Source organism: Oncorhynchus tshawytscha, linkage group LG06 (assembly GCF_018296145.1).
Source record: "Oncorhynchus tshawytscha isolate Ot180627B linkage group LG06, Otsh_v2.0, whole genome shotgun sequence".
NCBI lineage: Eukaryota > Metazoa > Chordata > Actinopteri > Salmoniformes > Salmonidae > Oncorhynchus > Oncorhynchus tshawytscha.
This window is the reverse complement of record NC_056434.1, coordinates 34,123,709-34,267,887: the sequence shown is the minus strand read 5'-3', so window position 1 is coordinate 34,267,887 and position 144,179 is coordinate 34,123,709. Positions and strand designations below refer to the sequence as shown.

General features: G+C 41.8%; 4 protein-coding genes, 1 long non-coding RNA gene and 1 pseudogene across 10 annotated transcripts; 3 read left to right on the top strand and 3 right to left on the bottom strand.

Moving 5' to 3' along the window:
- Positions 1-73,304: 73,304 nt before the first annotated feature.
- Positions 73,305-77,626, top strand: LOC112245356 (annotated as a pseudogene).
- A 16,374-nt stretch (positions 77,627-94,000) lies between these two features.
- Positions 94,001-98,372, top strand: LOC112252471 (kelch-like protein 42). Its single transcript, XM_024423715.2, has 8 exons — positions 94,001-94,961; positions 95,144-95,332; positions 95,487-95,671; positions 95,827-96,178; positions 96,276-96,421; positions 96,721-96,875; positions 97,037-97,194; positions 97,288-98,372. Exons 1-8 carry the CDS (start codon positions 94,710-94,712, stop codon positions 97,468-97,470), a joined length of 1,620 nt encoding a protein of 539 aa, XP_024279483.1. The 5' UTR covers positions 94,001-94,709; the 3' UTR covers positions 97,471-98,372.
- Positions 98,373-99,171: 799 nt separating this feature from the next.
- Positions 99,172-112,915, top strand: LOC112245388 (carnitine O-palmitoyltransferase 1, liver isoform). 2 transcript variants are annotated; one of them, XM_024413439.2, is made up of 19 exons: positions 99,172-99,445; positions 105,833-105,929; positions 106,241-106,380; positions 106,699-106,870; positions 107,022-107,123; positions 107,279-107,416; positions 107,592-107,669; positions 107,781-107,888; positions 108,122-108,206; positions 108,419-108,614; positions 108,735-108,920; positions 109,102-109,207; positions 110,129-110,245; positions 110,442-110,606; positions 110,787-110,921; positions 111,465-111,617; positions 111,732-111,845; positions 112,041-112,133; positions 112,258-112,915. In XM_024413439.2, exons 2-19 carry the CDS (start codon positions 105,852-105,854, stop codon positions 112,348-112,350), a joined length of 2,259 nt encoding a protein of 752 aa, XP_024269207.1. In that variant the 5' UTR covers positions 99,172-99,445; positions 105,833-105,851; the 3' UTR covers positions 112,351-112,915. The 2 variants fall into 2 exon arrangements, with proteins under 2 accessions (XP_024269207.1, XP_024269206.1); XM_024413438.2 differs by having other exon boundaries at positions 105,833-105,992.
- Positions 112,916-113,301: 386 nt separating this feature from the next.
- LOC112245391 (selenide, water dikinase 1) lies at positions 113,302-125,786 on the bottom strand. Of its 3 annotated transcripts, none has more exons than XM_024413443.2 (10): positions 125,681-125,786; positions 122,721-122,849; positions 122,311-122,407; positions 122,122-122,225; positions 119,233-119,340; positions 118,984-119,138; positions 118,700-118,790; positions 115,342-115,441; positions 114,863-115,075; positions 113,302-114,770 (listed from the first exon to the last, which is right to left on the bottom strand). In XM_024413443.2, exons 2-10 carry the CDS (start codon positions 122,814-122,816, stop codon positions 114,556-114,558), a joined length of 1,179 nt encoding a protein of 392 aa, XP_024269211.1. In that variant the 5' UTR covers positions 122,817-122,849; positions 125,681-125,786; the 3' UTR covers positions 113,302-114,555. The 3 variants fall into 3 exon arrangements, with proteins under 3 accessions (XP_024269211.1, XP_024269212.1, XP_024269209.1); XM_024413444.2 differs by having other exon boundaries at positions 125,667-125,725; XM_024413441.2 differs by having other exon boundaries at positions 125,602-125,717.
- A 1,868-nt stretch (positions 125,787-127,654) lies between these two features.
- On the bottom strand, positions 127,655-138,016 carry bend7 (BEN domain containing 7). Of its 3 annotated transcripts, XM_024413289.2 has the most exons (10): positions 137,658-138,016; positions 136,362-136,439; positions 135,928-136,272; positions 135,166-135,647; positions 134,929-135,036; positions 134,738-134,855; positions 134,508-134,621; positions 134,362-134,406; positions 131,350-131,400; positions 127,655-131,093 (listed from the first exon to the last, which is right to left on the bottom strand). In XM_024413289.2, exons 1-10 carry the CDS (start codon positions 137,725-137,727, stop codon positions 131,035-131,037), a joined length of 1,470 nt encoding a protein of 489 aa, XP_024269057.2. In that variant the 5' UTR covers positions 137,728-138,016; the 3' UTR covers positions 127,655-131,034. The 3 variants fall into 3 exon arrangements, with proteins under 3 accessions (XP_024269057.2, XP_024269055.2, XP_024269056.2); XM_024413287.2 differs by having other exon boundaries at positions 134,929-135,647; XM_024413288.2 differs by having other exon boundaries at positions 134,362-134,403; positions 134,929-135,647.
- A 1,229-nt stretch (positions 138,017-139,245) lies between these two features.
- LOC112245256 lies at positions 139,246-141,133 on the bottom strand. Its single transcript, XR_002952701.2, has 2 exons — positions 140,205-141,133; positions 139,246-140,089 (listed from the first exon to the last, which is right to left on the bottom strand). It is a non-coding gene; the product is annotated as an uncharacterized LOC112245256 (long non-coding RNA).
- Positions 141,134-144,179: the final 3,046 nt, after the last annotated feature.

The window sequence follows — 144,179 nt, the reverse complement described above, 5'->3', positions numbered from 1 at the left end:
TCAGCCAGGAGGGGTTGTGCTAGCTCTAAGCTCCAGACCTCCAGTGTGCTTTCACAGCCCAGTGCGTCATGTGCTGGTGCCCCGCACTTGCTGGATTGAAGTGGGTATCCAGCCAGGACGGGTTGTGCTTGCTCCACGAACCAGGCCTCCAGTGTGTCTCTTCAGCCCGGTGAGTCCTGTGCCTACTCCATGAACCAGGCCTCCAGTGTGTCTCTCCAGCCCGGTGAGTCCTGTACCTGCTCCACGTACCAGGCCTGCAGTGTGTCTCATCAGCCTGGTGAGTCCGGAGCCGCTGGCGACGGTCCCCAGTCCGGAGCCGCTGGCGACGGTCCCCGGTCCGGAGCCGCTGGCGACGGTCCCCGGTCCGCTGGCGACGGATCCGGAGCCGCTGGCGACGGTCCCCGGTCCGCTGGCGACGGATCCGGAGCCGCTGGCGACGGTCCCCGGTCCGCTGGCGACGGTCCCGGAGCCGCTGGCGACGGTCCCTGATCCGGAGCCTCCGGCGACGATCGGCGGTCCGGTTCCTCTGGTGATGATCTGCGGCCCGGTTCCTCCAGTGAAGGTCCATGCACCAGGACCGCCACCAAAGCGGAGGGATCTGCGGGCGGAGGGGGTCTACGTCCCGCACCGGAGCAGCCGCCGTGAAGGGATGTCCACCCGGACCCTCCCCTTTAGAGTCAGGTTTTGCGGCCAGAGTCTGCCCCTTTGGGGGGGGTACTGTCACGCCCTGGCCATAGAGAGGCTTTTATTCTCTATTTTGGTTAGGCCAGGGTGTGACTGGGATGGGCATTCTAGGTTCTTTATTTCTTTGTTTTCTATTCCTTTGTTTTTGGCCAAGTGTGGTTCCCAATCAGAGGCAGCTGTCTATCTTTGTCTCTGATTGGGAATCATACTTAGGCAGCCTTTTTACCACCTGTGTTTTGTGGGTAGTTAGTTTCTGTTTAGTGTCAGCACCTGACAGAACTTTCGTTTTTTTTCACTTTTATTTTGTTTGAATGTTTTTGAGTAATAAACAGTCATGAACACTTACCACGCTGTGCTTTGGTCTGATCCTCAATCTGACGAGAGCCGTGATAAACATATCAAGGCAGCAACACATGACAACACAGCATGTTAGCAACACAACATAACAACAACATGGTGAGGTGATGGAAGATTCCATCAAGCAGCTGAGGGACAATTTATCATTCAGATTTGAAGACTGCAGCATGCCCAAGGATATCATTGCGTTTGTACCTGATACTCTCACAGTCCGCCCAGGTGGAGAATACTCCTCCCTTGGTAAGAAAACTCTACCCTTGCTGGATGTGGCCACAATTCAAACTGCTGATTGAATTCCAGACATCGAGCCAAATCAGGGATGCGCTCAGGAGTGTCGAGTCCCTGTGTTCATTGCGGGTGGCATGCTCAGAGGAATACAGCACAGCAAAGAAACTTGCATTTTATGTGCTTACAATGCGAGTCCTCATTTTCCTATAGGAATGCAATGTAGACTCACGACAGGAAGTGGCTTTCACATCAGTCAATTGAGGACTGCCTGCAAATCAAAATCACATCTATCCATCAAAACCGACATCCCCAAGATTGTGTCCGAGGGGAAATCCACATTTTCTCATTGAATAAGTAACTTAGTGGCCTTTATGACTGTATTTAGTCAATTCTAATATTATTGTGAGAGGTTATCCAGGGATATTGATATGTTCTGTTTGTTCTGTCATTACAAGAGCAGGGTATCCTGACACAGACACTTTTTTTTTCTTGAAATAATTGTTTTATGTAGGATGCTACATTTTTGACCAGTTGCAATTGTAAGTAGGCCTAAGAAGTAAATATCCTACTTCTAAGAGGTTGTTAAGCCTCATAGCCTCAGCCATTTAAGTTATTTAATATATGTATAGGCTCTGAAGAAATAGACTCCAATTAAGCCCTCTTGTTGTTTTGTCAAATTAAAATGAAGATTATCGCTGAAATGAATTGCTCGACTGGTGTAGGTTTTCTCCATCTGTTGGTTTTTGGACAAGGACATCCCGGCTGGCCAAACCGTCCCCTAACCCAGATGACGCTGGGCTAACTGTGCATTGCCTCATGGGTCTCCCGGTCACGGCTGGCACAGGTTTCAAACCAGCATCTGTAGCAATGCAGAGAATGCATTTGACTGTTAGGGCTTTCAGGAGGAATGGAGAATTGCGTGTCAATTCATGAACCATGTGCCATGGAATCTCTTCCCAACTATTTTGCTATATGGCTCTCCATCAATAATAAAATTTAGAGGATTGGGGCGAGGTGACGAGTCCTGGATAGGTGTGACTTTCAGGTTAAAATAGGCTATAACTATACAGCAGATCGCCGATTGTCCTCAATTTGATTATGCTGTAACAACATACTGTATCACCATGACCTTGATTTCTATTCATTTAAGTGAGCAGACTAGGGCTTTCAGGAGGAATGGAAAATCTACTGGAGAATTTTTTTTTTTTAAATACTCGTAGACTTGGGGATTTTGGTCATGGACAGTGCTATTCGCAAACACCATCAGATGCCTGTGTTACGCCGAACGCGAAAGCTCAGGAAAATGAACAGTTACAGTAGGTGACAATACTGTAAAGTAGGCCTAATAATGCTAAAAATAATGCTTAAATAAATCGACTGCTGGTCTTTACTGTATGCTGCTCATTTTTACATTGTATTCCATTTCCAGCAGGACAATTCAAGCCATCGACTCACTGATGAATGAAGATGATGAGCGATCGGCAAAGACCATCTGTAATCTGCGGGTATCATGGCACATCAACATTGCTCTAATCACAGTCAAGACAGTTGAAGAAATTTGCATGGACTAATGGGAAGTCTCAGTAAAAGATATTATATTTATAAATTCTGAGAACAATAACCATGCATGTGTGTTTTCTTGTTTTGTACTGTTCTGTAGTTTCTACTCAATGATTCGTCTGACAAACAAAGAAATGTGTGTCCTGCAGGCCCAGGCATGGATCAAAGCTGGTGAAACGTCTTGACGTCAACTTCACAGACTAATCAACCGTGGCCCCTGAGCAATTTGCTCAAAATTGCTTCAGAAAAAAAGGTTCAAGCAAGTTGAGTCTCAAGCATCTGCTCAAACTCCATGTATGGGGGGCTATTTCTCGCCAGGGACCAGGCCGAAGTTTAATTGTTCACAGTAAGTTTGGCTATACAAAGCAAAAGGTACATAAAATAATGTAGCCTACACCTCAGGGACTGCTATTTGTTCCACAATAATTTACTGTTGCCTCCTTTTTCAGGGATCATGGCTCGAGATTTCTTTGAGGAAGAAATCATCATCTTTACTGAAGACTCATCTCTTCAGTAGGTAATATGATTGCGTGTAGTCTGGCCCAGGAGTGTGAAGGTGAACGGAAAGGCTCTGGAGCAACGAACCGCCCTTGCTGTCTCTGCCTAGCCGGTTCCCCTCTCTCCACTGGGATTCTCTGCCTCTAACCCTATTTCAGGGGCTGAGTCACTGGCTTACTGGTGCTCTTCCATGCCATCCCTAGGAGGGGTGCGTCACTTGAGTGGGTTGAGTCACTGACGTGATCTTCCTGTCCGGGTTGGCACTGTGGCGGAGATCTTTGTGGGCTATACTCGACCTTGTCTCAGGATGGTAAGTTGGTGGTTGAAGATATCCCTCTAGTGGTGTGGGGGCTGTGCTTTGGCAAAGTGGGTGGGGTTATATCCTGCCTGTTTGGCCCTGTCTGGGGGTATCATTGGATGGGGCCACAGTGTCTCCTTACCCCTCCTGTCTCAGCCTCCAGTATTTATGCTGCAGTAGTTTATGTGTCGGGGGGCTAGGGTCAGTCTGTTATATTTGGAGTACTTCTCCTGTCTTATCCTGTGTGAATTGAAGTATGCTCTCTCTAATTCTTTCTTTCTTTCTCTCTCTTGGAGGACCTGAGCCCTAGGACCATGCCTCAGGACTACCTGGCATGAGGACTCCTTGCTGTCCCCATTCCACCTGGCCGTGTTGCTTCTCCAGTTTCAACTGTTCTGCCTGCGGCTATGGAACCCTGACCTGTTCACCGGAAGTGCTACCTGTCCCAGACCTGTTTTCAACTCTCTAGAGACAGCAGGAGCGGTAGAGATACTCTTAATGATCGGCTATGAAAAGCCAACTGGCATTTACTCCTGAGGTGCTGACTTGCTGCACCCTCAACAACTACTGTGTTTATTATTTGACCATGCTGGTCATTTATGAACATTTGAACATCTTGGCCATGTTCTGTTATAATCTCCACCCGGCACAGCCAGAAGAGGACTGGCCAACCCTCATAGCCTGGTTCCTCTCTAGGTTTCTTCCTAGGTTTTGGCCTTTCTAGGGAGTTTTTCCTAGCCACCGTGCTTCTACACCTGCATTGCTTGCTGTTTGGGGTTTTAGGCTGGGTTTCTGTACAGCACTTTGAGATATCAGCTATATAAATACATTAGATTTGATCACGATATATGCTGGACCCCGTGTCAGAGGTGTTTCTGGGACCACATAGTTTCCTTCAAAGTAGGATTATAGCAACATTTTGTTATGTTTAGGTCTATTTACATGTATATTTCTGGTATTGTACTGTTTAGGCTAAAAAAAATTTTTTGCAGACTGACCCAAAACACACCCCCATCCCGGTTTGCATTGCAAATGAGGGAATAAACTGGATCAAATACATTGATCATCTCATAAAGGTTTTGGAGCTGGGTGGAAGTGCAACTAAAATGTAGTTTAAATAGACGTCTGCATTTTTTGTATTTTTTCTCTATTTTATGAACGAAAGTATAAAGTTGTTGATGAAGAAATAATGTACTGCTGTTTTGAGTTAGAAATGTAACACTTTAGAATACTTAAGCATTGAATACATTGCAAGTTGGAGGATGTTCACACCTACACTATCTGGGCTATAAAGAGTCTATTGTCCTGCTAATGGGGCTACACCTGCTACAGTACACTTGTGAAAAACAAGTATTTGAAAACCTGTTTTCAAAATGCATCCAGCTGTTCATCACTACGGTAAATAAAAACACAGCATCTTGTTTAAGTTCTTTATTGTAACCACAATGTCACAAATCATTTGGATCTACCTTTCCAATTACTTTTAGAGTTTGGGATTTAGGGAGAGAAACCAAAAGCCTACCATCATCTCATGGGTCTCCCGGTTGGCACGGTTATTGAACCAGTATCTGTAGCAACGGAGTTTGCACTGCAATGCAGTGTCTTAGACTGCTGCACCACTCAGGCACTGTACAATGTGACCGGTTGGGAGTAGGTTACAGTACTACCGTAAGAGCAAAATAATCCTAACATTTCCACAACTTAATTGTAGTCTAAGTTTCTCATAGAATAAAAACCTGGTGTCAAAATTGGTGAAGTGTTATGAAAAAAATAACATGTTTCAAAAAAATAAAACACCCCCTTTGCTATGAAGCTCCTAAATAAGATCTGGTGTAGCCAATTAGCTTCAGAAGTCACATAATAAGCTAAATAAAGTGCACCTGTGTGCATTCTAAGTGTCACATGATATGTCACATGATATGTCACATGATCTCAGTATATATATTTGCCAGCAGCATACCACTGCTGGCTTGCTTCTGAAGCTAAGCAGGGTTGGTCCTGGTCAGTCCCTGGATGGGAGACCAGATGCTGCTGGAAGTGGTGTTGGAAGGCCAATAGGAGGCACTCTTTCCTCTGGTCTAAAAAAAAATATGATTGGGGACACTGCCCTGTGTAGGTTGCTGTCTTTCGGATGGGACGTTAACCTCTCTGTGCACCGAACCCGTTAGCGGGATGAAATTTGACAACATACGGTGATTGCTACATAAATAGTCATATTAAACATTCATGAAAATACAGGAGTCTCACATGTTTCGAAAGCCTAGAATCTTGCTAATCCAACTGCGTTGTCAGATTTAAAAAATAATTTACTGCGAAAAGATGGTCTTCCAGAGATTTGAGACTGGGACAGAGGTTAACCTTCCAGCAGGACAATGACCCTAAGCATACTGCTAAAGCAAAACTCAAGTGGTTTAATGGGGAAACATTTAAATGGAATGGCCTAGTCAAAGCCCAGACCTCAATCCAATTGAACATTTGTGGTATGACTTGAAGATGGCTTGACTTGAAATTAATTTATTCATTTAAACCAGGGTATTTAGTGGCCTGTAGTTTGTAAATCCAAAAACTTTCCCTTTGGTTTCCCATGGCAACCCTGCCTCCCTACAAGCTATGGGTATTGTTACGGATACAGGTATCCTGTGTGTGTGTGTGTATCCTGTGTCCTTTTCTCTCCTTCTCCCCTCACAGGTGAAAATCATCACTCCCCAATCAGTTACCAATCAATCATCAATCAGAAGACACACCTCCTGTTTCCTACCCAATCACAGTTCCTTTCCCTTGGTTTAAAAACCCTGTCAGTTGTTTGCTCTAGAGCTCAATCTCTCTGTAAATGCCATATGTCTGTAGATCGCTCTGGTTCACCCTCTCCTACTATGTCTCTCTATCGCTCTTTATGTATTGAGCACCTCCATATCACTTTGTCCTCACCTGTGAGTATTGTTTTTGGTTATGGTGTTTGTTTGCTGGTGGGAAAAGGGGGAACCAAGACAAGTCGCAAATGGGCATACACTACCTGGAGGTAAACTTTGTTAAAAACACTAGTTAGAACTGGGCGGACCACCCACTGTATTTTTGGTTAGTTAGCTGTTGTGGGTCCAGCTCAGCCCCCCCATTACCATGTGTTTGACGGTAATTTAGTTGTCTGTGGTTATTTCATTCTCACTTTTTCACTATTATAATTTGCATGAGTTATGTTACAGGTCTCGTTACCATCTCCCCTAGACTGTCGGGCCAAAAGGGATTCGTAACAGGTATTGATCATATTCTGGCCTCTATTAGAAAAGGGGACCGTCTTAAACAATTAAACCAAAGGGAAAGTTTTTGGATTTACAAACTACAAGCCACTAAATACCCTGGTTTTAATGAAGATATGGATTTCTCACCCTTCCTGTAGGGTTGTGATGGGTCCATTTGCTATCATCTAGTGGACATTTTGCTCAATTGCACTCAGCTATGGTTAGACTGTTCATGTTTTGCTGTGTACTATGGAATATATAGCTTTCTTATTCTTGACACTTCTCCCAGTCATATTTAAGGTTAGAACTACCTTGCGTTCTGATACTTCTAGTTTGGAGTTGTATTTTTATGATAACATTGCTACAGTATTCATCATTTAATGTGTATAGTATTGCTTACTAGGTGTGTCCAATCAATTGTATAACCACCCCTTGTTCCAATTAGGGCTAATTGAAAAGCTGTTAAAAAGAGGACCTTGTATTCCTTTTTTTTGTACTCCCTAACGAAGGCCATGCAGTCGATCGCGTCGGTTTAAAAAAAAAGTTTTTTTCTATTGCACATGCCATACTAATAAAGGCATTTTAATCAATTATATGAAGAGTGCCTTGGTCCTCCTTTTTGATTACCAATTTACCCCTTTTACCAATTTACCCCTTTAACCTTAGTAGCGCTTCCCTCCCTTCTTTCTACTAGTAAATATAGTCTACTTACTATTCAATCGGATCAAGGACATCTTGGTTATTCTAAGGAAATTATCTGGGGCAGACACTCGAACGCGTCTGTGTCACCGCCGAGCTCTCAAATACAATGCCCATCTCTCATTCTGAAAGGTAACTGCTATCCAGATTCCTTGATGTCCCTCCTATGAACCTTTAACTAACACACAACTTAATAATTTTATATTTATACTTGATTGAGGTAGGGACATCCCAGGGATATAGCAGACCCTCTGGGTAAGCATATAAACTCCTCTATTTGACTGAAAGCCATGGGCACATCTCTTATTGGTTTTTATGATGTAGGCTACAGGGAACTGTTAACAACAGTCTGTGATTGGCCAACAAATCAAATCAATTTATATAGCCCTTCTAACATTAGCTCAAAGTGCTGTACAGAAACCCAGCCTAAAACCCCAAACAGCAAGCAATGCAGGTGTAGAAGCACGGTGGCTAGGAAAAACTCCCTAGAAAGGCCAAAACCTAATGAGGAACCAGGCTGAGGCCAGTCCTCTTCTGGGTGTGCCGGGTGGAGATTATAACAGAACATGGCCAAAATGTTCATAAATGACCAGCATGGTCAAATAATAATTATCACAGTTGTCGAGGGTGCAGCAAGTCAGCACCTCAGGAGTAAATGTCAGTTGGCTTTTCATAGCCGATCATTAAGAGTATCTTTACCGCTCCTGCTGTCTCGAGTTGAAAACAGCAGGTCTGGGACAGGTAGCAAAAGTCCGGTGAAAAGGTCAGGAGTCTATAGCCGCAGGAAGAACAGTAGAAACTGGAGCAGCAGCACAGCCAGGTTAACTGGGGACAGCAAGGAGTCCTCATGCCAGGTAGTCCTGAGGCATGGTCCTAGGGCTCAGGTCCTCCGAAAGAAAGAGAATTAGAGAGCATATTTAACTTCACAGGACACCGGATAAGACAGAAGTACTCCAGATATAACAAACTGACCCTAGCCCCCCGACACAAACTACTGCAGCATAAATACTGGAGGCTGAGACAGGAAGGGTAAGGGGACACTGTGGCCCCATCCGATGATACCCCCGGACAGGGCCAAACAAGCAGGATATAACCCCACCCACTTTGCCAAAGCACAGCCCCCACACCACTAGCGGGATATCTTCAACCACCAACTTACCATCCTGAGACAAGGCAGAGTATACCCCACAAAGAGATCCGCCACGGCACAACGCAAGAGGGGGCGCCAACCCAGACAGGAAGATCACGTCAGTGACTCAACCCACTCAAGTGAAGCACCCCTCCTAGGGACGGCATGAAAGAGCGCCAGTGACTCAGCCCCTGTAATAGGGTTAGAGGCAGAGAATCCCAGTGAAAAGAGGGGAACCGGCTAGGCAGAGACAGCAGTTCGTTGCTCCAGGGCCTTTCCGTTCACCTTCACACTCCTGGGCCAGACTACACAATCATATGACCCACTGAAGAGATGAGTCAGTAAAGACTTAAAGGTTGAGACCGAGTCTGCGTCTCTCACATGGGTAGGCAGACCATTCCATAACATTTTAGCTCTATAGGAGAAAGCCCTGCCTCCAGCTGTTTGCTTAGAATATCTAGGGACAATTAGGAGGCCTGCGTCTTGTGACCGTAGCATACAGGTATGGACGGCAGGACCAAATCAGAGATAGGTAGGAGCAAGCCCATGTAATGCTTTGTAGGTTAGCAGTAAAACCTTAATCAGCCCTTGCCTTGACAGGAAGCAAGTGGAGGGAGGCTAGCACTGGAGTAATATGATATAATTTTTGGTTCTAGTCAGGATTCTAGCAGCCGTATTTAGCACTGAAGTTTATTTAGTGCTTTATCCGTGTAGCCGTTAAGTAGAGCATTGCAGTAGTCTAACATAGAAGTTACAAAAGCATGGATTAATTTTTCTGCATCATTTTTGGGCAGACAGTGTCTGATTTTTGCAATGTTACGTAGATGGAAAAAAACTGTCCTTGAAACAGTCTTGATATGTTCGTCAAAAGAGCTCTGGGTCCAGAGTAACGCCGAGGTCCTTCAGTTATTTGAGACGACTATACAACCATTAAGATTAATTAGATCTGCATACAGTGTTTAGATCAGCATATAGTGAGATAAGATAACATACCATGTTGAGGGAAAGACGGATTACCTATAGATTAGACATATTCTTTTCCAGGCAATTAGTGATAACAGGAAATACACAAGCCAAAATACAAATGTCGGCTTGCACAGGTAAATTTTAAAACATACCATTTTATGGTTGAAATGTACTTAATATAAATATATATTTGCACCTCATGACTTTCATTAGCCCACAGGTGTCATGCAGATGCTGGTAAGGCATTAGTATGATGACATGTTAGTTACACACAGATGTCACGTACACGTTAGTAAGGCATTTGTATCATGTCATGTCAGTCAGACGTTCAATGGTAGGCGAGAGCCACAAGGTGGTACGATTGCCTTGGCTTAATTCTGGCACATATCACCCCCCATAGGAAGGCTTGACGGGATAGAGACAGCAGACATAGTGTTTGTGAATGGCCCGTAATTCAGTGGCCCGTAATTCAGGTCTGTCCTGCAGGTGGGCTTTTCTGCAGTGCAGGAACCCCTCTTTAATGTAAAGTGAACTTCACAACACGTTCTAAACTGTTCTGGTGACAGGGCAACAAAGTGTATTTGTCTCAAAATCATCCACATGGCTGGCTGCTTTGCTACAACCCGAAAAGACCAGAAAGATTCTCCATTATTTCATTTTTCTAAGAATCCCAAAAACGGAGGCAGTGAGGGAACATATTCAAGTAACTTAATATATTTGAGAAAATGTAAAAAATAAAATCAAAACTCTGTATTGTTAGCTACCAGGTTTGGTGAGTAACAGATTACATGTAACTGGTTTAAAAAACTGTAGGCCAATCTGTTAAATTACTAGAAAAAATATTGCAATCAGATTCTAGATACTTTTGAAAAACACGATGTTTACTTCAAGGATTACGTTTAAATTCAGAAGGCATGTTTGTGGAAAAAATTGTTTTCTCAAGGACAACTTGTTTGGGACTTGTGGCGGGATCAAATCAGCGGAAATTTTAGAGCGCCACCTATAGTTTTCGATAAAACTCAAACTTTTATTAAAACACACATGCAAGGTACTGAATTAAAGCTACACTCGTTGTGAATCTAGCCACCAAGTCAGATTTGTAAAATGCTTTTCGGCGAAAGCATGAGAAGCTATTATCTGATAGCATGCACCCCCCAGAATACCAGACCGTCAACAAAACAACAGATTTTGCGGTAGCCGGCGCTACCCAAAACGCAGAAATAAAATATAAAACATTCATTACCTTTGACGAGCTTCTTTCTTGGCACTCCTATATGTCACATAAACATCACAATTGGGTCTTTTTCCCGATTTAAATCCGTCATTGTATACCCAAAATGTGATTTGCTGAAGACCGGTCTGATCCAGAAAAATGCCCCTTTACAAGACGCAACGTCTCTTTTTAAAATTACAAAAGTTGCCTATAAACTTTTACAAATCACTTCAAACTACTTTTCTAAACCAACTTTAGGTGTTAATAATCTATCAAATTGATCACGGGGCGATCTGTATTCGATAGCAGCAAGTCTTGAAATCATACTCCATGTTTTCACTTTCATAACATCCTGCGGTGAGCCCCAAGAAAGGAAGTGCCTATACATCATCAAACCAAGGATAAAGCAGCCAAAAAATGCCAGTACTGGCGACATCGTGTGGAAGCTGTAGGCGTTTACAGGGGATCCTCATGTATTTTCTTTAGCCTTAGACAATACATTGACTGGCGGATGAATATTATTTTTGTTTTTGGTGAACAGTTTTTCGAAGGATTTTTACTCCTAAACACGTTATGTTATAGCCACAGACACGATTTAACCAGTTTTAGAGACTTCAGAGTGTTTTCTATACACACACTTATCATATGCGTATACTATATTCCTGGCATGAGTAGCAGGACGCTGAAATGTTGCGCGATTTTTAACAAAAAGCTGCGAAAATTCGCAGCCTCCTTAACAGGTTAAAATCAGCATTGAAAAAAGGTGAAAGTTGTTCCACTCTGATGATACACTATGTGTTTGATGGATCGCGGGAAAAGAGCAGGAATCGGCTTTTGTAGGCCACAGTCCAAGCGATGTCTTCCAATGGTAAGACTGGTGTTGGCATCCAAAGATTTTACATCCAATTTGAATAAATGCTTGGAAGTAAGGTTACAGCAGTGGTGTAGCTTATGGACAATGGGTAGCCTAGCGGTTAAGAGTGTTGGACCAGTAATCAAAAGGTCACTGTTTTGAATCCCCGAGCCCACTAGGCAAGAAACCTGTTGAGGTGCCATTGTGCAAGACGCATAAACCAAATTCCTCTGGATAAGAGTGTCTACTTAAAATTATATGGAGATCACTTATTATTGATATCTACATCAATAGCGGTGCGTGGGTAAAATTACTGAGGAAGCCAAGCCAGTAAAAGAAGCCATATTACAACCTATGTTGTGATAATTGCGTTTGCTTTATAACCCATTTATAACTCCACTGTGATATACAAGACCATGACAACAAAATTAGTCACACAGTGGTGGAAAAAATTTAACTACACATACGTTTGTTTCATCACAAAAATGGAAAGCAACATCTGTCCAGTGAAGTCCACAAAGCAAATTTAGCATACAAATAGTTATATAACAGTCAAGCAAGTTAGTGTTTTTGGCAGTTTACTAAACTAGTAATTTAGAACCACAGAGTTACCGCAAGTCAGCACAAAGACAACAGGAGCACTGCCTCTGCTATTCCATCACCACCTTAAACATCATAAAATCAACCAGACTATATATTCTTAGTTTAATGCACTGAAAACAAACTTAAAGATACCAAAAACAATTTAGTCCAATCAATGTTGGACATCCACGTGATATTTAGCATGGTAATGATTTGTGTGTGTACGCTCGCAAGTAAAATTAAAAATGTTGACTCAACCTATTTGTAGACATGGTACTTGTAGACTTGTTGAATGTCAATGACATCCTCTCTTTCATGTTGGCAAAATGGTCTATGGCTCTGTCATACAGTACACTTTCAGTTTGTTGTCATAGGCTACCAACTAAAATACTTGATAGCAGAACTTCCTTGCATGGGTAGCAATGAACCAGCTAAGTTAGCTAGCTAACAAGTTAATATGAGCCTACTAAGCTACATCTAGGCTAGACATTGAAGTTCAATTGTCTTATGCCAGTGGCACAACATATTAATTTATAGTACAGAGAAATCATTCAAATCCACAAGTCTAAATCCCCATCTCCATCCATGGCTTAGGAAAGAGCCAAATTTACAAGCTAGCTACTGCGCGACATTAACACAAGCAGACCCGAAACAGACACTTTTCTGAAAGTGGAAGTGATTTCATTGGTCTGAAGCCAAATCCAAACTGGCCTCCCTCTGGGGTTGTTTTGCTGCTACAGGATCACCCACAGTTGAGCTCAGCTTATTTTATAATGTTTGTATCAAGGGAGGCCAAATGCTTGCAGGCATCACTCAATCAAACGCTATGGTGGCAACATGTTAATAACAGCTTCTGGTCTGCTTGTGCATCAGATACATGGGCTACACAGCCTACTGAGACCAAGGGACTCTGTTTTGCTCACTCGTATGATTTCTCCGTTGAGATTCAGCCACTTGCGAATTGACGGGAATTATTATATCATTTAAATTGATTTATTGGTCAAATATTTGGGGAAGCCTGGCTTCCCTTGGCATCCATGAATACACGCCACTGATCTACAAAGCACATTGATGTGAATTACTGCTCTCTCATTTAGCTATTTGCACTGTATGGATTGTGGTTGTTGTGGATGGCTCTTCAAAAATGTACATGTGTATTTTAATTAATAACAGATGTCAGATATCAAAATGGGCTCTTGGGCCAAAAGAAATTGGGAACCCATGTTTTAGTCACTCAAGGCTATTTTACATGGGAATCAGAATGACTGTTCAGGACCTTTTAACATTGTATTATATACATATTTCATTAAGCTTTATTTTGAGGGCCTACACTCACATAGTTTAAAATAACACTAATGTTGGTGTTAATAATCAGAGCTAAACCAAAACTACACCCATCATTATTATATCTCCCACATGTTCTATTGCAGATTGATTTTAAGAATTGCTCAATTACTATGTTTTTGCATGTACATTGATTTATTCATTAATGTTATGCTTCTCAAATATAAATGAGTCTACATTTTCTAAAATAATCCAAGATGTTACTTGGATTTATTGCACACATTACTGAAATGGTTGTTCCAGTATAGATGCATTAGGTAGTCTCATATTTCAGTCTTCCCAAGCCTGGCTGTCATTCTTAATGCTAGTTGCAGGTGATTTTTTTATTTTTTTTTAAACTCAGAAGTTTGAATACCCCTACTCTGGCTGGATTCCAATAGAAATGTAACATAACTAAGCAAGCCAGCATAATGTGACCGGTTTTGTTTATAACCTAAAATGTTGGGTTGTTCGGGTTACCCAAACATGGGTTAATTTAACAATCAGTTGGCTTTTTATTCACTTTCATTCCAGGTTGACCAAGCAGCTGTTTTTTTTATTGTAATAAGTTATTTTCAGAAGGCATGGTTTATTAGGGGTATAGCTTTTAGTTTTTTTGGCCACCCGTAAGACTAAATGTCATACCTTTTCGTTATGTTTGTACACTGCAATGTTAAATATTTCATATTATTGTACATTATATATTGTAATACTAGGAGTTACAGGTGTAATGTACAAATAATAATATAATCCCAAAATGATATCTCACAAAAAAGCAATAATGTATATGAATACTAAGTATTGATCCTTATGATCATATTATAGAGTTATATATTTTTTATAATACATTTAGTATGTAAAGGAAAACAAACAAAAGTAAGCACCTATGATCTTCAATGCATTTGGGAGCAATTGAGATATATTGTCTGTCTATAATGAGATTAAATGGTCAGTACATTTGAGATAATTTGGTGTTATTTCCTTCGATTTATTAAATTCCTGGGCCAGAGATCAATGGATAATAAATATTGCAACGGAGAAAACGGATCGCCTTGTCTACTGCTTCTAGTGCTTTTTTTCTGCATTGAGATATTAAAACAGCCCCAGGAGCTGTTTCTGATTATGTCACAACCTGATCTGTTTCACCTGTCCTTGTGCTTGTCTCAAACTCCTTCAGGTGTCGCTTATTATCCCCGGTGTATTTATTCCTGTGTTTCCTGTCTCTCTGCCAGTTCGTCTTTGTCAAGTCAACCAGCGTTTTTGTGTTTCAGCTCCTGCTTTTCCCAGTCTCTTTTTCCTTGCCCTCCTGGTTCTGACCCTTGCCTGTCCTGACTCTGAGCCCGCCTGTCTGACCACTCTGCCTGCCCAAACCTCGAGCCTGCCTATCGCTTGGTACTGTTTGGACTCTGACTTGGTTTATGAACTGTCGCCTGTACCCGACCTGCCTTTTGCCTACCCCTTTTACTATAATAAATATCGGAGCTCAACCATCTGCCTCCTGTGTCTGCATTTGGGTCTTGCCTTGTGTCCTTATAGATGCATTTTGATAGGTTATCCGAGGATAAACATGTTTTTAACAATCCTGCTTTGTTCCATGTGGACCAATTTGGTTAAGTAAGTCTCGAGACAGGAGATTACATTTTGGAAAACAGTTTCATATCTATGTTTATCAAAAATAGGGGAAGACACACAAAATTAGTGCTGTAGTCACATCTCTCCCAAATGAACCTTTGCGAACAGCTGTGTTAATAATTTTGAGCAATAGTGGACGTAATTGATTAAAACATTTTGAATAGACCTCAGGGGCAATACCATCCCATCCAGGTGATTTGCCTTTGTTCATGCTATTCAAAGCTCTTGAGTTCATTGAGAGGAATTTTGGTTCTTAATTATTTTAGAACTTAGTCTGGCTTGGTGTGGATTTACAATCAGAGGTGTACAGTTCTTTATAAAAGCGAGAGAATGTTTGATTTATTTGGGTTCTGATAGTAATTCCCCAGTTTCAGATACAATAGTTGCTAAATCAGCTAATTGATTATTACTGCGTAGCTTGTTGGCCAGTAAACGACTGGGACATTACAAAGGCAAATTCTGCTCTGTCTTATCAATGAATGAAGTTCTTGTGATTGATTCAAACCAGATGGAAATGCAGTTGCATAATTTTTAATAAAACCTTTTGTGGCATCCCATAAAATTGTACAGGCTGGATTTCTTCTATAACCTTGCTGTTACAATAGCCAAACGGTTGGATAAACACCAGTTGTGAAACCGTAATGGAACTGATGACATGGGGTGAATTTATAATTCACAAACAATCAGCTTCAAGTTGATTGCTAAGATACAAGCATCATGAAACCTCAACACAAATTGGTGAATCCATTTTTTTTTAACAACTTGCTTACCACTTTTTCCATGTGGTTTCTTCCTCCCTCATGTATTTGGTGAAAATATACCTTTTTTGTTTATGGTTTCCTAGTAATAAGGGTGGCTCAATTCACACCTTTGGCTCAACTTTTCCCACTCTTCACTAAGCCTAATGACACATGCTCAAACTCACACACTTTTAATAGACTTACAGTGCCTTCAGAAAGCATTCACACCCCTTGAATTATTCCACATTTTGTTGCGTTGAAGTCTGAATTCTGGAGATTGTGTTACAGCCTGAACAATTGTTAAAAAGTGTCACTGGCCTAAACGCAATACCCCATAATGTTAAAGTGGAATTATGTTTTACAAATTCATATTCTTGAGTCAATAGGTATTCAACCCCTTTGTTATGGCAAGCTTAAATACGTTCAGGAGTAAAAGTGTGCTTAACCATTCACATAATAGGTTGCATGGACCAACAACATTTTAGTTACTCCACAATACTAACCTAATGGACAGAGTAAAAAGGATGCCTGTACAAAATAAAAAATATTCCCAAAACATGCATCCTGTTTGCAACAAGGCACTAGAGTAATACTGCAAAAAACGTGGCAAAGCAATTAACTTCTTGTCCTTAATACAAAGTGTCATGTTTGGGGCAAATCCAATACAACACATTACTGAGTACCACTCTACATATTTTGAAGCATAATCATGGCTGCATCATGTCATGGGTATGCTTGTAATCGTTAAGGACTGGGGAGTTTTTCAGGATTTAAAATAAACGCAATGGAGCCAAGCACAGGCAAAATCCTAAAGGAAAACCTGGGTCAGTCTGTTTTCCACCAGAGACTGCGAGATTAATTCACCTTTCACCAGGACAATAACTTAAAACACAAGGCCAAATCTACACTGGAGTTGCTTACAAAGAGAGTGAATGTTCCTGTGTGGCCGAGTTACAGTTTTGACTTAAATCTACTAGAAAATCTATCGCAAGATCTGAAAACAGTTGTCTAGCAATGATAAACAAATTTGACAGAGCTTGAAGACATTTTTAAATAATAATGGGAAAATGTTGCACAATCCAGTTGTGGAAATCAGCACCCCCTTGTCTGCAGGTTCATTAGTGAAATAAATACCTGTTCTCTGTCCTGAGGTTCTTCTGAATATGTTTTGTTTTTCTCGTATACACAGACATTCCTTCTTGTTCGACTAACCTACAACAGGTATTAATCGGAGTTGTTAGCCATAGGACAGAATTTCCTTTTGGCCTTAAAATGGGTAACAGTTCTTTGGGTTTCTAGGCCAAAAAAGTGTTTTGGGAAAACGTGTAAATTTAATCTTGAGAAATAATTTAAACAGATGTACTTTCGTATCAAATGGTTTATCTGTACATGTAGGTACAAAAGAGAGGCCCTTAGATAAGACTGAGACTTGTGTCAGTGAGCTCATTTTTGGAGAGGTTAATTACTGCGTCCTGCTGTAGCTCCGTGTCTACAGACTGTTCCTGGTCCCCTCTTTGACCACTTGCCTCTCCTACATTGACTGCTTTTTTCCACCAAAGAAAATAAACAATGTGTGATGATAGCTGGAGTCTCTGTCTGTGGGGAACATCTGAGTCGACTCCAACCCTTTTTGATGCATTGAATGAATTTGGGTGAAGCAAAGTCTACATAAGGATGCAAATGATAAACACTCTGTGTTCTGACGAAGGCCTAAATTCTGATGAAGGCCTTAAAGCCGATGTATGAAGCTTAATAAAGTTCAGTGATACTAGTAAAAGCAGTGTGCAGGTTTCCTCTTTTTTCACACCTTATTCAACTGTTACCATGCACCTGCAACAAAGATAGATCGTATGTGCCTTTTGATTTTTTTTTTGCCACCATAGAGCAACTGTTTCCTCAGGCAGCTCAGGAACAGGGAAAAGCCCCCCTCTTCCTCGTCGTTGTCAGTGGAGTAGGTGAGGCTGAAGCATCAGTTGGTCTGGGTCGTGCGGATGTCCAGGGTCATGCTGTGTTTGACTGTGGTGATGCGTAGAGCGTCTTCCTCTTCTTCATCCTGCCTCTTGGTGTTTTTGACTGATTTAGGGCTGGCGATTTCTTTCTCAATCCTGAGTGTGATTGTTGTCTGTGGTTACCCTGTTGCTATAGTGCTCCACAATCACCGGTCTGATGGTGTCAGCTGTGGGATTGTTCTTGTACAGACAGGGGCTGACTCTATCGTTAGCTTTGCCTGTAATCAATTTGGGTGGCTCTGCACTCTTCTCCCTTGCCTTCCCCTCATTTCTCAGACCCTTCCATTCATTATCCTCCGATCCCTTTGTCCCAGATTTCTGCACTTTTTCGCCCGCAGCATCGGTGAATGAGTCTCGCCTGATGTCCGAGGAGGGTGAGATGGTGTCCGAGATGGACACTGACCTCTTGAAACAGTCCTCTGGACAGGTGATTGGATAAGATACCTCCAAGTTCATCTTGGTTACCGGGTTGCTAAGCAACCAGGGTGAGTCTGAATCCTCGTTTGAAGGTCTCCAGGCTGTGGTCGGGTTCTATCTGAAGTACCATCTGTCTGGAGATGCTGTCCTCACAGTGTGCGGGATGGGGCAGAGCCTCATATGGGCCAGCCTGGTGCTCATAGGGCAATTCATCATAATCATCTACACTCTGTAGGCCCATCAGTTCCTGGCTGTCATCATAGGGCTCTTTTATTTATTTTTATTTTACCTTTATTTAACTAGGCAAGTCAGTTAAGAACAAATTCTTATTTTCAATGACGGCCTAGGAACAGTGGGTTAACTGCCTGTTCAGGGGCAGAACGACAGATTTGTACCTTGTCAGCTCGGGGTTTTGAACTTGCAACCTTCCGGTTACTAGTCCAATGCTCTAACCACTAGGCTATGCTGACTCCCCCATCCTGGGGACAGGATTGGGGAGTCAGCATCGAGGGGGAGCTGGAGGGGATCGTGTTGGAGACCAGGGGTCCTTTGCAGGCGAACGCTGCCTCCAGCTCCCACTCACTATCTGATTCTGACCTGAGAGTGCTCAGGTCATGCACTTGGTCTGAGGTGCGATAGTACATCTTTGCGTTCATGTCAGCAATGCCCAGGTCTGAGGATGGAGAGGTGGAGTCTCTGGCTACCTCATTGGCTGCATCTGGACGCTGATCAGTGCTTCGGAATTGGTCGAGAACATCGGAGCGGCTTGATGACATGTAGTTGGTGAGAAAAGCCAGCTCACAGGGATTGATGGAGGGGAACTCAACGTTTACTGAGCTCTGGTTCTCCTTACACACCATGTCATAGGTGTCTTTACACATGAACTCTTCGTAAACATCTTTCACCTGACAGAGGGGTGTCAGCTCCGTCCTTCCCCACAATGAGAGCAGTGGAGGACAAGCATCGGCTGGTCCTGTCTAGGTCGTTTTCCAGTTCCGGATCCAGGCATGACTCAGTGGTGACCATGTAGGTGTCGGTCAGAGCACTGGGAGTGGTCATCTAGTGATGAAACTCTGGAGGACCGGGTTGAAGGCTCAGCTGAGGAGTTAACCTTTCTAGTGCAGGCCCTCAACAACATTCCGCTGAAAAGGCAGCGCGCAAAATTAAACATTTTTTTTTTGGAAATATGTAACTTTCACACATTAACAAGTCTAATACTGCAAAAGAACGATAAACATCTTGTTAATCTACCCGTCATGTCTGATTTCAAAAATGCTTTACAGGGAAAGCACAACATATGATTATGTTAGGTCATAGCCAAGTCGAAAAAACAAACAGCCATTTTTCCAGCCAAAGATAGGAGTCACAAAAAGCAGAAATATAGATCAAATTAATCACCAACCTTTGATCTTCATCAGATGACACTCATAGGACATCATGTTACACAATACATGTATGTTTTGTTCGATAATGTGCATATTTATATTAAAAAATCTCAGTTAACATTTGCGCCTCCTTTTGATTCCAAAACATCTGGTGATTTTGCAGAAATACTCATAATAATTGATAAAAGATACAAGTGTTATTCACATAGACTTCTCCTTAATGCAACCGCTGTGTCAGATTAAAAAAAAAAAAAAAGATTATGGAAAAAGCATAATCTGAGAACGGCGCTCAGAACCCTAAACAGTCAGAGGAATATCCGCCATTTTGGAGTCAACAAAGTTAGAAACAACACCATAAATATTCACTTACCTTTGATGATCTTCATCAGAAGGCACTCCCAGGAATCCCAGTTCGACAATAAATGACTGGACATAAATGACAGATTTTATGGAACAAATCAAATAGCCACTTGTTAGCGTGTTCAGCCCAGTAATCCATCTTCATGAGGCGCAGGCACTTCATCCAGACAAAAACTCGAAAGGTTCCGTTACAGTCCTTTAGAAACATGTCAAACGATGTATGGAATCAATCTTTAGGATGTTTTTAACATAAAACATCAATAATGTTCCAACCGGAGAATTCCAAGGTCTCATGAGCCCCTCCTTTATAGTAGAATTCTCATTCAAGTTTCTAAAGACGGTTGACATCTAGTGGAAGCTGTAGGAAGTGCAAAACTTTATCCATATCTCAATGTGTATTCGGTAGGTCAAGCTTTGAAAAACTACAAACCTCAGATGTCCCACTTCCTGGTTGGATTTTTCTCAGGTTTTTGCCTGCCATATGAGTTCTGCTATACTCACAGACATCATTCAAACAGTTTTAGAAACGTCAGAGTGTTTTCTATCCAATACTAATAATAGTATGCATATACTATAATCTGGGACAGAGTAGGAGGCAGTTCGCTCTGGGCACGCTATTCATTCAAAAGTGAAAATGCTGCCCCCTATCCCAAAAAAGGTTAATGACCCCAGAGCCCAGGTGAGACTTGTGTTGTAGAGAGGAAGAGGGGATAGAGAGGGAAGAGAAAAAGTGTACCTATATTTGCAAATGTAGCAAACAAAAATACTGTTTAAAATTCACACATCATGTATAACCCTATTACTTATTAGGCCAATCCTGCTGGGTGTGCAGGCTTCTGTTCCACCCCAGTCCTAACACACCAGGGATGTAATCATTAGTACAAACAGTAGGCCCCGTCCCTTTTTCCTTTAGTTTGCTTCTGTTTGGTTCCTAGCGAATTGTGTAAATGAACATGTTATGAATGGCTTTGATTAAAATGTGATCAATGAAGTGATAAGTATACAAATGAAAATGGGCAATGACCTGTCTGTCCTCACTGGTGAAGATTTGTATTTATGTACAGTATTGTAATTATGGGGGATTGTGGAGGCCAGGTCATCTGATGCAGCACTCCAGCACTCTCCTTCTTGGTTAAATAGCCCTTACATAGCCTAGAGGTGTATTTTGGGTCATTGTCCTGTTGAAAAACAAATGATCGTCCCACTAAGCACAAACCGGATGGGATGGAGTATCGCTGCAGAATACTGTGGTAGCCATGCTGGTTAAGTATGCCTTGAATTCTAAATAAATCACAGACAGTGTCACCAGCAAAGCAGCCCACACAATCACACCTCCTCCTCCATGCTTCGCGGTGGGAACCACACAAAACTAAGGAGATGATTGTGGACTTCAGGAAACAGCAGAGGGAACACCCCCCCATCCACATCGATGGAACAGTAGTGGAGAGGGTAGCAAGTTTTAAGTTCCTCGGCATACACATCACAGACAAACTGAATTGGTCCACTCACACAGACAGCATCGTGAGGAAGGCGCAGCAGCGCCTCTTCAACCTCAGGAGGCTGAAGAAATTCGGCTTGTCACCAAAAGCACTCACAAACTTCTACAGATGCACAATCGAGAGCATCCTGGCGGGCTGTATCACCGCCTGGTATGGCAACTGCACCGCCCTCAACCGTAAGGCTCTCCAGAGGGTAGTGAGGTCTGCACAACGCATCACCGGGGCAAACTACCTGCCCTCCAGGACACCTACACCACCCGATGCTACAGGAAGGCCATAAAGATCATCAAGGACATCAACCACCCGAGCCACTGCCTGTTCACCCCGCTGTCATCCAGAAGGCGAGGTCAGTACAGGTGCATCAAAGCTGGGACCGAGAGACTGAAAAACAGCTTCTATCTCAAGGCCATCAGACTGTTAAACAGCCACCACTAACATTGAGTGGCTACTGCCAACACACTGTCAATGACACTGACTCTACTCCAGCCACTTTAATCATGGGAATTGATGGGAAATGATGTAAATATATCACTAGCCACTTTAAACAATGCTACCTTATATAATGTTACTTACCCTACATTGTTCATCTCATATGCATACGTTGATACTGTACTCTATATCATCGACTGCATCCTTATGTAATACATGTATCACTAGCCACTTTAACTATGCCACTTGGTTTACATACTTATCTCATATGTATATACTGTACTCGATATCATCTACTGTATCTTGCCTATGCTGCTCTGTACCATCACTCATTCATATATCCTTATGTACATATTCTTTATCCCCTTACACTGTGTATGACAGTAGTTTTTTTTGGAATTGTTAGTTAGATTACTTGCTCGTTATTACTGCATTGTCGGAACTAGAAGCACAAGCATTTCGCTACACTCGCATTAACATCTGCTAACCATGTGTATGTGACAAATAAAATTTGATTTGATTTGATTTGACATGCGGAGATGATCCGTTCACCTACAGTACTCTGCGTTTCACAAAGATACAGCAGTTGGAATAAAAAATCTCAAATTTGAACTCATCTGACCAAAGGACAGATTTCCACTGGTCTAATGTCCATTGCTCATGTTTCTTGGCCCAATCAAGTCTTCTTATTATTGGTGTCCTTTAGTAGTGGTTCAATTGCAGCAATTTGACCATGAAGGCCTGAGTCTCCTCTGAACAATTGATGTTGAGATCTGTCTGTTACTTGAACTCTTTGAAGCATTTGTTTGGGCTGCAATTGCTGAGGCTGATAACTCTAATGAACATCCTCTGCAGCAGAGGTAACTCTGGGTCTTCCTTTGCTGTGGCGATCCTCAAGAGAGCCAGTTTCATCATCGCGATTGATGGTTTTTGCGACTGCACTTGAAGAAACTTTCAAAGTTCTTGAAATGTTCCGGATTGACTGACCTTCATGTTTTAAAGTAATGATGGACTGTCGTTTCTCTTTGCTTATTTGAGCTGTTCTTACCATAATATGGACTTTGTCTTTTACCAAATAGGGCTATATTCTGTATACCACCCCTACCTTTTCACAATACAACTGATTGGCTCAAACGCATTAGGAAGGAAAGAAATTTGACAAATTAACCTTTAACAAGGCATACCTGTAAATTGAAATGCATTCCAGGTGACTATCTCATGAAGCTGGTTGAGAGGATATCAAAAGTGTGCAAAGCTGTGGCGAATTTGCCAATCTTGGTGTTCTCTGGCAAATGCCAAACGTCCTGCACGGTGTTGGGCTGTAAGCACAACCCCCACCTGTGGATGTCGGGCCCTCATACCACCCTCATGGAGTCTGTTTCTGACCGTTTGAGCAGACACATGCACATTTGTGGCCTGCTGGAGGTCATTTTGCAGGGCTCTGGCAGTGCTCCTCCTGCTCCTCCTTGCACAAAGGCAGAGGTAGCGGTCCTGCTGCTGGGTTGTTGCCCTCCTACGGCCTCCTCCACGTCTCCTGATGTACTGGCCTGTCTCCTGGTAGCGCCTCCATGCTCTGGACACTACGCTGACAGACACAGCAAACCTTCTTGCCACAGTTCGCCTTGATGTGCCATCCTGGATGAGCTGCACTACCTGAGCCACTTGTGTGGGTTGTAGACTCCGTCTCATGCTACCACTAGAGTGAAAGCACCGCCAGCATTCAAAAGTGACCAAAACATGAGCCAGGAAGCATAGGAACTTAGAAGTGGCCTGGTCACCACCTGCAGAACCACTCCTTTATTGGGGGTGTCTTGCTATTTGCCTATAATTTCCACCTGTTGTCTATTCCATTTGCACAACAGCATGTGAAATTTATTGTCAATCAGTGTTGCTTCCTAAGTGGACAGTTTGATTTCACAGAAGTGTGATTGACTTGAAGTTACATTGTGTTGTTTAAGTGTTCCCTTTATTATTTTGAGCAGTGTATATATGCTGTATATCTATATATGTACACACATACATAAACACACACACATTGGACCAGGTCTCTCTTGGAAAAGAGATGTTATCTCAATGAGAAAAACCTGTATAACTAAAGGTAAAATAAAAGTTTAAAATATATATATATATACAGTTGAAGTCGGAAGTTTACATACACCTTAGCCAAATACATTTAAACTCAGTTTTGCACAATTCCTGATATTTAATCCAATCGCCTGTCTTAGGTCAGCTAGGATCACCACTTAATTTTAAGAATGTGAAATGTCAGAATAACAGTAGAGAGTGATTTATTTCAGCTTTTATTTCTTTCATCACTTTCCCAGTGGGTCAGAAGTTTACATATACTAAATTAGTATTAGCTAGCATTGCCTTTAAATTGTTTAACTTGGGTCAAAGGTTTTGGGTAGCCTTCCACAAGCTTCCCACAATAAGTTTGGTGAATTTTGGCCCATTCCTCCTGACAGAGCTGGTGTAACTCAGTCAGGTTTGTAGTCCTCCATGATCGCACACACTTTTTCAGTTCTGCCCACACATTTTCTATAGGATTGAGGTCAGTGCTTTGTGATGGTCACTCCAATACCTTGACTTTGCTGTCCTTAAGCCATTTTGCCACAACTTTGGAAGTTTGCTTGGGGTCATTGTCCATTTGGAAGACCCATTTGCGACCAAGCTTTAACTCCCTGACTGATGTCTTTAGATGTTGCTTCAATATATCCACGTAATTTTCCCTCCTCAGGATGCCATCTATTTTGTGAAGTGCACCTGTCCCTCCTGCAGCATAACACCCCCACAACATGATGCTGTTACCCCCATGCTTCACGGTTGGAATGGTGTTCTTTGGCTTGCAAGCCTCCCCCTTTTTCCTCCAAACATATCATTATGACCAGACAGTTCTATTTTTGTTTCATCAGACCAGAGGACATTTCTCCAAAAAGTATGATCTTTGTCCCCATGCACTGTTGCAAACGGTGGTCTGGCTTTTTTATGGCGGTTTTGGAACAGTGGCTTCTTCCTTGCTGAGCGGCCTTTCAGGGCATGTCGATATCGTTTTACTGTGGATATAGATAGTTTTCTACCTGTTTCCTCCAGGATCTTCACAAGGTCCTTTGCTGCTGTTCTGGGATTGATTTGCACTTTTCACACCAAAGTACGTTCATCTCTTGGAGACAGAACACTTCTCCTTTCTGAACGGTATGATGGCTGCGTGATCCCATGGTGTTTACACATGCGTACTATTGTTTGTAAAGATGAACGTGGTGCCTTCAGGCGTTTGGAAATTGCTCCCAAGGATGAACCAGACATGTGGAGGTCTTGGCTGATTTCTTTTGATTTTCCCATGATGTCAAGCAAAGAGGCACTGAGTTTGAAGGTAGGCCTTGAAATACAGGGAGGCCTTTGAGTCAATACATCCAATTGACTCAAATTATGTAAATTAGACTATCAGAAGCTTCTAAAGCCATGACATAATTTTCTGGAATTTTCCGAGCTGCTGAAAGGCACAGTCAACAATGTAAACTTCTGATCCAACTAGAATTGTAATACAGTGAATTATAAGTGAAATAATCTGTCTGTAAGCAATTGTTGGAAAAATTACTTCATGCACAAAGTAGATATCCTAACCAACTTGCCAAAACTATAGTTTGTTAACAAGAAATTTGTGGAGTGGTTGTAAAACAAGTTTTAATGACTCCTACCTAAGTGTATGTAAACTTCCGACTTCAACTGTATAATTCCCTGTATGTATGTATGTATGTATGTATGTATGTATGTATGTATGTATGTATGTATGTATGTATGTATGTATGTATGTATGTATGTATGTATGTATGTATGTATGTATGTATGTATGTATGTATGTATGTATGTATGTATGTATGTATGTATGTATGTATGTATGTATGTATGTATGTATGTATGTATGTGTTTTTGGTTGTTTGGTTGGTTGGTTGTTTGGTTGTTTGGTTGTTTGTTTGTTTGTTTGTTTGTTTGTTTGTTTGTTTGTTTGTTTTACTTCACAATACTTTCACACAATGTTGCAGGCTGCTTCCCCCTTTTATCCCCAAACACTCCCTTGCTTAACGAGTTAGTCTTGCTTCATCGGGGCAGGAAGTCCATATAAGCCCTGGGGGTGGAGCCAACGGACTGCCAGATATCTCCCCTCAATCACCACTCCCCTCATCTCCCTGCCAGCTGCCACAACTTGTATGTATCTATCCAATGTTGTCATGATTTGTAATAAGAGACATTATACTTTAGTAATCCACAATGACCTGGTGACGTAAAAGTCTAATAATGACATTATTTTCCATATTCCTACAGATACCTTGCATCTGGAGATTCCTACAAATCCTGTGTAGGGCACTGCATGGTTGGGTGCATTGTCGCGAGTGTGACCAGGGCCATCTGGGACATCCTCCTGAGGGAATTCAGGGGTGTGTGAAGGCTCCCTGTGTCCTGCATAACTTCATTAGATAGACACGAGGACCAGAAGGGGACCTGCAGCTTGCCGGCGTGTGCCAGAGGAGAGGTCTGCTGCTCTACAAATTATTTCTCTAAGATTTGTTGTGCAGGTCAAATACACTGCATTTCAAACAGTCAGCAACAATCTAATCAATTCGGGACTTGTGAAATTATACCTAGGCTAAATATAAGCCTTCCACAATCATAAGACCCACTAATTATTTTATCAAAATAGTTCAACCTGTTTTTTTGCAACAATCACCGACCTGGCTTTCAAGTTTGTCTATGAATATGCACTTTTTTGTTACAAATGTAACCAGAACCATGCATAATGCACATTCACTTCTTGTAGCAGGCATTATAGAAAATGAACACAGGTCTCTTAAACAATCTCTCAAGCACAAGCCCACCTGCTAGTGAGCAGCCAGCTAATCTTTATAGGAATCTTTATATGTCAAGTTTAGCCAACTTGGATCTGTTTGCTAGCTAACAAGGCAGAACAGTTGCATTGTTGTGAACACCACCTTCTGTCCATATTCACCTGTTTGAACAGCCTGTCCACTTTGTTCAGATATTGCAATCAAGTGGCCCACCTTATTTCTCAGAATGAGAAAGAGTTGCCAATACCATTTACATTTATGTTTTATGCTTTTTGCACATTTATAAAAGAGACTAGAGGGCTAGTATAATCAACACAGGGGCCCCTCAAGGGTGTGTGCTCAACAAAACTAAGGAGATGATTGTGGACTTCAGGAAACAGCAGAGGGAACACCCCCCTATCCACATCGATGGGACAGTAGTGGAGAGGGTAGTAAGTTTTAAGTTCCTCTGCGTACACATCACAGACAAACTGAATTGGTCCACCCACACAGACAGCATCGTGAAGAAGGCGCAGCAGCGCCTCTTCAACCTCAGAAATTCGGCTTGTCACCAAAAGCACTCACAAACTTCTACAGATGCACAATCGAGAGCATCCTGTCGGGCTGTATCACCGCCTGGTACGGCAACTGCTCCGCCCACAACCGTAAGGCTCTCCAGAGGGTAGTGAGGTCTGCACAACGCATCACCGGGGGCAAACTACCTGCCCTCCAGGACACCTACACCACCCGATGTCACAGGAAGGCCATAAAGATCATCAAGGACAACAACCACCCGAGCCACTGCCTGTTCACCCCGCTATCATCCAGAAGGCGAGGTCAATACAGGTGCATCAAAGCTGGGACCGAGAGACTGAAAAACAGCTTCTATCTCAAGGCCATCAGACTGTTAAACAGCCACCACTAACATTGAGTGGCTGCTGCCAACACACTGACTCAACTCCAGCCACTTTAATATTGATATAATATTTATAATATTTAATATTTAATATATAATATTGGGAATTGATGTAAAATATATCACTAGCCACTGTAAACAATGCTACTTAATATAATGTTTACATACCCTACATTATTCATCTCATATGTATACGTATATACTGTACTCTATATCATCTACTGCATCTTTATGTAATACATGTATCACTAGCCACCTTAAACTATGCCACTTTGTTTACATACCCTACATTACTCATCTCATATGTATATACTGTACTCGATACCATCTACTGCATCTTGCCTATGCCGCTCTGTACCATCACTCATTCATATACAGTGCCTTGCAAAAGTATTCGGCCCCCTTGAACTTTGCGACCTTTTGCCACATTTCAGGCTTCAAACATAAAGATATACAACTGTATTTTTTTGTGAAGAATTAACAACAAGTGGGACACAATCATGAAGTGGAACGACATTTATTGGATATTTCAAACTTTTTTAACAAATCAAAAACTGAAAAATTGGCCGTGCAAAATTATTCAGCCCCTTTACTTTCAGTGCAGCAAACTCTCTCCAGAAGTTCAGTGAGGATCTCTGAATGATCCAATGTTGACCTAAATGACTAATGATGATAAATACAATCCACCTGTGTGTAATCAAGTCTCCGTATAAATGCACCTGCACTGTGATAGTCTCAGAGGTCCGTTAAAAGCGCAGAGAGCATCATGAAGAACAAGGAACACACCAGGCAGGTCCGAGATACTGTTGTGAAGAAGTTTAAAGCCGGATTTGGATACAAAAATATTTCCCAAGCTTTAAACATCCCAAGGAGCACTGTGCAAGCGATAATATTGAAATGGAAGGAAGTATCAGACCACTGCAAATCTACCAAGACCTGGCCGTCTCTCTAAACTTTCAGCTCATACAAGGAGAAGGCTGATCAGAGATGCAGCCAAGAGGCCCATGATCACTCTGGATGAACTGCAGAGATCTACAGCTGAGGTGGCAGACTCTGTCCATAGGACAACAATCAGTCGTATATTGCACAAATCTGGCCTTTATGGAAGAGTGGCAAGAAGAAAGCCATTTCTTAAAGATATCCATAAAAAGTGTTGTTTAAAGTTTGCCACAAGCCACCTGGGAGACACACCAAACATGTGGAAGAAGGTGCTCTGGTCAGATGAAACCAAAATTGAACTTTTTGGCAACAATGCAAAATGTTATGTTTGGCGTAAAAGCAACACAGCACATCACCCTGAGCACATCACCCTGAACACACCATCCCCACTGTCAAACATGGTGGTGGCAGCATCATGGTTTGGGCCTGCTTTTCTTCAGCAGGGACAGGGAAGATGGTTAAAATTGATGGGAAGATGGATGGAGCCAAATACAGGACCATTCTGGAAGAAAACCTGATGGAGTCTGCAAAAGACCTGAGACTGGGACGGAGATTTGTCTTCCAACAAGACAATGATCCAAAACATAAAGCAAAATCTATAATGGAATGGTTCAAAAATAAACATATCCAGGTGTTAGAATGGCCAAGTCAAAGTCCAGACCTGAATCCAATCGAGAATCTGTGGAAAGAACTGAAAACTGCTGTTCACAAATGCTCTCCATCCAACCTCACTGAGCTCGAGCTGTTTTGCAAGGAGGAATGGGAAAAATTTCAGTCTCTCAATGTGCAAAACTGATAGAGACATACCCCAAGCGACTTACAGCTGTAATCGCAGCAAAAGGTGGCGCTACATAGTATTAACTTAAGGGGGCTGAATAATTTTGCACGCCCAATTTTTCAGTTTTTGACTTGTTAAAAAGGTTTGAAATATCCAATAAATGTCGTTCCACTTCATGATTGTGTCCCACTTGTTGTTGATTCTTCACAAAAAAATACAGTTTTATATCTTTATGTTTGAAGCCTGAAATGTGGCAAAAGGTCGCAAAGTTCAAGGGGGCCGAATACTTTCGCAAGGCACTGTATCGTTATGTACATATTCTTTATTCTTTAACCCTTTACACTTGTGTGTATAAGGTAGTAGTTTTGGAATTGTTGGTTAGATTACTCGTTGGTTATTACTGCATTGTCGGAACTAGAAGCACAAGCATTTCGCTACACTCGCATTAACATCTGCTAACCATGTGTATGTGACAAATACATTTGATTTGATTTTTTTGCTCAGTGTCCTCCTGTACTCCCTGTTCACTGATGACTGCATGGCCAGGCACGATTTCAACACCATCAAGTTTGCCGATGACACAAATGTGGTAGGCCTGATCACCAACAACGATGAGACAGCCTACAGGGCTGTCTCAGACCTGGCCTAGTAGTGCCAGGACAACAATCTCTCCCTCAACTTGATCAAGACAAAGGAGATGATTGTGGACTACAGGAAAAGGAGAATGGAGCACGTCCCCATTCTTATCAACGGGGCTGCAGTGGAGCAGGTTGAGAGCTTCAAGTTCCTTGCTGTCCATATCACCAACAAACTATCATGGTCCAAACACACTAAGACAGTCGTGAAGAGGGCATGACAAAGCCTATTCCCCCTCAGGAGACTGAAAAGATTTGGCATGGGTCCACAGATCCTCAAAAGTTTCTACAGCTGCACCATCGAGAATATCCTGATGGGTTGTATCACTGCCTGGTATGGCAATTGCTCGGCCTCTGACCGCAATGCACTACAGAGGGTAGTGCATATGGCCCAGTACATCACTGGGGCCAAGCTTCCTGCCATCCAGGCGGTGTCAGAGGAAGGCCCAAAAAATTGTCAGACTCCAGCCACCCTAGTCATGGACTGTTCTCTCTGCTACCACACAGCAAGTGGTACCGGAGCGCCAAGTCTAGGTCCAAAGGGCTTCCTAACAGCTTTTACCACCAAGCCATAAGACTCCTGAACAGGTAATCAAAGGGCTACCCAGACCCCTCTTTTACGTGGCTGCTACTCTCTGTTTATTATCTATATATAGTCACTTTAACTCTGCCTAAATGTACATATTAACTCAACTACCTCGACTAACCGGTGCCCCCACACTTTGACTCTGTACCGGTACGACTTGTATATAGCCTTGCTATTGTTATTTTACTGCTGCTGTTTAACTATTTGTTACTTTTATTTTCTATTTTTTTCTTAACTTCAAAGCATTGTTGGTTAAGGGCTTGTAAGTAAGCATTTCACTGTTGTATTTGGCACATGTGACAAATACAATTTGATTTGATATAGCAGTCTTTGGCTAAAATGCTGCTAGCGGGACGTGGTACCCCAAAGCTCCCTGCGACAAACTGAGCATTCATTTTCCTGGAGAATTTATATTTTGATATATTTCATATAATGTGAATCTATATTATATTTTTTTACCTCCTGTTTCAGGAAGTGATGTCACTGAGCATTGCCCCTGTATATAGGACCTTCCACTCCCACCTGGGATATGGATAGCTGATGAAGACCTATTGGATGAGATGTTGTATCAATAAAATCACCTGGGAGCATGAATAGCAGTGTACAGCGTTTTTATTTTTCAATTTTTTTATGAGTTCCCCTAGAATTCCAGCACCCGCAAAAAGTACCTGGCTGTGCGTATGTATTTCAGCTTTTGTTCATGTGGAAAATGAACATGTGATAGATACATGTGAAACTTTACACATACAGTGCAATACCAGTCAAACGTTTGGACACATACTCATTCAAGGGTTTTTATTTTTCTCTACATTGTAGAATAATATCTAAAATTATTTTGAATTGTTTAACACTTTTTGGCAACTACATGATTCCATTTGTGTTATTTCATGGTTTTGGTGTCTTCACTATTATTCTACAATGTAGAAAATTGTTTTAAAAAATTACAAAATAAAGCAAAACCCTGGAATGAGTAAGTGTGTCAACCTTTGACTGGTACTGTATGTCGGAAACCACGTTTCTGACTTTTGAAAATGTGATGTTTCTCCCACATTTTACACCTGAATGTTTTTTTCATGTGAAAAATGTACATGTAAAAACATTTACATGTGAAAAGTACGTTTCCTAAAACCACTTATTTTTCCTATGTGAAAATGTTTCACTAAAAAATTTTTGTAAGGGAAGGTATTCAAGATGTAGGCAAAACAAATATTAAAAATCTAAAGGGGCACCTTGCGCTACTGCTTTTGAATTGCATCTGCTTATCATTTTTAGGTGGATGAAGTGCCACACACTAAGATACTGACAGAACTGGAATTCTGGCTAAACCTCCAATGACATGACATGTGTCGGTCACAAAGACCTTTCTCAAGGCCATGACCAAAATAATGGATGTTAGCAAATGTTATTTCTGCAAGTACACGCTGTGTACAGATACATTTACTCTGTCTGCCTAATTTTCACTTTATCTACCCACCTGAGAACAAACATGTCTTCAGGTCTAAAGAAGACAATTACCTCATTCTAACACTTCGTTTTTTCAATAGCTTTGGCAAATTTTTCAGATGTCAGTGGTATATTTTCAAAAACTCTCAACTGATAACATTTGTAAAACTCTCAATCTTATGTTCAGGACTGTTGATTGTGCACTCACTGGAGTTGAACACATCTTTCATCCATAAGTCATTCATACATAGTCACCAATACATCAGATGATAGGCTCACTGTTTAGTAATTTTAACTAACATTTCATCCAATAGCAGAAAATAAAACAATTCAAAATGGTTATTTTTTAAGTGTTGAATAGAAGATGTGAAATATAATTTCCCATACAGTATTTGACTGGAAAATAATATGACAATTATTTTTGCAAACCAATTTTTGTAATAATTTGTATCCAATGGCAGGTTGTTAGCATGTAGGGAATGTAGCCTATAGTGCTTTTGGAAACTATTCAGACCCCCCCCGTCTTTTATTACCAGAGCATTTTTGTATGTTTTCTGTAGTGATGTACTTGAAAAAGTTTCAATTGACCAGTTTGGCACATTTGGGCAGACTTGATACAACATTTTGTTTAGTATTGCAATGCTTCACTGGATCAGTCTGAAACTTTGCACATACACTGCTGCCATCTAGTGGCCAAAATCTAAATTGTGCCTAAACTGCAATATTATATTATAGCCTTTCTCTTGCATTTCAAAGATGATGTAACCAAAAACAAATGAGAAAATGCATGTTTTTTTATTATCTTTTACCAGATCTAATGTGTTATATTCTCCTACATTAATTTCATATTTCCACAAACTTTAAAGTGTTTAATTTCAAATGGTATCAATATTATGTATATCCTTGCTTCAGGTCCTGAGCTATTAGACAGTTAGAGTTTGGGATTGAAAATTTTTAAAAAAGGGTCCGGGTTTCTGTTAGTTTCCAACCATTGTTGGAAACATGACTTTTGTTATGCACAAAGTAGATAAAATAACCAATGTGCCAAAACTATAGTTTGTTAACAAGAAATGTGTGGAATAGTTGAAAAACTAGTTTTAATGACTCCAACCTAAGTGGATGTAAACTTCCAACTTCAAATGTCCTATTGTTTCTCTTTAGTGCATTTAACACTGTCACAAATAAAATCCTTAGCATGTGCATGTAGGTGATTGGTGTCACTTTGTTAGTATGTGGTACACCTGTACTGGTTGCCATCTCGTTAGTGGGAAGGCATTTCGCCTGTGCTGGCCAAGGTGCTATTTAAGAGTTGCTGTGGGTTTTTACTTATGTTTGCCTCTTCTTAGGCAAATTTAGTTGGCGCTCATGGTGGGTGTCTTTTAGGTTCCAATTGTTGTTGCTAGTCAACTTTCAATGGACACTCCCATGAGTGTCTTTCGAATGCCTCCTAAAACCCTGCCTGTTTCGTTTTGGTTGTTGTGTGTGACTCTTTGTTAGTTCCCAATTCTGGTTGAGCGACAGTTTTTGGTTTTCTTGCTAGGGAACGTAACAGCATGCACATCATCAATATGTACCTATTGTTCCTTTTTAGTGCATTTAACACTGTTGCAAATAAAATCCTTGGGTGGCGAGTTGATACATTTAAAATCACCCTCAGACTTAGAGAAATGTCAGTTTTATGTTTTCCCTTACCAAAAAAACAGGCAAACAGTTGTGGCAAACCTTTAACCAATTTGACACAAATTGGCGACAAGCTCATAAACTCAGAAAAAAAAGAAACGGCCGTTTTTCGGGACCTTGTCTTTCAAAGATAATTCGTAAAAATCCAAATAACTTCACAGATCTTCATTGTAAAGGGTTTAAACACAGTTTCCCATGCTTGTCCAATGAACCATAAACAATTAATGAACACGCACCTGTGGAACGGTCGTTAAGACACTAACAGCTTACAGACGGTAGGCAATTAAGGTCACAGTAATGAAAACTTAGGACACTAAAGAGGCCTTTCTACTGACTCTGAAAAACACCAAAAGAAAGATGCCCAGGGTCTCTGCTCATCTGCGTGAATGTGCCTTAGGCATGCTGCAAGGAGGCATGAGGACTGCAGATGTGGCCAGGACAATAAATTGCAATGTCCATACTGTGAGACACCTAAGTTGGCGCTACAGGGAGACAGGATGGACAGCAGATCATCCTCGCAGTGGCAGACCATGTGTAAAAACACCTGCACAGGATCCGAACATCACACCTGCGGGGACAGGTACAGGATGGCAACAACAACTGCCCGAGTAACACCAGGAACGCACAAGCCCTCCATCAGTGCTCAGACTGTCTGCAATAGGCTGAGAGAGACTGGACTGAGTGCTTGTAGACCTGTTGCAAGGCAGGTCCTCACCAGACATCACCGGCAACAACGTCGCCTATGGACACAAACTCACCGTCGCTGGACCAGACAGGACTGGCAAAAAGTGCTCTTCACTGACGAGTCCTGGTTTTGTCTCATCAGTGATGATGGTCGGATTTGTGTTTATTGTGTAAGGAATGAGCGTTACACCGAAGCCTGTACTCTGGAGCTGGATTGATTTAGAGGTGGAGGGTCTTGCATGGTCTGGGGTGGTGTGTCACAGCATCATCGGACTGAGCTTATTTTCATTAGAGGCAATCTCAACGCTGTGCGTTACAGGGAAGACATCCTCCTCCCTCATGTGGTACCCTTCCTGCATGCTCATCCTGACATGACCCTCCAGCATGACAATGCCACCAGCCATACTGCTCGTTCTGTGCCTTGATTTCCTGCAAGACAGGAATGTCAGGAATGTCAGTGTTCTACCATGGCCAGCGAAGAGCCCAGATCGCAATCCCAGATCTCAATCCCATTGAGAACGTCTGGGACCTGTTGGATCGGAGGGTGAGGGCTAGGGCCATTCCCTCCAGAAATGTCTGTGAACTTTCAGGTGCCTTGGTGGAAGAGTGGGGTAACATCTCACAGCATGAACTGGCAAATCTGGTGCAGTCCATGAGGAGGAGGAGGAACATTCTAACAGTGTAATTAATACATAGCATATATGAAATCTCAAAGATAATAATTTGGTTGTGTTCATGAAGGTGTTAGGTAACATTAGAATACTATTTTTATTTTATTTTAAATAGCAAAATAGCATTTATTAGTTGATGTTACTGTAGGCCGTATGTTGTTTCCATGCACTGCAGTACTTAATGCAGCTGGTGGACACACCAGATACTGACTGTTACTTTGATTTTGACCCCCCTTGTTCAGTGACACATTATTCCATTTCTGTTAGTCACATGTATGTGGAACTTGTTCAGATTATGTCTCAGTTGTTGAATCTTGTTATGTTCTTACAAATATTTACATGTTAAGTTAGCTGAAAATAAACTCAGTTGACAGTGAGAGGATGTTTATTTTAATTTCACATGCAAATTAGTTTGCTGTAAATTTGCAGCAACTTGTGAACTTCTGGCAAACAAGTCTGGGAAACATGTGGCGAACATTCTGGTTGCTGCAAACTCAGTATGAATATGCAAATTAGATCAGGTTTTTTGTTACTGTGTTAAACAACAATGAAGTTTATCATAAACCAAATCACATAATTTAAAGTTAACTTACTTCAGGGGAGAAAAAAAATAAACATAACTAAATGCAGTAAATATTTTAAACAACATGTATTCAATTTCTTTAATAGATAAAAAATAAATCCAATACAACTTGAAATATGTTAATGAAGAAAGTAGAAAGTACTGGATATTTCCCAAATCAATTGTTTAATATTTAATGTAGGTGCCACATTTACATGAGCGAAATGTGAACACTATGGGGATGTTTACCTTAACATGTTTAAAGGTACAACTACAGAATGATTTACTACATGTGCCAAGTGATAACTGAGCAATAGATTAACCAATGGAAGTTTAACACTAGAACAGCTGGGCCTCGAGGGTCCCCCTTCAAGCTAAGGAGCAGTCATTCTGACTGCAACATTCTAACAGAATAATTAATACATTTCATATATGCTATCTCAAAAAAAACATTTGTTTGTGTTCATGAAGGTGTTAGGTAACATTGGAATAATCATTTTTAAATGTTAAATTGCAAAATTGCATTTATTAGTTGATGTTACTGTAGGCTATATGTAAAAACAAAAAACCGCGAACACCAAAATTCAACTGTTCAATTGTATTCATGGCATGCCTTTGTTAGAACTATGAAACAGAAACCATATGTGTTGGAACAAGGTAACAGCTTATTTTAATATACAGACGCACGGTCAGCAGTACGCGTGGTCAAATGATGAAAACTGTAGAATAAACTATTTTAGGCGCCAAGTGTGCTTGATAAATAGTGAAAATTGGCACAAAAGAAATAATGCCATTATAATGAATAAGTGTCAATATGACAGCCGTCAAAAATAGTCAGTTGTCAGCTCACGCTTACATGGTGTGCGTTTTCACGCAATGGCATCAGTTGGATTTAATTTTGCGGTTATCCCTTGTCCTAACAGTCCACACAAACCTTTGCCACTTTCACTTGCATGACACACTTCACACAAAAACGTCGCTTGCAGGCGACACAGGTGTCTTGGGGTCTGTTCTTTGTTCATCTGTCCACCTGACACTGTCTCCTCCCCGGGAGCTGTGCGCAATTTGGCTCGCGCAAAGGCTTGCGTGGAATCTTTGCTGCTGCCTTGGCCCTCGTTTGTCTCTCAGGTAGCCCGTATGCCAGACTCATGATGAAGTCTCTCCTGGGCATGGTGTTGTTCATGCACTGATGAACAACACGTGTGCGTTGATAGCAGCCAAGTCAAGCATTTTGCAGAACATAGCAACAGGCCAGCGACGGGTGCCTCCTTTCAAAGAGTACAGCCCGTGCCATCGGATTCAAAACATCCACCCCAACCTATGACGCAAAATAGAGTAGAAAACATTAGGATTATTTTCCCATAGTAAAAAAATTACGTTATACAGAAGAGCATAATACATTGTATTGCTTTATCTATATATGGTGATGCGTATTATGTAATATTGACCATCAGGCACACTTCAGAATCATTTTGGAAGCTCATGTTGACCAGTACTGTGTGCCAAAGAAACCAAAGTTAGAGTATAAAGAGACAAACTTTTATTTTAGAAACATTTTGTAATGTTTAAGACAATAATGATAATACAGAAATTTTATCACACAATAACACAAAAACATCACAGAAAGTTACGTTTTTTAACAAACGTTAAATAAGAAATACTCATTTAGATCTTTGCATAATAAGATATAAAATGACAATAAATCAAATATAAAAAGACAAAAACAAACAAATATTGGAAAGCTGCAACGGCTCGACTGAACATTTAGTCCACTTTTTATGGAAAGAGTTCCAGGTGATACGTCTCCATCGTGGGCAGCGGTCACAACCAATTGGACATTTCTGATGAAAAATGTTAACATATTTAAAACATTAAATACATTTTCTTGAATTACAATTATTTCATCAGACAAAGTGGATTATACTACTTCTAGGAATATTACTGCTTATACAAATTCGTATTCCTAAAAATGTGCCTTTAGAAGTGAACAAGCAATTACCCAGTTAGTGTCTTCCTCATTATTGTCCACCTCCCCACAGAAGTGGCACAGTTGGCTCAGGCCATCTAGCAAAACATAATGTCAAGTAGTCTATACATCTTTACATGTATTTTTCTGAGCAAACAGGGATCAATGGAATAGTATAGATTTCTTCTAACATAATTATTTAAATACATGTATTTCAGTGGCCATGTAGTCAGAAGTTGTATCAAAGATAACTTGGAAAGATCCATATAAATGTTTGTTTTTTTAATCTACAATTATATTAAATTAGACATTGAACATACCAGTGTTTTAGAGGAGAGTGACTGCTATTTCTTCTCTCATGATGTTAAACATCTTTGTCAGTATTTGAAAAGACAATCGACTCCTCCTTCAGAACATATTCAGCAAACTGGGGAAACATTTGAGGGGCATTTCAGTCTTCCCCAACAAAATTGTGTTACACTTAAGATTCTAATTCGCAAGTTTACATCGACACAGCTATAATATAATTTGACAGTTCTGTTTTGCCTTTTATTGAGTATACTTTCAGTAGGTTAATTGTACATTACTTATACTCTTATACTTACTTTCAAGGCAAAGACACCACAAGAAGTAACATCTTGTTGGCATGGGTGAGGAAGGGTATCACACGCCCATCTGGAGATATTACACCCCTTCTCTCAGGAATGATCTGAACATATATGTTAATAAAAGTACAGCATTTTGAAACACTTTATTGATTACAATATAGAGATTAATAACCGAGGGGAATCTGAGAATGCAGGGATTCCAGCAGGGTGTGAGTTGAAGTCAAATCTGGAGCTGACAAGGACTGGAATGTAAATGGCATGTGATCTTCTTGGATTATCTAACATCTGAGATTGGGCAGGCATTCCCTCGGATGAAGAGCATCTCTGTGCTGTCATCCAGGTGGAAATGTCACCTGCATATCTAATGTAGGAAAAGAGATAAGAGAAGTTGAGTGTCCTTTGAATATGTTTATGTATGTGTACTGTACATGTGTGTGTATGTGTATATATATCTTGGGGTATATATATATTTTTATTTTTATTTATATTATAATTATAGTGTTCTGTGGTTGAAAGGTGGGAGGAGTTGATGGGGATGGTGGAGGTGCTGGGGGTGTCCTATTGAGGGAGAAGGGACCTGTTGGGGAGGGATTCTTCATGGAGGCACATTCAGTCATAGTTTTGTTTATTATATTATTATACATTTATTTTTTCTATTATTTACTGTTTACTGTGATTATGAATATGCACTCATGTTGACTTATATATTTGAACTTTCCTTTTGCCCCCAGAGTACATATTTTAGATTTTTGTTATTATTATTTTATTATTACTGCTGTGCCTACATTCTTAAAAACTAAAACAGAAAACGTGTAAAGAATTTAGGAAAAGCCATAAGAGGGAAAAGCATGATGGGATGGGGGATTGAAGGATGGGTAGAGAGAACAGTAGAGGGCTCTGAAAACTATTATTGCTGAGATAACCACTTCCTTTTGTGACTAGAGTCTAATACTTCCTTGGCACACATCGGAGGGCATGATAGGTCACCAAATATTATTCTGAAGTGTGCCAGGCCTTGCAGTCCCAAGATAGAAGGGGGGTGAATTTCGCCAGGCAAGGAAATGGCCTTGCCGAAATCCTCCCCCCTTCTAACTTACTTATTTTTGTGGCTAGATTCAAATACTTTCTGTGGCACACACTACTGGTCAACATGAGTTACCAAAATTATTCTGAAGTGTGCCAGGCCTTGCAGTCCCAAGATTGAAGGATTGGAGGTATTTTGGCAGGCAAGAAAATAGCCTTGCCCGAAATCCCCCCTTCTAATTTCCTTAATTTTGTGTCTAGATCAAATACTTTCTGTGACACACATCAAAGTCAAATACTTTCTATAGAACAAACTTCACTTCAGGATAGTCAACCGAAATTAATAATTAATGTATGTGTGTTATATTAAACAGAAGAGGGAGTAAAATGTAGGCAAGCAATAACATTTTGGCAAAGAAATGTACCTATAGACTAATACACTTGAAACAAATACCCAAACCGAAAACTGCAGACATAAAATAAAATGAAACGCAGCCTAAGGTGATCAGAAATCTCAACTAGCAAGCACAACACCATCTCCTCCTCTCTCTTGTCTCACTTTCATTTGGTGGTGAATGGTGTCAGCACCTGCTCAGCACGTACCGCTCTGGCTTATTTGCGCTTAGGCCTCGTAGGTGTAGGTTCAGACTGAGGCTCAGAATCAGAAGAATAATCATTGGCAATGTCATGATTGATTTCTTCCCCATCATCTGAGTCCTTTTCATTTAGATCTTGTAGCAGCGCTAACTCCATTCGTATTGGTCTTCTTGCCATTGTAAATTACGCACGCTCTCACTGTGTACTCCAAGTAGGCCAGAGTAGACTGATAAGACTTGGTGTACTGATAAGGGTACATTCCATTTTGAGATTATAATTAGAATATTCCAATGCAATAGAACGGAATGCCCTGTTCTTCTATCACTATTGGTGATTACATAATTATACATTGTTTGCTTCCCCTTGCTCATCATGTCACGTTCTTTCAAAATCGAACCCAGAAGCAGACCAGGACAAGGAGAGTAGGAAGAAGGTGAGTATTTATTTACAAGTGAATGTGAATGGGTAGATATATCCAGGTGGCGTAGCGGGCAGCGGTGGTGAGTTGATGGGAGTAAATAGGTGGATCCAATGGGGTAGCGGAATCCTCCGACGACCAGGCGGGAATGGGGTAAATGATCCGGGTGAGTAACTGAAGACAGAACAAACGGAGGTAAGTTTAAGGCAAGCAATACGTAAAAAACAACAAAACAAATTCTATCCAACTTGAGGCTGATACTACGGCACAACATACTGTTCATGGCTAACGATCCGGCAGGGAATGGATGTCAGGTCAGAGCTTTTGAAGGGGAGAGGTGATGATCAGGACAGGTGTGCAGATTACTGATGGGATACAGGTGCGGGTGAACATCGATCTCCCAACAAGCTAATTCGCCCGGCAACCAGACAGGGTGCGTTCCAGGACACCGGAAACACACTCCAGGACAGAAACACAGGCAAACACAGACTCAGGAAGCGGGATTCGTGACACATCAACTCACCCATTCTCCCCTATCATACTTTACTTAATTTATTGAGGCTGTTATATGTGTGAAATTAGTTTTGGGAATAGTTTCAGATCTGTTTTGAGGCAATTATCAGGTGATTATGAGCTTCACATTCCAATGTCAGGAGAATTAGTGTAGCAGGCCCTACTGTTGGGAGAAAGGGAAAACCATTAAAAAAATTACACACCCTCCTAAAACTGCTTATAACTTTAGTTCTGTTTGTGATATTTTGGATTCTGACAACATCAATGTGTTATATAGATGTATTTAGTACAAGTAAAGAACAGAGGGAGCATGACTTTAAAAATGGCACAGTAATAAAACATACTGAATAAAAATATAAATGCAACACGCAACAATTTCAAAGATTTTACTGAGTTACAGTTCATATAAGTAAACAAGTCAATTGAAATAAATTCATTTGGTCCTAATCTATGGATTTCACATGACTTGGCAGGGGGGCAGCCATGGCTGGGCCTGACTCCCCAGTGGGTGGGCCTATGCCCTCTCAGGCCCAGCCATGGCTGCGCCCCTGCCAAGTAATTTCAAGACAAAATTTACAGACAGAAATACTCTTCAGTTTCATCAGCTCTCCGGGTGGCTGGTGTCAGACGATCCTGCAGGTGAAGAAGCCGGATGTGGAATTTCTGGGCTGGCGTGGTTACACGTAGTTGTGAGGCCAGTTGGACGTATTGCCAAATTATCTAAAATGATGAAGGAGGAGGGTTATGAACAAAAGGACTTGAGTTCTTGTATGTTGTTATGATTACACCATGAGTTGTTAATCATGAAGCATACACCCCCAACCTTCTTCTTCCCAGAGAAGTGTTTATTTCTGTCGGCGCGACGCCAACCAACACCCCGGCTGTGTTACAAGCGCTCATAAACGATGTGCTTAGGGATATGCTTAACATCTTCGTGTTCGTTTACTTGGATGACATCCTCATCTTTTCGAGCTCCCTTCAAGAACACACAAAGCATGTCAGACAAGTACTCAAACGCCTCCTAGACAGCCATTTGTACGTTAAGCCGGAAAAATGTGAATTCCATTCCTCCCGAGTACAATTCCTGGAATTTGTAGTGGAACCCGGTTGAGTCCAAATGGACTCCAGGAAGGTAGGGGCGGTAGCGGATTGGCCCACCCCCATGTCCGTTAAGGAAGTTCAGCGTTTCCTGGGCTTCACAAACTTTTACCGCAATTTCATCAAGAACTTCAGCTTGGTGGCAGCCCCTCTCTCATCTTTAACCAAAGGTGGCAACGCAAGGTTTTTGTGGGGAAAAGAAGCTGAGACGGCCTTCCAAGGACTCAAGCAGCGCATCCTCTCTGCTCCCATCCTGACACTACCGACTGCGGATGAACCTTTTGTGGTGGAGGTATACGCATCAGAGGTTGGTGTTGGAGCTGTCCTGTCTCAGAGGGGTGAAGACAAGAAGCTCCACCCTTGCGCTTTCTTCTCACACCGGCTTACCCCGGCCGAGAGGAACTACGATGTGGGGGATCGTGAACGCCTAGCGGTTAAGATGGCATTGAAGGAATGGAGACACTGTTCTGTTATAATCTCCACCCGGCACAGCCAGAAGAGGACTGGCCACCCCACATATGCTCTCTCTAATTCTCTCTTTCTTTCTCTCTCTCGGAGGACCTGAGCCCTAGGACCATGCCCCAGGACTACCTGACATGATGACTCCTTGCTGTCCCCAGTCCACCTGGCCGTGCTGCTGCTCCAGTTTCAACTGTTCTGCCTTATTATTATTCGACCATGCTGGTCATTTATGAACATTTGAACATCTTGGCCATGTTCTGTTATAATCTCCACCCGGCACAGCCAGAAGAGGACTGGCCACCCCACATAGCCTGGTTCCTCTCTGGGTTTCTTCCTAGGTTTTGGCCTTTCTAGGGAGTTTTTCCTAGCCACCGTGCTTCTACACCTGCATTGCTTGCTGTTTGGGGTTTTAGGCTGGGTTTCTATACAGCACTTTGAGATATCAGCTGATGTACGAAGGGCTATATAAATACATTTGATTTGATTTGATTTGATTGGCTCGAGGGGGTTTCTCACCCGTTTCAAGAGCTTACGGACCACAAAAATCTGGAGTATATCCAGCAGGCGAAGCAGTTGAACTCCAGACAAGCTCGATGGTCTCTTTTCTTCAATCGATTCCAGTTTATCCTCACCTATCGGCCTGGGTCGAAGAATCTCAAACCGGACGCCTTGTCCCGAATCTACGCTCCTGCCATTCGAGATGACACTGACATGCCTGTCCTTCCTGCTGCTAAGATCGTGGCCCCGATCTCGTGGCAAGTTGAGGATACCGTGAGACGAGCTCATGCTATCGAACCGGGTCCGAAAGGAGGTCCTGCCAATCGGTTGTTTGTCCCCAAGGCAGCGAGGACCCAGGTCCTTCTGTGGGGGCACTCCTCTTGCCTCACCTGTCACCCGGGCGTAGGTCGCGCCTTGGAGTTCATCCAGCGAAAGTTCTGGTGGCCTACCATAAAAGAAGACGTTGCCACTTTCGTCAAAGCCTGCCCCGTGTGCTGCCAGGGCAAATCTTCTCACCTCCACCCTCAAGTACTCCTTCGCCCTTTACCTGTACCCAACCGACCCTGGTCCCATATCTCATTGGACTTTATTACTGGGCTTCCTCCGTCCCATGGTAATACTACTATCCTAGTCATCATCGACAGGTTTTCTAAGGCGGCCAGGTTCGTCCCCCTGACTAAGTTACCTTCTGCCAAGGAAACGGCTGAGTTGGTAATTAACCATGTGTTCCGAGTCTTCGGCATTCCTCAAGATATGGTTTCCGACAGAGGTCCCCAGTTCGCCTCAAGGTTTTGGAAGGCCTTCTGCCAACTCATAGGGGCCACTGCCAGTCTATCTTTAGGGTACCACCCGGAGTCCAACGGCCAAACAGAGAGGATGAATCAAGAGCTGGAAACCGCCCTCAGATGTATGGTCGTCCTTCATTGTTTGGGTCGAATATGTGCACAACACCTTGCGCTCCTCCTCCACTGGTATGTCCCCGCACGAGAGTCAGTTGGCTATGCCCCTCCATTGTTCCCGGACCAGGAGGCAGAAGTTGGAGTGCCTTCAGCCTTGAAGTTCGTCCGACGCTGTCGGCTTACGTGGAGGAAGACCCGTCTTAATCTTCTGCGTTCCCCACAGCTGTACCAACAACAAGCCAACAGACGTCGCAGTCCCGGGTCTACCCTGCGCCCCGGCCAGAGAGTCTGGCTCTCCACAAAAAAACTTACCGCTACGGGTGGAGTCTCGCAAGCTGTCCCAGAAATACATCGGTCCCTTTAAGGTTTCCAGGAGAGTGAACCCCGTTACATATCGCCTACACTTACCCAGATCCCTTAAGATTAATCCCACGTTTCACATTTCCTTATTAAAACCTGTTGTTTTTTCTCCCCTTTTCCCGGCAGACATACCTCCCCCTCCGCCCCGTGTCATCGGAGGCCAGCCGGCTTATACCGTCCATTGGATACTGGATTCCCGCTGGGTGCAGCGGTCCTGGCAGTATCTGGTGGACTGGGAAGGCTACGGTCCCGAGGAGCGCTTCTGGGTTCCTGCCAAAGACATACTGGACCCTGACCTCATTCGACAGTTCAGGGCCATCCACCCCGAGAAAGCAGGTAGGAACATCAGGAGCCGGTCCTAGGGGGGTTCTTAGCTCTGTGTTTGTATGTTAGCACCCAGCCCCAGCCATGTTATGAACTCTTGTTTCTCTAGTTGGATTTTCTTTAGGTACTCTGGTTTTGTTCTTGTTTATTTTTGATAATTCTTTTGGGGTTTGTTTTTTCCCTGCTGTTCTACCACTTTGTGGATTTTCCTTGTGTCTTGGAGGATATACATTTTTTCTTTATTAAATCACCGTCTCTAGTACTGCTGTGTCTGCCTCATCTTCTGGGTTCTGTCGACTATTAGTGGCTCAGTTTACTAAGTGACTGTTTCTCACACCGGAGACCCGAGTTCGTAACCGGGTCTTGACACTATAGGCTATTTTTGCAAAACTCGACACACTAACCACAAAACCTTACACCAAACCAGCAAAACATTATACACCTCTTACAAAAGCAAACAACTCTTGCAACTCTTTTTTTTAAACAGTGTTTTTGCGTCAATACAGTACACATAAACCATTTGAATAAGCACACGAAGCACCAACTACACACTGACAGTATAAATGAAAAACACTTGTGGCTTTTTCTTTTTCTGTGTGCAAAAAAAAAACTTCTCATGGCTTGAATCCCGCTAACGGGATCGATATGACAACAGCCAGTGAAAGTGCAGGGCGCCAAATTCTAAACAACAGAAATCTCATAATTAAAATTCCTTAAACAGAAGTATTTTACACCATTTTAAAGATAAACTTGTTGTTAATCCCACCACAGTGTCTGATTTCAAAAAGGCTTTAAGATGAAAGCACACCAAATGATTATGTTAGGTCTGTACCTAGTCACAGAAAAACACAGCCATTTTTCCAGCCAAAAAGAGGAGTCAAGAAATGGAGATAAAAGCAGAAATAGAGATAAAATTAATCATTAACCTTTGATCTTCATCGGATGACACTCATGGAACTTCATGTTACACAATACATGTATGTTTTGTTCGATAAAGTTCATATTTATATACAAATATCTCAGTTTACATTGGCGCGTTACGTTGAGTAGTTCCAAAACATTTTTGCAGAGAGCCACATCAATTTACAGAAATAGTCATAATAAACATTGCTAAAAGATACAACTATTATGCATGGAATTATAGATACACTTCTCGTTAACCTCTAGCGTCGAGCAATCCCGTATCCGGGAGCGTAATCATAGCCTCAAGCTCATTACCATAACGCAACGTTTCCTATTCATGAAAATCGCAAATGAAATGAAATAAATATATTCAAACACAAGCTTAGCTTAGCCTTTTAAGTCGACCCTCTACTTTTTCGAACATTCTGTTAAAAATCGCGCAACATTTTGGCGTCCTGCTACTCATGCCAGGAATATAGTATATGCATATGATTAGTATGTGTGGATAGAAAACACTCTCACGTTTCTAAAACTGGTTAAATCACCGCTGTGACTATAACAGAGCGTCTGTTTCATCGAAAAGCGCAAGAAAAACTGATCACTGAAAACGAAAAAAAAAAAAAATATCCATGCGCCACTTGCATGTATTGTTCAAGGGGCACGAAATTAAATAGGGCCGAGATTGCAAGTCCTACAGCTTCCACACAATGTCACCACTCTTGTCAATTGCCTTCTCGTTGTTTCTTGGTCAAACGAGGAAGAGAGACCACTTTCCATCCGGTCTCCGACAGGAAGTTTTGGAAGAGAGATTTTGGAAGATGATTTGAAAGCGTGGAGCTATTGAATACACATTGCCTCGTGATCAATTTGATATATTATTAACGTTTACTAATACCTAAAGTTGGATTACAAAAGTATTTCGAAGTGTTTTGTGAAAGTTTATCGTCGACTTTTTTAATTTAAAAAAAATGATGTAACGTTTTGAAACTGTCTTTTTTTCTGAATCACACAGTTTCCATAGATGGATATTTTGGGTATATATGGACCGATTTAATCGAAAAAAAGACCTAATAGTGATGTTTATGGGACATATAGGAGTGCCAACAAAGAAGCTCGTCCAAGGTAATGAAAGTTTTATATTTTATTTCTGCTATTTGTGTAGCGCCGGCTACGCTAATTCTTTTGTTTACGTCGCCTTCAGGTATTTCGGGGTGTTGCATGCTATCAGATAATAGCTTCTCATGCTTCTCATGCTTTCGCCGAAAAGCATTTTAATAATCTGACATATTGGCTAGATTCACAACGAGTGTAGCTTTAATTCAGTGCCCTACATGTGTGTTTTGATGAACGTTTGAGTTTTAACGAGTGCTATTAGCATTTGGCGTAGCGCATTTGCATTTCCAGATGCCTAGATGGGACGTCTGCGTCTCAGGTCGACGCAAGAGGTTGACAACACTGTCATCTCAGATTTTCAAAATATGCTTTTCAACCAAAGCTACACAAGCATTTGTGTAAGAGTATTGATAGCCTAGCATAGCATTAAGCCTAGCATTCAGCAGGCAACATTTTCACAAAAACAAGAAAAGCATTCAAATAAAATAATTTACCTTTGAAGAACTTCGGATGTTTTCAATGACGAGACTCTTAGTTAGATAGCAAATGTTCATTATTTTCCAAAAAGATTATTTGTGTAGATGAAATAACTCCGTTTTGTTCATCACGTTTGGCTAAGAAAAAGACCGGAAAATGCAGTCACTTACAACGCCAAACTTTTTTCCAAATTAGCTCCATAATATCGTCAGAAACATGGCAAACGTTGTACAGAATCAAACCTCAAGGTGTTTTTCACATATCTATTCGATAATCTATCAGTGGTGGCAGTTGGCTTCTCATCAGAAGCAAACGGAAAAATACTGCAGCTGGAGATTACGCCATAATTGCGACGGAGGACACCAAGCGACCACCTGGTAGATGTAGTCTCTTATGGTCAATCTTCCAATGATATGCCTACAAATACATCACAATGCTGCAGACACCTTGGGGAAAACGTGGAAAACGTAAGCTGACTCCTAGCTCCTTCACAGCCATATAAGGAGTCATTGGCATGAGGTGGTTTCAAAAAATGCGGCACTTCCTGATTGGATTTTTATCTGGGTTTTTTCTGTAACATCAGTTCTGTGGCACTCACAGACAATATCTTTGCAGTTTTGGAAACGTCAGAGTGTTTTCTTTCCAAAGCTGTCAATTATATGCATAGTCGAGCATCTTTTCGTGACAAAATATCTTGTTTAAAACGGGAACGTTTTTCATCCAAAAATTAAAATAGCGCCCCCTATATCCAAGAAATGAATGCAACCACTACGTCAGATTTAAAAAAATCTTTACGGAAAAAGCACACCATGCAATAATCTGAGTACAGAACTCAGACAACAAATCAAGCCATACAGATATCCGCAATGTTGTGGAGTCAACAGAAGTCAGAAATAACATTATAAATATTCACATTCCTTTGATGATCTTCACCTGAATGCACTCCCAGGAATCCCAGTTCCACAATAAATGTTTGATTTGTTTGATAAAGTCCATCATTTATATCCAAATACCTCCTTTTTGTTTGCGTGTTTAGCCCAGTAATACAAATGCTCAATGCGCGATCGCTTAGTTCAGACGAAAAGTCAAAAAAGTTATATTAAAGTTCGTAGAAACATGTCAAATGATGTATAGAATCAATCTTTAAGATTTTTTTTATCATAAATCTTCAATAATGTTCCAACCGGAGAAGTCCTTTGTCTTCAGAAATGCAATGGAACTCAAGCTAACTCTCACATGAACGCGCATGACCAGCTCATGCCTCTCTGGCAGACCTCTGACTCAATCCCCTCTCATTCGCCCCCACTTCACAGTAGAAGCATCAAACAAGGTTCTAAAGACGGTTGACATTTAGTGGAAGCCTTAGGAAGTGCAATTTGACCCCATAGACAATGTATATTCGATAGACAAAGAGTTGAAAAACTACAAATCTCAGATTTCCCCCTTCCTGGTTGGATTTTTTTCTCAGGTTTTTGCCTGCCATATGAGTTCTGTTATACTCACAGACATCATTCAAACAGTTTTTAGAAACTTCAGAGTGATTTATAGCCAAATCTACTAATAATCTGAGATTGGGCAGGCATTCCCTCGGATGAAGAGCATCTCTGTGCTGTCATCCAGGTGGAAATGTCACCTGCATATCTAATGTAGGAAAAGAGATAAGAGAAGTTGAGTGTCCTTTGAATATGTTTATGTATGTGTACTGTACATGTGTGTGTATGTGTATATATATCTTGGGGTATATATATATTTTTATTTTTATTTATATTATAATTATAGTGTTCTGTGGTTGAAAGGTGGGAGGAGGTTGATGGGGATGGTGGAGGTGCTGGGGGTGTCCTATTGAGGGAGAAGGGACCTGTTGGGGAGGGATTCTTCATGGAGGCACATTCAGTCATAGTTTTGTTTATTATATTATTATACATTTATTTTTTCTATTATTTACTGTTTACTGTGATTATGAATATGCACTCATGTTGACTTATATATTTGAACTTTCCTTTTGCCCCCAGAGTACATATTTTAGATTTTTGTTATTATTATTTTATTATTACTGCTGTGCCTACATTCTTAAAAACTAAAACAGAAAACGTGTAAAGAATTTAGGAAAAGCCATAAGAGGGAAAAGCATGATGGGATGGGGGATTGAAGGATGGGTAGAGAGAACAGTAGAGGGCTCTGAAAACTATTATTGCTGAGATAACCACTTCCTTTTGTGACTAGAGTCTAATACTTCCTTGGCACACATCGGAGGGCATGATAGGTCACCAAATATTATTCTGAAGTGTGCCAGGCCTTGCAGTCCCAAGATAGAAGGGGGGTGAATTTCGCCAGGCAAGGAAATGGCCTTGCCGAAATCCTCCCCCCTTCTAACTTACTTATTTTTGTGGCTAGATTCAAATACTTTCTGTGGCACACACTACTGGTCAACATGAGTTACCAAAATTATTCTGAAGTGTGCCAGGCCTTGCAGTCCCAAGATTGAAGGATTGGGGGTATTTTGGCAGGCAAGAAAATAGCCTTGCCCGAAATCCCCCCCCCCCTTCTAATTTCCTTAATTTTGTGTCTAGATCAAATACTTTCTGTGACACACATCAAAGTCAAATACTTTCTATAGAACAAACTTCACTTCAGGATAGTCAACCGAAATTAATAATTAATGTATGTGTGTTATATTAAACAGAAGAGGGAGTAAAATGTAGGCAAGCAATAACATTTTGGCAAAGAAATGTACCTATAGACTAATACACTTGAAACAAATACCCAAACCGAAAACTGCAGACATAAAATAAAATGAAACGCAGCCTAAGGTGATCAGAAATCTCAACTAGCAAGCACAACACCATCTCCTCCTCTCTCTTGTCTCACTTTCATTTGGTGGTGAATGGTGTCAGCACCTGCTCAGCACGTACCGCTCTGGCTTATTTGCGCTTAGGCCTCGTAGGTGTAGGTTCAGACTGAGGCTCAGAATCAGAAGAATAATCATTGGCAATGTCATGATTGATTTCTTCCCCATCATCTGAGTCCTTTTCATTTAGATCTTGTAGCAGCGCTAACTCCATTCGTATTGGTCTTCTTGCCATTGTAAATTACGCACGCTCTCACTGTGTACTCCAAGTAGGCCAGAGTAGACTGATAAGACTTGGTGTACTGATAAGGGTACATTCCATTTTGAGATTATAATTAGAATATTCCAATGCAATAGAACGGAATGCCCTGTTCTTCTATCACTATTGGTGATTACATAATTATACATTGTTTGCTTCCCCTTGCTCATCATGTCACGTTCTTTCAAAATCGAACCCAGAAGCAGACCAGGACAAGGAGAGTAGGAAGAAGGTGAGTATTTATTTACAAGTGAATGTGAATGGGTAGATATATCCAGGTGGCGTAGCGGGCAGCGGTGGTGAGTTGATGGGAGTAAATAGGTGGATCCAATGGGGTAGCGGAATCCTCCGACGACCAGGCGGGAATGGGGTAAATGATCCGGGTGAGTAACTGAAGACAGAACAAACGGAGGTAAGTTTAAGGCAAGCAATACGTAAAAAACAACAAAACAAATTCTATCCAACTTGAGGCTGATACTACGGCACAACATACTGTTCATGGCTAACGATCCGGCAGGGAATGGATGTCAGGTCAGAGCTTTTGAAGGGGAGAGGTGATGATCAGGACAGGTGTGCAGATTACTGATGGGATACAGGTGCGGGTGAACATCGATCTCCCAACAAGCTAATTCGCCCGGCAACCAGACAGGGTGCGTTCCAGGACACCGGAAACACACTCCAGGACAGAAACACAGGCAAACACAGACTCAGGAAGCGGGATTCGTGACACATCAACTCACCCATTCTCCCCTATCATACTTTACTTAATTTATTGAGGCTGTTATATGTGTGAAATTAGTTTTGGGAATAGTTTCAGATCTGTTTTGAGGCAATTATCAGGTGATTATGAGCTTCACATTCCAATGTCAGGAGAATTAGTGTAGCAGGCCCTACTGTTGGGAGAAAGGGAAAACCATTAAAAAAATTACACACCCTCCTAAAACTGCTTATAACTTTAGTTCTGTTTGTGATATTTTGGATTCTGACAACATCAATGTGTTATATAGATGTATTTAGTACAAGTAAAGAACAGAGGGAGCATGACTTTAAAAATGGCACAGTAATAAAACATACTGAATAAAAATATAAATGCAACACGCAACAATTTCAAAGATTTTACTGAGTTACAGTTCATATAAGTAAACAAGTCAATTGAAATAAATTCATTTGGTCCTAATCTATGGATTTCACATGACTTGGCAGGGGGGCAGCCATGGCTGGGCCTGACTCCCCAGTGGGTGGGCCTATGCCCTCTCAGGCCCAGCCATGGCTGCGCCCCTGCCAAGTAATTTCAAGACAAAATTTACAGACAGAAATACTCTTCAGTTTCATCAGCTCTCCGGGTGGCTGGTGTCAGACGATCCTGCAGGTGAAGAAGCCGGATGTGGAATTTCTGGGCTGGCGTGGTTACACGTAGTTGTGAGGCCAGTTGGACGTATTGCCAAATTATCTAAAATGATGAAGGAGGAGGGTTATGAACAAAAGGACTTGAGTTCTTGTATGTTGTTATGATTACACCATGAGTTGTTAATCATGAAGCATACACCCCCAACCTTCTTCTTCCCAGAGAAGTGTTTATTTCTGTCGGCGCGACGCCAACCAACACCCCGGCTGTGTTACAAGCGCTCATAAACGATGTGCTTAGGGATATGCTTAACATCTTCGTGTTCGTTTACTTGGATGACATCCTCATCTTTTCGAGCTCCCTTCAAGAACACACAAAGCATGTCAGACAAGTACTCAAACGCCTCCTAGACAGCCATTTGTACGTTAAGCCGGAAAAATGTGAATTCCATTCCTCCCGAGTACAATTCCTGGAATTTGTAGTGGAACCCGGTTGAGTCCAAATGGATTCCAGGAAGGTAGAGGCGGTAGCGGATTGGCCCACCCCATGTCCGTTAAGGAAGTTCAGCGTTTCCTGGGCTTCACAAACTTTTACCGCAATTTCATCAAGAACTTCAGCTTGGTGGCAGCCCCTCTCTCATCTTTAACCAAAGGTGGCAACGCAAGGTTTTTGTGGGGAAAAGAAGCTGAGACGGCCTTCCAAGGACTCAAGCAGCGCATCCTCTCTGCTCCCATCCTGACACTACCGACTGCGGATGAACCTTTTGTGGTGGAGGTATACGCATCAGAGGTTGGTGTTGGAGCTGTCCTGTCTCAGAGGGGTGAAGACAAGAAGCTCCACCCTTGCGCTTTCTTCTCACACCGGCTTACCCCGGCCGAGAGGAACTACGATGTGGGGGATCGTGAACGCCTAGCGGTTAAGATGGCATTGAAGGAATGGAGACACTGTTCTGTTATAATCTCCACCCGGCACAGCCAGAAGAGGACTGGCCACCCCACATATGCTCTCTCTAATTCTCTCTTTCTTTCTCTCTCTCGGAGGACCTGAGCCCTAGGACCATGCCCCAGGACTACCTGACATGATGACTCCTTGCTGTCCCCAGTCCACCTGGCCGTGCTGCTGCTCCAGTTTCAACTGTTCTGCCTTATTATTATTCGACCATGCTGGTCATTTATGAACATTTGAACATCTTGGCCATGTTCTGTTATAATCTCCACCCGGCACAGCCAGAAGAGGACTGGCCACCCCACATAGCCTGGTTCCTCTCTGGGTTTCTTCCTAGGTTTTGGCCTTTCTAGGGAGTTTTTCCTAGCCACCGTGCTTCTACACCTGCATTGCTTGCTGTTTGGGGTTTTAGGCTGGGTTTCTATACAGCACTTTGAGATATCAGCTGATGTACGAAGGGCTATATAAATACATTTGATTTGATTTGATTTGACTGGCTCGAGGGGGTTTCTCACCCGTTTCAAGAGCTTACGGACCACAAAAATCTGGAGTATATCCAGCAGGCGAAGCAGTTGAACTCCAGACAAGCTCGATGGTCTCTTTTCTTCAATCGATTCCAGTTTATCCTCACCTATCGGCCTGGGTCGAAGAATCTCAAACCGGACGCCTTGTCCCGAATCTACGCTCCTGCCATTCGAGATGACACTGACATGCCTGTCCTTCCTGCTGCTAAGATCGTGGCCCGATCTCGTGGCAAGTTGAGGATACCGTGAGACGAGCTCATGCTATCGAACCGGGTCCGAAAGGAGGTCCTGCCAATCGGTTGTTTGTCCCCAAGGCAGCGAGGACCCAGGTCCTTCTGTGGGGTCACTCCTCTTGCCTCACCTGTCACCCGGGCGTAGGTCGCGCCTTGGAGTTCATCCAGCGAAAGTTCTGGTGGCCTACCATAAAAGAAGACGTTGCCACTTTCGTCAAAGCCTGCCCCGTGTGCTGCCAGGGCAAATCTTCTCACCTCCACCCTCAAGTACTCCTTCGCCCTTTACCTGTACCCAACCGACCCTGGTCCCATATCTCATTGGACTTTATTACTGGGCTTCCTCCGTCCCATGGTAATACTACTATCCTAGTCATCATCGACAGGTTTTCTAAGGCGGCCAGGTTCGTCCCCCTGACTAAGTTACCTTCTGCCAAGGAAACGGCTGAGTTGGTAATTAACCATGTGTTCCGAGTCTTCGGCATTCCTCAAGATATGGTTTCCGACAGAGGTCCCCAGTTCGCCTCAAGGTTTTGGAAGGCCTTCTGCCAACTCATAGGGGCCACTGCCAGTCTATCTTTAGGGTACCACCCGGAGTCCAACGGCCAAACAGAGAGGATGAATCAAGAGCTGGAAACCGCCCTCAGATGTATGGTCGTCCTTCATTGTTTGGGTCGAATATGTGCACAACACCTTGCGCTCCTCCTCCACTGGTATGTCCCCGCACGAGAGTCAGTTGGCTATGCCCCTCCATTGTTCCCGGACCAGGAGGCAGAAGTTGGAGTGCCTTCAGCCTTGAAGTTCGTCCGACGCTGTCGGCTTACGTGGAGGAAGACCCGTCTTAATCTTCTGCGTTCCCCACAGCTGTACCAACAACAAGCCAACAGACGTCGCAGTCCCGGGTCTACCCTGCGCCCCGGCCAGAGAGTCTGGCTCTCCACAAAAAAACTTACCGCTACGGGTGGAGTCTCGCAAGCTGTCCCAGAAATACATCGGTCCCTTTAAGGTTTCCAGGAGAGTGAACCCCGTTACATATCGCCTACACTTACCCAGATCCCTTAAGATTAATCCCACGTTTCACATTTCCTTATTAAAACCTGTTGTTTTTTCTCCCCTTTTCCCGGCAGACATACCTCCCCCTCCGCCCCGTGTCATCGGAGGCCAGCCGGCTTATACCGTCCATTGGATACTGGATTCCCGCTGGGTGCAGCGGTCCTGGCAGTATCTGGTGGACTGGGAAGGCTACGGTCCCGAGGAGCGCTTCTGGGTTCCTGCCAAAGACATACTGGACCCTGACCTCATTCGACAGTTCAGGGCCATCCACCCCGAGAAAGCAGGTAGGAACATCAGGAGCCGGTCCTAGGGGGTTCTTAGCTCTGTGTTTGTATGTTAGCACCCAGCCCCAGCCATGTTATGAACTCTTGTTTCTCTAGTTGGATTTTCTTTAGGTACTCTGGTTTTGTTCTTGTTTATTTTTGATAATTCTTTTGGGGTTTTTTTTTCCCTGCTGTTCTACCACTTTGTGGATTTTCCTTGTGTCTTGGAGGATATACATTTTTTCTTTATTAAATCACCGTCTCTAGTACTGCTGTGTCTGCCTCATCTTCTGGGTTCTGTCGACTATTAGTGGCTCAGTTTACTAAGTGACTGTTTCTCACACCGGAGACCCGAGTTCGTAACCGGGTCTTGACACTATAGGCTATTTTTGCAAAACTCGACACACTAACCACAAAACCTTACACCAAACCAGCAAAACATTATACACCTCTTACAAAAGCAAACAACTCTTGCAACTCTTTTTTTAAACAGTGTTTTTGCGTCAATACAGTACACATAAACCATTTGAATAAGCACACGAAGCACCAACTACACACTGACAGTATAAATGAAAAACACTTGTGGCTTTTTCTTTTTCTGTGTGCAAAAAAAAAACTTCTCATGGCTTGAATCCCGCTAACGGGATCGATATGACAACAGCCAGTGAAAGTGCAGGGCGCCAAATTCTAAACAACAGAAATCTCATAATTAAAATTCCTTAAACAGAAGTATTTTACACCATTTTAAAGATAAACTTGTTGTTAATCCCACCACAGTGTCTGATTTCAAAAAGGCTTTAAGATGAAAGCACACCAAATGATTATGTTAGGTCTGTACCTAGTCACAGAAAAACACAGCCATTTTTCCAGCCAAAAAGAGGAGTCAAGAAATGGAGATAAAAGCAGAAATAGAGATAAAATTAATCATTAACCTTTGATCTTCATCGGATGACACTCATGGAACTTCATGTTACACAATACATGTATGTTTTGTTCGATAAAGTTCATATTTATATACAAATATCTCAGTTTACATTGGCGCATTACGTTGAGTAGTTCCAAAACATTTTTGCAGAGAGCCACATCAATTTACAGAAATAGTCATAATAAACATTGCTAAAAGATACAACTATTATGCATGGAATTATAGATACACTTCTCGTTAACCTCTAGCGTCGAGCAATCCCGTATCCGGGAGCGTAATCATAGCCTCAAGCTCATTACCATAACGCAACGTTTCCTATTCATGAAAATCGCAAATGAAATGAAATAAATATATTCAAACACAAGCTTAGCTTAGCCTTTTAAGTCGACCCTCTACTTTTTCGAACATTCTGTTAAAAATCGCGCAACATTTTGGCGTCCTGCTACTCATGCCAGGAATATAGTATATGCATATGATTAGTATGTGTGGATAGAAAACACTCTCACGTTTCTAAAACTGGTTAAATCACCGCTGTGACTATAACAGAGCGTCTGTTTCATCGAAAAGCGCAAGAAAAACTGATCACTGAAAACTGAAAAAAATATCCATGCGCCACTTGCATGTATTGTTCAAGGGGCACGAAATTAAATAGGGCCGAGATTGCAAGTCCTACAGCTTCCACACAATGTCACCACTCTTGTCAATTGCCTTCTCGTTGTTTCTTGGTCAAACGAGGAAGAGAGACCACTTTCCATCCGGTCTCCGACAGGAAGTTTTGGAAGAGAGATTTTGGAAGATGATTTGAAAGCGTGGAGCTATTGAATACACATTGCCTCGTGATCAATTTGATATATTATTAACGTTTACTAATACCTAAAGTTGGATTACAAAAGTATTTCGAAGTGTTTTGTGAAAGTTTATCGTCGACTTTTTTAATTTAAAAAAAATGATGTAACGTTTTGAAACTGTCTTTTTTCTGAATCACACAGTTTCCATAGATGGATATTTTGGGTATATATGGACCGATTTAATCGAAAAAAAGACCTAATAGTGATGTTTATGGGACATATAGGAGTGCCAACAAAGAAGCTCGTCCAAGGTAATGAAAGTTTTATATTTTATTTCTGCTATTTGTGTAGCGCCGGCTACGCTAATTCTTTTGTTTACGTCGCCTTCAGGTATTTCGGGGTGTTGCATGCTATCAGATAATAGCTTCTCATGCTTCTCATGCTTTCGCCGAAAAGCATTTTAATAATCTGACTTATTGGCTAGATTCACAACGAGTGTAGCTTTAATTCAGTGCCCTACATGTGTGTTTTGATGAACGTTTGAGTTTTAACGAGTGCTATTAGCATTTGGCGTAGCGCATTTGCATTTCCAGATGCCTAGATGGGACGTCTGCGTCTCAGGTCGACGCAAGAGGTTGACAACACTGTCATCTCAGATTTTCAAAATATGCTTTTCAACCAAAGCTACACAAGCATTTGTGTAAGAGTATTGATAGCCTAGCATAGCATTAAGCCTAGCATTCAGCAGGCAACATTTTCACAAAAACAAGAAAAGCATTCAAATAAAATAATTTACCTTTGAAGAACTTCGGATGTTTTCAATGACGAGACTCTTAGTTAGATAGCAAATGTTCATTATTTTCCAAAAAGATTATTTGTGTAGATGAAATAACTCCGTTTTGTTCATCACGTTTGGCTAAGAAAAAGACCGGAAAATGCAGTCACTTACAACGCCAAACTTTTTTCCAAATTAGCTCCATAATATCGTCAGAAACATGGCAAACGTTGTACAGAATCAAACCTCAAGGTGTTTTTCACATATCTATTCGATAATCTATCAGTGGTGGCAGTTGGCTTCTCATCAGAAGCAAACGGAAAAATACTGCAGCTGGAGATTACGCCATAATTGCGACGGAGGACACCAAGCGACCACCTGGTAGATGTAGTCTCTTATGGTCAATCTTCCAATGATATGCCTACAAATACATCACAATGCTGCAGACACCTTGGGGAAAACGTGGAAAACGTAAGCTGACTCCTAGCTCCTTCACAGCCATATAAGGAGTCATTGGCATGAGGTGGTTTCAAAAAATGCGGCACTTCCTGATTGGATTTTTATCTGGGTTTTTTCTGTAACATCAGTTCTGTGGCACTCACAGACAATATCTTTGCAGTTTTGGAAACGTCAGAGTGTTTTCTTTCCAAAGCTGTCAATTATATGCATAGTCGAGCATCTTTTCGTGACAAAATATCTTGTTTAAAACGGGAACGTTTTTCATCCAAAAATTAAAATAGCGCCCCCTATATCCAAGAAATGAATGCAACCACTACGTCAGATTTAAAAAAATCTTTACGGAAAAAGCACACCATGCAATAATCTGAGTACAGAACTCAGACAACAAATCAAGCCATACAGATATCCGCAATGTTGTGGAGTCAACAGAAGTCAGAAATAACATTATAAATATTCACATTCCTTTGATGATCTTCACCTGAATGCACTCCCAGGAATCCCAGTTCCACAATAAATGTTTGATTTGTTTGATAAAGTCCATCATTTATATCCAAATACCTCCTTTTTGTTTGCGTGTTTAGCCCAGTAATACAAATGCTCAATGCGCGATCGCTTAGTTCAGACGAAAAGTCAAAAAAGTTATATTAAAGTTCGTAGAAACATGTCAAATGATGTATAGAATCAATCTTTAAGATTTTTTTTATCATAAATCTTCAATAATGTTCCAACCGGAGAAGTCCTTTGTCTTCAGAAATGCAATGGAACTCAAGCTAACTCTCACATGAACGCGCATGACCAGCTCATGCCTCTCTGGCAGACCTCTGACTCAATCCCCTCTCATTCGCCCCCACTTCACAGTAGAAGCATCAAACAAGGTTCTAAAGACGGTTGACATTTAGTGGAAGCCTTAGGAAGTGCAATTTGACCCCATAGACAATGTATATTCGATAGACAAAGAGTTGAAAAACTACAAATCTCAGATTTCCCCCTTCCTGGTTGGATTTTTTCTCAGGTTTTTGCCTGCCATATGAGTTCTGTTATACTCACAGACATCATTCAAACAGTTTTTAGAAACTTCAGAGTGATTTATAGCCAAATCTACTAATAATATGCATATATTAGCAACTGGGCCTGAGTAGCAGGCAGTTTACTCTGGGCACCTTATTCATCCAAGCTACTCAATACTGCCCCAGCCATAATTAAGCATTCAGGAAAAAAACTGTAATTCACAGGAACACATCAGCCATGCTTCCTTCTGACACCTTTCACACTACATGCAAGAGGAGATACCTATCCATTATTGTTCAGTGTAAAAAAAAGACATGCTCGCAACAGTCTTACTGCGGGGGACTCTCTTCCATACACCGTGGTCTGTAGGAATTCCCATGCTGAGGCACAGTGGGAAAGTTGATAAACACATAATAGGCCTTGAAGCACACATCCTGTTCCCCAAGCAGTGTACCTTGTTCCAATGCCGGTCCACTAATAACTGTAAACACCTATAAGCAGTCCCCAAGAGCCAACACAAATGGGTAGGGTCTGGTCACCTCCGCCTGGTGCAGGTACTCAACCATGTTGGTCCCAACCTGTTAGAGAAATAATTAGATTTTAGAATATGAGGATTTGTGCTAATTACTAGTTAATTACTAGTCTGGCTCACACTTACAGTGCATTCGGAAAGTATTCAGACCCCTTTACTTTCTCCACATTTTGTTATGTTACAGCCTTATTCTGAAATTGATTAAATCGTTTTAATTGATCAATATTTTTTTATCAGGGAGTCATACTGAGACCCTGTTCTCTTTTACAGTTAAGCCATGAATTACATAAATTACAGAAGACACACACATTAATAAGTACAAAATACAAGCAGAAAGAAAACATGGTCATAAAAAACAAACACATTCATCAGTAATAAAGTCCTCAATCAGTATAAAGGAGGAAATGTTGCTTACTTGTTCAGCAAAATCAAAGCTGTAATGCATCCTGATGTCTTTGCTTGTTGGTTCAATAGGGCCACCCAGAGACAACTGCAGGTCTTTACAAATGATCTTGCAGTCAGCAACCATCTTCGGGTAGACAGACTGCTCACTTTGAACAAGCAGGATATGCTGCTCTTGCTTCTTCAGCTTGGCTGATTTAACTTGTTGAGTGTAGGGGGCAGTATTTTTGTTTTTGGCTGAAAAATGTACCCATTTGAAATTGCCTATTTCTCAGGCCCATAAACTAGAATATGCATATAATTGTCAGATTAGGATAGAAAACACTCTAAAGTTTCCAAAACTGTCAAAATATTGTCTGTGAGTATAACAGAACTGATATTGCAGGCGAAAACCTGAGGAAAATCCAATAAGGAAGTGCTGTTTTTCCTGAAAGCTCTCTATTCCGTTGCATGCTTTGCCTCCATTTAAAGGGATATAAACCAGATTCCTTTTCCTATGGCTTCTTCAAGGTGTGAACAGTCTTTAGACATAGTTTCAGGCTTTTATTTTGAAAAATGAGCGAGAAAGAACCCATCGCGTCAGTGGATGACAGGGTGCCAGCAGTGTTTTATATGCGCAACAGCTTGGAACAGCCATTTCTCTCTTTCTCCTATTGAATAAGCTACAGTCCCGGTTGATATATTATCGATTATATATTGTAAAAGCATGATTTAATTTGAATTTGGCGCTGCAATTCAGCGGATGTTGATGAAAATGATTCCTCTAACGGGATGGGTGCGTCAAGAATTGTCACGCCCTGGTCGAAGTATATTATGTTTGTCTTCATTTATTTGGTCAGGCCAGGGTGTGATATGGGTTATTGTGGTGCGTTTTTGTCTTGGGGATTTGTGGGGTGTCTAGCATAGTCTATGGCTGCCTGAGGCGGTTCTCAATCAGAGTCAGGTGATTATCGTTGTCTCTGATTGGGAACCATATTTAGGCAGCCATATTCTTTGAGTATTTCGTGGGTGATTGTTCCTGTCTCTGTGTTTGTTGTCACAGATAGGCTGTATAGGTTTTCACGTTCCGTTTGTTGTTTTGTATTGTTCGTTTGTTCATTTTCATTAAAGAACATGAGTAACCACCACGCTGCATTTTGGTCCGCTCCTCTTTCAACAGACGAACGCCGTTACAAGAATTAACAGCTTCTGGCAGATTGGCAAATCTGAAGACCTGATATTGTGATCTTTAAAAAAAAAATTACTGAATATTTTCTTAACCTTATTTTCTTAAAACCACATTGTTGGTTACCGGATTGTAAGTAAGAATTTCACGGGACGGTCTACACCTGTTGTATTCTGCGCATGTGACAAATACAATTTATTTGATTTGATAGTTGTTCCTCTGGCTTAGTGCTTGAGATTTAGGGCAGCAATTTTCTCTACAGGTTCCTGAAGGAAGACAGCCGACTACACGGAACTATGAAAAATACACAAACAATCATGTAAAAGTAGTGCCAATAATGTTGGAGGTAAATGAAATAATCAAAAGATGTGGTGTTTACGTTTTATTCAAGTGTTGTCATCGAGTCCTTATAGAGACGCCACACTGCTGCTTTTGTCACATGAGATGGCAGCAGCTTTCCACAGGTGTTTGTGTCCGGGGTGGTGTCCTGGTAATACTATTGCATTATCCTCTGTATAGTTGTTCATGAAGTTCACAATTCGCTGCAAGTCCTTATGCTTTAGGTGTAACCTGTGATTGCTTGCGCCTGCTCTCTTTTTAATGGGAGGCATTAGACCATTCTCCTTGTATGACTGGTGGAGGAGTCAGACGTTTTCTACTAATGCTGAAAGACTAATTCCAGATACAAATATATTATCATTATTATTATTCAATAGATCACCGCCAGACACAACTGGCTAACTTGATGGGTCATGTAATCATCTTGCGAAGTGGAGTCTTTTATTTAGACATGTTAGCTAAACAATTAACTATAATACCAACCCATAGAGTACTAGCAAAACAAATTGATTGGCATAGCTAGCTAGCTAAAGCTAACCAACTAGGTTCAATGTTAGTTAGCTAACTAACATTAGGCTAAAACTAGCAATGCAAATTCATTTCTGAGATACAAATAATATTACCATACAGATCATACATTAACAGGTGAGCAAGCTATCTAACAGTCACTTTAACTTGCAATGAAAACAACTTTCTGACAAAATTTGTAACGTATAATATTTGAAAATGTACCCTTACCCAAATGCTTTACGGCAGACTGCAACCCCTTTCATTAAATATGACGTCCTGTGTCGTGTCCGTTTTGTTTGTACAGTTTGCTTGGCTTGTTGTGTCAAGTCACTCTGATTCAAACTGACTGTGTGCAATGCTATAAGAATCATCATATCTTTCTCCCTCTCTGTCACGGATGCCATGGTTGGCCTTAATTTGAAGATGTAATCCGGAGATTTGTTTTATACAACAGCCTTCTGTCTTCTCTTTTCGTCTCCCACCGCATTTTGCAATCAAATGCCAGAATTGTATTAATCTCCTTTTCATACTCTGGTTCCTGACAGAACAACATGGTAAGGTAGAGATGCAGGGAGAGGTTATAACCACTGATCAAAGTAGAAGTTTTTGCTCATGTGTACTTGCAAAGTGGTTCGCCACTGACAGACAGAGGGGTCTACCACACATTCAAAGAAGTAAAGCTAACACCAGGCATAGTAACACAGTTGTTCTCTTATGATGTGCTTGATGGTCCAGCACATGTAGACACACACATTTTTCATGTCATGCCCCGTGTAAATTGGTTCCTGACACATCTAAATCAATATAATGTCATGCCCTCTGTTGAGATTTCGGGCAATTCATTGGAATCAGTATCAGGCACAGTTTATTCCATTTCAGAAAATTATGAAGTGCTGTGCATATTGAATCAAACATTTATTCAAGCCCTGTCGAGTTGGTTGTTGATCATTGGTAGACAACCATTTTTAAGTCTTGCCATAGATTTTCAAGATTTACAAGCCAACTTAAGTCAAAACTGTAACAGGAATATTCAGTGTCGTCTTGGTCAGTAACTCCAGTGTATATTTGGCATTTTAGTTCATTGTCCTGCTGGTGGATTTGCATTCCACTTTTGGAAAGGAGACTGCACCAGGTTTTTCTCTACAACTGTGTCTGTACTTAGCTCTATTCCTTTTCTTTTTATGCTGAAAAACTCCCTAGTCCTTTCCGATGACAAACATACCCATAACATGATGCAGTCACCACCATGCTTGAACATATGAAGAATGGTACTCGGTGATGTGTTGCGTTGGATTTGCCCCAAACATAACGCTTTGCATTCTGGACAAAAAGTTGCAAGATCGAATCCCCAAGCTGACAAGGTGAAAATCTGTCATTCTGCCACTGAACAAGGCAGTTAACCCACTGTTCCTAGGCTATCATTGAAAATAAGAATTTGTTTTTAATTGACTTGCCTAGTTAAATAATGGTGAAATCCCTGAGTGGTTTCCTTCCTCTCTGTCAACTGAGTTAGGAAGGACTCCTGTGTCTTTGTAGTGACTGGGTACATTGACACACCATCCAAAGTATAATTATTAACTTCACCATCCTCAAAGTGTCACGGTCGTCCTCTTCTTCATCTGAAGATGAGAAGGATCGGAGGACCAAAATGCGGCGTGGTAGGTGTTCATAATTAATTTTTATAAAGAAAACACTGAACACTGAAACACTATACAAAAACAATAAATGAAATAACAACCGTGAAGCTAATGCGAACTGTGCTGAAACAAGCAATCAACACAGACAATCACCCACAAACAAACAGTGCAACCCAGGCCACCTAAGTATGATTCTCAATCAGAGACAACTAATGACACCTGCCTCTGATTGAGAACCATACTAGGCCGAAACATAGAAATCCCCAAATCATAGAAAATCAAAATCACCCCAACTCACGCCCTGACCATACTCAATAAATACAAAACAAAGGAAATAAAGGTCAGAACGTGACACAAAGGGATATTCAATTTCTGTTTTTTTTTTACCCATCTATCAATAGGTGCCCTTCTTTGCGAGGTATTGGACAACTTCCCTTCATTGAATCTGTTGAATCTGTGCTTGAAATCCACTGCTCGACTGAGGGACCTTACAGATCATTGCATGTGTGGGGTACAGAGATGGGGTAGTCATAAAATAATTATGTTAAACACCATTAAATGCACAAAGAGTTAGTCCAAGAAACGTATTATCTGACTTGTTAAGCAAATTTTTACTCAAAGTTATTTGGGCTTGCATTACAAAGGGGTTGTATACTTATTGACTCAAGACGTTTCAGCTTTAAATGTTTTGTTAATTTGAAAAAAATGTCTAAAAACATACAGCAATTCCCTTTTGACATTCAAATCAAAGTTTATATGTCACGTGTGGACCTTACAGTGAAATGCTTACTTACAGGCTCTAACCAATAGTGCAAAAAATGTATTAGGTGAACAATAGGTAAGTAAAGAAATAAAAACAACAGTAAAAAGACAGGCTATATACAGTAGCGAGGCTATAAAAGTAGCGAGGCTACATACAGACACCGGTTAGTCAGGCTGATTGAGGTAGTATGTACATGAATGTATAGTTAAAGTGACTATGCATAAATGATAAACAGAGAGTAGCAGCAGCGTAAAAAGAGGGGTTGGGGGGGAGGCACACAATGCAAATAGTCCGGGTAGCAATTTGATTACCTGTTCAGGAGTCTTATGGCTTGGGGTAAAAACTGTTAAGAAGCCTTTTTGTCCTTGACTTGGCACTCTGATACCGCTTGCCATGTGGTAGTAGAGAAAACAGTCTATGGCTGGGGTCTTTGACAAATTGTAGGGCCTTCCTCTGACACAGCCTGGTGTAGAGGTCCTGGATGACAGGCAGCTTAGCCCCAGTGATGTACTGGGCCGTACGCACTACCCTCTGTAATGCCTTGTGGTAAGAGGCCGGGCAATTGCCGTACCAGGCAGTGATGCAACCAGTCAGGATGCTCTCGATGTTGCAGCTGTAGAACCTTTTGAGGATCTCAGGACCCATGCCAAATCTTTTTCGTTTCCTGAGGGGGAATAGGCTTTGTCGTGCCCTCTTCACGACTGTCTTGGTATGTTTGGACCATTCTAGTTGGTTGTTGATGTGGACACCAAGGAACTTGAAGCTCTCAAGCTGCTCCACTACAGCCCTGTCGATGAGAATGGGGGCGTGCTCTGTCCTCCTTTTCCTGTAGTCCACAATAATCTCCTTAGTCTTGGTTACGTTGAGGGATGGGTTGTTATTCTGGCACCACCCGTCCAGGTCTCTGACCTCCTCCCTATAGGCTGTCTCATCGTTGTCGGTGATCAGGCCTACCACTGTTGTGTCGGGGTATTGTGTGTAGATTAGTGACACAAAATCTACATTTTATCAAGTTTAAATTCAGGCTGTAACACAGCAAAATGTGGAAAAAGTCTAGGGGTGTGAATACTTTCGGAAGGCACTGTACTTCTAAAATGACAACGGTGCATGATGTAGTAGGTAAAATGTCACTTCTTGACAGCATTGCAGGGATTGGGGCACTCGCAGATGCTGAGTATGGATGGGGGCCCTCCCAGAGGCCAGAAAAGGGTTGAAGCCCTCACAGAGGCCGGTGGAAGGGTGGGGGCACTCACAAAGGCTGTAGACAACTTGGCCGGGCTACGGACATGTTGTGTCTATAACAAATATGTAGTTGTGTTAAGATTATTTAAAGTTATACTGTTATAGAAACAGATGATCAATACAAACCAATCTTTTGACAGATTAGCCTGTATTCTATTTGGCTGAGCAAGCTTCCTTGCCAAGTTAAGGTTTGGTCTTGCTGCAGACATATGAACCCCCAAAACATTTGCTTATTGAACCGCAAAAGAGAGAGTAAAACCTAAGACCCGATGAACCGAGGAGGAAACCAAGTCAAAAGGATAATCTGAGTCAGTGTTCTATCATGCCAGCAGAGCCATAGTAGTTCATAATGTGACAAAAAAAAAAAATATTTACCAATGATAAATTCAATGCAGTCCTCAATGAAGGAGCCTGAACAGCAGACACATGCGCTGGTGGAGCTGTAGGTACTGGTCCAGTAGGTCCAAATCAAAATTAAAAAGTACTGTGATGAAATAAAACACTTTTAAAGCTATATTGAACCAATTAAAAACAGAGATCACATAAAAAGGTGAGAAGGTATAACATAAGCCCTGATGAGAAAGCAGGGTGATTTAAAGGTGCAGTGTAATTACCTGCTTAAAATATAGGGGGAAAATACAGAGACAACACTACAGCACGGTATCTAATTTCAGTAAATCAGAAAAGAGTATACATGTTGTTTTAGCCTGTTAACTTTATTAATTTTAACTCCTAACTTCTGGGGGTGAAATTCACAAACACATCATCTCTGAAGCCCCCCGAGGAGAGTTGTCCACGGACCTGCATTTGACAATTCTCTATCTGTAACAATAAATAAGGAAGCCTGTGTTAGGAAGTCCCCTGCTGGTGAGTTCACCATCTCACAGCTCTTTCAAGCAGCTAACCCCACTATCCATCCCCCACAGTGTCAAAGGTTGATGAAGTCTAGCTCTCTCTGGAACTTCCCTTAACCTGTTGTGATTGGTTGACAAGACCACAGCTTGGGACTTTGACACTGTGAATAGTCTTTTTGTTGCAATGACAATTTGATGGCCAATTATTATAATAAAGTTGCTGTTCATTAGTAGTAAAGGCCTACATTTACTGACAGGTATTTCTAGTAGTACAGTATGTTTTCTAGAGGAACACAAAGTTCAAATGTCATAGGCCTACGCATGTTTTGCCATTATCTCTTGTCATAATACATACCTATGAAAGGACATACCATCTCGGAGCTGGCCTGTTGCCCGCATCGGCAGGCCAAACCACTGTGGTGGCAAATGTACGCACTCCCTTAGGGGGCTTATGGGGCTTTTTAGACATCTGAAACAAACAGGATGAATGTAATTCTGCTTTGAAAGTTGATCAACTTGTAAACTCACTTTTGAGAAAACCGTCTTTCAATTAAAATACTTTGTCAAAATTAGAATCTGAAAATGTAGCTAGCTAGAGAATATCTTACATGTGGTCTGAAATCGGAGTAGATAGCCAGAGAAAATTTACCAGCTTGTGCGTCTATCAATAGTTGCATTGACATTCTATTGAAATGGATACTTGCATAGTGGAGTCTTTTGTTAAGACATGTAGCTAGCTAACTAGTGAAACAATGGACCATAATCACAACTCATGACATTACTACCCTGCATGTATCTGCAGGTAGCTAACCAACCAGGTTCTATGGCTACAACTAGTCAAGCAAATGTGTGAGATGCGAAGAACAAGATCATACACATAACGTTAGCTAGCGACCCAGCCAGCTAATGTTAGCTAACTAACAGTACACTTGAAATGAAACCACTTTCTGTCAAAATTAGAAACGTGTAATATATGAAAATGTAGCTAGCTTGACTATCTTATCTGTTACCATGGTTGTCTGATGCCATGCATGGTTGCCCTTATTTTGAAGATGTAATCCAGACTGATGTTTTCTCCATCTCCTTAGCTATCATACTCGAATTCTACTGATTTCAAAACTTAGTCCTCCAGAAAGTGGAGAGCATACACATAACATTAGCTAGCGAGCCAACCAGCTAACCTTAGCTAGCTAATAGTACACTTTCACTTGACATTAGGTTTATGCAGTTTTACAAAGCGATACATTTCTAAAAAAACGTGTTCGACACGATTACCTAAACATACTGACCTGCTCCAATAGACAGACGCGTGCTATATGGCAGACCAATCCAAACTCATCTCTTGGCATGTCCAGCCCACTCATTATCTCAGCCAATCATGGCCAACGAGAAGGCTGCTACTTTTTCTGATGCTAAACCAACTAGGCTCATAGTTTAACAATTGTATTCATATTTACAGATGTCATACAAGTTTGATATTAAGGCACATGAAGTTCACATGTTCGAGGAGGCATTTCTGCCCAAAATATATTTTTTACGTTCAAACGGCTCTTCTGTGATGTCGTGACTGGTGACATACAACTAGTTTCACATTTTATGCCATGGATATCAAAGCATTATCTAAATTAGCTGGCATAATAATATAGCTACCTCGCAAAAAAAGTCAAAAGAAAATCAGGTTACACGAACTCTGACAGCTCCCCCCAATGAAAGTGAATGCTACTGTCACTTTACCAAATGATATGTGTGACCGTACTGTAAGCTGTTTAGATAACTGACAAACCTAGCTAGCTGAAATAGCTAAACAGTGTTTACTAAAATTGGCAATAACTTAACCTTGGTAACGTTAGCAGATTGCATTGTATTTGAGGTCTCATCAACTTTGACAGTGTTCTTACCTATGAAAATGAATGCTAGAGCTACGGTAAGTTTACTGTACCATTACCATGCTCGCTAGATAGCTTATCTGCCTGGCAAGCTAAGCAGCTACTTTTGATAGCCACAAGTTAGCAGTTGCTATTTAAATTATACTTTTGGAAAACAACTTGGCTCTGGTTAATATCCCCATTGAAGTATAATTCATGTTGTTTTTAATCTTACCTTGTGGTATGAAAGCAGAGGGTCCTGGAGAAAGTTAAAGGTTGAAGGTTAAAGGTGCAATGCTATTGGTTGACTCAGCCAATAGTAAACAGAAACAAAACAGAAAAAGGTGTACCTTCTGGTATTTGCGCACACTTATAACAACATATATTTTTCTGCAGCCCTTGATAAGCACCTAACATGCAGGTGAATACAATGACTAACTCTCTGTCACTAACAAACACAGTCATGGGTGGTAATTCCAATATTGACTCTAAAGGCACACTGGGATATAGGCAAATGTAAGCAAATATATGCATGTATCTCAGAGTGCCTGTTATAAATGTTGGAATTGACCATCCATATGGTTGTTGGATTCAATATATATTAATCCTTCACTAAGTGAGTGCTTACAATGTCATCCTTAAAGCTATACCTCAAAAGCCTAGTATTACCATAAGACTGTGGTCTGAAACTCCTGGTTTGCATGCCACGTTATGTTGGCTTGAAAAGTGATATTTAATTCCTGATGGAATCCAGCCAAAGTCAAGATATCCAGCAATAGGACCTTTTAATCACCTGCATAATGCATTTACAATGACTGCCATATAAGGAAAAATTAGTTAAAGGAGACAACCTAAACCATTTAAACGGGAACAACCATCTCATTCATGGGTGCAATAAATCCAACTGCTAACAGATTGGATTAGCTTAGAAAAATGTACACTATTTATCTTTGTACAGCCTAAGATCAATTAATCAATCAATGTGCATGTAAAAACACAGATATTGAAACAAAATATCAACCTGCAATAAAGCATGCTGGGAAATATGATAATGATGGGTGTGGTTTTGAGTGTCAATGTTTTACTACATAGACAAATTACATAATCACACTCAGGCTAATGTTTTTTAACATCACTGGGTGTTAATTTAAATCCTGAATTAGTAAAGGTCGCATTTATTTTATGGAGAGGGGAATTTCACTCTACCTTTAGTATTTTTTGCTTTATTTAGACAGACATATGACATTAAAGGTGGAGATGGCAATTGAACACTGGTCTTCAGTGGGAGTGTTGCCCCCATAACTACGGCTCTGGACGATCTGTCTTTACGATCCACTCATTCCTGTAATCTTAAGCAACTGACAAAATTATGTGTAACTTACATAAAGGGCATGTTACATACAAGGTTTTGTTTGAATATTAAATAAGAGTAGCAAATGTGTTTTAGGTGTTTCCAAATCTTATAAAAATGTTGTTTTGGTGATTGTTTTTAGAGCATGAAGCTAAGATCCCTACAATGTTCCAAACCAATTGGGGGGGGGAACTGTATAACACAATAATGAATAATACAGTAGCCATTGCCAAGTGGAATAGAGTATTTAGCATTTTCAGCCTTATTTCATGCTGTTCATATAAACACAATTTTACTTTTCTATGATTTTCACTAATTGAATGCGTTATATTTACAACTTTATGATTGTACGTTTTAATTTGTAAAGCATCTTATTGTATTATTTTATATATTTTACATGTTAAGCTAATTCCCCAAATTCCTGAAAGTTTTCAGAATTCAGTGGACATTAAGGTTTACCACTCTTAGTTTGTTGAGAGGTTTTACATTTGTCTTTGGAATCTGCCATGAGTTTAGGTAGTTGGGTTGAGTTTGGCTTGAGTTGAAAGAAGATAAGGAATTTAAATTCAGGGTAATTGGATTATAACAACATCCCACCGACAGACATGGTCGCCCTGTAACCAGCTCCAAGACAACTTTGTCAGCAGGACAATAACCTAAAATACAAAGTCAAATCGACACTGGAGTTGCTTACCAAGAAGACGGTGAATGTTCATGAGAGGCTGAGTTACGGTTTTGACCTGAATCTGCTTAAAAATCTATGGAAAGACCTGAAAATGGTTGTCCAGCAATGATCAACAACCGTTTTGACGGAGCTTGAATAATTTTGAAAAGAATAATGGGCAAATGTTGCACAGTCCAGGTGTGGAAAGCTCTTCGAGACTTACCCAGAAGAAGAAAATCCACAGCTGTAACCACTGCCAAAGGTGATTCTAACATGTATTGACTCAGGGAATTGAATAGATGTACAGAATGATTGTTTTATTTTTCAAATTAAACATTTTCTTACACTTTCAGAGGGTATTGTGTGTAGATTGTTAACAAAAAAAGAAAATGAAATACATTTGAATCCCACTTTGTAACACAACAAAATGTGAAAAAAGTAAAGTGGTGTGGCACGACCTTCATATGAATAATTGGACCAAGGCGCAGCGTGAGTAGAGTTCCACATTTTAATGATAGTGACACTTCTAAAACAACAACGATATCACGATCGTGAAATATGTAGCGCACATTGGCACTCAAACAAAATAATATCCCACATCGCAGGTGGGAAGAAGCACACACTAAGTATGATCCCTAATTAGAGGTAACGATCATCAGCTGCCTCCAATTGGGAACCATACACACACACACACACACACACACTAACATATAAATATAATACCTAGAAACCCCCCTAGTCACGCCCTGACCTAAAACACCATAGAGAACCCCGAGGGCTCTCTATGGTCAGGGCGTGACATGGTGTGAATACTGTCCTAACTTATTCTGCAAGTGCTGGATTTGCTAGTTAACATATATAGTTTGATAACTAATGAACTCTGTAAATATCTATCTTTTACCTCATAATGCATCAATTTGACATCAATTTATGTTGCAACCAAGTAATATATGGATGTGGCTGTAAATACTGCATCATCATTCTCCAATGGAAAGAGTCACTGTGCTATATTTTGGAAATATAGTTTAGTGTACAATGCACTACTTACCTGGGTTGTATATAACAATATAATCCACTCATTATTTGAATTACAGTAATATATATATATAATTTCAATTAGAGAGGCAGGCAAAACTGTATGATTTGACAAGTCACATAGAAAAGGTGATCTTGTACAATGTCGCATCGGGCAGAAATGGCATACAACAACATGCTATGTTTTCACAGTAGCCACCTGCTTTACAATACACCTATTTCTGGTTCTGTCCTATATATGTAGTGTATAAGGCAGGGGTTCCCAAACTGTTTTTTTGGCCGCAACCCCATTTTGATTTTAAAATGTTCCTGCCATGTGAAAAATGTTATGTTATAAACGGCCAATGTTTACTTTTTTTATTTGGGCTATGACAGTTTATTACAAATCAGTTTGACAGTACTTTTGAAAGTATTTCAATCTGATGGAAGTATGGTTTTAAGTGACTAAAATGCATCAGAACATTTTGTGTGCTCTTGATAATGATCTTTTCCCCCCAGTCTGATTTAGTACCTGGTCTTGTCCACGAGTCCTGTGCGGCTTGAAGAGGGAAACAGAAGACACATACGTATTCCTGAGAGTATTATCTTTCAATGATTGGGTCATAATATTTTGTAGCTTAAACGGTTTAAAAGATAGAGCCACATTTGTAGGAAGAAAACAGAAACCGCTCTGTTTATTTCAAACACATCTAGCGGCAACCAGAGGTTACTGACCTAATGTCGGTTCTATCAACCAAGCTCAATTTGATACATTTTATTTCAGTTTCTCTCGTGACCCCACATCGGGTCACAACCCCTAGTTTGGGACACGATGGTATAAGGATAATGAAACTGTAAGACTGACATATTTGTCAACATATTAACATCCTGCCATTTGACACAAGTTATTTTAAAAAGTGTGCATGTCAAGTTATAGTCAAATACTGTATAAAAATGATGTCTACTATTCTTTCTATTCAGCACTTCAAAAATACGTTTTGAAATGTGTGTCCTGTCATTTATTCTATTGGATTAAATGGTAGTTCAAATGACTAAATGGTGAGCCTATCATTATCTACTGAAGCGGTGACTAATCAAAAGGTGCACATGGTATTTCAAGGAAAACTTTGATTTTGCATAAACGACTAAATGTGGAGGTGTGTGAAACCCCAATGAATGTACAATCGAAGCTTCTGAACACAAGATAGGGGACATTAGAAGTGTTATCAGTTTAGAGTTTTTTACTTAGAGTTTTGAAAATATACCACTTCTGAAAAATGTGCCAAAGTGGTTGAAAAAACAGTATATACAACCCAGGTATTTCAGAAATGCATTCTACACTACACTATACACTGAGTATACAAAACATTAAGAACACCTTGCTACTATTGAGTTGCACCCTCTTTTGCCCTCAGAACAGCCTCAATTCATTTTGGGATAAATTCTAGAAGCAGTCCACAGGGATGCTGGCCCATATTGACTCCAATGATTCCCACAGTTGTGTCAAGTTGGCTGGATGTTCTTCAGCTGGTGGACAATCCTTGAAACATATGTGAAACTGTTGAGTGTGAAAACCCCAGCCTTGCCTTGCTCAAGGGCACATCGACATGTTTTTCCACCTGGTTAGCTCGGAGATTCGAAACCAGCAACCGTTCGGTTACTGGCCCAACCGCTAGGCTACCTGCCGCCCTGTCAATTGTCAATTGATACATTAATGATGTAAGAATTTAGAACTTCACAGTGTTCAGCAGTTATCAAACTATATGTGAACTATGCACTAAATCATTTTGGTTCAGTATTTATCCGTTTTGAGCAGTTTGATTAAGTGATGAGTTAAATGTCTTGTTAACAAATAACAAGAAAAAAGACATCAAAAGTAATGTGAATATTGCATTTTGAAAAGCAGATTTTAAGAGTGATTTGGTGCAGTGTAAAAGTGATTTTATGAATTTGTTTGTTGTACTATGCTTATAGCTTTGACCACAAGCCATTTTGATGATCTGTTTAGATTTTTGTGCTTAGAGTTGTGAAAATGTACTATATACTTGTGAAAATGGAACCAAAGTGATTGAAAAAAACTGTAATATAAACAAAATTGTCTAATTATCTATTTATAATGCGTAAATCATTTTGAATGGTTTCTGACTATCAAAATAAATATATAAATAAATAAATATATATGTATATTGTCACATACAACAACTAGGAGCAAATTAGATACTGAGAGAACTGGCAAAGCCTCCAATGACATGACGTGTCGGTCACAAAGACCTTTCTCAAGGCCATGACCGAAATGTTGGATGTTCGCAAATGTTACACAACTGTTTTGAATAGTGTGCTACTAAAGGAACATTAGCCAGGGCATTTGATTGGCTAAAACCTTGACCCCTCAGAAAAGGAACGGTCAGATAAAGAGGGGGCGGATTTCCAATAAGTAAACAACGCTCCATCTGTTATAAAGGTGGCAGCAATTCCTTCATCCTCATCACAGCATCCAGTGAACATTGCGGATTAGTTCTTGTAGTGAAGCCATTGCGATGAAGTGGAGTGCAGTTTGTCTAGTGGCAGTGGCCACGCTTGGCTGGCTGTGTGATGCTCAGGTTTACTTGGAAAAACCAGGGTGGCCACCCATCCAGACACCGTCATGGCCTGCCCAACCCCCTCAGCAGCCTGCCCAGCCCCCTCAGTGGCCTGCCCAGCCCCCTCAGAGGCCTGCCCAGCCCCCTCAGAGGCCTGCCCAGCCCCTCAGAGGCCTGCCCAACCCCAGCAGTGGCCTGCCAAACCCCCTCAGAGGCCTGCCCAGCCCCTCAGTGGCCTGCCCAACCCCTCAGAGGCCTGCCCAACCCCTCAAAGACCTGCCCAACCCCCTCAGAGGCCTGCCCAACCCCCTCAGTGGCCTGTCCAACCCGGTACGCCGCTTCAGAGGCCTAAATTCCCCTCTGACCCAGGCTCAAAGCAGAGCTGTGATGTTGATGGCCAACACAAGGTGCAGTGTGGACTTCCTGACATCACTGCCGCCCATTGTGATGCCATTAACTGCTGTTTTGATGGACGGATGTGCTTCTACGGAAAATCAGGTATGTTTTTGACCATGCTCATTTTACTCTAGAACTCTATGTTGTAAAACAGTACGGTTTTACTTTATGTACTGCCCCCTCAGAGAAACTTGTTTATCACACTTCACCAGAAAACAAATCATTGTATTCTGAACTCTCACTGATTCCACTTCCACTTATATATGGACAATTTTTATCCAAAGCAGTTTAATATCAACATGTTCCAACATGCTCCAATTTATTCAAGGACACTAAGTTCATGTTTTTGTTATGCTCTTTGTCACCAGTGACTGTTCAGTGTACCAAGGATGGCCAGTTTGTGGTGGTGGTGGCCAGGGATGCCACTCTGCCCAGCCTGGAACTGGACTCCATCAGCCTGCTGGGGACAAACGGACCCCACTGCCATGCTATTGGCACAACTTCTGCCTTTGCCATCTACCAGTTTAAAGTCACTGAATGTGGAACTTTCATGACGGTACGTATCACCTGTGCCTGGCTTCCGTCTCAGTACAGGGAAGTAGCTCCTATCTCCTTCAAATAATTGGATCACATCTTCTGTATTGGTTGCAACAATGATCATATCATGATCATTTCACTGATTGTTTATTCAGGTTTAAAGATGCTGCCACATTGTGACAAAAGCTCGTTGTCAAAGCTATAGTGATTTTGCCTCTTAAAGATGACCTGTATAACATAGATGTGTTTATTGCAGGAGGAAACTGATACTATTATCTATGAGAATAGGATGTCCTCTTCATATCAAGTGGGGGTTGGCCCCTTTGGCTCCATCACCAGGGACAGCCAATTTGAGTAGGTGATATAAAAAAATGATTATAATAACAACACAAAAACAACAACATCCTAAGGAACCATCACTTTAAATTGTTGTGTACTATATATGGGGCCAGGGGCCTCATTTATCAACAGTGCATACATCAAATTCTGGGGTACGTGGAGTTTCTAGGATTAGCTTGAGCAACAAATTATTGGGATCATTCAACTGTCGAACGCAGCACATACTCATGTTTTCATTGAAAAATTAGAGCCATACTATATTTTTGCACTCGTGAAAATACGAATTGTTGTTGAATATTTGGCTTATCCTGCTTTGGTATAGGCTCTGAATTTAAATAGGCTATGATGTTGCATTCCTATCAATACTGTAGCCTACCCAATTTAAATAGGCTACCGGTCTTTACTTCCGAGCATATTTGGCTATTAAATGAGCAATGGATAAATGGTAGGCTATTATTTGTTGTGTAGTGGGAATAAACCAGTCGTGAGAAAAGGAGAGACATAATTTAGGCCTATATAATAAAAGTTTTTAAAAAACACATTGGGCAACATACATTACCAATGGAAAATGTATAAATGTTATGATTAACCCTGTCCTTATTAGCCTACCATTATTATAATTCCTGAACACATTAATTTCCTTCAAAATAACAATATTTGCTTGCAATACAATTGATCAACCACTCTAAGTTCTGTGTACGCATAGTCAGAGATTTGCATGGAGATACCCACACTTTCCTGTCAACAAGGATAAATGCCAACCGTTATGGGTAAACTGGCGAACACAAGGTTTAGAGTCTCTTTTGTGTGCATTCACCCTTGATAAGTGAGGCCCCTGGTTGGAACTTTTAACAAGAGACTGGAGTTAACGCAATTTTTATTGTTAAATAAGCAATGGGATCTTTAGTCATCACCTTATATGTCCTGCTTTAAAGTCTCTCAGACACCTTCAAGATGTCTGACCCCACGCCATTTCTTCCCAGTCTAACATTCCAGTGCAGATATAAGGGCAGTACCATTGTGGCTGTGGTTATTGATGTGAAGCCGGTTCCTCCTCCAAATCCTGATATAGCTCCTGGACCCCTCACAGTTGAGCTCAGACTCGGCAGCGGATCATGCCTTACCAAGGGATGTAATGAAGGTATGTGGCACTATATTAGTTGATTGGTTGGTTGGATTAATAAATGGGTGAATGAATTAATCTTTCCTCTTTTGAAACAGAGGAAGTGGCCTACACCTCTTACTACACAGAGATAGACTACCCTATCACCAAGGTCCTCAGGGATCCTGTGTACACTGAGGTTCGCATCCTGGCGAGGACAGATCCCAACATTGTGCTGACCCTGGGTCGCTGCTGGGCTACCACAACCTCAAACCCTCGCAGCCTGCCCCAGTGGGACCTTCTCATTGATGGGTAAATATCTGAATAGGTAGTAGTAGAAGTAGTAAACATTTTGGTAACGTTTCGTCCAATTACTCTTCTGCCCTTCCTTGTGTAGCTGAGGAAAATGTTTAGCAGCTCTTGGAGTTATTCACTTAAAAAAATTACTCTTTATTATCAAAACCAATGTGTCATCTCATAGCCTTGATCAATTTGCCGTTGCTGGTGTAACGGGGATAACGGCAAATTGAGAGTCGTAACATGGCATGCGGCATGCCAACCCTGACGCAGACAGACACTTGACCATGACTCTGTCTGTCTGTCTGTCTGTCTGTCTGTCTGTCTGTCTGTCTGTCTGTCTGTCTGTCTGTCTGTCTGTCTGTCTGTCTGTCTGTCTGTCTGTCTGTCTGTCTGTCTGTCTGTCTGTCTGTCTGTCTGTCTGTCTGTCTGTCTACGTCTCACTCTCTCTGTCTCTCTCTCTCTCTCTCTCTCTCTGTTCATATCATTAGATGTCCTTACCAGGATGACCGTTACCTGACCACTCCCATCCCTGTGGGACCCTCTTCGGGTCTGTCCTACCCAACCCACTACAGGCGCTTTGTCCTTAAGATGTTCACCTTTGTGGATCCATTGTCTATGGCCCCCCTGAGGGAGACGGTATGACCATAGAGATAGATTTATGTTACATATTTACAGATATTGTTCTATTTAATTCTGAGGGTATGACTGTGTTCTAATTCTACTGGAACCATAGAGTTCAAATTAATCCTAATTATAATAAGAGGTTTGAAACAACTACATTGTTGTTGATTATCATGCTAACACTGTTTATCAGATTCATGCATGAAATAGAAGTGCTGTACTTTATGCTTACATTAGATTTTTGATAACACTTTTCACTGTCCTATTACAATTAGTATTTGTGATATTATTGCCACTAATTACTGGTAATTAATGATTTAACAAAATTGTGTCGGCTTACTTGGTCACAATTGGTACTTTCTGGTAGGCCTATTTCTTACAATTACATAAGTAATATAAAAGCATATAGTTTACATAAATATTAAACTACTCTAATTTATTCTTGGGTAGTAATTATCTGGCTAGATACTTTTTGCTTTTTTAAAAAACAATCTGTACTGTCTCTTGCAGGTGTTCATCCATTGTAATACAGCTGTGTGCCTGCCATCCGTTGGAGACAGCTGTGAACCAAGATGCTACAGAAAGAGTGAGTTACTTTTCTCTGATAGGCTGCATTGCATTCCAGCAAATAGTTTCAATCCCTTCCACCCTTCCCTATAGTTTGAGTCTCGTCCCTCTCTCTGAAACTGACCACATAAAATGTTTGTTTTTTCAGGGAGAGACATTCCTGCTGCAGTTCAGAAGACCACCAGAATCAAGTCTAATTTGGTTTCCAGTGGCGAACTGATCCTGACTGACCCAAGGGAGTTCACCAACTAGAAAATCTTTTGACTTAACTCAAGCACTTTGTCACCGTGGTGCTGTCGGCTGTTATGATGACTTCACAGTGAGGCATGTGCAAATAAATCTGACTGTCCTCGAACTTGTTGTTCATAGATTTTTTGGTTATAGTTCCATTCATTCCATTCGGTCATTACAGTGAGCCTTCCTCTACTTTAAAGTGATACCAGCCTCCACTGGTGTGTGTGTGTTGTGTGTGTGTGTGTGTGTGTGTGTGTGTGTGTGTGTGTGTGTGTGTGTGTGTGTGTGTGTGTGTGTGTGTGTGTGTGTGTGTGTGTGTGTGTGTGTGTGTGTGCGCACGTGCGTGCATAATGGAGGTGAAGCGCATAGTTTGAGCCCTAGTCCGTCACATTGGTGTCTGAAGTGACAGGCTTGGCCCAAGTGATGAGTAACCTTGTCTTGGAGATTAATTGTGTTATCCCCATCCTTGAGCTAGTGTATAGGCTTTAGATCAGTGGGCTAACACATTACTTTGACTTTTGAGGATATATTCAAGATATTGTTTTTAAATCAGAAAGAAATTACACAGCCCAAGCTTTTAATTCAAAATATTTATGGCGTTGTACTTTTAAATTTGAAAGCCTATCTTCAAAATAGTCAATCTGGCTATGAACTTTCCTCTTGAAGAACTAGTTCAGGATTTTACAACTTATTGTTAGATGGTTCCACATCCTTAAAGTAGTTTATGTGCCAGGAGAAATTTGAATCCATTGTTCGGTTTTCTTTAAACAGCCACTGCAAAACATCAGCTAACATTAGCCACCACACGCTAACAATTATTTTACAACAGGTGAATCTAATCATGATTGGTTAAAACCACATTCAAGCCGGTGTCTATTCCACAAGTTACCACTGGCTAAATCTATGACGTTAAAATGCCTATTTACTGTCTCATCAGTCTAGCCAGGAAACGTATCAACTTAATCTCCACCATAAAAAACATCTAGAAATTCTCACATTTCTTTTAGACTAACATTTAGTTTTCACAGCGGAGATTTGTATAAACCTTGCTGTTGTTCTCCCCGACATTTGCAACATTGTTTCAATATTATAATTATATCTCCAGCTGTCCCATGGTAATGAATGTATCAGGAGTCTGGACGAGAAGGACGAGCAGGCAGCGTTTCTCAGCCAGTCGAAATCATGAATCAGCTGACATAATTTTTATGGATACATACAAAGAAATTTCAATTTTAAAAAACGAAGCAAAGTGCTAGTTTGTAGTCTTTCCATCTTCAGTTTGAAGTGATTGTGTTAGCTGTGTTGTTGGCTTGCTCCTCTGAACAACTGTGTCCTGATGAGTGAGCACATTTTCTATGCCAGGCGAAATCACGTCTCAATAGCTCATTGTTATGGATGTATACAAATAAATGTCACTCGAAAACATCTAATGCAAATGCAGCAACTTTCCTGTTATGCTGGCTGATGTGAATGTAAGTTTGCCATAGTTGGCTAGCTAGCAAGCAAGGGATACGAACGTTGCCAGCCAGTATTGCAATGGAACATTTAGAACGAACGACTGTGTCGTGTCCATAGATACAGAACAAAAAGACTGAACGACCAGGTTGCGTCTCTGGCAACCGAACCGATAGAATGACCAGCCGGCTTGGATAACAATCCTAGATTTGTGTCGGGACTATATCTTGTGGAATGATGAAACAGTACGAATTCATTCATCAAAATAAAAATTCTGAAAGTATGTCAAAGATTATTTTAATGTTGATAACTGTTACTGTAATTTAATTATGCCAATGTGCTTTCATCAATTGAAAGCCCTTAATCTATTTTATGAGAATTTGTAAGATTTCTTGTTTGCATAAAATAGACGCAGACCAGTCTTTCAATAATAGGTAAAATAATTTATTCTCGGAGCGCGTTACCATTTAATCGCATGCTGCAGTTTATACATAGATCATGACGTCATTTCATTGCTTTAACAGAATCCCCTCCTCTCGACCGGGACAAAGTAAGGTGAAAAGTTCATTCTAACTTACTAACACACTCCCAGATAACTTTTGACCCCTCAACATTATCGATCACCACTGAACTGACAGTTTTAATTAACAGAAAACCGAGGAATGCACTCACTGCCTTATCTAAAAACCCCAGCGCTAAATTTCTGTAGGGTCAACCATAGGCTAACGACCTTATGTGTTTACACAGTCCCCAACCCATTTGTTTCTGCCTAATTGGAATGGTGTTCATTAACTTTTTATTACTCCTTGTCCGTGTCACACAATCCCTTCTTATGAACTCATTGTTAACCAGATATAATAAAACAGAGTATAAGTTTACTTAGTTACAGTTCCATTTAAAATGATTTTGTCAGTCATATTAATCATAATTTCCTAACAGTAACCTTGTATAAAAGTGATAATGCCCTCGAAGCTGGTGTTTGGGGGATATATTGGCACAACACGGTGTCCTCCAAACAGTGGCTTCTCGGGCATTATCACTTAAATGGAAGTGATAGGTGCATGTGAGCATGTTTAAAGCCCCCATGCAGTCTTTTTAATTATACTGTTAAATCATCACTTTGTCTAATAAATCACTGTGTTTATTTTTTCATATTTTTCATATAACTCCCAAATATATGTTTTATTATTTTCCCTGGGCCTTCTTGGGCCACTGAAATGCTCAGTCTGACTGTATGGGCATGGGGATACACATTTTAATATATTTACATACAGCCCTGATTGGCTGATATAACTATCTAGAGCCCACTCCTTACCCTTAAAAAAAGAAAAACAAAAGGCACGTGGTACTCAATCTGTCAGTTAGAGTTGGAGTTGGAATCTGAAAGCCACAAACTTCCACAGATGTGTTGGCTTTTTTGTTTTGTCATCAAAACCAAAGGCATACATCACACATCTTAATTTGCTATATCATTGTTGTACTGTTTTCAATAGGTCACCAGAAGACGCAATAGGTCAGCAGAAGACGTAGGACCAGAACAGCCTGTTTGCATTATGGACCATCCTGCAGAATGCCATGATTATCTACAGCACAGGTGTTAAACTCATTCCACGGAGGGCCGAATATCTGCGGGTTTTCACTCCTCCCTTGAACTTTTTATTTTACCTTTATTTAATCAGGTAGGCAAGTTGAGAACAAGTTCTCATTTACAATTGTGACCTGGCCAAGATAAAGCAAAGCAGTTCGACACATACAACGACACAGAGTTACACATGGAGTAAAACAAACATACAGTCAATAATACAGTATAAACAAGTCTATATACAATGTGAGCAAATGAGGTGAGATAAGGGAGGTAAAGGCAAAAAAACAAAAACGATTGATTACTTAAACTTCTTTGGGATAGGGGGCAGCCTATTCACTTTTGGATGAAAAGCATGCCCAGAGTAAACTGCCTCCTACTCAGTCCCAGATGCTAATATATGCATATGGATAGAAAACACTCTGAAGTTTCTAAAACTGTTTGAATGATGTCTGTGAGTATAACAGAACTCATATGGCAGGTGAAAACGTGAGAAAACTCCAACCAGGAACTGGGTAATCTGAGGTTTGTAGTTTTTCAAAGCTTGGCCTATCGAATACACAGTGTCTATGGAGTCAAATTGCACTTCCTACGGCTTCCACTAGATGTCAACCGTCTTTAGAAACTTGTTTGAGGCTTCTACTATAAAGGAGGGGGGAATGAGGGCTCTTTGAGTCAGTGGTCTGGCAGAGTGTTACAGGCCTCCATCATTCTTAAATGGACGAAATTTGCTTCCTAGAGCTGGCTGCCAAGTCAAACTGAGCAATTGGGGGAGAAGGGCCTTGGTCAGGGAGAAGACCACGAACCTGATGGTCACTCTGACAGAGTTCCAGAGTTCCTCTGTGGAGATGGGAGAACCTTCCAGATGGACAACCATCTCTGCAGCACTCCACCAATCAAGCCTTTATTTTAGAGTGGTAAGACGGAAGCCACTCCTCAGTAAAAGGCACATGACAGTCCACTTGGAATTTGCCACCTAAATGACTATCATACCATGAAAAACAAGATTGTCTGGTCTGATGAAACTAAGATTTAACTCCTGAATTCCAAGCGTCACGTCTGGAGGAAACCTGGCACCAACCCTATGGTGAAGCGTGGTGGCAGTATCATCCTGGGGGGATGTTTTTCAGTGGCAGGGACTGGAAGACTAGTCAGGATCGAGAGAAAGATGAATGGAGCAAAGTACAGAAAGATCCTTGATGAAATCCTGCTCCATAGCTCTCAGGACCTCATACTGGGACGAAGGTTCACCTCCCAACAGGAGAACGACCCTAAGCATACAGCCAGACGATGCAGGAGTGGCTTCAGGACAAGTCTCTGAATGTCCTTGAGTGGCACAGCCAGAGCCTAGACCATAACACGACCGAACATCTCTGGAGAGACCTGAAAATAGCTGTGCAATGATGCTCCCCATCCAACCTGACAGTTCTTGAGAGGATCTGCAGAGAAGAATCTGAGAAACTTGCCAAATACAGGTGTGCTAAGCTTGAAGCATCATACCCAAGACAACTTGAGGCTGTAATTACTGCCAAAGGTACTTCAACAAATTACTGAGTAAAGGGTCTGAATACTTATGTAAATTTTTTATACATTTGCAAAACATTCTAAAAACCTGTTTTTGCTTTGTCATTATGTGGTATTATGTGTAGATTTACGAGGGAGAAAAACAATTGAATACATTTTAGAATAATGCTGTAACGTAACAAAATATAAAAAAATCCTGGGGTCTGAATACTTTCAGAATGCACTGTATGTATATGTGTATTTTATTGGTTTGTTTACTGTGTATTTTAAATTGTATTATACAGGGCGCATTTGGAAAATATACCTAGGTCTCAATATGTCTTCCATGTCAAAATCAAGGTTATATAAAAAGTTGCCACACAACCAAACCACATCATATTCTCCTTTCTATCTTTCCTGTAACAAAGCCAATAATTTCTAGAGCAGTCACCAAGTAAATTGAAGTTTCCCTCTTTCTGTTCTGAAAATCAACCAAATGTTAGCTTAGGCTTCACCAGCGTCGACTTGGGAGGGTTAGGGGGGAACCAGTTCAGCTGCTTCTCAAACCAGTCAATATTCACCTGTCTGTCCTATCTGTGTGTGTCTCAAAATTGTCATCCTCTTTTTCACCAAGTAGCTCCTCATCAAAAGTATCTTCCTCCAAGAAGTCCATGACCTCATGGTCCTCCTCATCCTGCAGGCCTTCCTCAGCAATGACCCTTTAGCACATGAGAAAGGGGATCATGAATGGAAGGGAATTGTGTAGCTACAAGTTATCAAGCTGTTTGCAAAGTTACATTTTATATTCCTAACATTTGAGAAAACATGTAACATCTGTTTTATCACAGCATGCATCATTAATGACTTTCAACGACAGAACACACTATGACCAACACATGATAAAAAAGAAGGGGAAAAAACACATTAAGACAAAGGCACATGCACCAACCATAGTATCCCTAAAATAATAGTCTGATTCAAGTGTTGTTTTTCATCCTACTCTGGGGAAAACAGGCAACAACATTTTCCAATAGAAAGACCCCAAAACAGTTAATCAATTACACCCATTAAAAAGCTTCATAGCTGTGGGTAAAAATGACAGTCCAAACCTCTCTGGAACATCTGGGCAGGATGAACCTGCTACTAAAGCTGCTCCTGTGTTGCATTAGAGTGCTGTGGAGTGGGTGTGTGTCAATGTACATAACCATATGTGTTTTTAGTTGCAGCCTTTTTATGACACTGAGGATTCTCCTTCCAGTTCAGTTTGTTGTCCACTATTACACCCAAGTACTTATAAGAGTCAACAGTGCCAATCTCTTAATAGAAATGGGATTAAAAGCATCTTTCTTTTTCCTAGAATTTATCACTAGCTCCTTGATACTTCAGTACATTCAGGTCCAATTAATTGGCCTCACACCATTCCACAAAGGACTCCGTTATATCCCTGTGATGAGCATCGTATCCTCTCCTGACACAGCTCACTATAGCAGTCATCAGACTGTGGTCTATTGGTCAGTTAGTTCACAATCCAATTTATTGTGTGTGGATTTACATGAATGTCCTTTAGCTTTTGGGCCAGCAGGTGGGGTTGTGTGGTATTGAAAGCACTGGAGAAGTCAAAAGAAAATGGTTCTCACCACACAGCCGGGTTTCTCCAGGTGCTCATATACTCTGTAGAAGAGATCGAGCAGAGCATCTTCAACACCAGTTTTGGGCGGTAGGCAAATTGCAAAGGATACAGATAGGCTGCTACCTCACTATATAGTATGTTTTCCATTTAGTAGGAATATCTGATAGTATTAGGGTTGAAATATATTGTATACTGCAGTATGAAAGTTGATTCGCACATACATAGCACATACATAGCACATTAGTACCTTGAGTACTCTGGCATTAAAAACATCAGGCCCTGCTGACTTACTGGGACTGATCCTCTTCAGCTGCTTCACCACTTGTTTCTCAGAGATTCTCATGGGCTCAGTGCTTCCCAGATCAGAGTCCAGCACATCCCTCATCTGCTGTTGCTCTGTTGAGAAATCGTACTTATTCTTATTGAATCTGGTAAAAAAAAAAAACTGGTTATGGCCTCCCGAGTGGCGCAGTGATCTAAGGGCTGTGCCACTAGAGATCCTGATTTGAGTCCAGGCTGGGATGTGTTTCAGAGGACACATGGCTCTCAACCTTCTACTCTCCCAAGTCTGTACGGGAGTTGCAGCAATGAGACAAGACTGTAACTACCAATTGGATTCCCACGAAATTGGTGAGAAAAAAGGCTCTGTCCCTTCCCTCATCACTTGTAGTTGTGCTGTAGCTGGTTATCTTCTTCATACCATCCCAGACATCCTTCATGTTATACGCTTGCAGCTTGCTTTCTAGCTTCAGTTCGTATTGGTGTTTGCCTTTCCTGATCAGCTCTTTAATTTCCTTCTGTCAACTCATCCCTATTTCCAGGTTCAAAAGCCTTATTTTTCCTGTTCAGCGCCTCATTGATTTATTTTGTGACCCATGGCTTATTATTTGCATAGCATTTCACTGTTTTGCTTGGCACTGCATTGTCAGTACAGAAGTTAACATAGTCTCAAATCAAATCACATTTCATTTGTCACGTGCCGTATACAACATGTGTAAACCTTACAGTGAAATGCTTACTTACAAGCCCTTAACCAACAATACAGTTAAGAAATAATAAGTGTTTAGTAAAAAATAGATAAGTAAAAAACAAAACAAAAATAATGTACTGGGCCATACGCATTACCCTCTGTAGCGCCTTGTGGTCGGAGACCGAAGCAGTTGCCATACCAAGCAGTGATGCAACCAGTCAGGATTCTCTTGATGGTGCAGATGTAGAACTTTTTGAGGATCTGAGAACCCATGTCAAATCTTTTCACTCTCGTGAGGGGGAATTGGCATTGTTGTGCCCTCTTCATGACTGTATTGGTGTGTTTGAACCATGAGAGTTTTTTGGCGTTGTGGACACCAAGAAACTTGATGCTCTCAACCTGCTCCACTACAGCCCCGTCGATGAGAATGGGAGTGTGCTCCGCCCTCATTTTCCTGTTGTCCATGATCATCTCCTTTGTCTTGATCACATTGAGGGAGAGGTTGTTGTCCTGGCACCACACTGTCAGGCCTCTGACCTCCTACCTCTAGGCTGTCTCATCATTGTCGGTGATCAGGCCATCCACCGTTGTGTCGTCGGAAAACTTAATGATGGTGTTGGAGTTGTGTTTGGCCACACAGAGAGTACAACAGGGAGTACAGGAGGGGACTAAGCACACACCCCTGAGGGGCCCCCGTATTGAGGATCAGCGTCTCAGATGTGTTGTTGCCTAACCTTACCCCAGTTGCAGAGAGAAGTGTTTAGTCCCAGGGTCTTTAGCTTAATTATGAGCTCTGAGGGCACTATGGTGTTGAACGCTGAGTTGTAGTCAATGAACAGCATTCTCATACAGGTGTTCCTTTTGTCCAGGTGGACAAGGGCAGTGTGTTGTACAACAGAGAGTGTGTCATCTGTGGATGAGTGGGGCAGTATGCAAAATGGAGTGGGTCTAGGGTTTCTGGGATGATGCAGTTGATGTGAGCCATGACCAGCCTTTCAAAGCACTTCATGGCTACAGACGTGAGTGCTACGGATTGGTTGTCATTTAGGCAGGTTACCTTGTTGTTCAGGGCACAGGGACTATGGTGGTCTGCTTGAAACATGTAGGTATTATAGACTCGGCCAGGGACAGATTGAAAATGTCAGTGAAGACAATAATTTGTCTGGCCCTGCAGCCTTGTGAATGTTGACCTGTTTACAGGTCTTATTCACATCGGCTAACCTGAGCGTGATCACACAGTCATCAGGAACAGCTGGTGCTCTCATGCATGCTTCAGTGTTGCTTGCCTCAAAGTAGGGCAGCTAGCGCCTTGTCTTACCGGAGGTAGCTGCTCTGTCTTGCCGATGCACGGAAAACCCAGCCAACTGTATATTATCCATGTCATCGTTCAGCCACGACTGGGTGGCTGATGTCCCATTGGTAGGATAGTCTTGAACGGAGCTCATCCAGTTTATTCACAGTTTATTCACCAATGATTGCATGTTGGCTAGTACACACTCACTCACAAATTCTCACAAGGCACCCGGACCCGCGTCCCCTGAATCGGCATCTTTTCTTCATTCGAATGACAGGGATTCTATGGATTTCACATGACTGGCAATACAGATATGCATCTGTTGGTCACAGATATCTTTTAAAAAAAGGTAGGGGAGTGGATCGTAAATCCAGTCAGTATCTGGTGTGACCACCATTTGCCTCATGCAGCGCATCATCTCCTTTGCATACAGATGATCAGGCTGTTGATTGTGGCCTGTGGAATTCTGTCCCACTCCTCTTCAATGGCTGTGTGAAGTTGCTGTACATTGGCGGGAACTGGAACATACTGTCGTACACATCAATCTAGAGCATTTCAAACATGCGCAGTGGGTGACCATGTATGCAGCTGAGTATGCAGGTCATGGAAGAACTTGGACATTTTCCATGAATTGTGTACAGATCCTTGCAACATGGGGCGGTGCATTATCATGCTAAAACATGAGGTGAAGGTGGTGGATGAATGGCCCGACAATGGGCCTCAGGATCTCGTGATGGTATCTCTGTGCATTCAAATTGCCAATCGATAAAATGCAACTGTGTTCGTTGTTCGTAGCTTATGCCTACCCATACCATAACCCCACTGCCACCACGGGGCACTCTGTTCACAACATTGACATCAGAAAACTGCTCGCCCACACGGCACCATCTGCCCGGTACAGTTGAAACAGCTACTCATCTGTGAAGAGCACATTTTTCCAGGGTGCCAGTGGCCATCGAAGTTGAGCATTTGCCCACTGAAGTCGGTTACGACGCCAAACTGCAGTCAGGTCAAGGACCTGGTGAGGACAACGAGCACGCATGCAGATGAGCTTCCCCAAGATGGTTTCTGACAGTTTGTGCATAAATTCTTTGGTTTCATCAGCTGTCCGGGTGGCTGGTCTCAGTATAGTATTTGTCATTTTCCATGATCAGGAAAAAAATATTTGTTTCAGTTCTTAGGATGCATCTCTAAACAACTCAGCTGCCAGGTTGAAATTTGAAGCAACTTAATTGGCTAGTTCATCTACCTATCAATAAATGGTCAGGTTCCCACTGCTACGATTGGAGCTTCGCCTCACATCTCTCTCCATCACTCATTACTTGCTGCTGTTTACTGCTACTGCTGCCTCTGATTGAGAACCATATCAGGCCAAACATAGAAATAGACAAACTAGACACACAACATAGAATGCCCACCCAGCTCACGTCCTGACCAATACTAAAACAAGGAAAACACAAAAGAACTATGGTCAGAACGTGACACACACACACGCTAATATTCATCTTTATGGTCCATAAACATGCAGGAAAATTCTTAGGTAGGCCTATTGCTAACCTTTATTTAGGCATTTTAAAACACTTCTTTCTTTCCCTATTATGACAATCCTCTAATCCAACTATCTGTCAATTTATGGATACAATTGCGGCTGGTCATATCAGCAAACTAGTAAATGGCTAACGTTACACCACAAGTCAGATGGCTCGTTGCCATGTTCAAAATGACAACAAGCTAACGTTAGCTAGCTATGTTGGCTATTAGCTCCTATCTGATATCTTAGCACCATGTTTATCTAGCCAGCTAACTACCATAGTAGCAATATATCTAGCTAACATCGCAGATAAAGTTTAATATTCATAATCTTTGCTAACAAGTCACATAGCTATCTGATTATCTAGCTACAAGCCATATTATTAGTGAATTAAACTAAACTATTTACAACAGGAGTTACATTTTGGTTACTGTGTCAATTCAACCTTTTCTCAATACTGCACCTTTCAGTTGTAGAATGAGCTTGTGGCGGCTGGCATAGCAGCAGTTTTGCTTTGTGAAGGAACTATCTGCAAATCCGATCGAGAAGGGCCGATGGACCGATATTGGCCTTTTCTGGTCTGATATATCGGCTCTAATCACAATGGGTTTTGCTCAGTACAGTGTCTGACTTTCAGCTGACGCAGATGCACCTCCCAATTTCACTTGGCAACTTTTGTCTACAGTCGGATACTACTGCCTGAGGGAGTCAACCTGGTAACAGAGTGTTGCATTATGGGGATAAAAATTGTCAGACTTGCGCCTACATGTAGACTGCGTAAACTTGACATAAATCATGTGATCAAGGGTTATTAAGTTTTAACTGCAGTCCACTGCAAGTTTCTGCAGTGGCTCTTCATCAACTTCACCTTGCAGCCATCGTCTGCATTGTGGGAGGCTTTATTATCAACCAATCCCTAGGGTGTTCATGTTTGACCCACGCGAATGTGACCAAAGACATGACTGAAAAAGGAAAAAAACTTTGCCGTGATTCATGTATACAGTGGATTTTACAAATGAATGTGATATGAGTCTCTCTCTCTCTCAATTGATTTACAATGTACACACACATGATTCCAGTATGTGAGTGTGTGATATGTGGGTTGGAGACATGTTTATTTCGACATTATAAAGAAAAACTTTCATAAATCTTCTTAGGGCTAGGCGTCCCGCTCGCGGGACAACTTAGGGTGAAACTGGAGTGAGCGCAATTCAAATAAATAATCATTAAAATTATGGATATTAAACATGTAGGTATATACAAGTGTCTTACATCGGTTGAAAGCTTAAATTCTTGTTAATCTAACTGCACTGTCCAATTTACAGTAGCTATTACAGCGAAAGCATGCCATGGGATTGAGGACGGCATCCCACATCAAAATATTTTTCCACCGGCACAGGTTTCATAAATTCACAAATAGCAATTAAATATTCACTTACTTTTTGAAAATCTTGCTCTGATTTGTCATCCAAAGGGTCCCAGCTATAATATGTAGTGTCGTTTTGTTAGATAAAATCCTTCATTATATCCCAAAAAGTCTGTTTAGTTGGTGCCATCGATTTGAGTAATCCACACGTTCAACATGCAGAGAAAGGAATCCAAAAATCTACCGCTAAACTTTTTTTAAACAAGTCAAAATACATTTCTATTGACTCCTCAGATACCCTAAAATGTAATCAAACTATAATATTTAATATGGAAAGAAGTATGTTCAATAAGAAAACCGATATTAGCAAATACACCTTGTCTTCCTCGTGCGCCCAAACACAAATTTCAAATAGTATGTCCCAGTGCTAAAACTCAAATTTCTTACTTGTTTTCTAAGAAACAAGCCTGAAACCTTGAACGTAGAGTGCTGACACCCTGTGGAAGCCATAGGAATTGAATACTGGGAGTTTGATTTAATTATTTCCCCATACTTTCCATTGTAAGAGCATGGGCTCTCAAAAATGTTTTATTCTGGTTGGTTTTTCTTTGGATTTTCTCCTACCATATGTATTATGTTATAGTCTCCTACATTATTTTAACATTTCTACAAACTACAAACTGTTTTCTTTCCAATGGCACCAATTATATGCATATCCTGGCTTCAGGGCTTGAGCAACATGCAGTTTACTTTGGGCATATCAGTCAGGCGGAAATTGAGAAAAAAAGGCTCTAGCCCTAAAATGGCAACACTCCCATGTTGATCTGAGCCTTGCTGTTGGAAAACCACTTTAATGTCTGACTTTCAGCTGTTGCAGATGTATCTCCCCTACTTCACTCCTCGACTTCCGTCTGCAGTCGGTTTCTTTAGCCTTATCACTCAAACGAGCCCAATGACTTCTCAAACCCCAGCCTGGTCTGCTTGGTCTGTTTCACAAGTGTTCCCGGAAGTCTCGCAATGTTGCGCCTATGGGTTTAGAAACTCTGTGGGTTCACTACCAGTGTATATCTTTTATTTCCTAATTGTGTGATGTACATTATGTCTGTCCAGTCTGTCCAGTTGTATGGAACTGTTTTTCTGACCACATCGCCATCCAGTGGAAACAAACTATGCATGCACATTTCCAGAACTCATGAAGTCAAACGTCTAATACAATGACACAATTGCAAATGCATTATTTTCAGGTTATCGATACAAGCCAGGGAAATCCATGTATAGATTAAATCTATTTGGTATCCCTCATCTCTGAGCGAGTGTGTTTTTCTCTTCAGCTGCATTTCTTTCTTAACTACCTGCTGGAGATGGGTGAATATTCAGAGAGCACTATGCACGAGGACCAAGCTCGCAAAGAGCTGGAGATGGGTGGATATTCAGAGAGCACTATGCACGAGGACCAAGCTCGCAAAGAGCTGGAGATGGGTGGATATTCAGAGAGCACTATGCACGAGGACCAAGCTCGCAAAGAGCTAGAGATGGGTGGATATTCAGAGAGCACTATGCACGAGGACCAAGCTCGCAAAGAGCTGGAGATGGGTGGATATTCAGAGAGCACTATGCACAAGGACCAAGCTCGCAAAGAGCTGGAGATGGGTGGAAATTCAGAGAGCACTTATGCACGAGGACCAAGCTCGCAAAGAGCTGGATATGGGTGGATATTCAGAGAGCACTATGCACGAGGACCAAGCTCGCAAAGAGCTGGAGAAGGGTGGATATTCAGAGAGCACTATGCACGAGGACCAAGCTCGCAACGAGCTGGAGATGGGTGGATATTCAGAGAGCACTATGCACGAGGACCAAGCTCGCAAAGAGCTGGAGATGGGTGGATATTCAGAGAGCACTATGCACGAGGACCAAGCTCGCAAAGAGCTGGAGATGGGTGGATATTCAGAGAGCACTATGCACGAGGACCACGAGGACCAAGCTCGCAAAGAGCTGGAGATGTTCCTCGAAGCAAATCGGTAAGACAAAAACATATACCACAAATTAGCCCAAAAGAGATAGCTCACTCCTAAATCGAAGATTGATTTTCTGAATTCAAAAGTAATCTACACTACTTTTCATTATATGATTGTCATAATTGATTGGATTTATACTGCGCTTTTCCACCTAGGTGCTCATAGCGCTTGACATAATAAGGTGGAAAACTCACCTTTTGCAAAGTAGTGCCTCAGCGTATTGTAACATCAATTAATGTAATTCACATGACATTGCAGGTATAGGTGTTCTATGGCCTCTCCACTTCTCTTTCTGTTGCTAAGTGAGTGGTTCTATGACCTGGATAAACAGTGGCATAAACAGTGGCATGTGCTTCCAAAACACATCAATATTTACATTGTCATTTCAGGACTATGCCCAGTCTCGATTTGATGCTTACTTACCTTTTTAGTTTGGTTCATTTACTCAAAGTATGTATAAAGGGAGTTGAGTGAAATGATAACGTAGCAGAAACATGGTTAACAAGGCAGATGTATTAAGTGGTGAAACCAAGCCAAATAAGGGGGAAAAACACCCACTAAGAGTCTGAGGTGGATTTTTACAAGATAATCCATCGTTTGAACTTTTATATTTATAATATACCACTATACCATCCATATAGTATCTTTGCTTAGTAGCATCCAATACTTTGCACTGCCTGTAACAAGTAACGGTGAAGCAGGGACTTATCTGCAATCCAACTAAATGCACTCATCAACCCCTACTATGAAATACGAAATTCAGTGAAAAAGCACAGCAAAAATGTATGTTGTTTGTTTACATTAGTTATCTACTGGTTCCATACATTTCTTTTCAAAACCTGTAGTCACATTGTTTTGTATTCATGTGCATTCTTTTACAGTCATTCAATTCACCTTCTTTTTATTTTACCCCACCTCGTAATTTAAATGATTATTGTTGGACTTCAGTACACATTTGACTTCAGGGTCAAAATATGCACATTTTGTGTTGCATGTTTTGTTCTTGACTTGTTTGTTAAATGTGTGTTCTTGTTTGGTAAATGTGTGCTCTGTGCATGGTGTTGGGTGCTGGCATGGACATAATACATAGAATGGCAGAGAATCAAGCTGCAGCTCAGAACTCCATTCATACTGTAGTTATCTGTTGCTTTGTAGTACAGTATGGAACACAGACTGATGGTCCTATTCATTTAGAAATAGTAACTTAGTGGCCGGAGGAACACAACAACTCTGTTGCCGGGCAAGATTGTATGTTAACATTTATGATCATCGTCATCTATCAGTGAAAGTGTTAACGCTGTGGGAAAAAAGCAGACGCTCAATTGCATAGTAAGTCAAATATGTTCTTAAACAGGATGTTGTTTTTGACCTTTCTCTATGATGGGGTCTGTTTGAATGGGGCCTAAACTCAATGTATGGCCTACCTGTTTCAGCATTCTCTCTAGTTAAACTATATAGCTATATAGCCAGTCTGAGTCTCTAGAGACATTCTACCTCTTCACAACAATCAGGATGATTTTGCACATTTTATGTTTGCATGACAAATGAGCAAATGTATAAAGGAGTGAAACTAAATGATTCAAAAACATGTTTTTGGTTATAGACAATGGAAGCTAATTGCACAACATATCTCAGAGAGCAGCTTATGAAAATAATAATCTCAGTTATATACTGTACAGCTTTCAGTATCAGAATGTGCTAAGTATCGTCATCCTTTTTTTGTTGTTGCTGAAAGCCGTCTGGCTTTTATGAAGTCATTGCAATCTGACTAGGTTTACCTTGCATTCTAAAGCTGTTCCATTACTAGTAAATGGTATAGAACTGTCTGTCACAATTTGACTATTGTAACGGATCTATTCGTCGTCTGACGACGAGTATGAAATATCGGACCAATGCGCAGCGTGGTAAGTGTCCATGTTAATTTATTAACTGAACACACAAAACAAAATAACAAAGTGAATGGAAGAAACGAAACAGTTCTGCAAGGTGACATACACTAAACAGAAAACAACCACCCACAAACAAAGGTGGGAAAACAGGCTACCTAAGTATGGTTCTCAATCAGAGACAACGATTGACAGCTGCCTCTGATTGGGAACCATACTAGGCCAAACACACAGAAATATCAAACATAGAACAAAAACATTGAATGCCCACCCCAACTCACGCCCTGACCAACCTAAAATAGAAACATACAAAAGGAACTAAGGTCAGGACGTGACAACTATGCCCAACGTTTAGATGTTTGTCATTTTCCATTTCATACCAAGAAAGACAATAGCTAAATAAAACTGTTCATGACTTTGAACCATAGATTTTGTGTCTGATTAAAATGTGCATTTGGACACTGTTTGTGTATGCCTAAAGTATTATTTAAACCAAGTGTAATATCATCTGCATGATTTTTAAATTCAGATCCAAAGATAATGAAAATGGGATCAGGTTGAAAGAAAAGTTATTTTTTTCCTTGGAATGGCAATCATTTGAACACGTCAAAATGTTGTTCAGTATAATTTCTAATGTTGTAAATGATTTAGTATATTTGTTTGCTAAGTGCAGTACCCTCAGTTTTGGTATGTCGGTTATAGTAAAGGTTCCCCTATGAATTGACCCTATAATATCAGAATTAGAATGTATGCTGTGGATATAGGCCAGTGTTAGATTTTAGAGAATATGAAACTGCCTACTTTAGAAGCCAGTGCGTCATCATCTAGCTTCATTTTTGAGTATTTTACATTACATCTCAATCCTGTCCAAAATCCTCCTGCGGTGTAAATATGATAAATTAACAGCTAATAAACATGCTTGATACCTGATTGATTATGGATATTAATTTATTGATATGGCAACAGTTCTTTTCACCTTGTACGTGTACTGTAGAAAAACAATACATGTTCAGGAACCAGAGCTCCCCCTAATGGTACAATTCTTAGCAGATTTAGGGGAGTCGTATTTCACACTAGCATACTTAATGCTAATCTATAAGGATTGGGTAGATATTCAATATGGAAATAGCTGCACCTCTTAACTAGGTGGGAGTTTCACTGTATCACTAACATCTATATTTCTTCCTTTCAGTGCATAGAAGGAAGGGGAATGGGGAGTATTTAGGGGTAGGGGCTATGGGTTCATTTGGAATTAGGCACAAGTCCCCCATGATGCCTAAAATAGATCAGTCCTGTAGAGCTGTTTTTCTGCACCCAGTTCCATGTAAGCCCTGCTTGGACTGTCTATGGAGAAGAGGCTTTATAACTGACCTTGTCTACTCTCATACGGGGATCAAAGCTGGATTTTGGATTTATGCACGTTTGGGATGTCATTGTTAGGGGTCCAAGCAACATAGTTGCTGTGGACCAATTGCATTTCTTTCTTCTTTTGTGTGGCCACTGGTGTGTGGCATTCAGCGAGTATTACAGCTGCTGCTGCTGCTGCTGGACTGTTATCTTATCAGCCATGTGACTCTGAGCTGCGATGGATCAGGGAGATAAATGTGTGTTAGGACCCTCGAGTGTCTGTTCAGTGTTCAGTGTGTTTCCTTCGTGCTCTGTATTGTTGTTGTGTAATGCAAGCCCTTCTCCTTGAGTTCTCTATAGCAGGAGGTTGTTGTTTCTAGGATCTAAGTTTAAATCTGGGTTTCTCACAGTTAGTGGCTAACATATGCCTGTTTTTCTTCCTATGACAAATAGTTATACAATATTAGCATAATTGGTCAAATGTATGACATGAATCTTTAAAAAATGACACAGATATATTTTGGCTAGAACCTAACACAGTTTTGAGAGACAGAAAATAAGATTGATTTGTGAGATAGATGAGGTAACGCCCTTTAATATTAGTAAATCATATTTTCTCCTCAGTATGATAAGTCATCTCAGACCGTATGTGAATGTTGTGGTGCTGTGGATCAGCGGGTGGTTGAAGTATGCGTTAGAGAAGGTGTGGAGAATGCCGTTCTCAGTGCCACACACCTGGGTGACATCACCAGGCAACTCAGGTGAAGGACTGTATGACAGGTTGTCAAAGGAGTGGCTAACCAATGAGGTGTATCGTACCTATCACCATGGAAGTGGAACAATGGTTACAGTCCAGACTAGCACACATGCCTTCTACGTAAGTTAACCGCTGCTGTATGTCATCACATCATCCCTGCATTGCCTTTAGAAATGGTACACCTCACTTCTCCATAATGGAGTTTGTCTCATCGGACATACTGCAGAATTTTTCCATAACTTGACATAATGACAAAGATAACATTCCATCTATGTTTTTTTGTTCTTTCATGTGTATATAAGGTGAACCTTGGTCGACTGACTGACTGTAGTGAGTACTTCAGAGCCCTGTCCCAGTCCAATATGAGAGAGACCACAGAGAGCCTGATTGTCCTGGACCACATTCCCTCCTCAGTCTTCCATTCCCTCCTAGAATTCTGCTTCCGGAATGACTTCAGCGTTCCCCCGGAGGAGTTGGGAGAACACATCCAAGTGGGTGGATGTCTTATTCCCCATATATCATACTTATTTTCCATTTATATGGAAATTAATCTGTCCCAGGCTGGCACATCACACAGAGCACCAGCAATTTATTGTTTGAAATGTCGTATGTATGATAACTCAATTTCTCTGTCTGACTCTGGAGGTGGGCAGCTACCTGCTGGCTGAGGCCTTTGTGTCGCAGTGCCTGTTGGCCCTGTCTGGTGTTCTAACCCCAGACACCTGCCTGTCCTACCTGGCTCTGGCCCGGGACATCAGCTGTACTGAGCTGGAGACGACTGTGTTCTCCTACCTCAGCAGACACCTTCTGGAGCTGTCTCACCTCACCAGGTACAGCATGACATTCCCCAATACTTGACCTCATTTAATCGGCCTACTTCATGGGTTTCAAGTTCCACACCAAGCAAATAATCTTCAGCTGCAAGGAGTGAACTCTCCTTTCAACTGAAAATGGATTATTCTTCATATTGTGAATGCATGTCCAGGTGTTTGCCAGCTGAAGACAGGGCTGAACTGACCCGTCTGAGGTGGCAGGGTGATCTCCGGCTCTGCTGCGTGAGGAAGGAGAACCTGACCTCCTGGAATGACCTAGAAACAGAAGCCGCCCGCCACCTCTTCACCCTAGATGGATCAGAGGTCACTGGTGACTGGCGTCCACTAACAGAGCTCCCCTTCATGTCTGATAAGTGGTGCTTCACCACGGTGGTTCTACTCAACTACCTCTACCTCATCGGTGGCTACAGGCAGCGGGCCAAGAGGGGCTGGGAGTTCAAAATGGCCTCCTTTAGGTACAATCCCTTCACCAACACCTGGGTCTCCACTGCACCTCTCATCAAGGTACAGGAAAGACATCCACCTCATGAAAATCAATCATTGTTAATCATTGTTATATAAAACGTATATTAAGTGTCTGTATCTGTTGTCTTCCCGACAGCACAGGAGGCATTTCAGTGCGGTGTCATGTGATGGCTGTATCTATGCTGTGGGAGGCTGGTACTTGGACTCTTTGGTGACTCCTGACTCTAGCACAGCCCTCTACACTGCTGTGGAGCGATACCACCCCAGGGACAACACATGGACGTAGGATACGGCTCCTACCTGGATATTATTGTGTATTATTATGTTGCTACTATGGCTGTCAAACGATAAAAACATTTCATCGTCTTAATCACAGTATTTGCTGTGATTATTTACTCGCGATTAGTCACAAATTCAGAATTGGAAGATCTTTTTTTATATATATACAAAAAGCATTACAAGAATATCGATGTCTTGATTTTGTCCAAAGTAACTCGAGTTGACGGATTAACTCTGACAGCCCTAGCTGCTACTGTACCTCTTAGTCTAACCTTTAGGTTTGTGTGTGTTCTCTGCTGCAGGTTTGTCTCCTCTCTGCCTTTGACTGACTTACAGTTCACCATGTCCCTGTCCCATGACCTCCCTCTGGCCACCAGCCTGGGCTCCCATCTCTATGTCCTGGGGAACATCCAGAGGACTGGAGAAAAGCTGCTTCTACAGTATGACACCAGGCAAGGTAAAGCAGTATCAATCTTGAGTGGAGTTGTTCCTTGCAACCTTACGTGTTGGTCAATTGCAGGCTGTAGTCTAATCAATAACAGCCTTTGAGCCCCTATCACACACATACAAACACACACAGACAGACATGCACACTCCTGTTTTCTCTGTCTTTCCCAGACTTATGGTCTGAGCTGCTCCCTACCCTAACCAAAGCCAACGCTGACCTCCCCAGCCTCTACTTCCTGGGTGCCACGGACCGGCTGTTTGTGATTGGAGGAAACAACTCAGAGAATGTGGTGACATCATTCTGTGTGGAGTCTGGGAAGTGGGGGCAGGTGAGACCACCACCTAAGCATTATCTTGAATGAGATTAAGTTGCTTTAAATGCCATAGGCCTATCTATCTAATCCTCCCGTTTCTGGTGCTAGGTGAAAGGGGCTGAGAAGGTAGCATTAGCTGGACAGGGGACAGTGCTGGGTGACCAGGTGTACATGCCAGGTATAGAACACAATGCTGCTGTAAGGCTGGATCTCCACTCTCTATCGCTCACTGTCCTCCCTCCTCTACCCATCTGCATTCGCTATGAAGCCCTCCTTCACCTTTCCTTCTAAAACAACTTTCATCAATTAGTCTGATTTGACTTGCCTTGCTGTTTCTGGGGTTCAGGTCAGGGTTAGTGCTTCTGGACAAACGCAGACTCATCATCAAGGGGGTCTTTGCTACATGTGGACTTCACCATTCTGTGTCAGCAACAATATGCCTTGTCCTGCTTTCACTCTGCCTTACATGACAATTTTTTAAACTTATGTAGGCCTAATCTAAAGGAGATAACTCACCGGACCGATTGTTGGTCTGTACAGTAGGGGGCTTGCACGGTGTCCTCCGGCTTGTGTTCAGTTTGCAAATTACAGCCAAGACTGTTCAGAGGTGCTAAGTACTCTCGCCAGCAGATGCTAGACAATCCTACCGGTCTGGCCGTCTCTTAAATCTTTACCCGGAGGAGGATGGGCTCCCAATCTAATTTTCTTCTTAGTCAGGTTCCTTTTCAAGGTTTCCTAGGGAGTTTTTCACAGTAACCACGTTTCCTTCCAGTTTTTATGTGAGTGAAGTTATATCATATAAATTTTTAAAAATCACGAGAGCTGTGGTGGAAACAGGAAGTTTTGGTACAATTGTATAAATGCCGACAGATCATTTGTGCGTTCGACGTGGTGGGATCTTTTTGTGTTGGTAAGATTCATTATGGCGTTGCAGTGGAAACAACTTAATGCGCAAGTATTGATATATTATAACAATATCGAAGGTAACCTGGAGTCACATGTGATGATATGGTGTGTGGTCCTACTACTAAGACTTGGGAAATCATGCAGTTTATTAGGATGCAGATGAAATAAGTTATGATGAATTTCACAAAAGTGTGCGGTGATGAGTTTGATGCGCCTTTCCAATAAATGTTGAGTGTGAAATGATGATTGATGCTTGACTGCCATTTGACAAATAAAGAAATTCTGTCTCTTATCCATAATAATCTCATCATGTAGACTCACTAGCCTACCCGTACATTGTGCACAGCCTATCCGCACTGTACAGTATCTGCCAGCTCTTGTGTAGAGCGCACATGCTAAGTACAGAGTAGGCACATTTGCTATTTAATGCAACAGTTTTTATGACAAAATTATCGGTAGAATTTGATAGGCATAGAAACACAATGAACTCTAGATATTTATTCAGTACATGAAAGCTTGTGTGCACTACATCATTAGTGTGCACTACATCATTAGTGTGCACTACATCATTAGTGTGCACTACATCATCACATACTGATTTTTAACAGAAACATGTCAGTTTGGTGGAAACACCACTGGTGGGACAATGCACACATTTTCTTTATGCAGAATTTGGAGTATCCGTGTGTGAAAATCATTTGCTAATTGGATTGAAATATAGCTACTATTACCTTTGTTTACTCTTTTGGGAGGTTTACTTACTTATAAGCACTTTGTGACAAATGTATTTGTGATATAGAGGTTAAAGGAGAATTAACTGCTTGGTTGACTGCCTAAAGCTTAAAGCCTGCCAAACCATAAAAAAACAGTGTGTCCACAGACGTAGTGATAGAAAAATGGAACATGGCGAGCTATTACGTAACACAGCAACGATAGACACACTGTTCACAGAGAGATGAAACTCGCCTCAAAAGTTGCCTCATAACTATGAATTATTAACCATTTGTCACTGGGTACCACGGCCAAAACGTAATATATATACGGAAATAGATTGATGAATAAACATCAGGTGTTTCTAGTAGTACTCTGCAGGGGTTTGAATGCTATGTGGTCAGCAGGCACACGAGGATACAGTCTAGCTCTAGATGGTGTCCAGTTGCAGAAAAGAAAGGGGGTAGAATTTTGCTCCCAGTACCTGAGGAAAGCCGCTTCAAGGGCATAGGAGTCACAGACAGAGCACAGAGGCAGCACACACACAGAGAGCTCAGCTCTGGTCCAGAGGGATTCCACTGTGAGAAACCAAAGTCCCTGTCTTCTTCTGTTTCACTTCAGCCAAGCTTGAATTGAATCGATTTTCAAGGTATTGAATTACTGAATGTTTGGTTTTTGGATTGTTATTATGTATCAATTCTTTGGCTACTGTAGATGTCTATGTCTCTAAGAAACACTAAGTATGTAATACTGTACTCGTGTAGTTAGTTACCATATAGATTTGTTGCTGGTGCTGGGTTGGGTGTCACCGTCTGTGCACCTGAGAGCTATAGGAAACATTTCAGATGCTTGACAAACAAAAGCAAGTCAAAGGTTAGTTATTCTCTAGCCCCCTTGTGCCACACAATAAGTGTGTGTAATAGGCTAACGGAAAGTTAATTCATAGGAAGTCTGCATCCTCACAATTGATTTGAAAAAGTAAATGTTAACTGAAGGAAATTAATTGTCTCATTCTTCAGTTGATATTGTTAAAATCTAAACTTTTAGCTGACCAGACACATATTATAAAGCTATACTGGAGAAATATCCACTGATGGCACTGTAATATGTATTTGGCACTGTATTATGTATTTGGCACTGTAATATGTATTTGGCACTGTATTATGTATTTGGCACTGTAATATGTATTTGGCACTGTATTATGTATTTGGCACTGTATTATGGCCCTGGTGATCAAACCTAGTTATTAGAATATTTTTGATGAATACACCATGCAAAATGTTTTTTTATGTGGTCAGTGGTGTAGTAGCCTGCTCTTCCTAGTCTGCAGTGTTTATATTTATAAACCGGTTCCACTTCTGAGCGCATGCCAGTAACCCAGGCCACACCGGCCTCTATATCTGCCATTTCAACTTTGCCCTACTTGGCTGCCGGGCACGGCATATGACATGGAAAAAGGAATTCAAGCCCAACTTGTCAGTCAACCGGGCCACAACATAAACAGACTTATGACCTCCACATACAGTTAGAAAATATTGAACTAATCCTTGAAATTACAAAAGGGCTGCATATGGCTATTTCTTAGTCATTGTTTCCATGAGTCTATGAAAATTAACGTTTCTCTCACCTGAAATTGATGTGAGAGAGGTTCGACTACATTCCTGCATGCATCCATTCCCAACCGTCAGCCTAAAGTTGGTTTGGTTTTAACCATTAGGCTAGAGCAATAGTAATGGCGTCTTTTAGTAGGCACTAACTCCGTCATGGCTCGTTGGCCAATGCCTATGGGGAAATTACTGTTTTTTTGTGTGTTTTTGGATAAACGCCAAAAATAAGGTCTGTGGAACTTCTTGGATATAGGGGGCGCTCTTTTAATTTATGGATTAAAAAACGTGCCCGTTTTAAGCGCAATATTTTGTCACGAAAAGATGCTCGACTATGCATATAATTGGCAGCTTTGGAAAGAAAACACTCTAACGTTTCCAAAACTGCAAAGATATTATCTGTGAGTGCCACAGAACTCATGCTACAGGCGAAACCAAGATGAAACTTCAACCAGGAAATGGGCAGAATTTTTGAGGCTCTGTTTTCCATTGTCTCCTTAAATGGCTGTGAATGCGCCGGGAATGAGCCTGCCCTTTCTATCGTTTCTCCAAGGTGTCTGCAGCATTGTGACGTATTTGTAGGCATATCATTGGAAGATTGGCCATAAGAGACTACATTTACCAGGGGTCCGCCCGGTGTCCTTTGTCTAAATTGGTGCGTAATCTACAAGCTGCACGCAGTCATCCAGTGATTGAGAAGAGAGAGGAGGCTTTCAACGAACGATATATCATGAAGAGATATGTGAAAAACACCTTGAGGATTGATTCTAAACAACGTTTACCATGTTTCAGTCGATATTATGGAGTTAATTTGGAAAGAAGTTTGGCGTTTTGATGACTGATTTTTCTGGGTTTTTTGGTAGCCAAACGTGACGCACCAAACGGAGCGATTTCTCCTAAACAAATAATCTTTCAGGAAAAACTGAGCATTTGCTATCTAACTGAGAGTCTCCTCATTGAAAACATCTGAAGTTCTTCAAAGGTAAATTATTTTATTTGAATGATTTTCTGTTTTTTGTGAAAATGTTGCCTGCTGATGCTAACGCTAAATGCTACGCTAGCTGCGCTAGCTGTTACACAAATGCTTGTTTTGCTATGGTTGAGAAGCATATTTTGAAAATCTGAGATGACAGTGTTGTTAACAAAAGGCTAAGCTTGAGAGCTAGCATATTAATTTCATTTCATTTGCGATTTTCATAAATAGTTAACGTTGCGTTATGGTAATAAGCTTGAGGCTGTATTCACGATCCCGGATCCGGGATGGCTAGAATCAAGAGGCACAGGCTTAGGAGATCTTATTCGTTTTGTTCTATGATCTTCATTGGCTAACGTAACTTTTTGTGAATTTCGAAGCATATATGTAATCAAAACAAGCACATAAAGGCTTCATATTAATAAAGGTCATGTTAACTGACTGATGTTATCTCATTAAAAAAAGTATATGATCTCCTAATTGCGCATAGAGTGCCTTGCGAAAGTATTCGGCCCCCTTGAACTTTGCGACCTTTTGCCACATTTCAGGCTTCAAACATAAAGATATAAAACTGTATTTTTTGTGAAGAATCAACAACAAGTGGGACACAATCATGAAGTGGAACGACATTTATTGGATATTTCAAACTTTTTTAACAAATCAAAAACTGAAAAATTGGGCGTGCAAAATTATTCAGCCCCCTTAAGTTAATACTTTGTAGCGCCACTTTTTGCTGCGATTACAGCTGTAAGTCGCTTGGGGTATGTCTCTATCAGTTTTGCACATCGAGAGACTGACATTTTTTCCCATTCCTCCTTGCAAAACAGCTCGAGCTCAGTGAGGGTGGATGGAGAGCATTTGTGAACAGCAGTTTTCAGTTCTTTCCACAGATTCTCGATTGGATTCAGGTCTGGACTTTGACTTGGCCATTCTAACACCTGGATATGTTTATTTTTGAACCATTCCATTGTAGATTTTGCTTTATATTTTGGATCATTGTCTTGTTGGAAGACAAATCTCCGTCCCAGTCTCAGGTCTTTTGCAGACTCCATCAGGTTTTCTTCCAGAATGGTCCTGTATTTGGCTCCATCCATCTTCCCATCAATTTTAACCATCTTCCCTGTCCCTGCTGAAAAAAGCAGGCCCAAACCATGATGCTGCCACCACCATGTTTGACAGTGGGGATGGTGTGTTCAGGGTGATGAGCTGTGTTGCTTTTACGCCAAACATAACATTTTGCATTGTTGCCAAAAAGTTCAATTTTGGTTTCATCTGACCAGAGCACCTTCTTCCACACGTTTGGTGTGTCTACCAGGTGGCTTGTGGCAAACTTTAAACAACACTTTTTATGGATATCTTTAAGAAATGGCTTTCTTCTTGCCACGCTTCCATAAAGGCCAGATTTGTGCAATATACGACTGATTGTTGTCCTATGGACAGAGTCTCCCACCTCAGCTGTAGATCTCTGCAGTTCATCCAGAGTGATCATGGGCCTCTTGGCTGCATCTCTGATCAGTCTTCTCCTTGTATGAGCTGAAAGTTTAGAGGGACGGCCAGGTCTTGGTAGATTTGCAGTGGTCTGATACTCCTTCCATTTCAATATTATCGCTTGCACAGTGCTCCTTGGGATGTTTAAAGCTTGGGAAATCTTTTTGTATCCAAATCCGGCTTTAAACTTCTTCACAACAGTATCTCGGACCTGCCTGGTGTGTTCCTTGTTCTTCATGATGCTCTCTGCGCTTTGAGACTATCACAGTGCAGGTGCATTTATACGGAGACTTGATTACACACAGGTGGATTGTATTTATCATCATTAGTCATTTAGGTCAACATTGGATCATTCAGAGATCCTCACTGAACTTCTGGAGAGAGTTTGCTGCACTGAAAGTAAAGGGGCTGAATAATTTTGCACGCCCAATTTTTCAGTTTTTGATTTGTTAAAAAAGTTTGAAATATCCAATAAATGTCGTTCCACTTCATGATTGTGTCCCACTTGTTGTTGATTCTTCACAAAAAAATACAGTTTTATATCTTTATGTTTGAAGCCTGAAATGTGGCAAAAGGTCGCAAAGTTCAAGGGGGCCGAATACTTTCGCAAGGCACTGTACATAGGTTCTGTTAGGTCCTATCAGAACTCGGCTAGGAGAAGTGAACGTCTGTTCTCACATACTCCTTAAAAACCATTGTTTGTTAAACTAGAAAAAAGCAGCAATATTACTGTTTGTCTCTAGAGCCACCATGGCAACAACATTTCCATGCACTTCCTCAAAATAGTCAGAATGAATCAAAGAAAAATCAAGAAATCTGTAATACATTTTTACGTTTGACATCTACCTAAGATGTTTGGTGCAGTACTTCTCAAGTGAAAAATTGTGCATGAAAACTAGTAGTGCACATACAGTAGGTGTCACGACTCCGACCGAAGGACACTCCCCTTCCCGTTCGGGTGGAGCTCGGCGGTCGTCATCGCCGGCCTACTAGCTGCTACTGATTATTTCCTCCCCCTCCTTATGTGTTGATTGTGTGCACCTGTTTTGAGTTAGGTAGTAGGCTTTATTAGTCAGCCGGCCCGCAGGGTTCCTTGTGCGGGATTAATTATTGTGATCGTCTGTTTGGTGTACTTATGTGCACGTCTATTGGGTTTTGTGTTTTCCCATTTTGTGGGTTTTCCCTGGACGGTTTAAGTCCTCCTGTTTGGGGCATTTGTTTGTTCAGTACGCCCTGTGTTTTTGTGAGGGTTGGCTTATGTTCAGCGTTTGTATCAGTGCATTAAAATAGCACTCCCCTGAACTCTCTGCTTCCAGCGCCTGACTCCTCACCCACTACACTCAGACCGTTACAGTAGGGCCTAGCTGCTGCTTAGCTCTCTTGTCTCTCGTTGAATGACAGCAAGCACTTCATTGAACAATCCCGTCCATATGTCCTACCCCTACTGTTGACCAATCACCAATGAAGGGGTGTAGACATTAGCTACCAAATTTCAACTTGCCTCAAGAAAGATGTGTGTGGCGAAGAGCTGGGAAAAAAACTGCCGAACACCGAAATTAACAAAAACGCCACAAAATGGCGTCATAATATATTTGTGAAACAGGCGTAAGCCTGTGTTAACTTTAGACCTTATTGCCGGCATTTATCCCATAACCCCATTCTTTCCCCATTCATATCCCCCATAAGAATGGCTGGAACCAACCAGAAATAACTAATTTCCTGGTTTTTAGGAATATAAACAGACATGCTCTATTTGATAATTGCGCAAAAAAAATAAGGATTTAATATTTTAAATATATTTCCACACTATGAAGTTGAAATAATACTGTGAAATTGTGAAAATTAAGATAATGTTCTTTTAGTGTTTGAGCTGTTTGAAAAGCCTGCCTGACATTTTTGCTTGTTTTGCATGGGTGGGGTTTTAAACCACTGGTGACAACACTAATATTGAATCCTACTACACCGGCTTTGATGCTCGTCGGATGTGGCAGGGCTTGAAAAATATTATAGACTACAAAGGGAAACCAGCTGCCCAGTTACATGAGCGTACCAGACGAGCTAAATGCTTTTTATGCTCGCTTCGAGGCAAGCAACACTGACTCATGCATGAAAACACCAGCTGTTCCGGATGACTGTGTGATCATGCTCTCCATAGCTGATGTGAGCAAGACCGGTCAGGTCAACATTCGCTGTTCTACCTCTTCCTGGCCAAGACTGTAATACCTACATGTTTCATACAGACCCACACAGTCCATGTGCCCAAGAAAGTGAAGGTAACCTGCCTAAATGATTACCGCCCCGTAGCACTCACGTCGGTAGCCATAATGTGCTTTGACCAGCTGGTAATGGCACACTTCAAGACAATCATAACAGAAACCCGAGACCCACTCCAATTCACATACCATCCCAACAGATCCACAGATCGTGCAATCTCAATCGCACTCCACACTTCCTTTTCCCACCTGGACAAAAGCAACACCAATGTGAGAATGCTTTTCATTGACAACAGCTCAGCGTTCAACACCATAGTGCCAATAAAGCTCTTTACTAAGCAAAGGACCAGTGACTCCTGTGGTGGGCCGGGCGCAGTGTGCGCTAACCAGGTGCAGGTGTTTCCTCCAACACATTGGTGCGGCTGGCTTCCTGGTTGGATGCGCGCTGTGTTAAGAAGCAGTGCGGCTTGGTTGGGTTGTGTTTCGGAGGACGCATGGCTTTCGACTTTCGTCTCTCCCGAGCCCGTAGGGGAGTTGTAGCGATGAGACAAGATAGTAACTACTAACAATCGGATACCATGAAATTGGGGAGAAAAGGGGGTCAAATTCAACAACAAAAAACAAACAAAAAAGTGAATGAAAGAAAGTGTTACTACTTCACAGACAGTATCTCTTCACAATCATTACCAATTTGTGTTGGCTCATTTAGGGTTAAAAAAAGTTGAACGCCTCTGTCTATATCTCTCTCTTTTTAACAGGGTCTTCGACGTCACCGGGATGGCAGAGGCACATCAGGCAGTTGGCTTCCAGTTCACCGTCACCTCAGACGGCATCGACCTCCACCTGAGCCGCGAGGTACTCAAACACATCTACCTGTCGGGAGTGACGTCATGGACAAAGCGCGCCATAAGATTTAAAGTTTGTTTTCCAATTATTAAGTAACCCTACAGTTATTACCAATCCTGGACATGATAGCTAGCTTGGTGTTTATTGCAGTCCAGCAATAAAACAAATTAGTCAAGGTATTATTATTGCCTTGATTTAGTCAGGTGTGTGTAGCCTACTGCTGAGCTGGGACAAATGCTTGCACATCTAGGAATAGCCTAGTTGGTCTGTTTGTAGGCTAACTACCTAAATGAACATTGAATTATATGATTTTATTTCAGAATGGGATATTGACAGGTGTCTACCCTGCCAGCCCATCCAGTTTGCTGATCGTTGTGATAGCCATAATGAGCACCATATATGCCAAGATAGACCCATCACTGGGAATGATAGACACCATCAAGAGGACCATGTCTGTCAGGTCAGTGAGCAAATAACACAATGATGAACAGGCACTGTGGAACAATGATACATCTTCTTTTCGGCCTGTGGTTATCTGTCAAAATAATTTCCTTGTGAAGAACAATAAACATAATTTTGATTGTTTGATGGTTTGACTTTTTGCCTAATGCTATTTTGTTGTGATAAAATTAGGTAAAGTTGTGTTCTCTCCTGTGTCCAGTGGCTACATGACAGTGATGAGTGCCATTCCGTTTGAAAAACAATTTTAAAAAATTTGCTTGCTGCAGTACCTGACTGGATTTTCTCCTTTCCACTCTCTCGTCTCCCCTCACTCCAGTGGCTACATGACAGTGCAGACCCAGACAGTTCTGAGTGCCATCCTGTTTTCCACAGGCCTGTGGCTCTCTCTCATCCTCATGCTGAGGTACATTCTCAAGGCCCTTCTCTCCTACCATGCCTGGATCTTTGAGTCCCATGGCAAAATTAGCTTCTGCACCAAACTCTGGCTGGTATGTCTGTTAAATGTCTCTATTTCAAAATCAACATGACCAAAAGTGCAGCTCACTCATAGCTCAGAATCAAGACAATATATTGTCTGAGCTCAGTATTGGATTTTTCTGGCAATTAACCCAGTCATTGTGTTGTGTTGTTTCTCCTCAGAGTCTGGTGAAGATGTTCTCTGGGCGCAGACCTCTCCTCTATAGCTTCCAGACCTCCCTACCCAGACTACCTGTGCCTAGTGTGGATGACACCATAACCAGGGTGAGAGGAAGAGAGATGTGTATGTGTCTCATATGCTTGGTTGAAATACAATATCAAACTGATAATTTGTTCAGGAGAGACCAGGACCAGTATATAACCATACATGTACACTACATATCGGTATTATATCATATAATCTCTCTATGACCTTGCAGTACCTGGAGTCAGTGCGCCCCCTGCTGGATGATGAGCAGTACAACCAGATGGAGGTGGTGGCCAATGACTTCAAGAAGGACCAGGCACCCAAACTCCAGAAATACCTCATCCTCAAATCCTGGTGGGCTACTAACTATGTACGTATTCAGATTGTTTCAAAGTGCCACGTTAGGATACATTAAACAATAATGTTGGTAGCTTTATTTATAAAAAATAAATGACTATTACTGTTTTGGTGAGTGATGAAATTGCTCTTTAAAACAAAATAGTAGTCAAACAAATGATTGTAATAGATTGTTTTACCTGTTGCAGGTGAGTGATTGGTGGGAGGAGTACATCTACCTTAGAGGCAGGAGTCCCATCATGGTCAACAGTAACTTCTACTCCATGGTAAGACATGTCTGTACTGTACGTGTACTGTAGACATTATACAGGGAACATGGCATTAATTAAGATGCATCCAGTACCCTTCCCTAATGCTGTAATGATGATCTGATTTAGGATCTGCTGTACGTGACTCCCACACACAGACAGGCAGCTCGGGCAGGGAATGTTGTTCACGCTATGCTGCAGTACCGCCGCAAACTAGAGAGAAGAGAACATGCACCGGTAACGAAAACCCCTCTCTCTGTCTCTCTTGGACCCATGGCCCTCTCTCTACCCCTTAAATAACCCAGGTCATCTTCCTCCTCCTTCTCTGTTAGCCTAAATCATCCTCCCACTGCCTTTGACTTGTTTCTGCTCTACTAAAGTAACCCCACTCTCTCTCTCTCTCTTTTCTCTCTCTCTCTCTCTCTTTTCTCTATATCTCTCTCCCTCTCCCTCTGTCTTTCTCTCACTAGTTGAGGGCTCTGGGGGTGGTGCCCATGTGTTCTTATCAGATGGAGAGGATGTTCAACACCACACGTATCCCTGGTATAGAGACAGGTGAGCACACTGCTGCCTGCTGGGGGCATAACACTATCAGACTATCGCTGGGTAGTTGCATGACTAAATATGAACATGCATTTGTGTAAGACACATCTTCCAACAATTGAAGACAAAAACTATAATTCAAAAGGAGCGTTATGTGCATCCCCCCAACCCACAAATAATGTTCTATGTTCTCTCCTCTCCCCCTCTCCTTCTCCATGATCCAGACTTTGTTCAGCACCTGAGTGACCGGAAGCACCTGGTGGTGTACCATAAGGGCCGCTTCTTTAAGGTGTGGCTGTACTACGGGGGGCGTCACCTCTGGCCCTCTGAGCTGGAGACTCAGTTCCAGAGGATCCTCGACGACACCACCGAGCCACAGCCTGGGGAACTCAAACTGGCTGCCCTCACAGCCGGCAACAGGTATTCACACATATAGGCATGAAAGCGCAAACACACCTGCACACACACGCACAGAGGGGTACATATACACCCCCCTTCCTTACACGCACATCAGAAATAAAACAGCCACCTCTCCTCCAGAGTTCCGTGGGCGCGGGCTCGTCTGAAGTACTTCAGCCAGGGTGTCAACAAAGCCTCTCTGGAGGCCATCGAGACGTCAGCTTTCTTCCTCAGCCTTGATGACGAGGTGCATGGTTATGACCCTGACAAGCTGAGGTCATTGGACCTGTATGCCAAGTCCCTGCTGCACGGGAAGTGCTATGACAGGTGAGACAATCAGGAAGTGCTATGACAGGTAGGACAGGACAGGAAATGAGGAAGAAAACATCTATTGTGAAGTAGGCCTATTTTTCACTAAACTGTAGTTTCGTGGTAAATTGCTGTTCTGTGCACTGCCTTGTGATGAGTGTGTTACAGTGTTTAACCCGATATGCATTCTTTCTCTCAGGTGGTTTGACAAATCTTTCACTCTGATCGCTTATAAGAACGGTAAACTGGGGGTTAATGCAGAACACTCGTGGGCAGACGCTCCCATTATAGGACACATGTGGGAGGTAATAACCATATTATTGATGGTATTAATGATGTATTGCATTAATGAACAAACAAGTTTTTCTAAAACACATTATAAACTGGGTGGTTCGAGCCCTGAATGCTGATTGGTTGAAAGCCGTGGTATATCAAACCATATACCACGTGTATGACGTTGGTAACCAGTTTATAATAGCAATAATGCACCTCGGGGGGTTGTGGTATATGGCCAATATACCACTGCTTAGGGCTGTATCCAGGCACTCCACGTTGCATCGTGCTATGAACAGCCCTTAGCTGTTGTAAATTGGTCATATACCACACCCCCGTGCCTTATTGCCTAAATATAGACTAAGTGTACAAAACATCAAGGACACCTGCTCTTTCCATGACAGACTGACCAGGTAAATCCATGTGAAAGTTATGATCCCTTATTGATGTCACTTGTTAAATCCACTTCAATCAGTGTAGATGAAGGGGAGGAGACAGGTTAAAGAATGATTTTTAAGCCTTGAGACAGTTGAGACATGGATTGTGTATGTCTGCCATTCAGAGTGTAAATGGGCATGACAACAGTGCCTTTGAACAGGGTATGGGAGTAGGTGCCATGTACACCGGTTTGTGTCAAGAACTACAACACTGCTGGGTTTTTCATGTTCAACAGTTTCCCTTGTGTATCAAGGATGGTCCGCCATCCAAAGGACATCCAGCCAACTTGACACAACTGTGGGAAGCATTGGAGTCAACTCGGGTCAGTGGAATGCTTTCGACACCTTTGTAGAGTCCATGCCCTGACGAATTGAGGCTGTTCTGATGGCAAAGGGGGGGTGCAACTCAATATTAGGCAGGTGTCCTTAATATTTTGTACACTCAGTGTACGACATTGTGATTAATTGGGATGTGTGTTGTGTGATTCTAATGATTGTTGTGCTGTCTCTGTGTAGTATGTCCTAGCAACGGACTGCTTCCATTTGGGCTACACAGAGGAGGGACACTGCAAAGGAGACATCAACAAGGGCCTGCCTCCCCCCACCAAACTACAATGGGACATTCCACTGGAGGTATGGCTTCTAATGGGTTAGGGATAAAAGTTGTAGCTTTAGTAAAGAGGAAATGGGATGAATGAAATTTCTCTCTGTAGAGTCAGTAACGCTAGTTTAGACTGTGTTGTGTTCAGTAGACCAGTCAGTAGTTTCTACAGGCTGCCCTGTGTCTTGTCTGACCCTGTCTGTCCTCTGGTCTCTCCTCGTCCCTCAGTGCCAGGAGGTCATTGAGGAGTCCTACATGGTTGCCAAGGTGATAGCTGATGACGTGGACTTTCATGGCTGTCTGTTTGATGAGTTTGGGAAAGGCCTGATCAAGAAGAGTAGGACCAGTCCTGATGCCTTCATACAGCTAGCACTACAGCTGGCCCAATTCAGGGTGTGTGTGTGTGTGTGTGTGCGTGCTTTCATCATGAATAGTCCTGACACCTGACCTGATGTCAACGGATGATACCAGACAACCAATACAACACAATGATTGGGTTAACATTAACAACACAAGACACTATCAAGTCCATAGCAATGCATCTGAATGTATTTTGTTGTCTATGTGTTGTAGGATAAGGGGGAGTTCTGTCTGACGTATGAGGCCTCAATGACCCGGATGTTCCGTGAGGGTAGGACAGAGACGGTTCGCTCCTGCACCTCAGAGTCCACAGCCTTCGTCAGAGCCATGGAGGACAAGAACACTGCGGTGTGGACACGCCTCGGTTAATCATGTCAGAGAAAATATAGAATGAACTAATGACAACACAAGAGCAGTAACAGTCACCTTCCACTTACATGCTAGTACGTGCCAGACTATCAGACGGTTGACAGTATCTGATGTTAAACACAGTGTGGGTTCAGCACTACAGGTCAGTAGTTCCACAGTCAGTAGCCTTGTCTGTGGGAGTTACTGATAGAGAGTGACATGATGTAACTTCCAGTAAGGCTCAGGTCACTCTGACTGAAAACTAGGTGACCAGGACCCAAATGTCTGTTTCTGGACTCTGATCTCTGAACTTGGCCAGCTACTGGCTATGTACTTTTTACTTTTGCTCCTACCTGATTTAGCTCATCAAAGTGCTGATAAACAGCTGATAGGTAGAATCAGGTGTGTCTGAGTAGGGCTGCACCGAATACCTGCACACTCAGTTGCTTTCCAAGTGGAGGGTTGGCCACCACTGCTCTATCTGTTGTGTTTTTGAGCTGTATCTAGGTTTTGATTGAATACCCTTTGTTTCCCTGTGGAAAGAGTGCCCAAAAGTTGGACCTCTTCCGGAAGGCCGCAGACAAACACCAGAACATGTACCGTCTGGCCATGACAGGCTCTGGCATCGACAGACACCTCTTCTGTCTCTACATCATGTCTAAGTACCTCAGCATCGACTCACCATTCCTCAAACAGGTGTGTGGGTGTGATGTTAACACCATTATACATGTTAAATGATACTTTGGTGACCAAGTGAAATGATATCAGAGATTTACACTTACCCCCTCACCCTTCTCCCTCTCCGTTTAGGTGTTGTCAGAACCCTGGAGGTTGTCCACTAGTCAGACTCCTCAACAGCAGCTCAACATGGTTGACATAAAGACGTTTCCCAGATACGTGGGCGCGGGGGGGGGGTTCGGCCCTGTGAGTCAACCGCCCACACGCACATGCTATACACACACACGCTTAGACAGACATACGGTAATAAATTAGCTAGTACCAGAATCTCAAGTCCTACTGCCGTTGTGTCCTTCTCTGTTACTTCTTCTATGTCTGCTTTTACTTTTATGATGTGATCAGAGTTAGGGGTGAGTGGTACTGTCTCTCCTGCGCCCCCAGGTGGCTGATGACGGCTATGGCGTCTCTTACATCATTATAGGAGAGAACCTGATCACATTCCACATCTCCAGCAAGTTTTCCAGCCCTGAGACGGTGAGACCACTGTCTAACACTACACAAACCTACTGAATCGCACAGTATATAGCCCTCACATATTACCTTAATGGCAATCTAGGTGAATATTTATCAGGTTAAACAACTGTCTTGTTCTCTGTAGGACTCGTACCGCTTTGGACAGAACATTCGACAGGCCATGCTGGACATTTGTGCGCTATTCGACCAAAAAGACAAGAATGAGAAAGAGATGTGATGAGAAGACAGTCTGGAAGGTCTTTATAACCTTCATACCACATTTTTGTGCTCTGTGACTTTACAACATTGTTTCCCAAACGGCTGGTCACCACTAGTCTCTTCTGGGTAATGACTTTAGACTGGGTTAAGTTATAAAGCTTCTGGATATCTACTCAGAGAGCAGGAGGAATTGCTTTGCAGAAGAATACATATTTAATAAAGCATTTTCACTATTTATATCAGACACTATCCTTTCTATAAAAGGGCAGTGAATTTTGAGTATAGTTTTGAACCGATTCTGGCAAGAGCAATGGAGCACATAATGCCTTGGTGGCCATATAGAACTATTATTAATCTGATTTTGATTGAAGTAGAATGATATATGAATGTAGCCTTGTAAGGATAGGCCACTCAACTGTTTAGAGAGAGGTCATAGTATTTGCTTCTGATTGTAATATGTGTACACTTGTATATACCATTGTTTTGAGTATTTTAAGTGTTGTAATATATAAGGTTGTATATTGGAATCTGTTATGCTTATGTATTTGTGTTTATTAGTATATTATAATAAAGGATATGTTGATTGTTTGACTTCTTCTTTGGACTCCAGGACAGTTGGAAACCTCAACTGTGTGGCCAGCTGCTGTTGCCATGTATAATAGAGGAATGACATTCTGGTGTACAAGGTGGTTAGTTACTATATGGCATAATGACAATTTAGGGCTCTATTCAATCTGGATCGCTGAAGCGTTAGATTGCGCGCTGGAAATGTTAAGGTCTTCTCCGATTGAGCCGACATATGCAGCGTTTACCGTGAATGTAGTCTCCACTAATGCTGGAACATTGCCTTTAAATTTCATTTACGCTGTAATGCTGAACTTCCACGAGTCAGATTGAATAGAGCCCTTGATGTTGCTGTGTAGATGGCTACTTCCTGCTTTAAGAAACAAGATGAGAGAACACACAGTCCTTCAGTGTAAGAGAGGATCCAGTTTTATTTCAGTTTGGAAGCAGTGCCTTACAACCCTTTATGGTACCAGATATTAGAAAAGGCCTTATATCAGATGACTGGAGAGTATTAAGACTACACTGATCCCAACCAGGATGATTAGAAACAGATTGTAGATTTGAGATACTGTGAACAAAGTACACTACCGGTATACAAATGATGGAACCTCTAGGTACTGGAAGATTATATGGCACATCAGAGGAAGCTCTGCTACAGATGGGTACACTGGTATTATTTTCATGGAGAAAAGTGCCAACCAAGACTTGAGTGCTTTCCATTTCACCTGCCTCATCATGACCCCTGCTTCCTGAAAAGGTAGTCAGTTGTACAATGCAACAGAGTTGAGACAGAATGCTCCGACTTCTTCAAAATCCTATTGTGTGATCACATCTCTATAGGTGAGTATATCAAATTATCCCAGGCCGTTGTGTTCTTTTCCTGTAAAATGATTTAATGTCCTTGTTATGAATGAACATATCACTGATTTAAAGTTCAGGGCAGCAATGTGAACAGACGGAGTCCACCTTAGATCAGTTTGATAGTGCTCTCGTAAAACAACGCAAGAAAATAAAACATTTCATTTATTTTGGGGGAAAAAAAATACAAAAAGTCAAAGTAAAAAAAGCAACCCTTACGTTCACACTCTTTAAAGGCATTTTTCAATCTTTCAAGGCATCGCTTATAGCTTTCAACTTGAACTAGGCTTTTGAACTGTACACATAGTGAACGGACAAACAAAAACGCTATCTCGCTACCCATCACTTACACATGCTTAGCACCCTTTAAAAAGAGCCCAAAAGGCAACGGACACCCAGTCTCCAAAAGATTCAAAATGAATCAACAGTATCGGATAATCTTCATCATCAATTCTCAAACCCAGAAGCTGCCTGCCTCTACAATTAAACTTAACAGATTACAACAGACACAAAAGGCAAATGGATTTTTACTTTCGTTCTATTCTTTTGAGAGAATTTTTCTTTTTAGTTGTGTGATGACCTGCCCCTAAGGCTTCTGTCTGAGGCAGGTGTGCATACACAGCAACCCAGTTAATTGTGTGTGTGTGTGTGTGTGTGTATGTATACATACATACATACATACATACATACACACACGTGTATACATTTAACACGCTCTAGTTTAAGAATATGCGAAAAAAAGAAAAAAAACTTGTCCGAGCTTGTGGTTCTGGTCTGCGTTGCAGGGGGGTGGGGGTTATTATGAGGTTGCGCCGGGTGTGGGATTGACATTCTGTGTGGAGAGCTGAGGAGCGACCTCGATGATTCGTGGTTTATCGATTATGCGGGCAGTGCGGTTGCCCTTCTCCACGATGCCGATGATCCAGGCCTGGTGGCCCTCACCATATTTAGGAGATTTGATCTCAGCGCAGAAACGAGCTGCTTGCTCCCTGGGAAGACAGATCAACAGACCCCCTACAGGTAGGTAGAGAGAGGTGGGTGATGATTATGTGTGTGAAAGACAAGCAAGAGACAACAGACCGACAAAAACGCCCAGACACACACACCTGATGTCTCAGGGCAGGTTCCGTGCATGAGTCCGAACATATTCCCGCAGGCCTTGGACACAGCTGCCATCTTGGCGAGCACGGGGAGGTTGTGGATGACGAACGACACCTCGCTACGCTGTTGCCGTGCCAATGTCTGGGCGTGGCCCAGGATCCCGAAGCCAGTGATGTCAGTGGCAGCGTGTGCATTGAAGGTGTGCATCAGACCAGCAGCTGTAGAGAGAAAAACAACGACATCAATATTTAAAATCATATTGGTTCAAATAATGGTAGAAGACAGAAGAGAAGTAAGAGAAAGAAGGGAAGGAGTACAACTTGAGGAAATGTACTTGGTCTGTCGAGTTGGGCTGTGTGTGTGTGTGTGTTTCTAAGACAAATTAAAGCTTACTAAACGTATCAAATGGACAGTATAAATCACGCTTCATCGTCCTTCATGAGGAAAAGTCCAGCCTCAGTATTTTACACGTGTGCGTGTGTACCTGTCCTGTTGAGCCGGGCCATGTTCATCATGGCTTCTTGATAGGCCAGCTCTACATCCTCCTGAGTCACCACTAGCTTGATCTTATTCCACTTCTCAGGCTGAAGGACAGACAGAGAGACACACAAACAATATATACAGTACCAGTCAAAAGTTGACACACCTACTCATTCAAGGGTTTTCCCTTATTTTTTACTATTTTCTACATTATAGAATGGTGAAGACATCAACACTATAAAATAATACATTGAATCATGTAGTAACCAAAGGTGTTAAATCAAAATATATTTGAGATTCTTCAAAGTAGCCAACCTTTGCCTTGATGACAGCTTTGCACACTCTTGGCATTCTCTAAACCAGCTTCATGAGGAATGTTTTTCCAACAGTCTTGAAGGAGTTCCCACATATGCTGAGCACTTGTAGGCTGCTTTTCCTTCACTCTGCGGTTCAACTCATCCCAACCCATCTCAACTGGGTTGAGGTCGGGTGAGTGTGGAGGCCAGGTCATCTGATGCAGCACTCCATCACTCTCCTTCTTGGTCAAATAGCCCTTACACATCCTGGAGGTGTGTTTGGGGTCATTGTCCTGTTGAAAAACAAATGATAGTAGGACTAAGCATAAACCAGATGGGATGGCGTATGGCTGCTGAATGCTGTGGTAGCCATGCTGATTAAGTGTGCCTTGAATTCTTAATAAAATCACTGACAGTGTCACCAGCAAAGCACCCCCTCACCATCACACCTCCTCCTCCATGCTTCACGGTGGGAACCACTGGCACGTTCACCTACTGTGCATTTCACAAAGACAGCGGTGGGAACTAAAAATCTCAAATATGGACTGATCAGACCAAATGACAGATTTCCACCGGTCTAATGTCCATTGCTTGTGTTTCTTGGCCCAAGCAAGTCTCTTCTTCTTATTGGTGTCCTTTAGTAGTGGTTTATTTACAGCAATTCGACCATGAAGGCCTGATTCACGCAGTCTCCTCTGAACAGTTGATGTTGAAATGTGTCTGTTACTTGAACTCTGTGAATAATTCATTTGGGCTACAATCTGAGGTGCAGTTAACTCTAATGAACTTATCCTCTGCAGCGGGGCTAACTCTGGGTCTTCCATTCCTATGGCGGTCCTCATGAGAGACAGTTTCAGCATAGCGCTTAATGGTTTTTGCAATTGCACTTGAAGAAACTTTCAAGTTCTTGAAATTTTCCGGATTCACTGACCTTCATGTCTTAAAGTAATGATGGAATGTCGTTTCTCTTCGTTTATTTTAGCTGGTCTTGTCATAATATGGACTTGGTCTTTTACCAAATTCTGTATACCACCCCTACCTTGTCACAACACAACTGATTGGCTCAAATGCATTAAGGAAAGAAATTCCACAAATTAACAAGGCACACCTGTTAACTGAAATGGATTCCAGGTGACTTCCTCATGAAGCTGGTTGAGAGAATGCGTGTAAATCTGTCATCTAGGCAAAGTGTGGACACTTTGAGGAAACCATTTAGATTTTTTTTAAACTCTTTGGGTTACTACTACTACTATTCCATATGTGTTACTTCATAATTTGGATGTCTTCACTATTATTTTACAATGTAGAAAACTGTACAAATAAAGGAAAACCCTGGAATGAGTAGGTGTCCAAACTTATGACTGTACATACATACACAGTGAAATTGGGAAATATTCAGACCCCTTGACTTTATTTTGTTAAGTTACAGCTTTTTCTAAAAAATGTTATATATATATATATATATATAATAAATCCTTATCAATCTACACACAATACCCATTAATCAAAAATCAAAAACAGGTTTTTATAATTTTTGTAAATGTATTAAAATAAAAATGAAATAATACATTTACATAAGTATTCAGACCATTTACTCTGTACTTTGTTGAAGCACATTTGGCAGCAATTACAGCCTTGACTCTTCTTGGGTAGAACGCTACAAAGTTGGGGAGCGTTGCTGCAGATCTATTTTCAGGTCTCTCCGGAGATGTTCGATTGAGTTCGAGTCCGGGCTCTGGCTGGATCACTCAAGGACATTCAGAAACGTGTCCCGAAGCCACTCTTGCATTGTCTTGGCTGTGTGCTTAGGGTCGTTCTCCTGTTGGAATGTGAACCTTCGCTCCAGTCTGAGGTCCTGAGCGCTCTGGAGCAGGTTTTCATCAAGGATCGCTCTGTACTTTGCTCCATTCAGCTTTGCCTCGATCCTGACTAGTCTCCCAGTCCCTACTGCTAAAGAACATCCACACAGGATGAGGCTTCCACAACCATGCTTCACCGTAGGGATGGTGCCCGGTTTCCTCCAGACAGGACGTTTGGCATTCAGGCCAAAGAGTTCAATCTTGGTTTCATCAGACCAGAGAATATTGTTTCTCATGGTCTGAGAGTCTTTAGGTGCCTTTTAGCAAACTTCAAGCAGGCTGTCATGTGCCTTTTACTGAGGAGTGACTTCCGTCTGGCCACTCTACTTTAAAGGCCTGATTGGTGGAGTGCTGCAGAGATGGTTGTCCTTCTGGAAGGTTCTCCCATCTCCACAGTGGAACTCTGGAGCTCTGTCAGAGTGACCATTGGGTTCTTGGTCACTTCCCTGACCAAGGCCCTTCTGCCCGATTGCTCCGTTTGTCCAGGTGGCCAGCTCTAGAAAGAGTCTTGGTGGTTCCAATCTTCTTCCATTTAGGAATGATGGAGGCCACTGTGTACTTGGGGACCTTCAATGCTGCAGAAATATTTTGGTACACTTTCCAAGATCTGTGCCTCGACACAATCCTGTCTATGAGCTCTACGGACAATTCCTTTTGACCTCATGGCTTGGTTTTTGCTCTGACATGCACTGTCAACTGTGGGACCTTATATAGACAGATGCGTGCCTTTACAAATCATATCCAATCAATTGAATTTACCACAGGTGGACTCTAATCAAGTTTTAGAAACATTTCAAAGGAAACAGGACGCACCTGAGCTCAATTTCGAGTCTCATAGCGAAGGGTCTGAATACTCATGTAAATAAGGCATAATAATACATTTGCAAAAAAAATTTAAAACCTGTTTTAGCTTTGTTGTTATGGGGTATTGTGGGTAGATTTTTCAATTCAATTTTAGAATAAGGCTGTAACGTAGCAAAATGTGGAAAAAGTAAAGCGGTCTGAATACTTTCCGAAGGCACTGTAAACATACACACGACATTAGACCACTTTGAATTGATGAAAACCACAGATAAAGCTTTAACTCGACTGTAGAGGTTGATATTTTGGAACAAATACAGACACCTTGTTTGTTGACATTTTAGTGCTGAAGTTACAATATAGGCTATTAAATCAAATGAAAGGTGGTTTGTGTGTTGACACTTACGATGTCCAGCCACTGGTGTACAGCCACAGCCACCTGAGTCCCCAGAGGTTTGGTGAGCACCAACACATCTCCTGGTACTGCGTTATCTGGCCTGGGAGACAGCAGAGAACACATCAACATGATCAATTCTGATATCATGACTATCACAACGCAAAACACAGCTCACATGAACAAACTAGCAATAGTTCAGAGGCTTAAACAGAGAACAAGAACGAGACGGAGAGAGCGACCGAGAGGGGGCAAGAGTTGGACAAGAGGGTAGCTGTCTATGAGAGCGTTCTTACATGATGAACTCATTGGGTTGACAGACGGTGGTGGCCACACCCCCCATGACCACCCAGGGGTTAAGCACAGTCTGTCCCCCTGTCACAGACGTGCCTGCTTCCTCTGACGCGTCTTTGAAACCCTGGATGATCAGAGGCATCACCTTGTCCCGCTCCTGACAGGGAAATAGAGAAAAGAGAGGGACAATTTAGTGGCTGGGTGCTAGCCATTGGTGGTGGTGGTGGTGTGTGTGTGTCAATGCAATTGACCTTTTCTGACAGTTTGTTACTGATCCCCAGTAGCATCAGCATGTTGTCACATTCCGTCACTCCCATGGCATACAGGTCACTTAGAACGTTGGCACACGCAATTCGCCCCTACAGACAGTTATCAAGAAGGCATTATTGACATGATTTAGAAACACTACATGACCAAAAGTAGGTGGAGAACTGCTCATTCCAAAATCATGGGCATTTATATGGAGTTGGTTCTCCCCTTTGCTGCTATAACAGCGTCTACTCTTCTGGGAAGGCTTTCCACTAGATGTTGGAACATTGCTGCGGGGACTTGCTTCCCATTCAGCCACAAGAGCATTAGTGAGGTCGGGCGATGAGACGTGGCTCACAGTATGCGTTCCAATTAATCCCAAAGGTGTTCAATGGGGTTTAGGTGTGAGGTCAGGGCTCTGTGCAGGCCATTCAAGTTCTTCCACACCGATCTTGACAAACCATTTCTGTATGGACCTCGCTTTGTACATCGGGGCATTGTCATGCTGAAACAGGAAAGGGCCTTCCCCAAACTGTTGCCACAAAGTTGGAAGCACAGAATCTTCTATAATGTCATTGTATGCTGTAGCGTTAAGATTTCCCTTTACTGAAACAAAGGGGCCTAGCCCAAACCATGAAAAACAACCCCAGACCATTATTCCTCCTCCACCAAACTTTACAGTTGGCACTATGCATTGGAGCGGGTAGAGTTCTCCTGGCATCCACCAAAGCCAGATTTGTCTGTCAGACTGCCAGATGGTAATACATCACTCCAGAGAACGCGTTTCCACTGCTCCAGAGTCCAATATCGGCGAGCATTACACCACTCCAGCCGACGGTCTTGGAAACCGATCTCATGAAGCTCCTGACGAACCGTTATTGTGCTGACGTTGCTTGCAGAGGCAGTTTGGAACTCATTCGTGAGTGTTGCAACTGAGGACAGATTAATTTTACCCGCTTCAGCACTCGCCGGTCCCATTCTGTGAGCATGTGAGGCCTACCACTCTGTTGTTGCTCCAAGACGTTTCCACTTCACAATAACTGAACTTACTGTTGACCGGGGCAACTCTAGCAGCGTAGAAATTTAACAAACTGACTTGTTGAAATGTTGGCATCCTATCATTCATGTTGAAAGTCACTGAGCTCTTCAGTACGGCCATTCTAATATCAATGTTTGTCTATGGAGATTGCATGGCTGTGTGTTCCATTTTATACACCTGTCAGGAACGGTGTGGCCGAAATAGCCAAATCCACTAATTTGAATGGGTGTCCACATACTTTTGTATATATAGTGTATGAATGAAGATAACACATACTCCGCTCAAGGTGAAAGACTCCTGTCCAAAGCTCTCCGTAACTATTCAATCTACAGTGCATTCGGAAAGTATTCAGACCCCTTGACTTTTCCCCACAATTTGTGGAATTAAATAAAAAATGTTCCTCATCAGTCTACACACACTACCATCTACCCCATAATGACAAAGCAAGAACAGGTTTTTAGAAATGTTTTTTTAAATGTCTTTTTAAAAATACCTTATTTACATAAGTATTCAGACCCTATGAGACTCAAAATTGAGCTCAGATGCATCCTGTTTCCTTTGAAATGTTTCTAAAACATGATTGGAGTCAACCTGTGGAACATTCAATTGATTGGACATGATTTGGAAAGGCACACACCCATCTACATAAATGTCTCACAGTTGACAGTGCATGTCAGACCAGTAACCAAGCCATGAGGTCAAAGGAATTGTCTGCAGAGCTTCGAGACAGGATTGTGTTGAGGCACAGATCTGGGGAAGGGTAGAACAGGCCGCCCGGCAAACTGAGCAATTGGGGCAGAAGGGCCTTGATCAGGGAGGTGACCAAGAACCCAATGATCACTGACAGAGTTCCAGAGTTCCTCTGTGTAGATGGGAGAACCTTCCAGAAGGGCAACCATCTCTACAGCACTCCACCAATCAGGCCTTTACGGTAGAGTTGCCAGACAGAAGCCACTCCTCAGTAAAAGGCACATGACAGCCCGCTTGGAGTTTGCCAAAATGCACCTAAAGGACTCTCAGATCACGAGTAACAAGATTCTCTGGTCTGATGAAACCAAGATTGAACTCTTTGGCCTGAATGCCAAGCGTCACCTCTGGAGGAAACCTGGCACCATTGCTACGGTGAAGCATGGTGGTGGCAGCATCATGCTGTGGGGATGTTTTCAGCGGCAGGGACTGGGAGACTAGTCGGATTGAGGGCAAGATGAATGAAGCAAAGTACAGAGAGATCCTTGATGAAAACCTGCCCCAGAGTGCTTAGGACCTCAGACTGGGGTGAAGGTTCATCTACCAAAAGGACAACAACCTTAAGCACACAGCCAAGACAACGCAGGAGTGACTGAATGTCTGAGTGACCCAGCCAGAGCCCAGACTTGAACCGGATCTAACCTCTCTGGAGAGACCTGAAAATAGCTGTGCAGCGACGCTCCCCATCCAACCTGACAGAGCTTGAGAGGCTCTGCAGAGCGGAATGGGAGAAACTCCCCAAATACAGCTGTGCCAACCTTGTAGCGTCAGACCTGAGGCTGTAATCACTGCCAAAGGTGCTTCAACAAAGTACTGAGTAAAGGCTCTGCATACTTATATAAATGTGATATTTCCCGGTTTTCATTTTTAATACATTTGTCTAAAAACCTGTTTTTGCATCGTCATTATTTGGTATTGTGTGTAGATTGAGAGGGGGAAACGATTTAATCAATTTTAGAAAAAGGCTGTAACGTAACAAAATGTGGAAAAAGTCAAGAGGTCTGAATAACTTTCAGAATTCACTGTATATGATATTCTCAGGACCTAAAACATGTGGTATAGCTGAAAACAGTAACACAAAGAGTGGTACAGAATGAAAACATACCATCATGTAGGGGTCGTCCACTATGGGGTAGATGTAGTCTGTCGTCTGGACGAGAGAAAGGCCCCCGTGTCGGAGGGGGATGACACAGGTGTCCATACCAATGCCTGCATAGAACAGAGTTATTATTAAACTGTAAAAGTTATCTAAAGAATGGATGTGATTAAAGTGCATATGTGTATGTGTTCATACCAAGTCTGGGCATGACAGCCCCAAGGAACTGTTCATCCTCCTGATAGTGGTTCTCCTGCAGGGCTTCTAGAAGCTTCTGTAGCACATCCTGGGGCACCTATGGAATAACAAGCAGATTACCTTAGAAGTACAAGTCAAGCATAATCATAATCATCCTAATGTTAACATTTGTAGTGCTTCTCACACTCATCACAGTTTATATTGTATAGTTATGAACATAGAGTAAATGTCTGCTCGTTGCTCCCAAACATTATTTAATATTGAAGCTAGGGATACAGCAAATAATATTCGTAAGCAGCAAAGACAGAATGTTAATGTCCACTCAATTTAATGCCATTATACCAGTAGGCAGTCTTAGATGTTGCCAAATAACTCTCTCTTTACAGCGTCAGGGGTGTAGAAAAACCCACCTTGCAGCCCGTTCCTTTGAGCTCAGTGAATCGTGTGAGTCTGAAGCTTTTGTCTAGCTCATAGCTCTCTGGGTTAAACGACTCTCTGACAGACATGGCTGGAAACACTTTGGGATCTCAGTCGATAACCTGAGGTGGACAGAAGAGCGGGAAAAGGGAAGAGAGGAGAGAGGGATGAGAGACATGTCTGGAGTAATGCTGGACATTCACCACTGACTACACCTCTACTCTGTTCAACTAATCAGGATACAGTGACTTAGGATAACGGAACAGAGAAGGACTGAGGGATGAGTGAAGGAGAGAGAGTAAAACATGAAATATCCAGTTGTTGTGTAACTACAACTAAACTGAAAAGGTACAGGTATAGCGGATGCTGACATTTGGTTAAAATGTATCCTCGGGTATCAATAGTGTGGAAGAATGTTGAAGAATGATTGACTACGTTATAGTGCTATTAATGGAGATTCGGGTTATAACTCCAAAATGTCCAAAGTGAGAACTTGCAAATACCTAATACAACCAAAACTGCCTATTAATTTATGTATCGTTTAGTGGCTGAATCAGTTGATTCATGTTTTTAATTTGTTTCAAAACCCTATCTAAAATCAATCATAAATGAATTACTCAAAATACATGAGGGAAAAAGTGAACTTCTTAGAAAAGTCAGATGTTTAAAGTAGGATACATCCATCTAGACAGATTGTTTCAAAGACAGTATTGCTAAATCTTATTTGATTGTTCTAGTGAGCTGCCTACCAGGGATGTAGTGCTGCCATAGGGCTGCATGGGGAGCACAGGCAGAGCCGCAATTTCAGAATACAAAGCTGGTGAAAATAATTCTGGAAACGTATTCTGATCAATTCTATTTAATTACCACTCAAATTCCATGAAAATTATAGTAAATGAATATGTAAGCTATAGTAGCCTATAGGTAGGTAAATGGTGGTTTCTTCCCTGCCTTCCCTCTCTCTGGCGTGTGTGCAGAAGCAAGTCAGTCGGAAGCTTGACCACTTTGTGCTGGCCAAAACCAACGTAACAAGCCACAGACAGAAAACTCTACCAGGGGTTGCTAAAACAGCTGTCCTCAAAACAGGTTGTTATGGACTTCGGGATCACGTACTTGAACTCGCCCTACTGTCCGAGTGCTTAGCTTGCAGAAACGTACCACCCCTATTCCATATGCAAACAAACGGATCCACCCCATGAATCATCAAACTAACAAGATCTAGGAACCAAATTCACTGTGCCTGCCTTGATGTTCAGAAAACTCCATGGACCCCTCTTCAGTAGTGGAACCCAGAACGATGTGTGACCACTTGGTTAAGGTGCAGTCCTTTCACCACCACAATTCAAAGGGCCCTCAAATCACTTAAAATAACCCTCAACGAGATATGTTGCCCATGCTAAATCCTACTCGTCACTTAGTATTATTACAAATAGAAGATGATCAGTTCTCACAATGGTGATTATTTAGTAATCAAAGCTGAATCAATGTCTCGCAAGCTCACAATTATTAATTAGTATGTTACATAACAGAACTGAAAATAATAGTAGGGCCTATAAACACTGTAGCTTTGTAGCAGATTAAAGCAGATGTTACACCAAAAACACCTCCTCAGTCATTTCTTATCTGAAGCTGAATAGTCATTTTTTCCCCTCGTGGCCAAAACTAGGCAGGATATAGGTCTGTTTTGATTGAAACAATATAGGTCTACAAGAAAGGCTAATAGTTTGTTAATACCATCTGCTTTAATTCACGTAAGAAACAGTAATTCAAGAAGATCAAAATACATATTCCCATGAAATTTATTGAGATCAAATGGATTGGCATGCAGTTTGGAGTGTCCACTGGTAAAACGTGAAGATTTAACATTCACAACTGACAGTCATGGCATATATTGAAATGAGGTATGCCAAACTTGGTGTTTATGAGTATTAAATGTTCTGACAATATGTGTGGGCATAGGAAGACGTTACATTTGGAGGATGCATTTTATGCATAGGCCTGTTCTGTTCTACAATGATATTAATTAAATAGGCTACATATGTTGGTGCAAACTTTAATTGAGAAATGATGACATCATTTACATTTTTTTTTTTTAAATCGCTCCCTCCCCGAAAACAAATAGCACTACATCACTGTTTACAAACACCTTTAAGGACATTGAATCAGACCTAACTCATGTAATTTCTTTGATAAATAAAACAGAAAATCCAAGCCGCAGGCTAGGACTAGGAGCAAACTTTCCCTGTGTGATCGAGCCTGTATTTCATCATGGCTCTGGCTAAATTGTTGCGCTCAGGGCCTAGTTTGAAACGGTTTAACAGGGGCGTTTTGGAGGCTCCTGAAACAGTGCGAGGAGGATGTGAAGTTGGGCTAGTGTGCGCCAGCTCCAGTTAAATCATGCACCAGTCATTTGCAGCCAACTTTCAACTTCAGCAGTCAAAAGTTTGAAATATGAACTATCTACAGACAGTAAAACATGATGTTAACAGTAATTCGGTGGGCTAGCTGCAAGACAGGAAAAGCCCACCGATTTGAACAAACCTGCCTGAGAGCTAACGTTTGCTAATCAAAGAGTTAGCTATCAATCAAGTATGACTGATTGGGCCTCATACAGGATTTAAAAAACGTACAGAATAGTACTGTATTCATCATTTCAGTTATAGAAACCAGAACAATAAGGAGCATTTTATGGTTCGAAGTAAGCGGGAGGCGCAGTGTATAAAAATGTCGGCGGTGGAAAAAATTAACCCCTTCGTGTCCAGCGCCATGCGAGACGTGCAACAACAGACTTTGTAACAATAAAATAGCGCCATACATGCAACTTGCACACCGTTTGTCATCATATGCTGCCTACGATATATTTAAAGTACCCACCCTTGCATTTACAGGGCTGAAGCGGAGGTGTATTCCTATAACATTTCCCCTTTAATTGCTCTCACCAGTTTATCCTTACCGGTTTTGCTTTAGCTTCGGGTCTCCCGATACAAGAGAAGGGACGGTACCAGAATGCATTTGGAGTAAATCGGGTGCCTCTGACGATAGCCTGACGAAAAATACATTTCTTTTTATTTCTTGTTTTACAACAGAATATTACATTTATTCGGCGTTGGGAGGTGCATAAAATAAATAGATGTACATGCGTCAGATTATATCGCAACGTGAGGAAAGTAATCACAACTGGGGAGTTTTTTTTATTAAGCACGAGCAAAAATACTATTTTGTCTGTGGCATGAGATCACAAAGGGTCCTTCACAAGGAGACTGGCGGTTTTACCTCCCCTTTAAAGAACCGCAGAGTCTGGCAATAAAAAGTCAACAATGGATTGTACCTTTAATTTAGTATTTTCCCTCCAATGTGATCCCTCACATCAGTAGTATTACATATGCTGTAATCTAGTTTATAGTATTCACAGTAGAAACAGTGCATGCGTAATGTTATATGATTGTACATTCAATGTTAAATTACCTCTGAATTCCAGTATATTTTCAGTAGGCTATCGGTTTTTTATAAAAACGTGTCATTAGTGTGTGGTTTTAACCATGTGGGAAAAGACTGATAACTTTGCAAATGAATGACCGAATGAATGATTTGCATTAATCGACTTGCTAAATGTATTTTTAATTAGGTCTTACAATTATACTCATAATATGTCAGCACAAAGGCATTGATGCATCTGGAACTACTGAATGGTGCTGATATGAGGGTTAAGCAATGGGAACATAAACTATAATTTATAGTAGACAATTCATAATGTCTAGGGGCACGTTCGAGTGGATCATTTTTGTAAAGTTGGTGACCATCTTTCAAAGTATATTGCATTATGGGGTTAAAAATGTCCGACTAGCGCCGACATGTCGACTGTATGAACTTTACAAAAATCATGTGATCAAAGGTTATTTAAGGTTTTGGTCGTGTTCCCCGGCTCAGACGTTGCATACCACGTCAACCGCAGTTGGGCACAATATTGCTATAACATATGATGTGGTTAGCTGATACATAACATATTAAGGTGTTTTAAGATCTGGCAGGCGTCAGCAACGTCTGATCAGAGGAACGCAACTTTAGAACTGCAGTCGACTGCAAGTTTCTGCAGTTGTTACCAACTTCATTCTGCAGCCATCACCTGCATTGCGGGAGACTATTGCCAACCAATCATTACGGTGTTTTTGTTTGACCCACGCGAATGTGACCAAAGACATGACTGAAACAGGAAACAACTTTGCCGTGATTCCTGTATACAGTGGATATGTACAAATGAATGTGATATTTGATGCTCTCTCACTGATTGATTGTACAATGTACACACATATGATTTCAGTTTGTGAGTGTGTGATGTAAGGGTTGGAGCCATGTTTATTTTGACATTACAAAGAAAAATGTTTATAAACAAATGCAACACTGCAATGTGAGCCTTGCTGTTGGAAAACTACATTAGTGTCCGACTTTCGGATGTCGCAGATACACCTTTCCCGACTTCATTCCGCAACTTTTGTCTACAGTCAGTTGCTTTCGCCTTACCACTCAAACGCACCCAAGATGTTTCCACCTGTCTGTGGTAAGGAGAGGAGGCGTTTGATATGTTCCAACAGAACCAGAATGGTGTTGGGCTCCTGGCAAACACTAGATGGAGAAAATCACTGTTTTAAAAATGTTTAAACTTTTGATGATGTCATCGGGTAGAACTTTTGAACTTTGTATTGGTATTGTGCTGGAGATAATGAAAATTAGGTTGGAAAGTGGTGGAATTGCCCTTTAACTCAAACCCTAATTTCACCCCAACACCTTGAACTTGCTCGTTATCAGTTCTGACAATCTCACTTGAACTCATATTCATAATTCTAGCACGATACTGATATAATCAAAGGAGCTATCATTTACAGTGTTTGCTCTCAAAGCAGCACTCATCATCAACTAAAACACAGTACCATCAGATCATATTTAGTTTAATATGTATTATACACAGTCAACTGTACATGTACACAAAGGAGCCTTACATGAAGGTGTTGGCAGGTGGCACAGTGAACACAAATAAAAACAGTACTGTCCTATTGGTCACATTAATAACATAAATGGCACTGAGGTGCATAGTGAGTGGCAGGTTAGAATGCCATTAAGACAACACATTACAGTCTACATGGTATACAAAACCATAACTATTTTAAAAGGCGCAATCCGTACATTTGAGGTTCATAAGTTCAAAGATGTCACCTGGAAGAGATGTTGTTTTTATTTTGTAGGACTGAGGGACTTTACAAGTGCAAAACAAAGAGTTACCAGGAAGTTATCCACCTTTGTTTTCAGATAAACAGTCATAAAGAGACAACAACCCTGATGAAAAAAACAGCATAGACCAGCACAGACTAGTGACCAGCCTTCGTTTTGTTTTCGCTGGTGACCAGCAGGGTTGGGGTCAATTCCAATTGTATTTCAAATTCAATTCTCGAATTCAAGCAGGAAGTACAGAATTTACTTGGAATTGCAGCAATCTTCAAACAACTTAATTTGATTTAAATAAGAATTTTGATTGTCTGAATTGGAATTGGAATTGAACATGAACCTTGGAATGGAATTAGATTGGATTTAAACTGTCTGAATATGAATTGAATTGGAATTGAAGAACAAAACCATCCTTGGAATGGAATTGAAATTGAATTGGAAAATAAAAACATCCCAATGAATGGAATTGGAATTTTAAAAATGGTCAAAACTTGAATTGAATTGTAATTGTGCAATTTACATTTACTGGAGCTAATGCATTTAGCACACTGGGATATATGCAAATGTGGGCAAATATCTGTATATATCCCAGAGTGCCAGTTAGTGAACATTGGAATTACCACCCGTGAGTCACCGTGACTGTGTTAGCTAGTGACAGAAACATGGTTTTGCATTTAATTCTCATCAAACCAGTAGCTTTCACCAAGTGAGTGCCTAAGTGAATATAGTATCCTTAAAATGTTACCCTTCATGACAATACATTACATACGGTATCATAAGGCTATACCTCAACAGCCTAGTTTTACCCTTACACAGTGGTCTGAAACTCCTGGTTTGCAGGCCACAACAGGCACAACAGGCATGTCACATTATGCTGGCTTGCAAAGTGATATGTAATACCCAGCAATTGGAATTTTCAACCTGCATTTAGAATGACTGCCAAGGTAGGGAGAATTGGACAAAGGAAACTACCTAAACCAGGGATGGGCAACTTTGGGTCGGGATGGGGGCCACAAAAAAATCTGAACTCATCATGAGGGGCCCACAGTGGCTTGCGGGTCTGCGTAACCACATCCATACCCACATATGCAGTCAAAGCCGGCCCTAACATTTTAGTGTCCCCGCTGGACAGGAGAAAAAAAAACAGAAATTAATTTCCTGAAATAATTTTTTGCCACTCTACATATTTTTCCATTGGGCATATAAAATATTTTACAATTTAACAGCTAATTTCCTGCAAATCTTCACATTTTTCCATAGGGTGGAGAGAAATGTTTGCAGTTTTTAATATGATATCTGAGGGAGAGTGATAAACAAAATCATGTAATTCAACCATGATTACTAAGTTTAGATAGCTGGCTAGACTAATTTAGCAGTCTAAAAAATGTTGGTTGACATGGGCTAATTGAGTGACTGTCAGTTACCACATTTCCATCCAGTTTTAATGTGGGTAAAGTCATACCATATTTAAAAAAATAATCACGTCAGCTGTGATGAAAACAGGTAGTTTCAGTACAATTTCATAAATGCTGACAGATCATTTGTTCGTTCAACATGGTGGAATCATTTTGTGTTGGTAAAATTAACTATGCAAGAAGTTGTGTTGGAATCGCCTTTATGCGCAAATATTGATATGATAACCATCATTTCGAAGTAAACTTGGAGTCATGAGATGATATGGTGTGTAGTCCTCCCAATATGACTCAGGAAACCATGCAGTTTATTAGGCTACAGATCAAAAAGGTTATGATGAACTTCACAGGGTGGTGAAAGTGAACAGTGATATTGATGTACCTTTACAATAAATATTGAGGGTATTATTCAGGTGACATGATGATTGATGCTTGACTGCCATTTGACCCAAAAATATATTCTCGCTCTTATTCATAATAATCTCATCATGTAGCCTACCTGCACTGTATCTGCAAGCGTTTGGCTAGAGCGCACATGCCAAGGCCAGAGTAAATTCAAAAAAATATACCTGCAATAAAGCATGCTGGGAAATATGATAGGTGTGGTTTTGAGTGTCAATGTTTTACTACAGACTAGAAATTATACAATCACGCTCAACTCTGGTTATTAACACCAAGGGGTTATTTTACACTGAGTGTTCATTTAAGTCCTGCACAAAAAAAAAACTCATTAATTTTATGGAGAGTGGAATTCCACTCTACATTTAGTATTTTTTGCATTACTTAGACAGACACATAGCATTAAGGGTGGAGTCGGATTTGAACCCTGGTCTATGGTGGGGAGGCACATTTGCTTGTTGCTGGGAGTGTTTCCCACATGACCTCGACTCTGGACAATCCTCTCATTTCTAACATGAATCTTGTTTCGAACAAGATACGTGAAAAGGGATACGTGAAAATTTTGGCAATGAGCCCCTTTATCTACTTCCCCAGAGTCAGATGAACTTGTGGATACCGTTTTTATGTCTCTGTGTATCTGCTAGCATGTTTTTCAATGATCACCAGTGTCCAAAACCTAGCAAAGGCTGGTCACCAGCGAAAAACACAACGAAGGCTTGTCACCAGCGAAAACACAACGAAGGCTTGTCACCAGCGAAAACACAACAGATGCTGGTCTGCCAGCGAAAACACAGCGAAGGCTGGTCACCAGCAAAAACACAATGCAGGTAGGTCACCAGTGAAAACACAACGAAGGCTGGTCTGCCAGCATAACCAGCTAGCCCATGCTGGTCAGACCAGCTAGACCATGCTGGTCTTCCAGCCTAACTAGCTAGACTTTGCTGGTCAGCCAGCAGAACCAGCTAGACTATACTGGTCAAACTGGTGTGTGTGTGTGTGTATTTCTGTGTGTGTCTGTGTGTGTGCATGTGGTGTGCATATGTAAAACAAAGCAGTCCATGGAAACTAACTACATTTCACTAACCAACTTATTTTGGTCACTGTTCCATTTTTTTTCTCTACAACCACAATACAATTTTGACATAGCTGTAAAAGAACAATACATCTTCCAAAATGGACTTTCTAAAGTGGCACAACGCATCAAGTTAGTGGAGCAACAAAGACATAAAGTACAGTGCGTTGTATCTTCATTGCAAGTTGTTGATTCACAGCACCGGAATCAATCAGTCACATTCTTCCCCACCTTAACCAAACATGCTGGCTTGTTGTAGTCACAGCCTACAGGACACATTTTCAATTAAAACAGTGTTATATCAAATGTAATTAAATGATCTAATTATAACCTGAGTGTGTGTGTTTCTGTGTGTGTGTGTGTTTCTGTGTGTGTGTGTGTGTGTGTGTGTGTGTGTGTGTGTGTGTGTGTGTGTGTGTGTGTGTGTGTGTGTGTGTGTGTGTGTGTGTGTGTGTGTGTGTGTGTGTGTGTGTGGTGTGTGTGTGTGTGGGTGTGTGTGTGTGTGTGTGTGTGTGGTGTTACCTGTAGTTAGAAACTCCCTCTCCTCCCTCTCTCCAGACAGCTGAAGAGATTCTATTGCAAGAATATGATATCACCATAGTTATCAATCCACATTAAAAAAATGTATTTATTTATTAAACCTTTATTTAACTAGGCTCCCGAGTGGCTCAGTGGTCTAAGGCACTGCATCTCAGTGCTACAGACCCTGGTTTGATTTCAGGCTGTATCACAGTTTTGTGTGAAGCAAACATACAGATGTTCAGCATTTACTACGATACTACTGTCAGTGGTGGAAAAAGTACCCTATTGTCATACTTGAGTAAAAGTAAAGATACCTTAATAGAAAATGACTCAAGTAAAAGTGAAAGACACCCAGTGAAATTCTACTTGAGTAAAAGTCTGAAAGTATGAGTTTTAAAATATACAGTGCCTTGCGAAAGTATTCGGCCCCCTTGAACTTTGCGACCTTTTGCCACATTTCAGGCTTCAAACATAAAGATATAAAACTGTATTTTTTTGTGAAGAATCAACAACAAGTGGGACACAATCATGAAGTGGAACGACATTTATTGGATATTTCAAACTTTTTTTAACAAATCAAAAACTGAAAAATTGGGCATGCAAAATTATTCAGCCCCTTTACTTTCAGTGCAGCAAACTCTCTCCAGAAGTTCAGTGAGGATCTCTGAATGATCCAATGTTGACCTAAATGACTAATGATGATAAATACAATCCACCTGTGTGTAATCAAGTCTCTGTATAAATGCACCTGCACTGTGATAGTCTCAGAGGTCCGTTAAAAGCGCAGAGAGCATCATGAAGAACAAGGAACACACCAGGCAGGTCCGAGATACTGTTGTGAAGAAGTTTAAAGCCGGATTTGGATACAAAAAGATTTCCCAAGCTTTAAACATCCCAAGGAGCACTGTGCAAGCGATAATATTGAAATGGAAAGAGTATCAGACCACTGCAAATCTACCAAGACCTGGCCGTCCCTCTAAACTTTCAGCTCATACAAGGAGAAGACTGATCAGAGATGCAGCCAACAGGCCCATGATCACTCTGGATGAACTGCAGAGATCTACAGCTGAGGTGGGAGACTCTGTCCATAGGACAACAATCAGTCGTATATTGCACAAATCTGGCCTTTATGGAAGAGTGGCAAGAAGAAAGACATTTCTTAAAGATATCCATAAAAAGTGTTGTTTAAAGTTTGCCACAAGCCACCTGGGAGACACACCAAACATGTGGAAGAAGGTGCTCTGGTCAGATGAAACCAAAATGGAACTTTTTGGCAACAATGCAAAACGTTATGTTTGGCGTAAAAGCAACACAGCTCATCACCCTGACCACACCATCCCCACTGTCAAACATGGTGGTGGCAGCATCATGGTTTGGGCCTGCTTTTCTTCAGCAGGGACAGGGAAGATGGTTAAAATTGATGGGAAGATGGATGGAGCTAAATACAGGACCATTCTGGAAGAAAACCTGATGGAGTCTGCAAAAGACCTGAGACTGGGACGGAGATTTGTCTTCCAACAAGACAATGATCCAAAACATAAAGCAAAATCTACAATGGAATGGTTAAAAAATAAACATATCCAGGTGTTAGAATGGCCAAGTCAAAGTCCAGACCTGAATCCAATTGAGAATCTGTGGAAAGAACTGAAAACTGCTGTTCACAAATGCTCTCCATCCAACCTCACTGAGCTCGAGCTGTTTTGCAAGGAGGAATGGGAAAATTTTCAGTCTCTCGATGTGCAAAACTGATAGACATACCCCAAGCGACTTACAGCTGTAATCGCAGCAAAAGGTGCGCTACAAAGTATTAACTTAAGGGGGCTGAATAATTTTGCACGCCCAATTTTTCAGTTTTTGATTTGTTAAAAAAGTTTGAAATATCCAATAAATGTCGTTCCACTTCATGATTGTGTCCCACTTGTTGTTGATTCTTCACAAAAAATAGAGTTTTATATCTTTATGTTTGAAGCCTGAAATGTGGCAAAAGGTCGCAAAGTTCAAGGGGGCCGAATACTTTTGCAAGGCACTGTACTTAAGTATCAAAAGGATAGCCAAAGGCCCACTCCAACACTCAGACATAATTTACAAATGCAGCATTTGTGTTTAGTGAGTCCGCCAAATCAGAGGCAGCAGGGATGAGCAGGGATGTTTTCTTGATAAGTGTGTGAATTGGACCATTTTCCTGTCCTGCTAAGCATTCAAAATGTAAAGAGTACTTTTGGGTGTCAGGGAAATGTCTGCAGTAAAAACTACATTATTTTCTTTAGGGATGTAGTGAAGTAAAAGTAAAGTACAGATACCCCCAAAAAACTACTTAAGTAGTACTTTCAAGTATTTTTACTTAAGTACTTTACACCACTGACTACTGTTAATGTAGAGTTTGCTAGTCTCCAGTGTACTGATGTTCTCATATGAGAGCTGCTGTTAAAGGGGGTGAGCTCAGTCCAGTCTAACACAGTTCAGTACATCCTCTGGACAGTGTCCACATCCCCCACCCTAATGTTATAGAACTTCTAGACTGATACACGATGAGGTAATATAGAACTACCGACAGACAGAGGGAGAAAGGAGCAGGGTAGACAGAGAGGGAGGGAAGACAGAAACAGATGTGGAGGGCAAAAAAAGAGAAAAAGAGAGGGAGCGAGGGAAATAAGAAGAAAGAAAGAGTGCGAGAGAGATAAAGATGGGAGACATGAGAAAGAGAGTAGAGGGATTGGTGAAAGAGCATAGGAGACAGAGGAGAGAGAACGGGAGTGTGTGTGTGTGAAAGAGTAAGTTGAAATAGAGAGGAGCAGGAGAGAGTAGCACCGTGTGAAACAAATTAGCTGACATTTTGGGAGTCTGAGAAGAGAATGTCAAATGTCAGGGGGATCGCCTCACTTAAACATACCGGCCAAAGACAGAGCCATTACACCCAACGTGCATAAACCAGGGACAGATGGGTGAGCGAAGGAGGGGAAGGGGTAATGTCAAATGCAGCGACTATTGTCATGTGTGTGCATATGTGTGTACCTGTGCACGGTCTGTTGAAGATGTCCTGAGGGTCTGTAGCCTCTGCTGAGTCCACAAAACAACAGAGTTTCAGTAAGATACATTCTGAACCCACACACAAACACAAACACACACACACACACACACACACACACACACACACCTACCTCTCTTTAGTCGTCTGCGGGCAAGTTTGATCTGGTCCTGTAGTATCTGGACCCAATCTCGAGGGCCTGGCAGCTTCTCTATTCTGTGAGCTGTGCAGTACTTCTCTGTAAACACTAGACACAGCACGGGAGATTTACAGAAAACCCAACAAAACAAGTAGATATTACATCTCTCTCGCTCCATGCCCGATCTCTCTCCACTCCACTCTCACGGTGTGTTTCATTCCTACCTTTAATGGCTCCCACAATGTTCTGGTCAAGTCCTTTCCTTTGGTCATTCAGACCTCTCTTCCTCTTGCCGTTGGGCAGTGAGTTAGCTAGTGTGGTGTCGTCAAAGAAGGCGCACACCTGTGACCAAGATGGTGTGTCAATCAACATAAATAAAGTGAATAAAGTCAGTGATAAGGTTAATAAGACCCACCAACTTCCTGAAGAGCAGGCTTCCAGAGCGTGTGTAGTTGACCAGGATTGAGTCCAGCTGGGCCTTGGGAATAAACACCTCATAGTCCTCCGCTAGACGCACCTCACTCTGGGGGAGAGAGAGAGAGAGAGAGAGAGAGAGAGAGAGAACGAGAGGCATATTCGTCCCACAACAGAGACAGACAGACTGATAGTACACTACCCACCCCCACACGCACACACACACAGTGCACCATACCTCTGAGGATTGAAGACCTTTGGGTTGTCTATAGTTAGGATTGTGTGTGTCGTCACCAGGGATGGGCTTGTTCTGCATGGACAGGGTTTGAATGGAGAGCTCGGGTGAGGTGGAGGTAGAGGGTGAGGCAGGGGTGTGCACAGGTCTCTCCAGCTCTCTGCTCCCCCTCTCCCTCCTTCCCCCGGACTCCAGGGGTACACAGGCAGGGGATGAGGGGGGGAGAGGGGGAACAGCTGCCCTCTTGCTGGGTGCGCTCAGTGGAGCAACTTTGTGGACAGGACGTCTCTTGCGGGGTCTGCGACGCGGAGTTGTAGGGACAGGGCAAGGGGGGCAGGGAGGGGCCCTGTGCTCCTGCTTCTCCTGGGAACCTTTCTGTGTCTGCATTAGCCTCCTCATGGTGCGTAGCTCCTGTAGAATGGCCTGTAAGGTGCTCTTACAGTTACACATACAGCAGGGAGCCTCTACCACTGCAGGAGCCACATCTGCACGGGAACACACAGACACACACATATACACACACGTGTCATTACATGGGACAAACGTTTTGCCCAGGCAGCTCTGACACCCCATGCCTCTGTCTGACTGTTTAAATGACACAATCTTCTCCACTGTCTGTCTGCCTTACCAGACAGGGACTGATAGAGGCCTCTTTATGATGTCACTGCTCTGTATAATGATGTGGCTGTCTGGTTCTGCAGACATTGTTTGGATGGAAGATAGGCCTTCTGCTCTCTAGACCTCATAAAGAGACCCCCCCATTACCATTAGTTTTGACTGTGCCTTTGGTGGTTGTGTTGAGCATCCTCTGGGTCTTGGAACGTGTGCCGTATTGGCCAGACCCCTGGCCGTTGGGGACTGGATTGGGTATAGACATGGGACTGGGCTCTGTTTCCCCTGCTGAGCTCCAGATACTGATCTGGGGGTCCTCCAGGTCTGGGGGCAAAGCAGCCGGCTGCGCCCAGCTCAGGTGCTCCTCCTGGGGCTCCTGTTTGAGGCTGTTTCCCTCTGCTCCCACACGCTGGTACATCCGGCCGGCCTTGTCACTCAGCAAACGCATCATGCCTGTGATCTGTCTCTTAATCTCCACACCCTCATCACCCAACCAGGCTGGGGAGGAAAGAGAGGAGTTAGAAAGAGAGGATGTGTGTGTGTGTGTGTATTTTTCCTGACTAAAATAGAGAGCATGAATATCATACCTTCTGGCATGGCAGTCTCTTTTGATGCTCCATTGACATGTATATTGACGGCATTGTCAAAACTCCTTGCGTCAAAATCTGTGAAAATAAAAACACCAGAGATCTGTAATATCTAGGGTACAATCAGGGTAGTTTGGTGTAAATCCAAAATAATGACATTAAAATAAATAAAATTATGTTTGTATGACTGATGATAATATACATATGAGGGTTGACATACAATGAATGTATAAAACATTAGGAACACCTTCCTAATATTGAGTTGCACCACCTTTTTCCCTCAGAACAGCCTTAATTCATCGGGTCATGGACTACAAGGTGTCGAAAGTGTTCCACAGGGATGCTGGCCCATGTTGACTCCAATGCTTCCCACAGTAGTCTCAAGTTGGCTGTATGTCCTTTGGGTGGTGGACCATTCTTGATACACACAGGAAACTGTTGATCGTGAAAAAGCCAGCTGCGTTGCAATTCTTGACACACTCAAACCGGTGTGCCTGGCACCTATACTCCTTTCAAAGACACTTCAATCTTTTGTCTTGCCCATTAACCCTCTGAATGGCACACATACAAAATCCATGTCTTAAATGTCTCAAGGATTAAACTTCCTTCTTTAACCTGTCTCCTCCCCTTCATCTACACTGAATGAAGTGGATTTAACAAGTAACATCAATAAGGAATCATAGATTTCACCTGGATTCACCTGGTCAGTCTATCATGGAAAGAGCAGGTGTTCTTAATGTTTTGTACACTCAGTGTATGTATGAAAACATTGCATTCCTCTGTCTAGGCCCACATCATACACTATGCTATGGTAATTATGTGGGCTGTGATGTTAACCAATGATTCTCCACCCTCCTCCCATTCAGCCCAGAATCCACCACCTGTGGGTGGTATTGTATGACGAAATCGTTCTCACTAAAAACACTCTCTCAGCTCTCAGAAAGATTATTCTCACTAGTTCACAAAAAAAGTGCCCTAAAGGCTAGACAAATACAAGAGTAAAACACATAAAATAATATTATAATCATATTCTGTACAAAATCACTGATCCACTGCCTAAATGCTCTCTGGATTTTCTTAGTTCGTTGCGTTGGTTGAATTTCCTTTTTTAAATACTCACTCACCTATCTATTTTTTGTAAACCATGACGAGTGAGTTATACATGCATAACAGGTACATACCTATGTACTGACGTAGCCATCTCTATCCTATTGTTTACAGTGTAGCACTGACTTGCTCACAGCGCCAGACGTTCACAGACACACAGACAGACACGCAGTCTCCCGTATCCCCTACCTTGCTCTTGCTCATGGACCAGTTTGAAGCTCTGAGATTTCCTTCTTCTTTTCCTCTCGCTAAACTCCATCTTTACAGGATCTGTGTGTTGAAGAGCCGAGGATGCCTCATGAGAAAGCGAAGCGCGCAGTGCATCCGCACACAGAAGATCACTGACCGTCTGCCCTAATAATGCTCCGTTAAAATTCGCCTTCAAGATCTTTTATAGTTCCATCAAACATTCACTCTGTAAAATCTCTTCAAATAATAACTGAGGAACTAATTATTGTTTTTCATCACAGTCATCTTTTAAATGGGTTGTCCTCAGAGGGCTGTCCGTTTTTTGGCTATGTAAATAAATAAATGACTTAATTCGTACAAATTCGTCACATCTATGCCTTTGCGCCACCTGATGGTCGCAACAATCCAGTTCTCTGCTATATTCTGGACTGGAGGGTCAACACTTAAATGATAATGCCCGAGACGCCGGCTTCGTCTCCGGCCTAACTACACCAGTGCCAATATATTCTTTAAACAGCGGCTTCTCGGGCATTATCACTTAAATAACAATTTAAAATATTAATAGGATTCAGAAATTAGAATAGCTACATCAATATATTCTATTCTATATTCTGTTGGCAATATAGTATTGTTCTGTCTTGTGATGTAAATTATTTTATAAGACTTGATTATTCAGTCTTAATAACACATTCTTAATTTCATATTATTATAATTTTATTTTTCAACACTGTTGGCTCCTGCTACATTAGGTAAGAGTTTTGGTGAACGATGTGGCTGCGGTTTCGGATTTTCTGGAACCCGATTTGCAGTGGCTAATTATACATATATTTCTGCACGTGTGTGATTCTTATGTAGCTACTGCCTAGCTAGAAACAAGTACTTGGCCCAATCGTGGCCCTATTCTAGCAGGCCAGAACTGATTTAATCAGTCGAATCCGGGTGCCATATTGAATGACTGCCCAGAATCGGGTTGATTCTGTCTACCATAACTTTTTTTGTATTGTTTATTTACCTAGGCAAGTCAGTTAAGAACAAATTTGTATTTACAATCACGGACAAACCCTAACCCTGAAGAAGCTGGGCCAATTGTGCGCTGCCGTATGGGACTCCCAATCAAGGCCGTTATGATACAGCCTGGAACCAGGGTCTGTAGTGACGCCTCTAGCACTGAGATGCAGTGCCTTAGACCACTGCGCCACTCTGGAGTCGGTATCTTGCCAGAATCCCATCAGAAGTGTACCGATGCAAAGTCATATTAATAAATTCATATTAATTATTAATAATACCCATCCACCCCCTCAAAGTCGGCATGGTGTTGGTCCAGTTGACGACACTCAATGCTGACTCTCAGCTGATCATGCCTTCACCCAACCGAGTGTGGCCTGAGTCCTGGTGCTAGCAGGGTGCCCAAGTAGGTGCTCAGTGCACCCACTACTCAGCTGCCTCTTCCCCTTATTGACACGGAGGGGGAAACTTCATGTTGTACACTAAAGATATGGTCAACATATCGATATATGTTCGATATATGCATTCCATGGCTCAAGAGTGATTTTTTCTCATGTTGTAGCCTACACAAAATACATGATAATGTTCGTACAAACTTTATTGTAACAGTATATTTAGGCAAGAATATCAAACACAAGCAAGACACATACAGGCAGTCAAAATAGCGACGATTTTATTTCGGTATTACTGGGCTATATTGTTAAGCAATACGGCATATGGCCTATTTACCACAGCTAAGGGAGTGCCTGGATACAGCCCTTAGCCGTGGTATATAGGCCATATACCATTAACACCCGAGGTACCTTTATAAACCGGTTGCCAACACAGTATGGCAAGGAACTACACATCTAATTTGAAAATGTTGCTTTAATAAATCAATTCCGCCAGAAAAAGTAGTCCGGACAAAAGTCTCATTACTATGCAACAACCACAGGCTAGCTAGCAAGCTTACATTAAATGTTGAGATGTACAAATTATGGTATAAGACTACACGCTGATGAGAAGCAACCCGAATTTCGATGAAGACGTTCACGTATTTTCTACTGCCAATCACACCACCACAGAAAGCACTGCGCTAGGCTGAAACGCCTGCATTTTTGAGCTGCCTTACGCAAGAAAGCAAGAGACCATGTTTGTATGCGGCTTTATTAACTCAATTACATTTTTTTTGTTACATTGTTTGCAAACTGATATAACATATATTAATGCCAAAATATCAAGCAAAACAGGCAAGCCCCGCACCCCCTAAAAAAAAAAAAAAGTGTGTCGCTCAAAACAGGTGGGGCTGCCCCACCTGTCCTGAATGATGGGTCGCCATTGATCATCCGACAGTTTCTGAATCACGGTGGTTCGGAGGCAGTGGTTTGTTTAAATGGGTGGGGGTGGGGGTGAGGGTGGTCACTCCCATCGGCTCGTCTTTTGTGTACCTGAAACATATAATACAAAATAACGTGAACTAATAGTTAGGCCTACAACACTACCGGTTATATTGTCAGGGTACGTTAGAATGATTTAACTAGCTAGCGTTAACAGTTAACTTACATATGTATCAGTTCACTGGTGGGCAGCTTTGTTGAGGCCCTCTTTCCTCAACTTTTTAATTACGCCGACAGACACATTGTTTGTTGCTCGTTGTGAATTTGGTGTCCTTCTGTCTACTCCATTCCAGACTAATGGGGTCGTTGATATGTCGGTTCAAACCAGCTCAGAGTCCAGCGTAATGTTAGCTGCTAATCCTATATTATTCGCCATACATGTTTCTCACAAAACCATGAAAGTATCATAGAATGACGTTCGGTTCCGTTTTAGTTGTATTCCCAAACTCACAATGTATCCCATGTTCTGCACACCAGTCAGTGAAGCAGGCAAGTGCCCATTTAGTTTGTTTCGGTTTCTATCAAGTTGATCGAAAGGCTTATTTTCTACATCGGCATGTCGAACTATTGTTGATGTTGCCATTTTATCGACGTGAAAAGGCGCAACGATATCAAGGTGACAAGCCTAAACAGTCATAGTCATGGTATACCGTCTCACACACAGCTAAATGCTGTTTTAGCCAATCAGCATCCAGTATCCAAAGATGCGTGATCAATATTTATTTCTAGGCAATGTAGTAAACTATTAGCCTAATCATATGTAGGAAGTAAATGTCCTACGAAAGCTAACTGCCCCGTGCTTCTCCGCCCATGCATAGGCAGCCTACTCTATTTCATTGAGACCACACATATACTAGGGCACTTGATCTCGCACGCCCAACGAGGAGAGGTAGGCTACTTACTGTAACTTGAAGCAGCGAATTCTGATTGTGTGAATACTTTGACAAAGATGTGCTTTTAATACAACAGGTAGGCTAACGCATACAAAGCAGAAAGACGAACATTTTCAAATAATCTACGGGACAACAATATATTTGAATCGCAAAATTGCCCGCTCCCAACTGTAGCATTAAAAATGCCAACCATGCCGCAATGATCTCTGTCGGGAACCTCAGGTACTACAGCCCTCTACTACCGTGGCCCTAAAGTAGGCAAACAACCTTTCAAAACTAATAGGCTGCTAAATTTGGTAAAAGGCTTCAAAATATTTTAAAGGCCTATGAAGTTTAGTAAAATGCTAGAACATATTTCAGAGTCCTGCAAAATTTGGTAAAAGGTAGCAAAATATGTCGGCCTGCTAGTTTATTAAAATGCTGCATAATATTTCAAAGGCCTGCAAAAGTTGGTAGAAGTCATGAGAAATATTTTAAAGGCCTGCAAAATTATTTATAGGCCAGCAAAATATTTCAAAGAAGCTAAATATTTCAAAGGCTTTAAGAAGCATTTGACAATGGTCTGAGTACATGTGTTTTGTTCATAAAGTCACTCTTGGGTCATCCCCAGAGAACACAGTTTGAAAATCCACTTTCTCAGTGAGGCAAAAACGGCAACAATGACGAGCACTAAATGATTCCACAAAACCAAAACAGGCAATGTTTACCAAGATTATCTCCAGTTACTTGGACAATACTGCCATGTATACGACCACTGAAGAAGGGAACTTCAATACCCTCAGTCTCAAGCACTTTCAAATCACTGACTATTGGCTTAAGAATGGAATCAAATCCATGCATTTTAAGGTCCTGATATGGAAGAGTGCACATAAGGGAATATTTACCAAAATGTAATTAAACTTTGGGGTAAAATTAATCAAAGTAAACTCAGCAAAAAAAGAAACATCCTCTCACTGTCAACTGCATTTATTTATGAACATAAGATTCAACAACTGAGACAATGAACAAGTTCCACAGACATGTGACTAACAGAAATGGAATGTGTCCCTGAACAAAGGGAAGGGGGGGTCAAGATCAAAACTAACAGTCAGTATCTGGTGTAGCCACCAGCTACATTGAGTACTGCAGTGCATCTCCTCCTCATGGACTGCACCAGATTTGACAGTTCTTGCTGTTAGATGTTACCCCTCTCTTCCACCAAGGCACCTGCACGTTCCCGGACATTTCTGGGGGGAATGGCCCTAGCCATCACCCTCCGATCCAACAGGTCCCAGACGTGCTCAATGGGATTGAGATCCGGGCTCTTCGCTGGACATGGCAGAACACTGACATTCCTGTCTTGCAGGAAATCATGCACAGAACGAGCAGTATGGCTGATGGCATTGTCATGTTGGAGGGTCATGTCAGGATGAGCCTGCAGGAAGGGTACCACATGAGGGAGGAGGATGCCTTCCCTGTAACACACAGCGTTGAGATTGCCTGCAATGACAACAAGCTCATCCTGATGTTGTGACACACCGCCCCAGACCATGACAGACCCTCCACCTCCAAATCAATCTCGCTCCAGAGTACAGGCCTCAGTGTAACGCTCATTCCTTCGACGATAATTGCGAATCCGACCATCACCCCTGGTGTGACATAACCGCGACACAGAAGAACACTTTTTGACTGTCCTGTCTGGTCCAGCGACGGTGAATTTGTGACCATAGGTGACGTTGTTGCCGGTATGTCTGGTGAGGACCTGCCTTATAACAGCCCTACAAGCCCTCAGTCCAGCCTCTCTCAGCCTATTGCGGACAGTCTGAGCACTGATGGAGGGATTGTGCGTTCCTGGTTTAACTCGGGCAGTTGTTGTTGCCATCCTGTACCTGTCCCGCAGGTGTGATGTTCGGATGTACCGATCCAGTGCAGGTGTTGTTACACGTGGTCTGCCACTGCGAGGACGATCAGCTGTCCGTCCTGTCTCCCTGTAGCGCTGTCTTAGGCGTCTCACAGTACGGACATTGCAATTTATTTCCCTGGCCACATCTGCAGTCCTCATGCGCCCTTGCAGCATGCCTAAGGCACATTCACGCAGATGAGCAGGGACCCTGGGCATCTTTCTTTTGGTGTTTTTCAGAGTCAGCAGAAAGGCCTCTTTAGTGTCCTAAGTTTTCATAACTGTAACCTTAATTGCCTACCATCTCTAAGCTGTTAGTGTCTTAACGACCATTCCACAGGAGCATGTTCATTAATTGTGCATGTTCATTAATTGTTCATTGAACAAGCATGGGAAATGGTGTTTAAACCCTTTACATTGTTATTTGGATTTTTACAAATTGTCTTTGAAAGACAGGGTGCTGAAAAAGGGACGTTTCTTTTTTTGCAGCATTTATATACCTCCCAACTTGTGAATACCCTTTTTTGATCCCAATGGATTAGCAGTGTCAAAGTCATCATAAAATAGTTGAATTTGCAATGCATTTTTCTCTTTAGGAAAGAGAGGATGTCTCTTCATATACATTTACATGTAAGAGCGGTCGCTTTAGCTTGACTCTCTCTCTTGAACTGTTTCTTCCATGGAAGTTACAAAACTATTTATAGTCGTCTGACCTGCAGTTGTGCAATAGCAGACGCACACATATCAAGTGTGTTCTTGTTAGACATTGGTACCACATGGTTACAACTAGAACTTGAAGGAAAATCAGCATGACTTGGCTGATTATCAACTGCTGTATTAGCATCCAAGTTAGCGTAACAACATTTGATAGTCTCTGGAATGTGCCCTGTTCAAATGCTTCCTAAAGCCTGAAAATGTACCAAATACACAACATTAATCTGCTTGACCACATTTTAGTCGAAGAGTTCTAACAGGGAACATTCCATGCATCAACTTGAGATGCCTCACGAGCAAGTTGGTACTTCCATGACAAGCTTGGCAAACAAAACATATCATCATAACTTAAAATGGCATTAGTGCAGGAGTCTAGCTCTGAGCTCAGAAACCATTGGAGTCTCCTTAACCTTCCCAATGTCTATGTTGTACACAGTGGTCTGTATGAAGGTGTACATGTTGCGCAGCATTGTACTGTAAGTGTGGTACCTCGGAGTGTGGTATCATCGACTGCATCCTTATGTAATACATGTATCACTAGCCACTTTAACTATGACACTTTGTTTACATACTCATCTCATATGTATATACTGTACTCGATATCATCTACTGTATCTTGCCCTTGACTCCACACTCCAAGACTGCTTCCATCACG

Bases quoted from the DNA above. Each gene is read 5' to 3' on its own strand.
- LOC112252471 (XM_024423715.2), top strand. From the start codon at position 94,710: ATGATAAGTCATCTCAGACCGTATGTGAATGTTGTGGTGCTGTGGATC. The intron at 96,179-96,275 runs GTACAGGAAAGA...TCTTCCCGACAG, and splicing joins CCACTGCACCTCTCATCAAG to CACAGGAGGCATTTCAGTGC. The intron at 96,422-96,720 runs GTAGGATACGGC...TCTCTGCTGCAG, and splicing joins CCCAGGGACAACACATGGAC to GTTTGTCTCCTCTCTGCCTT.
- LOC112245388 (XM_024413438.2), top strand. From the start codon at position 105,852: ATGGCAGAGGCACATCAGGCAGTTGGCTTCCAGTTCACCGTCACCTCA. The intron at 108,207-108,418 runs GTGAGCACACTG...TCCATGATCCAG, and splicing joins TATCCCTGGTATAGAGACAG to ACTTTGTTCAGCACCTGAGT. The intron at 108,615-108,734 runs GTATTCACACAT...CCTCTCCTCCAG, and splicing joins GCCCTCACAGCCGGCAACAG to AGTTCCGTGGGCGCGGGCTC.
- LOC112245391 (XM_024413443.2), bottom strand. From the start codon at position 122,816: ATGTCTGTCAGAGAGTCGTTTAACCCAGAGAGCTATGAGCTAGACAAA. The intron at 122,226-122,310 runs GTATGAACACAT...TGTTCTATGCAG, and splicing joins GGCTGTCATGCCCAGACTTG to GCATTGGTATGGACACCTGT. The intron at 119,139-119,232 runs GTCAATTGCATT...TTTCCCTGTCAG, and splicing joins GTAACAAACTGTCAGAAAAG to GAGCGGGACAAGGTGATGCC.
- bend7 (XM_024413287.2), bottom strand. From the start codon at position 137,727: ATGGAGTTTAGCGAGAGGAAAAGAAGAAGGAAATCTCAGAGCTTCAAA. The intron at 136,440-137,657 runs GTAGGGGATACG...TTATTTTCACAG, and splicing joins GGTCCATGAGCAAGAGCAAG to ATTTTGACGCAAGGAGTTTT. The intron at 134,856-134,928 runs GTGGGTCTTATT...TCTTGGTCACAG, and splicing joins GCCTGCTCTTCAGGAAGTTG to GTGTGCGCCTTCTTTGACGA.